At 32.0% G+C, this 139,459-nt stretch overlaps 2 protein-coding genes across 4 annotated transcripts; one reads left to right on the top strand and one right to left on the bottom strand.

Annotated features, from left to right (window-relative positions):
- Nucleotides 1-18,189: 18,189 nt before the first annotated feature.
- LOC139516152 (acyl-coenzyme A thioesterase 13-like) lies at nt 18,190-21,641 on the top strand. The gene is made up of 3 exons (XM_071306044.1): nt 18,190-18,328; nt 19,670-19,854; nt 21,417-21,641. The coding sequence occupies exons 1-3, from the start codon at nt 18,239-18,241 to the stop codon at nt 21,571-21,573; spliced, it is 432 nt and encodes a 143-aa protein (XP_071162145.1). The 5' UTR covers nt 18,190-18,238; the 3' UTR covers nt 21,574-21,641.
- Nucleotides 21,642-26,467: 4,826 nt separating this feature from the next.
- On the bottom strand, nt 26,468-130,791 carry LOC139516133 (laminin subunit alpha-2-like). 3 transcript variants are annotated; one of them, XM_071306015.1, is made up of 60 exons: nt 130,580-130,773; nt 107,101-107,393; nt 92,816-93,058; nt 91,898-91,957; nt 90,254-90,376; nt 87,298-87,387; nt 86,547-86,658; nt 85,929-86,047; nt 84,769-84,933; nt 84,393-84,548; nt 83,762-83,902; nt 83,167-83,367; nt 82,708-82,809; nt 82,300-82,520; nt 81,689-81,800; nt 81,162-81,275; nt 80,194-80,420; nt 79,731-79,939; nt 78,991-79,097; nt 78,110-78,287; nt 77,733-77,842; nt 72,514-72,697; nt 71,299-71,438; nt 70,540-70,773; nt 69,553-69,693; nt 68,922-69,083; nt 68,358-68,507; nt 68,043-68,164; nt 67,148-67,406; nt 66,434-66,555; nt 65,641-65,724; nt 65,227-65,417; nt 64,383-64,618; nt 63,833-63,944; nt 62,842-62,998; nt 62,274-62,472; nt 60,020-60,136; nt 59,133-59,290; nt 58,451-58,589; nt 57,998-58,094; nt 57,331-57,447; nt 52,912-53,091; nt 52,140-52,294; nt 51,376-51,525; nt 49,990-50,141; nt 49,419-49,569; nt 48,308-48,432; nt 47,601-47,763; nt 46,502-46,655; nt 42,362-42,494; nt 40,690-40,813; nt 39,508-39,654; nt 38,933-39,072; nt 38,313-38,489; nt 37,736-38,041; nt 37,045-37,059; nt 33,173-33,666; nt 32,494-32,627; nt 29,197-29,413; nt 26,468-28,677 (listed from the first exon to the last, which is right to left on the bottom strand). In XM_071306015.1, exons 1-60 carry the CDS (start codon nt 130,650-130,652, stop codon nt 28,535-28,537), a joined length of 9,537 nt encoding a protein of 3,178 aa, XP_071162116.1. In that variant the 5' UTR covers nt 130,653-130,773; the 3' UTR covers nt 26,468-28,534. The 3 variants fall into 3 exon arrangements, with proteins under 3 accessions (XP_071162116.1, XP_071162125.1, XP_071162132.1); XM_071306024.1 differs by lacking the exons at nt 77,733-77,842; nt 78,110-78,287 and having other exon boundaries at nt 130,580-130,791; XM_071306031.1 differs by lacking the exons at nt 37,045-37,059; nt 77,733-77,842; nt 78,110-78,287 and having other exon boundaries at nt 130,580-130,791.
- Between the last annotated feature and the right edge of the window lie 8,668 nt (nt 130,792-139,459).

The following is a 139,459-nucleotide window of genomic DNA, read 5'->3' as shown; positions in this document are numbered from 1 at the left end:
ATTTTATCGGGATAAGTTTTAACTTGAGTTTTATCAGTATTGAAAACGTTCGACCACTGAACTTACTTTTAAATAGTTCTTAATATTTTAAAAGAATTACATTGTGTCATGATGTAATATTTTTGTTCGACCAGTCCCAGATGCGGATTTAGGGGGGGGGGGCAGGGGGCCCGGGCCCCCCTTTTTGGGGAAAAAATCGGTTGCTTATCACAGGCACTTGTTTCTATCCATACGAAGGTCGACTATCCATTTATATGGATAGTCGACCTTCGTATGGATAGAAACAAGTGCCTGTGTTGCTTATATAGGGAATCACTGAAGCGACACTCGAGCAGGCCCCCTCTTAATTAGGTCAGTCAGTGGGCCCCCACTTATGAAACTTGAATTTCTGGATCCGCCACTGAGTCCTATTTAGAAGTCAAGTAACTTGTGATAACTGTCTAGAGTGTCTTTTCCAATGAAAGATTAGGTACTAGTCAACGGTGATGACTGCAGACATACTTAATTAAATGAAGCATCTTGATAAAAGGAGAAGTATGAATATACGGCAATGAGATACAGACAACCGGCCATAAAAAAAAACCACAAGACATCGAGGCATCTTAATAAAAGGAGAAGTATGGATAAACGGCAATGAGATAACAACCAAACAAAATGAAAAAAAAACCAACAAGACATGGCGGCATCTTAATAAAAGGAGAAGTATGGATATACGGCAATGAAATAATAACCAACTAAAATAAAAAAAACTACAAGACATGGAGGCATCTTAATAAAAGGAAAAGTATGGATATACGGCAATGAGACAACAACCGGCCATCAAAAAAAAACCAAAAAAAACACAAGACACGGAGGCATCTTAATAAAAGGAGAATTATGAATAAACGGCAATGAGAAAACAACCCCCCCCCAAAAAAATAAAAAAAATACAAGATATGGAGGCATCTTAATAAAAGGAAAAGTATGAGTATACGGTAATTAGACAACAACCCAACAAAATAAAAAACACAAGACATGGAGGCATCTTAATAAAAAGAGAAGTATGATATACGACAATGAGAGGCAACAACCAAACAAAATAACAAAAACTTAAAGACATGGAGACATCTTAATAAAAGGAGAAGTATGCATATACGGCAATGAGATAACAACCAAACAATAAAAAATGTACAAGACATGGAGACATCTTAATAAAAGGAGAAGAATAAATATTCGGCAATGAGATAACAACAAAAAAAAAACAAAAAAAAATACAAGACATGGAGGCATCTTAATAAAGGGAAAAGTATGGATATACGGCAATGAGATAACAACCCAACAAAATAAAAAAAAATACAAGACATGGAGGCATCTTAGTAAAAGGAGAAGTATGGATATACGGCAATGAGACAACAACCGGCCATCAAAACAAAAAAACCACAAGACATGCATATGGAGGCATCTTAATAAAAGGATAAGTATGGATATACGGCAATGAAATAACAACCAAAAAAAAAATAAAAAAATACAAGACATGGAGACATCTTAATAAAAGGAAAAGTATGGATATAAGGCAATGAGACAACAACCGGCCATCAAAACAAAAAACCACAAGACATGCATATGGAGGCATCTTAATAAAAGGAGAAGTATAGATATACGGCAATGAGATAACAACAAAACAAAATAAAACAAGAGGCTGTCACAACGACAGCAAACCGGATTTCAATATGATTAACATTTATTCATTTATTTGTGTCCTGGCAATATCACAAGAACCATAACTCCTGAACGGTAAAAGTCAAAATCGACATTATTAAACTTGACCTCCATTTTGTCATCAGTAACAACATATTAAAATTTGAAAAGCTTTGGGTGAACAGTTCATGAGTAAATGCACGGACATGACTGGAAACGCCATTTTTCAATCTTTCAAGAACCATAACTCCTGAACGGTAAAAGTCAAAATCCTCATTCTTGAACTTGACCTCCATTTTTTCATCAGTAACAACATATTAAAATTTGGGAAGCTTTGGTTGAACAGTTCATGCGTAAATGCACGGACACGACTGGAAACGCCATTTTTCAATCTTTCAAGAACCATAACTCCTGAACGGTAAAAGTCAAAATCGTCATTCTTGAACTTCACCTTCATTTTGTTGTCAGTAACAACATATTAAAATTTTAAAAGCTTTGGATGAATGGTTCATGAGTAAATGCACGGACAACATTTGTTTGCCGCCCGCCCGACCGCCCGACCGCCCGCCGTACATCCCCAAATCAATAACCGACATTTTTGTCACAAAAATCCGGTTAAAAACTACAAGGCATGGAGGCATCTAAATAAAAGGAGAAGTATTGATATACGACAATGAGATAACAACCAAACAACATAAAAAAACACATGACATGGAGGCATCTTACTAAAAGGAGAAGTATGGATATACGGCAATGAGATAACAACCAAACAAAATAAAAAAACACATGACATGGAGGCATCTTAATAAAAGGAGAAGTTTGGATATATGGCAATGAGATAACAACCAAACAAAATAAAAAAAACACATGATATGGAGGCATCTTAATAAAAGGAGAAGTATGGATATACGGCAATGAGATAACAACCAAACAAAATAAAAAAACACATGACATGGAGGCATCTTAATAAAAGGAGAAGTTTGGATATATGGCAATGAGATAACAACCAAACAAAATAAAAAAAACACATGATATGGAGGCATCTTAATAAAAGGAGAAGTATGGATATACGGCAATGAGATAACAACCAAACAAAATAAAAAAAAACACATGATATGGAGGCATCTTAATAAAAGGAGAAGTATGGATATATGGCAATGAGATAACAACCAAACAAAATAAAAAAAACACATGATATGGAGGCATCTTAATAAAAGGAGAAGTATAGATATACGGCAATGAGATAACAACCAAACAAAATAAAAAAAAACACATGATATGGAGGCATCTTAATAAAAGGAGGAGTATAGATATACGGCAATGAGATAACAACCAAACAAAATATAAACTACAAGACATAGAGGCATCTTAACAAAAGGAGAAGACAAATATGGATATACGACAATGAGATAACAACCAAACAAAATTTAAAAAAAAAAACCCACAAGACATGAATGCATCTTTATAAAAGAAGAGTATGGATAAACGGCAATGAGATAACACCCAAACAAAATAAAAAAAAACTACAAGACATGGAGGTATCTTAATAAAAGGAAAATAAAATTGAGAATGGAAATGGGGAATGTGTCAAAGAGACAACAACCCGACCAAATAAAAAACAACAGCAGAGGGTCACCAACAGGTCTTCAATGTAGCGAGAAATTCCCGCACCCGGAGGCGTCCCTCAGCTGGTCCCTTAACAAATATATACTAGTACAGTGATAATGAACGCCATACTAATTTCCAAATTGTACACAAGAAACTAAAATTAAAATAATACAAGACTAACAAAGGCCAGAGGCTCCTGACTTGGGACAGGCGCAAAAATGCGGCGGGGTTAAACATGTTTGTGAGATCTCAACCCTCCCCTATACCTCTAACCAATGTAGAAAAGTAAACGCATAACAATACGCACATTAAAATTCAGTTCAAGAGAAGTCCGAGTCTGATGTCAGAAGATGTAACCAAAGAAAATAAACAAAATGACAATAATACATAAATAACAACAGACTACTAGCAGTTAACTGACATGCCAGCTCCAGACTTCAATTAAACTGACTGAAAGATTATGATTTCATCATATGAACATCAGGCACAATTCTTCCCGTTAGGGGTTTAGTATCATACCATCATAACATATATGAGAAGAACATAACCCGTGTCATGCCAATAACTGTTTTTAGAATAAATGTGTTTAGTTCCGATGCAAAGACCTTATCAGTGACTCAATATTAACGCCAAAATATGCAATCTTTAATGACTAGACAACAGTATCGTAATTATATCCCTTCTTAATAAGTCTATTCAGAGGTTTTGTAAGTTTCTGAGGTGAATACTGACACCTTTGTTCTTTATAAAGAATATTTCCATAAAAAATTGGATGTGAAATACCTGAACGTATCAGAAGTCTGCATGTTGAGCTATATTTACGAATGATGTCTTTATACCGATGATAAAATTTAGTAAATGTTTTGACTAGTTTGTGATATCGAAAACCCTGGTGTAATAATTTTCAGTAATACATAAATTTCTCTCGTTAAAATCTAAAACATTGTTACATACACGAGCGAATCGTACAAGTTGAGATATATAAACACCGTAAGATGGTGACAAGGGAACGTCACCATCTAAAAACGGATAATTAACGATAGGAAATGAAAAATCATCCCTTTTATCATAAATTTTAGTATTCAGCTTTCCATTAGTGATATAGGTATGGGTATACGGTAATGAGACAACAACCCAACAAAATAAAAAAACACAAGACATGGAGGCATCTTAATAAAAGAGAAGTATGATATACGGCAATGAGACAACAACCAAAGAAAATAAAAAAACTTAAAGACATGGAGACATCTTAATAAAAGGATGAGTATGGATATACGGCAATGAACAAACAACCAAACAAAATTTAAAAAAAAAAACACAAGACAAGATCTAATAAGCTTTACGTAGATGGAATGAGACACATATCTCACTCTGGCAACACCAAGAGCGAGACACCAAACTTGAATGATGATCGACTATTAATTTTCAACTAGTCACATTCCAAACAATTTAAAATTTCAACATTGAAGCCCGGATCAATCGCCTTATAAACGTATGCTGTGTGTATATCTGTTTTAAAAGATCTTTGCTTTTCTCTCACAACTAAACAGCTTTATGATATAGCAGTCAACGGCAGACACACTAATAAATAATTATGTTCCTTAGTCAAGGATTATACATATTTAAACATCAATTTAATCCCTTTGGCCGTCTACATGAAGGAAAAGCTCGTAATCAGAAAAAAAAAACTTACTTTATTTGCGATAAAGGTACTAAAAATGGGATATATTTAGTACAATCTGATGAGTGAGAAGGAATTAAGTAAAATGTTTATGTATATATAGTTAATCCCGATAATAGTTTTACGAGTAGTGTTTTAAAGACTGTTGTTTGTTTCAAATCGCTTTCCTTGTTGACCTTGGTGTCTGTTTGTATTCCACTTCTTTAAATTGACTCCGGTTTTTGAAGAATGCAATAAGAAGGTTGAGTTCTTTGTTGTTCACGATTAAAGAAACATCTATACTACAGAGACCAGAATGAAAAGTATGTAAGCAGCCAATATAAAAAAGACCAAACACAAAGAAGACGAACGTTGGACAGTCTTCAAAACATTACATACAAATAAATACTATATGCAACATGAAAATCTGTCGTGAAAAGTATAAATTCGGTGTTAAGTCAATGACATGTTGGATATTGTCACAATCGAGGAACTTCAACTTTACTATTTGGAAGAAGTGGTTCGATAGCTTTCCTGTAAGCAGAAACATTCTTGAACTTGCAAAACAAACAATGCTCGTGAAATAGAATAGAATGAAATTCAAAACAGTGTGGCTGTGGCCATTGATTGATACATTAAATTCATCCATTGACTGGGACAATTTACGTGAACGTTTGTCTGTAACGACCACTGTTCACGACGTACCTACGATAGACATTTAAACTGTGGGGTTACCAAAGGTTTCTTAACGCCTTTAATTATAAAATAATTCGAAAAAATAATCACGAATAACCTTTATGTTTTGATTTATATAATTGATATAAATCAAAACATCGTGTTATTTCTGATTAATTTTTCGAATTACTTTATTAAGGTGTTGAGAACCTTTGGTGACCCCATTGTTTAAGTGTCTTTAAAAAGTACATAGTGAGCAGTGGTCGTTACATACAAACGTTCACCTAAATTGTCCCAGTCAATGGATGAATGTAATGTGTCAATCAATGGCCACAGCCACACTGTTTTGAATTTCATTCTAAGTAAGGTGGAACCGCGGGGTCTGAGAATAATCTACAAAAATTATAATATGTGATACATTTTGAATGTTAATCTAATTGTGTAGTACGATGCTCAAACACTGTCAATTAATAACAATTAACTGAACTGTACGTTGTAGACGAGAACTATGTATTGCATGTATATTGATCTCTCAATCTTAATTCAGTAATATACTACCGAATTAGACTATTAACCGGATTTGTAATAACATACGCAACACAAAATAAACGGGTATCACATGTGGAGCAGGATCTGCTTACCCTTCCGGAGCACCTCAGATCACCCCAGTTTTAGTGGGATTCGTGTTGCTTCGTCTTTAGTTTTCTATGTTGTGTCTTCTGTCTTATTATTTGTCTGTTTTTTCTTATTATTTTTAGCCATGGCGTTGTCAGTTTATTTTCTATTTATGAGTTTGACTGTCCCTCTGGTATCTTTCGTCCCTCTTTTACTTCCGATTTCTATAAAGTAACAAATCAAAGCAATGTACATTTACAGCATCAATAGCTAAAACTATCTTTTTTATTACCTTTTCTTATCTGCAGTTCTTTGTAGATACTGGCAGACGTTAAAATTTACTAACGATCGTTTTAGTAGATGTATGTATATTGCAATGTAACCCACTAATTGGTTTGTTTTAACAAATAGTCAAGATCATATTATCATGATTGTAATTTGTATTAAGTATACAAAGTTATGAATTATCATAAGAACTTTAGTTAATGGATCTTTTCTTTGTTAACTACCTCAAAATTAGGACAAAAATGATAGAATAATGATGTTTCTTGCAGCCACAAGAGATGGCACGCTTAAGATATAGTTCGACTGATTGTTGGTCGCTTAAAGTCCAGTGGCAAATATTGCATGCATGTTCATGTCGATAGACTATATAGTTGATATGTAAGTGAAAGTTTTCTGTCTCTTTTCTAAGTAAACATTTTTTTATTGTATAAAACATAGTATATATTAAAATAAAGATAAGGAATTATATAACAATGAAATACTTTAAACAATTGACAAATATAAAACATTCTAACTAGCAGATATTATCCCTGGAAGAACGGGCACTTCTATTTAATCCTGAGTTGTCTGTGACAATGTCTTTTTTGTTTGATCGCTCATTTGTAATTCTCATTTTCTTCGAAAAATGTGGTTTAAGATGAATTGAACGTTTAGTTTTTGCCTTTTCAGACTCTGAATTTTCATTTTCACACTTCTCTTCTGGTATTTGTTCGCCGTGCAGCAATTTTTCTGTATCTCTTTCGGCTGCTAGTCTTGTCAATTTCTCATTTTCTAAGACTTGTAGCCTTGATACAACTTGTTGCACTTTTGCATATTTTGAACTCCATACCTGGTCCTCACGCGAAGTTATATACTGATCATAAATTCTATCTTGTTCGATTTCTCTCTTCTCTCTCTTTAGATAAGAGACAATTCCAATGATGATTCCAAGAGAATAAAACAAGAGAGTTACTACAATGTATAACAGGGCCTCGATTTCGGATTCTTCGACCACTTTCGGTGTCGTTCGAGTTAAATTAAATGGGTCAGTCGTTGTATTTGATTGAAGCGTTGCATTTAGTTTAGCCAGTAAATGAAGACAGTTAGATAGCTTCGTAGGAGCCATAATCCATCAGTTTATGTCTACCACCTGAAAAAGTACAATGAAAACTCTAATTAGAATATCATGAAAAAAGCCTTATAAGGTACCAATGTACCTCGTGCATGCGTGCTGTCGTCTGTAGATTTGTAAGAGGAACGCAAAATGAAATGAAAATGAAAAATATTTTTGTCACCTATACTCGTATGAAAAGTTGAAATCACCGAATTGCAATTTTGGCCGATTCCGCCTTACTTTAAAAACATTAAGAAGATACAGCAGAGGTAAAGCAGTGTTTGGCTAAAATGTACATCTTTATCTTTCACCAACCTCATATGTATTTTTCTCTGTCGCTCTATATATAACTTATAAGAGAAAACACAATTTCCCTTCTCCATGCAGAAAAATGTACATAAATCCTGTATATAAAGTTTGTGATTTTAAAATGACGAAAAAAATCATTGAACTTGAATTACGAAGCAACTCAATGAATATAAAAAGATTTTAGCATTTCATTTAACCATGGTTTTCGTGTTCTCTCCAACTCGGGTACACATGCAGACACAAACACGCACAAACATACTTGTAATACTAGTAAGACACACAAAATACTTAATTCAAATTAAAGGTTTGGTTATTATACCATTAAAATACGATATATCTTTGTATTATTCTTAACATTTGCGAAAATACACCAGAGGTGGTACAGTATGCAAATTAATATTGGAAGAAGAAGAACAATAACATGTTTTCACGAGAAATAATAACGACCTAAGATTGTTATCATTCCCACAATGATATAGTGAACGAGGAATGATTCTATACATGGACAGTGATACAAAAACTATACACACAGATATCTTATAAACGATTTCCCTTGTTACTATTCCATTTGGAAAAAAGAAGTCTATTTCCATTTCGATCGTGAGTTGTAAAAGTTGTAATGCTGAGACAGAAAGATGCTATCAACTAACATGTCCATTAACTACCACATCCATTACCGGAATTAATAAAAAAGAATATGTTCGGAGTTCAGTTTGTTCATGTAGATGTGAAATCAATTCTTTAGTTTTATATCCTATTGAAATAATGAGAGATTTTATAGATTTTGTTTATTGTCAGCTCACGTGAATGTCCCACATACACGCCTTTAATAAACTTAGGCTCATTTTAACAAAAGCTTTTATAATCTTACTTTTTATTTTATTTAGAAGAAGTGCTGTTCTATATATGACTCGGCATGTTGCATGATATCATTGACAGCTTAAACACCTTTGGTTGGGGGAATAAGAAGGAAAATCATGATATAAGTTTTGGCTTGAATGGACGAGACGTCGACGAAGCGATTGTCTTATTACTTAAGCTCATCTAATAGTTTGTGTTAACGAAATTAGAATGAGACTTGATGTGATTACAAATATGATAGACAACCTCCAACGAAAAACAAATATGGTAGACAACCTCCAACGAAAAACAAATATGGTAGACAACCTCCAACGAAAAACAAATATGGTAGACAACCTCCAACAAAAAACAAATATGGCAGACAACCTCCAACGGAAAAACAATTATGGTAGACATCATCCAACAAAAAACAAGTATGGCAGACACCATCCAACGAAAAACAAGTATGGCAGACAGCATTCAACGAAAAACAAATATGATAGACACAATCCAACGAAAAACAAATATGGTAGACAACCTCCAACGAAAAACAAATAAGGTAGACACCACCCAACGAAAAACAAATATGGCAGACAACAACCAACGAAAAACAAGTATGGCAGACACCATCCAACGAAAAATAATTATGGCAGACAGCATCCAACGAAAAACAAATATGACAGACAACCTCCAACGAAAAACAAATATGGCAGACAACCTCAAACGAACAAGAATGTGTCCATAGTACACGGATGCCCCACTCGCACTATCATTTTCCATGTTCAGTCGATCGTGAAATTGGGGTCAAAATTATAATTTGGAATTATAATTAGAAAGTTCATATCATAGAGACCATGTGTACTAAGTTTCAAGTTGATGTAACTTTAACTTCATCAAAAACTACCTTGACCAAAAACTTTAACCTGAACTTCGCACTGTCATTTTCTATGTTCAGTGGACCATGAAATTGGGGTCAAAACTATAATTTGGCATTAAAATTAGAAAGATCATATCATGGGGAACATGTGTACTAAGTTTCAAGTTGATTGGACTTCAACTTCTTCAAAAACTACCTTGACCAAAAACTTTAACCTGAACTTCGCACTATCATTTTCTATGTTCAGTGGACCATGAAATTGGGGTCAAAACTATAATTTGGCGTTACAATTAGGGAGATCATATCATGGGGAACATGTGTACTAAGTTTCAAGTTGAGTGGACTTCAACTTCTTCAAAAACTACCTTGACCAAAAACTTTAACCTGAAGCGAACGGACGGACGAACGGAGGCACAGACCAGAAAACATAATGCCCCTCTACTATCGTAGGTGGGGCATAAAAACAAATATGGTAGATAACCACCAACGAAAAACAAATATGGTAGACAACCTCCAAAGAAAAACAAACATGGTAGACAACCTCCAACGAAAAACAAATATGGTAGACAACCTCGCACGAAAAACAAATATGGTAGACAACATCCAACGAAAAACAAATATGGCAGACAACCTCCAACGAAAAACAAATATGGTAGACAACCTCCAACGAAAAACAAATATGGCAGACAACCTCCAACGAAAAACAAATATGGCAACGAAAATCAAATATGGTAAACAACCTCCAACGAAAAACAAATATGGCAGACAAGCTCAATTGAAAAACAATATGGCAGACAACCACCAACGAAAAACAATAATGGTAGACAGCATTCAACGAAAAACAAGTATGGCAGACATCATCTAACGAAAAACAAGTATGGCAGACAGCATTCAACGAAAAACAAGTATGTATTTAACACCATCCAACGAAAAACAAGTATGACAGACATCATCCAACGAAAAACAAGTATGGCAGACACCATCCAACGAAAAACAAGTATGGCAGACAGATTCAACGAAAAACAAATATGGTAGACAACATTCAACGGAAAACAAATATGGCAGACAACCTCCAACGGAAAACAAATATGACAGACAGTATATTCAACGATAACCCTGCACTGCATGGATAACAGACCCCTGACTAGCGACAAATCAAAAATTGAAAATAGATATATATTTCCAAGAGCGTGATATAATTAAAAAATAATTCATGGAAGCCATAGATTTGTTGGAAATTTACACATGGCCTGGGCCGTGATATTCGAATTTTATCCTGAGCGTTAGCGAGGGATAAAATTAACGAATATCACTGCCCAGGCCATGTGTAAATTTACAACAAATCTATGGCTTCCATGAATTATTTCGATTCTAATAGGACAAATACGATCATTAAAAAACTGAAGCGATGATGGGTATACACCGTGTGTGTGGCTGTTCTATTTTACCCACTGTTCGATAAATGTAAAACAAATTTAATAAACCTGCATGAATGATTTCTTAACTAACCGCTAGAAAAAAAATGTGATTCCTTTTGTTACTTCTCAGTAAACCCAACATTTGCAATTTTAAATTTACATTTTTTATCGTAAGCTACCGTCAAATTCACTGTTGACATGTTGTAACCAAGGAGCCGCCATGTTGACTTGCTGAAATCAGTAAATCTGCGAATAATGCAATAGAACAGAAAACAAGCAACACCTACCTCAATAATTTATTTTAATGCAATTGTATCCGAGTTTAGAAGGTAAACGCAATAGAAAAACCTACAGCTTTGACGTTTTCATACGTATGACGTCATGTTTTGAAATGACGTTAATGCGCCAAAATCATTACTGGAATTTCGCGGAATTTTAATTTATTTTGTTTTTGTCCATTTTTCCGTTCTCTAATATGTAAATTCTTTTTGTTATGCGTCAGAATCAGAATAAATGTTCTGTAGGGTTTTATTCAATTGTAACTGTTAATACAACGAAATCCACAACCGTTTACACATAGGTAACGATACATGTGGATTTACGTGGGAGGCATATTTAAACAGCCATTTGTGTACATCTTGGAGTCTGCGCTAAGTATAGATATATCGAGAATTTTATCATGGTGTTGTTTACAAAGCGAAAGAAGCGCGTCATATTAGAATTTTTTTTTATAACTATTTAATTTCATTTGAGGTGACTTATAGGTCCATTGGGCCGGATGTTTTAATATTTATCATATATTATATGTTTATAATTTGCACATATTTACAAATGTCACTATAATAAATTATTTACTTACTTACTTATTTACTTAGAAATGCAGACATCATACACTATATTAAAGATTTGTTGATGATGGGTGGATAGTTTATGTCCAGTTGCATATATTACAAGCATTCAATGTGAGAAAACATATCGTAAAATGTAATAAACAGAAAATTTAATAGCTACATTTTGATTCAAGTACATTTTATTTGAAATATTGTATAAAATATGATTGGATTATTATACTGTACAAAGGGATATCGAAACAACATAATCGTTATATATTAATTCATCTCCATGGGAATAGGGAATCAAAGTTGCTATTTAAAATGTTATACTGTAAAGTTTCGTGTTTAAAGTCGGAATATGCCAACAGTAATTTGTGTCATATTTTTTGGTATAGTATAATTAGTATTTTATTTCGATATATACCGAAAGTAAAGAAGTTTGACGACCACCACTTCCCGGTCACTTCTCTCTATTCATGATTGACTGATTGTTGGTTGCTTAACGTCCAGTGGCAAATATTTCATGCATGTTCAGGACGAGAACAAGTTAACAATTAATACAATTGGTAGGTCTTGTCAAAAAAGTGGCCATTCGGGATGATGGTCTGGGAAATTTGGACTGCCACTGGAAAATGAGGGTATATTTGATAGGGAAAGTAATTTTGCCTTGCAACAGGCCTTCTACGGACCCCTCAAATAGTTTTTGCAAGGGTTCTTAACGTGCAAAGAGCGTGGCACTCTCTTTTCACGAGGCATCGGATAAAACGTCCCCATTCTGACCGGACGTGACTGCCAACTTGATACATCCTGCACAGCCGAACGGACGTTTTACTGCCGGTCGAGAGAAGACCAAGTGACCATACTTCTATTCCTCAGTCACCCATGGGTTCTTATGCCCCACCTACGATAGTAGAGGGGCATTATGTTTTCTGGTCTGTGCCTCCGTTCGTTCGTTCGTTCGTTCGTTCGTTCGTCCGTCTGTGCGTCCGTTCACTTCAGGTTAAAGTTTTTGGTCGAGGTATTTTTTGATGAAGCTGAAGTCCAATCAACTTGAAACTTGATACACATGTTCCCCATGATATGATCTTTCTAATTTTAATGCCAAATTATAGTTTTTGACCCCAATTTCATGGTTCACTGAACATAGAAAATGATAGTGCAAAGTTCAGTTAAAGTTTTTGGTCAAGGTAGTTTTTGATGAAGTTAAAGTTACATCAACTTGAAACTTAGTACACATGTTCCCTATGATATGATCTTTCTAATTTTAATTCCAAATTAAAGTTTTGACCCCAATTTCATGGTCCACTGAACATAGAAAATGATAGTGCGAGTGGGGCATCCGTGTACTATGGGCACATTCTTGCTATTCAATAAAACAGATTACAAGAGAATTAAGCTAAAATTTTGGTAAATTATCCCTTTACGTATAGAAATAGATAATATTTAAAATGCCAGACAATTTTATTTAAAACGAATAATCAATTTCGCTAGTGTTCTATAAACTAAAGCCAATCTGTAACACCTCGTTATCAGGAACTATAAGATCATCTATTCTCTTGTGTAAACAGAAATTTGTAAATTAGATTTTCATCAAACGTTTCTGTTCCATTTGTAAAACAAAATGAGAACAAAAAGAGAAAGTATTGAATACCTCTTGATCTATATACTTCTTTATTATTTGATCTTAGTTGTTTCATTGTTTATCGATTTTCCATTGAATAAACATTTTTCAACATACCTCTTTACATGCTTATAATAATTATATTGCATTGTTTTAATTGCCACATCGTTGTACTTTCACAATGCTTTGTTTAGTTTTCTCTGAGACTTTGCAATGTCTGATGTTGTGAGTTGCCCCGATAACAGAATCGTTGAGTACTTTAGAAAATTAATACAAGTATCCTTTGTAAGGCATTTTTTAATTTCTTTACATTAGAAGGTAAATTATAAGAACACATTCGATTTTTATTAAAGATAGAGAACACCAATGCATAATTACATTTATCGATTTTTTGACAGTTGAATTTTGATGCATAATGCACATTCGCATATCAAATAATTATTACAAGCAAGGCGCACTCGAAATCAACAGTGTAAAGGTTTTGTTTTGGACATTTACAGTTTTTTTGTAGTGTGTAATGAATATGTTTTGGGTTAACTTGAGTCGAGGTTTGGTTTCGGCTTAAAGTCTAGTCTCTAGAAATTCAAATGTTTTATTGTACGTGCACCCTTATTTTCCCCGTATTTAACTAAGACCTTCTTTGGGATGATTAATAATTGCTTTTTATCTTCAACAAGTTACCACATGATGTAAATATGGCTTCATTTGTCTTTATGTCTTATTTTCAAACAGATTAGAAACTTACAAAACCTTTGAATAGACTTATTAAGAAGGGATATAATTACGATACTGTTGTCAAGTCATTAAAGATTGCATATTTTGGCGTTAATATTGAGTCACTGATAAGGTCTTTGCATCGGAACTAAACACATTTATTCTAAAAACAGTTGTTGGCATGACACGGGTTATGTTCTTCTCATATATGTTATGATGGTATGATACTAAACCCCTAACGGGAAGGATTGTGCCTGATGTTCATATGATGAAATCATAATCTTTCAGTCAGTTTAATTGAAGTCTGGAGCTGGCATGGCAGTTAACTGCTAGTAGTCTGTTGTTATTTATGTATTATTGTCATTTTGTTTATTTTCTTTGGTTACATCTTCTGACATCAGACTCGGATTTCTCTTGAACTGAATTTTAATGTGCATATTGTTATGCGTTTACTTTACTACATTGGTTAGAGGTATAAGGGGAGGGTTGAGATCTCACAAACATGTTTAACCCAGCCGCATTTTTGCGCCTGTCCCAAGTCAGGAGCCTCTGGCCTTTGTTAGTCTTGTATTATTTTAATTTTAGTTTCTTGTGTACAATTTGGAAATTAGTATGGCGTTCATTATCACTGGACTAGTATATATTTGTTTAGGGGCCAGCTGAAGGACGCCTCCGGGTGCGGGAATTTCTCGCTACATTGAAGACCTGTTGGTGACCCTCTGCTGTTGTTTTTTATTTGGTCGGGTTGTTGTCTCTTTGACACATTCCCCATTTCCATTCTCAATTTTATTTCAATTACAACATTAATTTTACATTCAATTGGGAAAGCTCGGTTCAAACTTTTACGAAATGTTCCCAAGTAAGTAATCGATGTAAATTTATAGGTCCATTATTTATTATAGATTCAACTAAATATGTATATGATACGAAAATCAAAAATGTAACACAACTATCTGTTTTAGAACACGTGTATTACCTATCGGTAGGTGTTTCTATTTACACTGAATGTTTATTTTTTCGATCATGTTTGTAATTAACGTCAGTACACATTCCTAAAGTGAGTTTCTAATTAAGTTTATGATTGCCAGCCGTTTCAGTTCTTTACATTACTGCTGCTACTGATGGTTATTTTGAAACACACACTGTATCATCGGACTTCAAAAAGTTGAATGTATGCTTCGATATACATGTCAAAAATCAGTGTTTGTTTTGTTTTTATGTTTTTGTCCTTTTAAATTTACTTTGTTGATGTCCGATCTCTAGTAGTATCATTTTTGCTGACAATTTTTCCAGCTGGAAGTCTGGTGTAGTGGTGAGATACTTTTAGTCCCGTTGTAACATATCATACCTTGGTCTCAAATTGTTCAAAAGACAGCAGTACAGCCCGGAATGGTACTTGAAATAAATAGGTATCCGCATGACACCAAACGAAGCCTATAAAAGTAAGTAGTACTAATCGATTGTTGAACTCCCTATAAAAACAATTACTATCAGTTTAAGAAGTCAAAAATATATGATCTATCGGTGCTGCATTGTTTTTTAAGTTTCAATTATGTTAAAAGAATAATTCCATTTTTGCCAAAAAAAGACGAAACATACACATGAGGGTTTGTGACTTGATAAAATAACGAGATACATTATATATTAAGTAGTGTATACATGTTCTTACCTCAAACATAAAAAACGCGTTAATTCCACTACATCATTCTCCTAATAATCCAAAAACACTATATTTTCAGAGTAAACTTTGTCTATAGCTTTTTCTCGTTAAATTTATATATTCATGCGGTGGAGTTGATTAAGAATACTAAAAATGCCATTCTTTGGAATTATATTTAGTTGTTGGCACACGTTAAAGTGAAAATTAGAAGAATAATTAAGTTATTGTTGGTAAAAGTAAATCGTCATCATGTTAGTAAGCTGAGCTTGTAAATAATGTATGCAGTTCGCAGCACTAATCATATTATAAAAGTTACTGGATAACCCAATCAATACCAGAGAGATATCAAATATGAAAATTTATTTTGATTGGTCCTGTTTATTCCCAAGTTACCCTGCCAAAATCAATTCTTATACACTATACAAATATAATGAATGCATGATATTAATGATTACATATAATTATCCTTTGTATCTTTTATATCTTCGAGGTCTATGGATTATTTTATCATTTACTTTTCAAACCATTTGAAAAATCAATGAGTGTGATGTTTGTGAAATATTTGATAAATAAATAAAACTTTATAACATCATAGTGTATTTTATAAAAAGTTTAAATGGCAATAATGGAAGGTTTTTTTTTGAAGATCTATACTTTTTCAATATAATTTTAAAAACTGTTTATTCAAATGTGTGGGTTGTATTGTGTAACTGGGTAGTCTCATTGTCACATTGACATCCCCATCTACTTTTCCCAAACATTTAGATTTTACAGCCGGTCTTTAGAGTATACTAAAACAATACAGTTCACTCCGGAAACGTGATAATTTGATAAAATAGTCCATGCCTGGAAGTCCATGTCTCATAAATCATGTCACACGTTGTCTGAGGGAAACACCCCGATGGGAAATCTAGTCTCACATCAGCGTCGTAGTGAGACGCGACATCATGCGCAAAATTACAATCAGAACGCCAATAAGGTCTTGTCACGATACTCGATGATAACACAATTATATAAATAAGAATTATTTCAATTTTATTGCTAATCTATTATTTTATCTCAACTGGGAAGGTGTGTTCTCCCAACTGAATATCAATTTTTATCATTTGTCATCATATTGGATTATTAAGAATGACCCGTTATTATTATAAAATAATTGAAAAATATTAGCAATACCGCATATATGAATTTATTGAAAGGATGTTAGACTTTTAATTGATTTCTATTTCACTATTTCACTACAGTTTCTGTTCATTTTATTTAGTCGATAAGTAAAATACAGAGAATGACACAATAAAATGCATATAAAAGAAAACACCGATTTTGTTCATTTAAAAAAAATCATAGATGATTAGAGGAAAGAGTGGAAATTTGGGAAAGGGAAAATTTCAATAAGAGCAGCTACCAACCAACGTCAGTCAGTTAAAATAGGTACCTAGAGTTTTGGTTAAGAATATTTAATTGATATTATTGTGTTACAAGGTTTCTTTTAATTCTATACGAGTAATGACAGTAATGCTGTCAGATTACTGAACACACATTCACGTTCAGCTGAAAGATGAAAATTTACTAAGCTTCGTTTTTTGTTGTTACATGTTTTCTGCTTTGTATTCATCTTATGAGTTAAGAGTTAAGCCTTTTCAACTGAATTTTTATATTTTGTTTTTATGTTGTACTGTTACGCCACTGTCCAAGGTTAGGGGAGGGTTATACCGCCTTCAAACTGGTTTAACCCCGCCACATTCGGTCACGATGTGTTAGTCCGAAGTCGGGAGCCTATATATCAGTGGTTTGTTGTTGTATATCATATTTTTTATTCGATTATTTCAGTTGTATATGAATCAGGCCGTTAGTTTTCTCGTTTGAATTGTTTTACATTTGTCATTTCGGGGCCTTTTACAGCTGACTATGCTGCACGGGGTTTACTCTCTGTTAAAGGACTTACGGTGACCTACAGTTTTTACGTTATGTGTCTTTTTGTCTCTTGTTGAGAGTTGTCTCATTCGCAATCAAGCCACATCTTTTTATTTTAACATTGCCTTTTATAATATAAATCTATAATTAGCTTATTACAGCAAGTACGCACACGTGGTTTTTGACTCACGTTATTTCTTTTCCATCTGATATACATGTGTCGATATAAAGACAAATAAATATTCCAACAAGTCAAGTCCATAAAAGACATACAAGTCGACAAAATTTTACAGTTTCACGCATTTTGTACCGTTAAACCATGTTGTTTCCAATTCAAGGGAGACCGGCTAAACGGTTTAAAAGTACCTAACCGCATAACCGAATTAACTTTTCGAATATTTTTTTGCAAGCAAGAGTTGTCGCTCTTTTATAACTGAACATGAGCGGAACACAAAAAGGATTGCAGTTTATAAAACAAGTAGTAGAAGCAAGCGTAAAAACAAGATGCTTTGAAAGTGTGTTAAACAAGGTAAGTCGCAGTTGTAAGCTAAGGATCGATGGCATCATGCTGTAATGAGAACGCGATCTTTGAAAGATCTTGAAAGCCACACTCATTATACTAACATGTCCATGGGAGATAACTCCGACGTTTCTATGGATATTGTTTTGATAAATTGATAAAAAAAAAATGTGTGTTTTTTTTTTGGTTAGCAAAATATTGTTATATATAAAGTCTATATTCAGTCGATTATATTACCTTCCAATTGCATACTCTTTAAAATGTTCTATGAAACTAAACTCTATCATTGTCTATGAAAATGATTTAAAAGTGTTTCTAACAGTTGAAGTTATTTTAAGCTGGGACTATTAGACTTTCATGTACAAATGAACAGGAATTCAATTTGAACTCTAAAAAAAAAAACATGGTAAATCATTAACTTGACTTGAAAGATTACCGGAGTAATATGCGACATTGATAAATAAATTATTCTTCAAAAACCATTATCATTAATTTACCGTTATTTATTTCTCATAAAAACCTGTTTACAATATGTATGCATGATTGAGAAACCCTAGAACCTGTTGACTAGATGACCACCCATTTAAATCTTAGTAAGTATCCCCCTTAGGTTACTAACTTGATTATATGGTTTGCTAATTAAAAAAGTTCCCTCCACGGACGGTACAATTTTGTGGACGTTGATACACGACAAATACTATGATCTTTCTCTCTTATGTATAAATAAGAAGATGTCGTTTGATTGCCAATGAGACAATTCTCCATCAGAGGCCAAATGACACAGAAGTTTATAATTACAGGTCACCATGCAGCCTTCAATAATGAGCAAAACATATACCGCATAATAAGCAATACAATGCATCGAAAAGAAAAGAAAAATGTTAAAAAAAACTCAAACGAGAAAAATCCCTGGGACCTGATTTATGTGCAAAACAATAATCAAAAACAAAAACAAATCGATATATCATGTATACGGGGATTAATTAACCAAACAAAACGAAGAACCACATTAACAAACGACAACCTCTGAACAACAGGTTTCTGACTTAGGACAGTTGAAAACAAATGCAGCGGATTTGCTTAACTGGCCACCCGCTGATTGATACTTCGACACAAAGTTTGTGTAGAAAAGATTGAAACAACAGCAGGGGTCCAGTTTACGGGTTTGCACTTAAATACTTTACATGAGTTATAGATTAATTATTTTTTAAAGCATAATCCGGGTGAGGACACGAAACCATGTATTTGTCAGATGAATTATGGTGACCACTACTTTTATCTATTGTGTAAAATTTCATCTGGAGGTATTTACGCCATTTAATTTCCAGTTTCTCGGTATTGTGTTATCAGGTTAACGTTATAACTGGTGGAAATGGACAATGCGTATGTGAAATGATCGTCACTGAAGATGATCAGAATCGTGGTGGTACATTGCATGGAGGTATGACTGCAACATTAGTGGATGCTGTGTCTACCTGGGCACTTCTTACATCAGACAAACAAGTAGCTGGAGTGAGCGTTGATATGGGAATCTCGTAAGTATATGCCCTCAGTATATGCCATATGAAAATTTAATTCAGTTTTGCTTTTCGGAAACTATCTCTGAATACAGATCTTCATGATAGGTCTTGTCAATTCTTATGAAACCCGAATGTCAATAGGCGCATAAAAACATGGATTCTCGATCGGCAATAAAACATTTCTAAATTTGGATGGTTGTATGACTGTGTGGAATGTGTAATGTTTACGATCGTAATGGGAAAATTGAAGTCAGAGGACTCATTTATATTGAGTGAAAAAATGTCTACATATTTAAGTACCCTTGTCTAAACTCAACCCATATCCAACACGCCCTCGTTTTTCAGGGGCAGTCCTAATTTCTCGATTTTCATTTCGGTCTATAAACCTTGCATAATCTATATTGTATCAATTGTTAAGTTGTTTTCGTTCTGAATATGCATGCAATACATAGGTATATATCAGTTATTCCGATGGCCAAATATGATATAGTGGTCTCTTTGGTGTTTTATATACTTGAGACTTCTAAACTTTAAATCACTCGATTCCCAATGCTATTTTCTATTGTTTATTCAACAAGCAATCGACTCTCCAATGGGAACCATATATGCTCCTCTTGTTGCCGACTTGTTCCCGAAGTGTTCCCTCATTTACACGAGACTCCTTAAGTATAACGAAAAAAGGCTAGCATTATCCTTTAACATAAAGTTCCGTTATGCAGTTGATGTCATTTCACTAAATAATTCCAAGTTTTGTGACTATGTTGAAATATAGGATACCCCAGATACAGTCAAGTCTGCCTCGTATCTTCAACTTCTTGACTGACATTTAAAAATTGACAATAAGGGTCGGTTGAGAATAAAACTTGACGAGACAAGAGATGATTTTAGCTTCCAAATTATGAACTTTCTATTTCTATGAAGCAACTTTCCAGCAGCAACTATATATATATATATATCTCTCCAAATGGATACGATATTCCAGAGTAGCATTTCCTATCATGATTTACTTGATTAGAGAGTTGCTGCTAACAAGGAAGCTATTGATCAGACCTGAGTTCCAAGTGGGGAAGTCGAAATCATCTCTTCGACCATCACGAGTTGGTTTACAGTTATGGAATATCTGTTTTATGGATGACGACGGATATCTTTTAATTGTTGTATCCACACTCCTGTCCTTCTTTTCCTCGATGTTTACCTACCGAATTAGACTTATCTAAGGATTTGTACTGAAATTAGCAACACGACAGGAGCGATCTGCTTACCCTTCCCGATCACATGAGATCACCTCCGGTTTTTTTATGTGGTTCATGTTGTTCAGTATGTAGTTCTCTCTGTTGTGTATTGTATACTGTCTTTTTACGTTTTATTCCATTGACTTGTCAATTTGTTTTCGACTGAAGATTTCTTGATTATTTTAACGAATTATACATTATCAGTTTCTTAAACATGTCGGCCTCTACTTCAACTTTCAGCGTAAAGTGTTATTGTCCCCCGTTATGAAATCAAAGGATAAAGTGTTCAGAAACTTCAAGTTCAAACTTCACAATGTAACTGATGCAGACTGTTTACTTTTTCAGATATATGAAAGCTGCTAAAGTTGGAGAGGAGATACTGATTGATGCCAAAACGTTAAGAGTAGGCAACAGATTAGCATTTTTGACCGTTGATATAACTAGAAAGTCTGACGGAACATTACTAGCACAGGGAAAACATACAAAGTTTATAGGATCATGACCTATACTGACTGCGTAAATCTAAATGTCCTTTTTTAATATATATATGAATAGATCATCAGAAATAAACATACATTGTCAGTATTTCAATTTGATCTCCATTTGACAGTGGATCATCTTAATTCCGATAACTCGTCTCACTTTCTGTACGTAAGCCTAAAAGGAATCTTTTCTTCACAAAAACTGTTTGATTTTTGATTGGTCCATGATAGTTGGCCTGTGCAATTTTATGTCCGTCATTCCTATTGTTCCACTTCGCAGAACCTACCTTTTGCATTAATCGTTAATGTGTTCTCTGCCCGAATATGCTAATGGACGTTAAGTAAACAACAACCTTAAGATTATTATAGGAAACATAAACATTTCCAGACTTGGAGCGGCAATTTTTGTTCTGCAAAACATTCCACTGTCACACAGATAAATCATGCACTTTTCGTTTCCTTATTCATTAATTGTCTGCTTAATGTTTCATATATAACTTACCTGTCTCAGAGCTGTTATAATAATAATGAATAAGTTTAACTCACTGTTAATACGTCAATAGCTAAAAATCCATGAATTTTAGTAATTTGACTAAACAATAGCCATGTATTGTGTAAAAACTTTACCCATAAATACTAACATTGATTCGAAAACGAATGAATGGACTAAGATAATTATACATTTAAGTTGTATAACTCACAAAGAGAAAATAATAGAATTATATGATGTTATACACAAAAGCTCGTTTTGTTTTACAAAATTTTATTCATGGGATTCAAAGATATGCTTCATTGTTTATAATTTTCTTCTTATTTTTATTATTACTATTAAAGGAAATTAAAAAAAATATTCAACCAATTCATTAATTATACATGCACTTGAATTCTGCTGTCCCCATCAATCTTCTTTATTACACAACCACATTCAAAGAAAATCAAATATGCATTTGTAAAGATCTTGAAATTTACTTTCCGATAAATTGTATATTGATGATGTCCAGCTACTCAATAACCCGCATTTCAGTGATTGCATGCATCTGTAATATACCTGACTTCGGTTTGGGGGACTAAAGACAAGTATAATGTAAACAAGAGTGCACACACTGAAATGTCTCGCCTTCTTTACTAATCATTGATATTATGTTGATAGTCCTAAATATAAAGCTTTACTGCAACTGTCACATAAACTTTACATTAACCAAGATAGCTAAACAAAGAACAACGAACCATGAAAATGAGGTCAAGGGCAGATGAACCATGCCAGGCAGACATGTACAGCTAACAAAGCTTCCATACAACAAATATAGTTGACCTACTACTTATAGTTTAAGAAAAATAGACCAAAACACAAAAACTTAACACTGTGCAATGAACCGTGCAATTGAGGTCATGGTCAAATAAAACCTGCGGGACTGACATATAGATCATAATATATTTCCATACACCAAATATAGTTGACCTTTGGCATATAATATTAGATAAAAAGACCAAAACTTAAAAACTTAACTTTGACCACTGAACCATGAAAATGAGGTCAAGGTCAGATGACATCTGCTTGCTAGACATGTACATCTTACAATCATTCCATACAACAAATATAGTAGACCTATTGCATAAAGTATGAGAAAAACAGACCAAAACACAAAAACTTAACTATAACCACTGAACCATGAAAATGAGGTCAAGGTCAGTTGACACCTGCCAGTTGGACATGTACACCTTCCAGTCCTTCCATACACCAAATATACTAGCCCTATTGCTTATAGTATCTGATATATGGACTCGACCACCAAAACTTAACCTTGTTCACTGCTCCATGAAATGAGGTCGAGGTCAAGTGAATACTGTCTGACAGGCATGAGGACCTTGCAAGGTACGCACATACCAAATATAGTTATCCTATTACTTATAATAAGAGAGAATTCAACATTACAAAAATTCTGAACTTTTTTTTCAAGTGGTCACTGAACCATGAAAATGAGGTTAAGGACATTGGACATGTGACTGACGGAAACTTCGTAACATGAGGCATCTATATACAAAGTATGAAGCATCCAAGTCTTTCACCTTCTAAAATATAAACCTTTTAAGAAGTTAGCTAACGCCGCCGCCGCCGCCGGATCACTATCCCTATGTCGAGCTTTCTGCAACAAAAGTTGCAGGCTCGACAATAAAACGAAGACATGCAGCTTTAAAATTAGTAACGATTTTCACTTTGGATTCAAACGCCAAACAAACCTGATACATGTAATAATCACAACAATCATGGTTGAGACAAAACAGTTCCGGAAAATACGGATTCAACATACAGATATATATATAATAACACATCTCACATATGTAATCTTAGTGAAATTCAGATAAGGGATTCTACTGAAACTTTAGGGTCTGCTTCATATCTTGATCTTACTCGATATTGACACAGATTCGATCAGAATATACCATAAACGTTAAGATCTCATCATTCCAATTGTTTACTTTCCGTTTTCTTTGCAGTAACATACCCCCTGCCCATCGTTTGGCGTTTACATCTCATTTAATATAATACTACAATCTCTGACAGTGTTAATAGGAAAAACAACCGAAGTCAACACAAGTTTTAAATATCGACCAATACGATGTCTTAAATCACTAAGAGCATGTTTTCTCGGTCTTATATTTTTAGATATGTTTAAAAAAACAAAATAACGCAGATATGACAAGAGACGTTTACCCTGTAGACACACCCAGAGTTTATGCGATTCCATCAGATATTGTTTCCTTTACTAGTCTTGAAGTTCGGTAAACTCGTGTTGCTCTTATTTTTTATCAGTTTTAATTTGCATATAAGAAAATGTGGTGCGCTGGATAAATTAGAACAACAAAAACATACTTTGTGATTTGTTAAGCCTTTGAGTGGATCATTGAAGCTTGAACAATATCAATAGAAAGATACTTATCCGTTACCAGGACAAGAAATAAATTCAAACACTAGCTTGTGCAGAACGCCGGTGAGTGCAAACAATTCATATGGTTATGATTCCCAGGCATACTTACCAACACTCTATCCACTTGCCATAAATATAGATTCATTAAAATAACACGTTTCATATCGACATTGTAGAGCATGCTCAAGGACTTACATTGACAATTTGGTACTTAATAGACTGGGTAAAATTTCCAATTATAAAGGGCATAACTGGATATATTGAATGGAGCACTTTGAGGTCAACGATGTACCAAGTTTCTTAAAATGAAATAAACTTACGAGATGAACTGCAAGTGAAAACTACTGGCTGCAAACGCTTTATCCCAAGTATACCTAATGAAGAGTATGTTAGAAAGACATGGCATGTACACCTATACATGTATGTTTATATTCTGGAATCTCGTCAGACTATACATTATAGGTTCAAATTGAGCTTAATTCAAGGTCATATTAACAGATTCGTGAGTTTTGCTATGCATTAATCATGGTCAGTTATCAAATCAAATTTGAACCGAATTGGAGAAATGAAAAAGCAGACTATTCAAACAGAGCTGGTAATCCTAAATCTTTGTTTTAAATACTGGGAAAATAAGCAAACAATTCATACACAAAGATGTCCTATTTTGTTAAATATTTCTCTAAAGATCCTTTCAGCTGAGATATTTTGGGACAGAATATTTATGAAAAGAAAATATATCAAGTAGGACACCATGCCCCACTGGCATTGTAACATTTCAATGTTCAGTTAACCATGGAATTCAGTAGAAAACTCTAATTTGATATATTTAAAGATGTTTGCATAATAGTGAACATATTGACTAAATTTCAAGTTTATTAGACAGAACTTCGTTGTGAAATACTTTAAACCAAAACTTTAACCTGACCAGTGAATTGCAAAATCAGAGTCAAAATTCTTATTTTAGTTTTTTTTTCACATCAAAATGAACATGTATTCCTAGTTCCTAGTTATTGTGACAACAACTTCAAGGTAATCTTCCATTAAGCCAAATTTTAACCTGATTCAAGACAGATTAATGCAGGATGCATTAGTATAAACATATTTTATTAATTAAATTCAGGTAAAGTAATGTACACAAATAAGCATTACATAATAATACAAGTGAAATAATAAATAGGATCCAGAAACAAGCTGTTAACTTATATTAATCCGTTTCCAGGATGCATTGACCAGGAAAAACATAATGCCCCTTTCTATTGTAGATTTCCAAAGGCAGGGTATACAAAGACAAGATCACGTCTTTCTAGGCTTGTCTTTTTGGAATTTATGGTCATCAATGCTCTTCATCTTTGTTTGGCTTTCTTTACTCCTATGTTGACATCTGGTGTGTTAAATTATAAACCTGGTACCTTTAATAACTATTAGCATGTTGTAATGTTCTGTTGTATTGTTTATTTGTGTGTTTCTCTGTCCTGTACGATCTTGCATTTATTTGTATTGTAGACAGGATCATGTTATGTTGTCATTTTAGTTTTATATTCAATATTGCCATAAAAAAGGGAGGTTTGGGTAGCCACAAAACCGGGTTCAACCCACCATTTTTTTTCTTAAAATGTCCTGTACCAACTCAGGAAAATGGCTATTATTATCTTATAGTTCGTTTCTGTGTGTGTTGTATTGTAGTTTGTTTTTTGTTGCACCTTAAATGTTTCTGTTGTTTTGTTGTTCTCCTCTTATATTTGATGTGTTTCCCTCAGTTTTAGTTTGTTGTTTGTTACCCAGATTTGTTTTTTTCTCAATCGATTTATGAATTTTGAACAGGGGTATACTACTGTTGCCTTTATCTAGCAGTAGTCAAGCCAAGCATGCAAAGTAAAAATTTAAAACGTATGGAAGAACAAGTGAGTAAAACACTAATGCTATTTCAATCATGACTGGAAAGAATTTGGGATTTCATAACCTAATACATAAATGGAAAAATTACAACTGATATTTTAAGATTTTAATAATTAGATAAAAAGTATAAAAATTTCAGATAGATCATATGAGTGTATAAAATACATAACATCATTTACATATAGCACCCATTCTGTTTTACTACATTTTATTCTTTGATTCATTTAAAATATACATTATACACATATACAACATAAAAGTTTTTAACAAATAATTACACAATAAATTACTGTACATGTATAAATACAATTAACAATTACATTTACTACAATGCTTGTGATAAAAAACATCACATATATTTTTCAAAACTGAATAAAAACTTGGTACCAACTGATATCATGTTTAATACAGGTTGACAGTATTACTTGTAAATATTGTTAAATATAGCTTTCTATACGTAAAACATTCTAGGACAAGGAACTATGTAGATACAACACTCCTAGATAATATTGCATATATTTTTTTCTTTGCTTCTATCTTTGATTCAGATCTAAAATAGTTTTATCCACTTCTGCATACATATTTCTGGCAATTAAATAAGCATAACGAATAAATCTGTCCCAGGTGGGTTTTTTTTTCTTGGTTAAAAAGGTTCTTTTTTTCTAGATTAAATGGGATAACTTGTGTGTTATAAAAAGTCTGTAAAATATCATTAAAGCATCGCAAACAAACTCTTCTACAAATAGAGTAATTTATTTTGAACCTGTAATAAGACGCTCAACTAGGAAATTTATTTTATCTAATATCCAACATGGTGACTGCTGTATGACACTGCTGGTTAACAAATACACAAAGATATATGCTACAGTTATTTGCTTCCTCTTGGATACTGAAATGCAGTGAATCCCTTTTAAAAGAACACTTTAACCACCTTCAAAGTCTTGTATGTTGATTTCAGCAAATAGATTAAAACAAACAATATATTTTAAAGTAAAACATAAATGTGGTAAATAGATTGGATAACATATGTTTAAGGAAAACTTGAACTTTGAATATTCAGGAAGAATACGACCAATGAGATTTAGTTTTACTTTAAATTGGATTTGAACATCCAATGAAATTAGACAAATTCATGTGGTATTAGATTGGGCTAACAGAAATTTGAAATTCATGTTTACTGTTAAATCCATTTTTTTTAATTTATTTTGAGGAAAGTACCTGATAAATAAAAAAAAAAACACAGTTCAATTTGGCCATATAAACCAACATTTTAAGGCCTATTATAACAAGGACCAACTTACATTTATCTTTTTTTAAAGCAAAAACATGAAAACATTACCAATGTAAAATTAAATGCTTCTACAATATGTCTGACAATACTTTCAACACACAATCTTCATATTTTTTAAATAATGTAACTGGAAATAATAACACTACATGTTTGTTTCAGGAATTAAACATTATAGTGCGTAATTGTGATTTGTATTCCATTTACACCATGCACAATTTTTCATGTATAAAATTATGAAACAAAGGACGGATGTAAAAAGGCACCAACTGATCACTAAATATATATTCAACAGGAGATTTAAATTTTTCAAATTAAGCAAATGCCTTTTTTTCCCAATGAGGTTAATTTTTTACAAAGATAGGAGTTTTGAAAAACTCAATGACTACAACATCAATATAACCACAATACAAAATGTCTTACAATCCCTACTTTCTCTACTACTACTTTCTGTTTATAGACAGGAGTATATATAACTTTGAAAGACATGAGGAAATATGTCTGATTGTCATTAGCAAATCACAATAATCTTTTTGATTAACATCAAAGGTTATAAAAGTTAAGATAATCATTGCCTCCAACCTGTACATGGACAGGTTAAAATAAGAAATCAAACTTCAAGAACTGACACTTTTTCATTAATCTTATTGTCTACATTAAAGATGAATTGCAATCATTTAATGTCACCATAAACATAATGCCATTTAAAGTCATTTTTCATTTTATAATATAAAAGATTATTTCAGATTTGGTTCAACACAATCTGAGTTTATTATAATAAAGTTGCTGATTTGCCCTGAGAAATTGTTTGTTTATGGATTTCACTAAATCAAAATCCATTTATCTATTGCACTGTGTAGAAAGACTTTGTTATACTGGACAATCTGTTTTATGGATGTCATATGATTGTACTAAATTGAAAAAGTCCACTGGGGCTGAATTAATCTTAAAGTTCCTCAGACATCCTTCAAATCCTTGTGTTGTTAATGCTGCCTCTTGTTTCATATCTGGACCTACAATAGGCAGAACAATAAATCACTTTAAAAATGCAAAACAGTACACTTTTGTCCATATTTTCATTTCATTCCAGAATTATAATTTGTGAAAATTAATTTGGTGGTCAAAAGTCAATCATAGAGCAAAAGAAAAGCCTTTAAATTCTTAAATAACTCAAATTCATATAACAAAAATCAATTTGCTACATCTTGTCAACGAAAAGTTCACTTTCGATAAAATTGAACTTGACCTCATTTAGTCATAGGAAACAACATATCTAAATTTGAAAAGATTTTGTCAAGCTTTCTCATGTTGATGAACAGTTAAATAATTGATTTTTCTTTTCTAGAAAATCTGTGCTTAGTTCTCTTTGGCACACATACCACATATTCCTATATCTATAAAAACAAGCATTTTTATTTGGTCGGGTTGTTGTCTCTTTGACACATTCCCCATTTCCATTCTCAATTTTATCATCTGTGTCTTTTAAATACCACAAAAGAGAAATATATAAAAGTTAAACATAAATCACTTACTTATAAGGCCTCCAATAAATAAAGGTGCTGAGGTATCTATATCTGTATCTTTAAAAGAACTAACACCATACAATGGATTGTTCCCATCAACTATAAGTTCTATAACATCTCCTGCAACCTCAGCCTCTACAGAGTGCCAGAATTTATCACATAGTTCAAACTCAGAATTCTCTGATACAACAGAATACCTGTCTCTATTATATACGGAAAACTGGATCTGGAACCAAAAATATAAAGTTATAACATTGTTTGTTTTAAAAACTTGCCATTGGTGGACCGCAAAAAATAGTAAGGCAGGAGGGGAAAGGTGATTTGGTGTATTCCAGTGAGGAAATAAATCATTTCAGGCACTCATGGAGTATTTTGGAGGAATATTTTATGGTAGTTTAGGAGATAGGATTGTTCAAGTAGACAACAGGTTACCTTGCTGACCCTGAAGGGACAGCTGGGTACCAGTCACCGGTAACCGCAGACCAGAAGGACGGTTTACCAGTCGACGTGTTATTGTTTTGTTTACTTCTGTTAACCGCAGACCAGAAGGACAGGTTACCAGTCAATGTGTTATTGTTTTGTTTACTTCTGTTAACCGCAGACCAGAAGGACGGGTTACCAGTCGTTGTGTTATTGTTTTGTTTACTTCTGTTAACCACAGACCAGAAGGACGGGTTACCAGTCGACGTGTTATTGTTCTGTTTACTTCTGTTAACCGCAGACCAGAAGGACGGGTTACCAGTCGACGTGTTATTGTTCTGTTTACTTCTGTTAACCGCAGACCAGAAGGACGGGTTACCAGTCGACGTGTTATTGTTCTGTTTACTTCTGTTAACCGCAGACCAGAAGGACGGGTTACCAGTCGACGTGTTATTGTTCTGTTTACTTCTGTTAACCGCAGACCAGAAGGACGGGTTACCAGTCGACGTGTTATTGTTCTGTTTACTTCTGTTAACCGCAGACCAGAAGGAAGGGTTACCCGAAGCAGAAGTATTTGTGTTATTAAATAAATAAATTGTGGTATTAAGTGTGTTGTTTGTTGTTGTTTATTCTTTAATTAAATAAACTTTGTTATAAATTGTTGTTCAGTGATTTACAGTTACAAATGTCGGTTGTAAACCTAAACACTTGTAGCTTTCAAGAGTTACTGCAGCTCCCAGGTATAGGCAAAAAAACTGGGGAGCAAATAATGGACATAAGGGAGAGCAAGGGGCCGGTGAGCGAGTCAGACTTGGCCACAATCCCTTCTGGCCACAATCCCTTATCTACGAGTAACATGGGACCTCTTATCCAGGCTGTACTTCAGCCCAAATGGAGGATGCCAAAATATTGGGCCACCACCTCAGGCCCAAGGCAGACATGGTGAGATGTTAAACAGGGGGAAACAATGCCCCACAGGGCACACCATCCAAAGAACAAGGCCAATCTGAATTTAGGCAAGAAGCATTGCATCAGGGGCAAAGTCCAGGGCCCTTGGAAGGGCCCAGCCAGATGGACTCTGCCTTCCTTGAATATAGTCCATATCCCAGGTATGCTAATGCTAGACCCGAACCCACAGGGAATTGGGACGGGGGCTACAGGGAACAGTTGCAGAAAAAGGAGTGGAGTCACCATATTGGTGACCCAAAAAAAGGTTATCCCCCTCACCATAGAGGTACCGGTAGTATTGGGAAAAAGCCGTATTGGCCAGGTAAAGACAGAGCATGGGACAAGAATATACCGACCTATGGGGAAACACCTTCATACCCTATGGGTAACATAAGCAACTATGCAGATCAGGGGTCAGCACCCTGTACCAAACCAGCTCACACTGGCAGGGTACAGTATGAGACAACCCGCAGTAGGTATGGCAAGTGGCAAGACAATAGGGGCGAAGACACAAGGCAGGCCCATCACAAATTTATGGAGAGAGGCAAGACAATAGGGGTGAGGACACAAGCCAGACCCCATCCAGTGCCTATGGGGATAGGCAACCCCAGAACCAGTATAATTAAGGGTATACGCTGGTGCCCCCACAAGGGGGAGCTATGGGCAACAGGCCTACCCAGTACCATATAATGAGGATAAGCCTAGGGAAAACACAAAGGGACCCAACATTAGAAGTGGGGCACAAGGAACTTTAGGTGGCTTCTCTAAAGTAACCAATGTCCCAAAAAATATTAAGTATGGCGGGAAGGGCAACTGGCAGGCCTTTTTCACAAAATTTGCAAGGTATGCAGAGGTTTGTGAATGGGGTCCACAGGAATGCAAAGACCAACTTTGCTGGTGTTTTGAGGGAAAAACCAGTGAGTATTATGCCCTCATAACAGAAAGATACCAGGAGGTCAGTTATAGGGAGCTTGTGGAGAAGCTTCACACATGTTTTGGTTTCAAGGTGCTCCCTGAGAATGCCTAGGTCCAGTTTAACAATGCCTGGCAAGCCCCTGAGGAGTCTGTTGAGGACTGGGCTGATTGGGTGTTGTCCTTAGCAACCAGGGCATTTTGAAACCTTCCTGACGACTACATGTACGAGCAAGCCATAACACGGCTGTGCCAGGGTATTGAAAACAAACAGTTGGGAGTGCAAATCTCTAACCTTCAGCACCAAAGTATTGAGGAGGCAATAGATAAAATACGGCTATTCCAACATAACACACAGGCAATATATGGCAAGCCAAATAGGCGAGAGGTTAGGCAGGTAACTGATTGGCAGTATGAAGACCACCATGAGGCCTTCCGTTAGTATCAGGGGCCCCATGTGAGGGCTTCCATGGCCCTTGAGAGGGCCCAGTGGAGTTAGAGAAGTCCAATAAGCAGTTTGAAAACAAACTTGGACAAGTCCATGAAAAACTGGATGACATGATGAACCAATTCAAGCAACTCCTCATAAGCCCCATTGCAGGAAGCCCCTCACCGGGCAGACAGGCAGGGACAGAAAGTTACCACCACTGTGGGAAGAGGGGCCATTTTAAAATGGAAAGTCCAAACTTTAAAGGTAAGTCTGTCTCAGGGAGTCCCTCCACTCAAAGAGGGCCTCCATTGGAGGGAGTGTGCTACCACTGTTTAAAGCCTGGGCATGTAAGAAAGGACTGTCTGGATTTACAGGGGAAGGATAAAACTGTTACCTTCATAAATAAGTCAATCAGAACTGCAACAGGACCATTAAACTTCAATGGGACTACTCAGGAGGCCGGAGTGAGTCCCCACAAATGAAGTTAGGCCTCTCAATAGTTGAGGAGTCTGTACCCCAAGCCAGATATCTCTCGATGGTCTGTCTGATCACCTAAAACTAACCCTACAAATACTACACTACTTTAAAAGTCTTACCCTGCCATTATAAAGTTCTACTGTCAGTGCAGGTCCTAATTCACCATTACTTAGAGACAATATCAATCCTTCAGATTTGTGGGTACGAAAATCAAAACTGATCGCCATTCGATCACCTACTCTGTAGCTTGTATCTAAAACATAGAAAAGTATCATATATAAACATAAAGAAATCATTCATCCTAAATAAGTATATTGAATTCTTGTAAAAGGATGTTATATGTAGGATATTCATGAAATGAATATATATATTTTTTCATCATGGCATACACCAAATTTGGCTATGGTATGGAACATATTTAATAATTTCTTTATATCAAGTAATAAATGGATAAGAAGGTTTCATAAATGCAACACATTGTTGTGGAATCATATGTTTAAGTCTACAGACAAAAAGATACAATTTAGACCATACTTTAACCTATAATAGATTTTCTTTTACAAATTGTGACTTGGATGGAGAGTGGCTCAGTTGTACTCATACCACATCTTCTTATATCTATTTACACTGTTAATCAACCTTACAGATATTGGTGGGTAGATGCTAGGGTTAATTGGAAAAAATAATATATAAAAAAATACAATATGTTATTTTAGTAGATATTTCTTATCTTTCTTTTTCTTATTTTCAGCGAATTTACATGACAAAATAATAAAAAGATATCTCCTTTTTACATACCTATTATACCATATGCTGATCCTGTGAAGAATACTCCAGGTTCTACATTCACGTAACATTTAGTAACACCTTTCACAATCTTTGCATCCTTGATTAAGATCATCTGATCATTGATATAATAATTCTTTAAACATCCTCGTAAGCTGTGTTGAACTAGTTCTGGGCGTTGCCTTAATTCCTCAGAAACTCCACCAACAAATACAGGAGCATTAATGTTAAGTTTTCTTTTTATTGGAGTCCTTTTTGTGTTCTTGTCGACTTGTAACTTGACATTTTTTGTTCCCTTTAAAACCTGTACAGAATGCCAGTCTCCATCAGCTGTTTTGATGGTAGAGTTTACACTGTAGAGATCACCATCATATTTAAACATCACCATTACATAGCCTTTATAGATTTGGGCAGCTACATAATCACCATTTATATTGGAAGGATTACCAATAAAGAAAAACACACCTTCTTGATGGAACGTTCTGAATTCAAAACTAATGTTGAACCTGTAAATCAATGAAATTATTATTTAAAAATAACTTGAATGACTTATTTTGATGGCATTACAGGAATTTGATTGTCCATTTCCATTACATGAAACCTATAAATTCACATTGTTGAAATCATCAAATAGGTTTTAATACATGTATATACATAACATGTCCATGCTTTGAACCAATACAGACGTTTCATTGATATCTTATAACACAAAAGTAGATGGAATTGAAAAAGAAGCGAAAGGCTGCAATAAAAGCAAGCCAGTATCAGTTTGGTGTACCCAGTCAGGAATATGACAGTTGCAATCCATTCGTATGATGTGTTTAAGCTTTTGATTTTGCCCTTTGAATACAACTTTCCCTTTTGAATTATCCTCCGAGTTGGGTATTTTTGTTATTTAACATTTTATCTGAAGCTTTTCATATTTTCCTAACAACCCATTTTTCTAGATTGCACCATAGAAATAAATTAACAAATACAAAATGTGTTTACACTGCACAATAAGCATAGTATATGTATAAAGGCCTATATTGAATACATAAGTTTTTCCTTAATCTGGTTGAATCCAAAAAAATATTAAAGGGAGACAATACAGTGTCAGTTCTATTGCCTCTTATATCATTTTGAGATAAGTTGTAGATTAAGATGAGATCTTTGAAAAATATTAAAATAAAACATAATTAGGTTGAAATGCTATAATAAAATTTTCAAAAACTGTAATTCTAGCAACAAAATAGTCAATTTAGGTTTATGTAAAGCTCTGATAAATGTGCATTAGATAAAATAAAATTGCATGTCAATATAATTTGACTTCCCTTATGTATTGTGAAATAAATGAAAAGTGTATTCCTTCAATTGACCTTTAAATATTTTGCAGAAAAAAAAATCACTTCTCAATGGTTTGGAGAGTTCTTTTGGTTTAAATGCACATGAATAGCAAACCACTTAGACAGAATAAATTACATGAAAAAAATAACAAAAATTTCTATTTTACCTCAATTGATGAAAAAAATGAATTATTCTTTTGTTATTTCATCATTTTAAACAAGTACAAAAGTCATACTAAATTACAAAAAATAAACACACAAAACTGCACACACCATGCAAAATATTTCCTTATTGCAGCTCAAATAAAATGATGAAAAATATCTTAAACAGAAAAGTTAATTTCAATTTGGACTGCCTTTCTTATGATATTTTTTTTTTATATACTGACCGGCTTTAGAAACGCAACACTAGATTATTCTTTACAATTTTCATTTTTAATTATGCATTTTTTTGTAAACAAACTTATGAATAGAAGGTTCTGTCATTACTTAAATGTTTGAAAAAAAAATGCAGTTCAAAAGTTGAATTGATTACGTCATTTTCGATGTTCAAATATTGTGGTATACACTGAAACCCTGGTTTTCCCCTTAGCAATGAACGGTGTCACCGTCAAAAGCAATGACTGCCTGTAACAAACGCCAAAATGATTGTCAGAAAGGTCAACCATTTCTGTTCGGCACGTTTTGGTTTCTGTTTTGCACCCTCTGATTTTGCAGTTGTTCCACCCATTACAATGTGTTTTGTCAATTATGCGGTTTAAACTTTAAGGCTCTAAATGTTTTTCTGCAGTCGATTCTTTGCCAGTTCAGTTAATGGGAAACATTTATGGCATAAATCTGTGCAAAGTTTCATTCATCAATTTGGTTAGCAGTTGACGATGCGGCCGTAGATCTGTCTCACAAATGACGTTGTCTAATCAAATTCTATTGACGTTGCATTGTCACTACATGTTGATTTAGTCTTTGAAGGTCTTCAACAAATCCAGTCTACCGGTATCATTGTCGGAAGGACAGTAAGACGAGTTTCTGACGTCAATTTTTTGTGTTGCAGCACGTTCACGTTTTCCTGTTTGCAGAATTCCAATGAGTTGATTCAGTTTTTCATTCCTGAGTTTTAGCAATATGGAGATTTTTTAAATGATTAAAGTGTGTCCAAGGACTGAACGAACTGTTTTACAAAGAAAAAAAAAACGGAAAAAATCTTTTATTGGCTCGAAATTTCTCTTTCTGAAATTTCGTGCGATCTAAAAATCTGGTATGTTCAATAACCACAGGTAAGTCAGATGTTTATTTTTCGAAAGGGAAAGACATATGATGAGCATGAATAGTAGTTGTATGAGGATCAAACATTATTTGGTGAAAAAAAATCTACAAAATGAGTGTTGCGTTTTTAAAGCCAGTCAGTATATAAGAAATGGAGGAATAATAAATCTGAATCTGAAACGTGCTGAGAAAAACTTACACTTGTATTTTAATGTTAACATTGTGGGGGTTAATAAATTACTTACTTAGTTTCTTTTCATATTGACATGTTTATTTGAAAAATAAAATCTCTGGGTAATATATTAACTTAACTACACATAAATACTAATCAGAAGAGGTCTACAAGGTGTTCACTACAGGTATTGCAGCATGGCAGAAGTTTGACAAATTTTGGTATAAATAGATGATGAAAATGTCCTTATTAGGTAAGGGAAGAAATAAAGAAGAAAGGGTTTGCCTACTTCTTGTCTGAATATTTATTCTACAGCAATATTTATGGGAATTCAGATTCTTTTATTGGCTATTTAGGAGGGTGGTAATGGGGGTACCTTCATGACGAATAACGGTAAAAATTCTTGCCAAATGATGTTAACAGTAATTTTGGGTGCATGACGATAAAAAAATCAAATGATTTTGATGAATCACGTTAATTTTTTCAGTAACGATAATTATTTAAGACCTCTGACGAATCACAATAAGGATATTTTGATAAATCACTGTAAACTTTTAATCAATTTGACACTAACGGTAGCCAAAGATGGCCGTTTTAGGCCTGACGGTAAAGGGCATTACTACTCTCATTTAGATATAGCCAGTGTGTGCTGATGCTGTATTTAACTCCAACTCATTATTTATTTATTTTTATTTCAGGCATTTTTTAGATTTTTACTTTTGCATTGTTTGTAGAACTGAATGTTCAAGTCTGCTTTCCAAGTTTTTGCAGGTACTTCTGATTTGAAGAAACCTAAAATGATTATGACACAATACAACTGAAAATAAAACTATTATTATATTAGGATTTATAAATTAATTATCATATTTAAATTCAGTATTATAAATTATGAGTATCTTTTGTTTGTAAGTTCAATGGACAAATTTATTGTCTATACTACTTTTGTAATAGACCCCCAACCCCCAAAAAATACCCCAAAAACTTGGAATTCTTATATCACATACTAGAAGTACATATCTAGTTTAATTGAATAATTTGTCCACCGAGTATATAATTGAATACATCAGATACACACTATATAGGTATATATATTATATGATCTGGGGTTACATGTTAAAACCTACCAGATTGTATCATCACTGAAAATAAAGTCACATGATTATAATGTTAGAGCTGTTCTACGTAAAAAACAAATACTCTATTTATACCTATACTTTTTTTTGTGTAAAAAAGACAGAAATACACATCAAGATCTGACACAAAATTAAAGTTTTCAAGATGACCTATTTCTGTTTATACTTGTTTCATCACTAAATATAAAGTTAATCGATTATAATGTCAGAGCTGTGCGTCCTCACAATCAAATGCATTTTGTACTGAATTCTACTTGTGGTAAGTGAAAAGACAGAAATAAGGTTAATAACAATCTGATGTAGACATGATGATCTTAAAATGTTTTTGGTCATACAGAGTTATCTGCCTTGGCTTTTTTCAGAAATATTAATTAGAATCATAAATGTTACAGCTATCAAAAAGCTTAAAGATATCATGTGTAAGGTCACTTTTATAACTAGAAAAGTGTGTCTCCTTTTAGTGAAACTAAGTTCAGACAAACAAGTCAGATAAATTATCGAATCTTTTCTTAATCAAATAAAAATACTGCAGTCTTTTCTATGAAATTCATAGACAGACATTTATAAAAAAAAAGTTTTAGACGTAAGCAGATAATTTGACCATTTGGAACCATGTTTTTACTGAACATCCATAAGGACCTTAATTATATTACTCATTTTTATGGAACTTTAGTTTCCTTACCTAACGTTGATATGATTCTTGGCTATATTACTTATTTCACCATAACTATCTCCCTCCTCATTACCAAAGGTTAGCATGAATGGATCAAGAGCTAGAGCAGAATGTACAGCACATCCAGGAGTACTACTACTAGTAGTTGGTATAACCTGTGCTGATCTAGTAACAGGTTTTGGAGTAACGGCAGGAGTGACTGATACTGGTGTGGTACGGCGATCCAAATTTTGGCTGTTATCTTCTGGAGGTTCTGGGATAGAACATCTTCCAACATCAGCATTCTCAAACACATCTGTATTTAAATTCAATATTCTGAAGAAAAAGAAAAGATCTTGTATATCACCAGTTGAAAACAATCAAAATCTATTACCAGCATTTTGTTTGCCTTTATAAAAGAAAGACAATTTCACAGAATTTTATTGAAAACTCTGTAAAAATTAGTTAATTTTTTTTCGTTTAACAGGTAATCATGTGTTTTAATGCCATAATTTTTTTTTATAAGAAACCTTTTTAAATCTAATAAATTTTCATACATTTTCAGAATACAGGTTTTTTTCAGAAAGTTTATAATTATAGAACTCACTCTCCATTGATAACAACATCATTCATACACCCATACAATCCTTCAAAATTTGGAGCTAAATCTTGGCTGGTAGGCAGTCCTATGCCACCAAGGTACAGCTGTGTGACATCAATAGTTGTTATACCAGCAGGTAATGTTTTCTCCCCAATAAACACGTCATCAACATACACTGTAATCCTGTATAAAGAGAAATAACATGATGAGTGTTGGTTATACCCAGCAAAATAGGAAAGTTCACCTTTGCAATTCGCCGTTTCAGAATCTAATGCATTTTGGGTAATACTTTAAAAAGTGTACACCAAAACATTGTGATTGGTTAAAAACGTTCTAAACAAAGGAAATCCATCCAATGATGTAACGTTATTTTCATTTTGGTGTACGAACAATGAGTTTACCCACAGTCCTTTAGATTCTGAAAAGGCCAATTCTGTAACAACATCTTGAAAAAATTCTAGACCTAATCTTGCCTTTGGAGAAGCTGGTAAAAAGAAATATCTTTAAAATTGAAAAGTTGACACACACAAAATAACTAAAATTAACAATAATGTCTGGTCATAAAGTGTCACAGCAAGTCCAATATTAAATCTGATGTAATTGCATAAACACCCTAATATACTCACATTCTATTTTTCTTAAGAACTCCAACAGTATGTGTTCTGCCATCATTGTACGTTCCTAGTGATGTAATTATCTGTGGTATAGAATTACCACTAAATCTTCCCTCTATCTTACCATCTATTAAAGCTAAGGTGTAATAATTCTGAAACAAAGATACAAGACAAACATATACTTTAACTAACATTTAAAATAGCCACCCAGTTTTTTCTCTTAAACTCCTTTAATGTTGTGTGCTTGGCAGAAAAGAAGCAAATACAATTTTCATTTATTAGGCTCGGAATCCAACAACCTCCAAGTACACTACATTGTACCTCGAGACCACTGAGACAGCTAATCATAAAGAGTTTCTAATTTTAAACTTATGTTCTATTCTTCAATGGATAAACAACAGTTATTGATCATTGTAATGAGACATTCAGTGCAATTTATCTTCCTAAAAAACGGTTTGCGGTCTAGTAAATAACATTCTAGCCCACCATTTACAATACATGTATCTATATTAAAATAACTTGTATTAGTATTGCCACTTTTCCCCTTGAAAACTGATTTTTTTTTCATTATCGTTTCTCATACTAACCCTGTCATCCACATCTCTGGCCAACAATAATAAAGCATTTGGTCTCATAGTTCTAAAAGACAGAGTAATCCCCCCTTGACTCTCCAGAAGTGATTGAGCTTTGTAGTAGGCATAACCTTTCCCATAGAAACCAATAATTCTGTAACCCTGAAACAAAGAAATTGAAATTATTAGATATGATTATTGTTCTTACAAACTTAAGATATCAATCAACATTCTCAGAATCTGAAGTTTAAAAAAAACTTACAAAAAACTTCACTTACTTTATTTTCACAAATTCTTGGCATTATGTAATATTCTCCATTACATGATACCTTTTCTTCATATGAATTATGTGTGTTTATATATAAAATAGTATGTGTTGCAAGACAATTTTTCATCTCCAGTATAAGAGAACCAATTAATACAGAATAATAGTATGAAATTCAAAACAGTGTAGCTGTGGCCATTGATTGACCCATCAAAATCATCCATTGACTGGGACAATTTACGTGAACGTTTGTCTGTAACAACCACTGTTCATGACGTACCTACGATAGACATTTAAACTGTGGGGTCAACAAAGGTTTCTTAACGCCTTTAATTATAAAATAATTCGAAAAATTAATCAGGAATAACCTTTGTGTTTTGATTTATATAATTGATATAAATCAAAATATCGTGTTATTTCTGATTAATTTTTCGAATTACTTTATTTAGGTGTTGAGAACCTTTGGTGACCCCATAGTTTAAGTGTCTTTAAAAAGTACATAGTGAGCATTGGTCGTTACATACAAACGTTCACCTAAATTGTCCCAGTCAATGAATGATTTTAATGTGTCAATCAATGGCCACAGCTACACTGTTTTGAATTTCATACTAAGTAACATTTTCAACAAAGACAAACATAATTACAAATCAAAATTTACCCCAAAAAGCGATTTTAATGATTTTTTTTTAAAATACAATGTTGAACAATTACAAAAGTAGTTATACTCATTCTTAATTTTCAATAATTATTGTAATACAAGTTTGTACATAGTTATACTAATCATATAAAAATGCATTTTGCACTTATTTGATTCTACTTGTCTAACAGGATATATTTCATCATGAAAAACAGCAGTAGAGGCAAAATATGGATTCAACATATGTTCATCCTACAGAGGAGGGACCCTCATAGGTATATATGTATTTGGCTACCTCATCTGGACATCCTGCTTGTACCCCCACAATCTCCTCTTGTAACAGGTCCACCCTATTTCGGGATCCTTGGTACTGAATATCTTTCATACAGCCTAAAAATTTGGTGTTGATAATGGTTCCCCTGCAATAAAAATCATAAATATCTATTTTACAAGGCACAACAGATAATAAATATCATACCTTACATTATATAGTTATTATTTGATTGGCTAATACAGAATCACATGACATAGTTTAATTTCAATATTTTTTCAAAATTTTGCTGGAGTGGTGAATAATCATGAGAATTTGAATCCAACTTTGAAAAACCCTTTTACTCCCCAGTGGAAAACCTTGTCAGCCCCTTGGTTTTGCAAGATCCAACTCCAATTAAAATGTTGTGATTGACGCCTGTAAACAAAACCACAACAGCCAAATAAGAAGTCCATCAAGTAATGAGGAATCAAGATCAAACAATGTTTACAAAGTCATCTAGTTCAGAGGATATCTCTTGTAAACAGTCCTTTTCAGGACCATCAATATTTTACAGAAAAAGTCTAGCTATTTGTCATTTTAAGGCCTTTTATAGCTGACTATGTGGTATGGGCTTTGCTTATTGTTGAAGGTTGTACGGCAACCTATAAATTTTACTTTCTATGTCATTTGGTATCTTGTGGAGAGTTGTCTCATTGGCAATCATACCATATCTTCTTTTCTTTTTTTTTAACCTATGTTATACATACCAGAAATTCTAAGACACAAAATAATTTTTCTTTTGGAAGTGTTTGACAAACTTTTTTTACTCCATATGGCAATATTTCACACTTAAGGAGGCTCGCAGGTACAAAATTTTTAGCAAAAAATTAAACATTTGTTTTTTCATTACAAATTTTATTTATTACACTATTAGTTATTACTTTATGATATGGTACAAAAATCAACCAAAAAAATCGATTTCGTTTGGCCCCAGATGACTTTTAAAATGTTTATATCATTGAAAAAGCACCAAATTATCTCCCTTTGGTCCAAAAATGCCATTTATTGGCATTAAAATTGAAATATCTTTTTTAACACATAGTTGACCTATGTTTTTTATTATTGTTTTCAAATAAGCTGTAAATAAACTAAATAATTTTAAAATTTGAGCGATTTCTGTAATTACGTTATTTTTTTATTTCGATATTACCTCTATTTCTCGTATTAGTTCAACAGAAAAAAAGGACATTAACAAAAATGTATGCTTCTTTCGGAGGCAGATTGTGAGCTTAAATCAACGGTGACCCCATTTTTTGGTTTCATTTTTCTAATAAGTATAGGATAAAGTTTGTTTATAAAAAAATATAGCAAAATTCTATATTAGAAAGTGAGCCATAGCTACATGTATCTGTCAAACAGACTCAAAGGACTTGAATTCACAAGCTATCATTGTTATCATATTAAAATAAAATAGTCTCATAACTGTCATTGAAATTATCAAATCAATCTGACAATATAGCATGGTTAAAGAAAGGCAAGATAACAAAAAATCTTTCAAAGTATGAAAGCTTTAAGTGAAATGGTCTCTAAGTATTGATGTGTATTTGGACAGACCCTGAATGGACAAGACCAAATAAAACTTGCCAAAAGATTCTTAAATATCAAATGTAAACAATTGCCTGATTGAAAATAAAAATTTTAATTTAATACCTACCTCTTTTTGAATTCTGTAGTGTCAACACTATCTGGATATCCACCAAAATAAAACTTGCTTCCAAGTATATCTAAACCATTGTTTGAACCAGGGGCCTCACATGTTATCCTCTCCTCGCCAACTTGTAACAAAGCTAATATCAAAATATAATTTATAAGTTAGGGCAAAAAGTCAAAAAGAAGAAATAATGTATGCTATTGAAACAATAATCCACCTGCTTTTTCAAATAAAATCAGATTTAAAATGATAAACTGGTTGGTAGGAAGGGCTAATAAGCATTAATTATACTATTGTCATAATACATTTCCCTTGATATATGATATTCAAAGGTAAATTACATTCATGATTTTTTTGTTTAACAACTGATTTCTATACAGCTTACAATTCATTTATAAATCATATTAAGTCACGAATGTAAAGAAATTTCATGAATAGTTTAGCATTCTACATTGGCAAAGTTGACAGAGTGATATATCAATTTCAAGTTGATGCAAAAGACAAGATTGTAGAAAGAATGATGATATGTATTAGATTCATGCATGCTTGTCATATGTATAAGCATCATAGAAAAAAAAAAAAAAATTTAAATTTTAAAATGCAATATATTACATATCATAAAAATGTGAATGAAAAATTAAAGACGTATTTCGTAACAAAAAACCAGATGCTCCGCAGGGCGTAGCTTTATACGACCGCAGAGGTTGGACCCTGAACGGTTGGGGCAAGTATGGACACAACATTCAAGCTGGATTCAGCTCTAAATTTGGATTGTGATTAAATAGTTGACACAGCATAGGTTTCTGACACAGAATGAATGTGTTCTAATGAACTTAAAATTTTTGTTTTCTCTTAGAGCAATTCACTATGCTGTTGAATATTAATCCTCTCAAAAAAATGTTTGAAGAAATTTTCTTTTTTATTTATGAAATTTCAAATGAGAAAAATTGAACCCAATTTTTTTAATCACATCCCCCTTTCCCTTATTCCAAAACTAATCTCAATTAAAATTTCTAATGGAGTTTGCAACAATAACTACTCATTTAAATACATCATAAAATATTAAGATGTAAAAAAACTGCTTGTTATCACTGAATGGTAAAGATTATTTTAATTTATCAGTTGGTAGTAAAAAGTGAATATACATTGTATATTGTATATAACAAAGATTTAAGTTGATTCTGGACAAAGAAAGATAACTCCAATTAAAAAAAAATCTTGCTATTGCACAATATTTTGCAATTAGATATTTCTTGCTTACTATTCTGGACAAAGAAAGATAACTCTAATTAAAAATTTTTTTGCTATTTCACAATATTGTGCAATTAGATATTTCTTGCCATTGCGCAATACTGTGCAATTGAAAAGACTTGCTATTGCACAATACTTAATATAATAATTTTAGATCCTGATTTGGACCAACTTGAAAACTGGGCCCATAATAAAAAATCTAAGTACATTTTTGGATTCAGCATATCAAAGAACCCCAAGATTTCAATTTTTGTTAAAATCAGACTAAGTTTAATTTTGGACCCTTTGGACTTTAGTGTAGACCAATTTGAAAACAGGACCAAAAATGAAGAATCTACATACACAGTTAGATTTGGTATATCAAAGAACCCCATTTATTCAATTTTTGATGAAATCAAACAAAGTTTAATTTTGGACCCCGATTTGGACCAACTTGAAAACTGGGCCAATAATCAAGAATCTAAGTACATTTTTAGATTCAGCATATCAAAGAACCTAACTAATTCATTTTTTGTCAAAATCAAACTAAGTTTAATTTTGGACCCTTTGGACCTTAATGTAGACCAATTTGAAAACGGGACCAAAAGTTAAGAATCTACATACACAGTCATGACAGTTAGATTCGGCATATCAAAGAACCCCAATTATTCAATTTTGATGAAATCAAACAAAGTTTAATTTTGGACCCTTTAGGCCCCTTATTCTGTTGGGACCAAAACTCCCAAAATCAATACCAACCTTCCTTTTATGGTCATAAACCTTGTGTTTAAATTTCATAGATTTCTATTTACTTAAACTAAAGTTATTGTGCGAAAACCAAGAATAATGCTTATTTGGGCCCTTTTTTGGCCCCTAATTCCTAAACTGTTGAAACCAAAACCCCCAAAATCAATCCCAACCGTTCTTTTGTGGTCATAAACCTTGTGTCAAAATTTCATAGATTTCTATTAACTTAAACTAAAGTTATAGTGCGAAAACCAAGAAAATGCTTATTTTGGCCCTTTTTGGCCCCTAATTCCTAAAATGTTGGGACCAAAACTCCCAAAATCAATACCAACCTTCCTTTTGTGGTCATAAACCTTGTGTTAAAATTTCATAGATTTCCATTCACTTTTACTAAAGTTAGAGTGCGAAAACTAAAAGTATTCGGACGACGACGACGACGCAGACGACGACGACGAAGCAGACGACGACACCAACGTGATAGCAATATACGACGAAAATTTTTTCAAATTTTGCGGTCGTATAAAAATCATTAGCCAAAAATTAACCAATATGATCAGAATGTATAACATTGATGAATCGTAGCTATGATAATCTGATAGATGCCATTAAAGGGAAACAATCTACAAAAAATACATTATATCACTTCTAAATCTGATTATATCTCTGCATAAAACTTTTTTCAAAAACTTTTTTACAATTCTTTTTTAATAATATTATGAAGTATATATTTTTTATATTTAAATAATCCAAAGCAGATATAGTAAGCGGTGTATATATTATGCACACTTTGTTAATACCCCTTTTGTCTACACGATCAGCAAGTACATAAACCCATGAATTATTAGTATATGTTCCGTTTGTTTCTGCACGTGCATAGGTGATGCCACCCAAGTAAAACTGCAGGACCAGTTTGCCATTAACACTCTCTAAAGATATGAAATCTCCCTGAAATTAACATGCATAGTAGGGTAGAATATGAATTGTTATTTGTTAATTATTTATAGGAATAACTAGAGGACCCAAAGAGTCTGTAATGCTCATCTTGGTTATTATTGTGATCTATTGCTTACAAATAATGGATTAACATAGATCAAATCTATTTTAAAATGTATGTAATTGGTTAACCCAGATTTTTGTGTACTTTACTCTATGTATTGTTTTCTTAATCAGTGGAAAACTCAAATGTATACAAAACGATGAAAACAAAAATCTGAAACACTTTAAATCTATAAAAAAATTATTGACAGTTTTCAAATAACAGTCTACAAGAAGAACAATACTGGAAACTGACTTGTAGCTAAGAAAAGTATGAAACCATTTCAAACATCAAGACAATTCCCAACTTCATGAATTCATAGATAAAATGCTTTATCTGTTCATCAATGAATAATGCAAATAAATTTAAAGGAAGAATAAAAGAAAGAAGCTGTTTGGATTGTTACAGTAAATTCAGAAGACCCAAATAAATATATATTGAAGCTTTGCCCTAATTCACAAAAACAGCTTCACAGTTGTAAAAAAAAAGTGTGATTGACGATGATGGATGCAAAGTGATGACAATTACTCATGTGGATCTAAGGATTAGAAAAAAAACATACAATCATTAGTTAATATATACCTCTCAAACACCACACTAATCCAAATATATTTGCTTAAAATCAGATTTAGAAATGACTTTTTTTCATCTAGCAATGTAGAATATTCCAAAAGCGAGGATTCTAAGCTTATTTCTAGATCTACAAATATGACTAAAAGAAAATACATTCTAAGCTGCCAAATATATTTGGATTTGCAAGCAATGTGCTTTAAAAAGTATTGACACTATTTCTAAGATTAAGAAATTTCAGTTTTGCTTTCAAAATTTCATTGGAAAATAATGAATAGTCTATTTCTTTGTCTTCCATACAAAATCTATATTACAATGTATCCAAAGATGAAAAAAGTGAAAAAAGGTGAATTGTTTTAAGTATTGACGGAATGGATAAATCTTATTTCTTTTATTAATTTTATTAAAAATTGTCTTTAAATAAATCTTAATTTGCCTAAAATCTGATTCTTTGAAAATGTGTCAATACTTTCCTTCATTGTTTTATGACACTATAAAACAAGGGTGTAAATTGTTAGTCATAACAGTCATAATTTGGTGACATAAAACATGAGATATACCCTGTCGATCAATCCTGTCTGCTACCACAAAATGCCATTTATTATTGTTATATTCAAGGTTTTCTGATAAGGACAGCCTACAAAATGTCACACCACCAGTATATATCTGTAATACCAACTTTCCGTTCTCTAAACCTAAGTAATAAAAGTCACCCTGAAAAGTAAATACACTAGATGGTTTACTAGTGATCAAATCTGGACAATCTCATTATTACCATTATTGCAGTTGGGACACTTTTTTAATTTTAAGTCAAAAATAGTACTTCTGAATCTATTCCTATAAGAACTAATTCATTAAATGTTCTTATCTTACAAACAAACAACAATGTCACAACAATGCAACTGATCAGCCAATGATCACCCAAAATATACCAATGCATCTTACAAAAGCAACTTAGACTGAAAAATAATCTCTTGCAGCTGATTTTGATATGAGTCCCAAATATTGTTGATGTGAAGATCTGACATCAATACAGCACAATCCATTAAGAAGATTGGTCTGTTGTGATGTATAGTGTTTCTGATGATTCAATATATCCTTTTTCAGTATAGTTCTTATTTTCACAATTCAAAGGGTTGATACTCCCATAAAAATAATCAATCACTTCCTTTTATTTTGTGGTGACTCCAATCTTAATTGACAGTTTTCCCGGTGAAGGTCATGGTTCCTCTTGGTCTTCTTCCATCAATAAAAAATGGCTGCATTAATATATTCTAGGTCCCTAAAAGTGGCATTCAACGCCAACATGAAAACAAACAAACTGATTTTTACTGATCAAAAATTTAAAATGAGATAATAATAAATAAATCTAACCAATGTCTATTAAAGATTGCAATTTTAATCTTATCAGAGGATAATTAATTATAAGGATGTTCATTCCTATCAATTAAGCCTGGATAAGGCTATGAGTTTAATTTGACAACAAAAATACTAACACTAAAAGGGGGTGCAGAGGATAACTGGATAAAAAAAAGATAAAAAAAACTATTTAGTATGATAGAAACATGGATCCTATAATGTTACAATAGGGTTAAATACTTTCTAAACAATATACAGTACATTGATATTTGTTCTTATATCAGTTTACAGTACACTTACAAGTTGTTCATTTCCAGCAAACAAAAGTGTCGAGTTAGCCCAAAATGTTTTGAAATGGAAACTTATCTGGAATTCTCTACTATTATAATTAGGTATTTTGGGTATAGAAGCGTATCCTGATCCTAAGAAATGGAATGTTGTCGCTGATGCTGCAGCAGTAGGGCTGAAATAAAGTACATGTTGTAAGTTAAATTTGATTGCAATATCAAAGCTTTTAGTTTTAAACCTAACCAAAAATGGGGTGTAATGTTTTTTCTTTTAATAATTCAAGTGAGCTTATATAAAAAAAAATGTATTTCTTAAAATTATTTACATAAAACTCACAAAAATGTGTATCTAATGTGCATACATTGATTTTGTGAGCTGTAAGGAATAGCTGTTGAAGAAGTTTAAATTTGTAAATAAAACTTATTTCTAAACAATGCAATCACTTGTAAGTATGTATTATTTCTGTTTTACATAGCTATGATGAGGAATAAATAACAGAAATAACTAAATAAATGTCAATATTCAGGGGAGATAATTCAGTAAAAATTTTGTGTACTGTCAAGAAAGCAAGAAAGAAAATAGCATTTTTCTTCCATTTCAGGATTGTATTAGTCCATACTATTTCACCTGTGTAGTAATTAAAAGGGCTGTCAAGTAGAAGTTTTCTCACTCAAGGCCTAGTTATTCTAATTTAGTGAAATGTTAAATTGTATACTTACGCCTCCCTACAGCCACCACATAATGGTGATGATGTCTTGAATTCATGTAGACCTATACGAGCCTCATCAAAATGAAGTTCACTTAGGCAACCAGAAAAGTTTCCATTGGTAACCATAGGGGGTCTCTGAAAAACAGACAAATGATGACCATGAGGTATTACCATACAAGAGCATTATATAGGATAAGTGCACTAGAAGACCATACCTATTAACTTTTTAACACAATACAAAGAAGAATAACAGTCTGTGCTAAGTGAAAAATATGTGTTCATAAACCATAAGAATTTATTTTGACTGAATTCAGTTGATAGGTGTTTTTATTGGATTCAAATTTTGGATCTATTATTTTTTCAGCTATGGGTAATTTCTATAACCTTTCATTATTGAATATCATTTGTAAACATCTTTTAGTTAAATCAACCTGCTCATCAATATCCTTTAAAGATTTTCTTATGTAGACTGCTATCAATTTAACCTCAAAACTAGAAGAACTCATGTATGTATAGGGATATTGAATCATCTTCATTATTATGATCCCCATAAAGGGGACTTGTCTAACCGATAGATTCATTTCAATTTTGGTACCAAATTCAAACTGTTGTGTACCTTCAACATGTTTAATATGGGGGGGGGGGGGGGGGGTAGGAGGGGTCCTGATCCCGAAATCCCGGACTTAAAAAAACGAATTCCCGAGGTCCCGAATTTAAATTAAGTAAATCCCGATGTCCCGAAATCCGAAAAAAAAAACGATTCCCGGATCCCGAAAGGGTCAATCCCGAAAACCCGAGCTTAAAAACATCCGATCCCGGAGTCACGATAAAGGTCCTATCTCCCCTCTAATATGGGTAGCAGATTGAAACAAACATGTGTACTCATAATACAATATATATGGGTACCAGATAAAAAGAAAGATGGGTACCCACAACATGAATAATATGGGAACCAGATTCAGACAGAGATGTGTACTCACAACATGATTGATATGGGTAACCATATTAAGACAGAGATGTGTACTCACAACATGATTGATATGGGTACCAGATTCAGAAAGAGAATGTACTCACAATATGAATAATATGGGAACCAGATTCAGACAGAGATGTGTACTTACAACATGATTGATATGGGTACCAGATACAAACAACTGTGTGGTATCATCCAGTTTTAGAGTAGATTTAATTCCTGGAGATGCTGCTCTGCTTTCTTCTACATTCAACATATCTTTAACAGGGGATACTTTCAATATTCCTATATTCTGTATTCTACAAAGAAAAACATTAGAGACACCAAAAACCAATGAAACAATTCCAATAACTAGAAATCACAAATAAATTAATTTGCATAGCCTTAATTATTAAAGCAGACAATTTTATAAGAGTAATACAATGTATGTCCAAGATAAATCAGTGACTTATGGTGAGAATATACATCTACTGCATACAGATAAATTAAATACATGTTATTATTTTATGAAGATGTCTGTCATCTGTTTAAGTTGTTTGACTAGACACTCAGACTGCTCCTAGTTGCCAGGGAGGCGAAAATTGACTTGACAATTTTGTATTGCCCTTCAACTTGGAAAATAACACTAAAAGGTTTAAACCAACCATTTGAAACAAACATGATTAATTGAAGACAATGTTCATGTATTTTTGTGTCATGATAATTACTAAAACATTTACCTGAGTGCCTCAACTTTATACCATTTATCTACTTCGTTGACAGCATCATCTTGGTGAATAATCTTTCTGGGACTATCGACCATGGATGGTCCATCCCCTACATCCCAACCAAACCTCAAGTAACCTTTTATCAGTTCCACAGACAGATATTCCTGGAGAGGTTACAAAACATTTATAGTACAAATGTTGTTTTATAAAAAATGCAGTATGATTGTTAACTAACTTATTGTAATGTGGTAAATTTATGGAAAGTACATATTTCTAACTTCTTTTAATCATTATTACTTTATAATTTAATTTTGGATGTAACACGTCTTCTGATTGGCTGACGTTATTTTGTTATGAGCCCATAGACATAATTTAGTCATGTGACCGTGACATCATCAACGTTTTTTCATGGTTTTCTACGGTTTAAAATGGAATTTAGCATTAAATTATAAGAAATGACTGTAATATTTTTTCTGTCTATACGAAATAACATAAAAAATGTGGTGCACACTGTTAAATAACCCGCTACGCGCGTTATTCAGTGTGCACCAAATTTTTAATGTTATTTCTTCATAGACAGAAAAAATATTACAGTCATTCCTTAAATAGTAGTCACTTTTTCATGTTAGGTTTTTAACAATGTAGTTAAATCTTTCTGTACACATGTTGATCTGTCCATCAATACTATTATAGTCCAAATCTGGAAACAGTTACTAGCTGTTAAGATATTAGTAATGTATATAACTGTGATACTAGTGCAACTTTGTTTTAAATATCAGTGGTGGATAAGATATTGATTTTATTTAAATATCTAATTAAAAATATATGAGATATGAATATGAAACTGCAATGTGTACTAGTTCAGCAGCCGTGGCCAGATTATAAACCTGGTATTTCACAAGGTAACAGTTTGTTAGCATACATGTCATCATACATGTTAGTCTGAATATGAGCTGACCCATCTTTGCTCCGTATCCATAATACCACACAATCAGTGGAGAAGCAGCAAATACCAATTTTGTCAGTCTTTGGATTGACTTTAATAGTAGGAGATTGAACCCGTGACCTCCTGCATTTGTGGTGAGAACACTACCAATGCATCACTGAAGCTGTATTTAAATGATATGACAATTTTGAAGCTACTGAAGCATGAAAAAGAGAGCTAAGACTTTAATTCTCTATAAAATGGAAGAAGATGTTACTTAACAATGTGTATTTATTAAGACCTTCAAACATCTTTATAGTACAAACTACTTTTAAAATCATGGTTATAAAAGAAGGGTCTAATTCTCATCTCATATTTTTTTACAGGAGAGACAGTAATATGTTAAATTTGTGTTTGCAAATGTAAATTGAAGCAATTTTGAAAAGTTGATGTGAAAACCAATAAATTGTTACCTGAGTAGATTTTTGGACTAAGACAAGCAGCATGTCTTGGGATGTCTGATTAGTTTTAAAGATAAAGTTGATATTGTTAGTTGCTGCTTGTTGATATTTTGCTCTGTAGGATCTGGCACATTTACCTCCAGATAACAATGACACTTTCACCTGTAATTCATAGACATAATATCAATACAAATAACAATTTAGTATTCCAACTCACTTAGATTTAAAATACTAACAACAATAGGATATTCCACTCAAAAACAATAGTCTATACTTGTACAATGAAAATCGATTTGATCAAAAGTATACAAAACTGTAGCATAGTTCTTAATCACTAACCATACCATATATATGCTTGTATAATTAAAAAAAATAATCATAGAGATATATAATAATAATTAAAAGCTAATACAACATACATTCCTTCTTTTATACAAAAAGAGACATAAATATTGATATAAATCTATATGGTTCTGAAGACTATTCTATTTGTAATATAATACTTTTTTTTTTAAATTTACATCACTTTTAATTTCTGGATCCAATGTTATATCATTTTTTTACAAAACACATTCATTTCATCAGTTTTTTTTTATATGTGGTATACATAAATGACTAAAACCTGAAGAATAATATCAAATCAGTGCATCTACTTAATATTCAAACAAGTAATTTAATTGTGTGTCTAAAGTGCCTTCTAGCTAGCACTGTGTTGCCTCTGTCTAATATAAGACAGATATACTGTAGGTTCTGTAGTTATGAGACAAGTCTATTACCTTAGCAGCCTGTGCTCTAGCCTGGGCTATGTTGTCTTTCAGTAGTTTTAGTTTACCAATCATATTAGACTCTGCATCTTTTGTCCTGTTTTGAGCTGCCTCTACGTCATCTATGATGGCTTCCATTCCATTTATGTTCCTTCTTGCAATATCAACTAAACAACATAAAGTAGAAATTTTACTTTTAAGTTCTGCATTAATAGTAGCAGTAATCTTTTCCAAAAACTCAGAAACTAACATTGTTTATTTTGACAATCCATGTCATTTGAATGACAATCCATGATATAGACATAAGTTTAAAATATTAAAAGTGACATTGTGAAAAAGATACAATATGATGTGTGGCCTGAAGTAGTTTTCATTAAACCCCTGAAATCAAGATTAAAAAGAGCTATTCATTTCATTGTACCTTCTATAAAAAAAAAAGAATTTGTACAAATTTGAGTGACTATATAGACATGATTTGTAAGGTTACTAGAGTTATGTTGTAGTGGAAACAATAAATTCAAAAGGCAGGAACAATTTCAATCATCTCAACTCTACTGCTCAATCCAAAAGACCTGCAACAGTTCACCAGACATATATCTGCTGGTGTTCTAACAATAAATTATTTTTAAAGAACAAGATTTCTCATCCCACCAATGTAATTAGAATAGCCATCAAAGCCAATCAGAAGACTATAGGCATATGCTATATATCTAAAACAGCTTCCAAGGTTCAAACTTAAACAATGTAAAGAAAATAAGTAAGCATAAGAGAAAAGACTACTTACTTGAATTTTTTGTATCAGTTATATATCCCTCCACAGTAAAGTCTCTTATTTCTCTATATTTAGGCCACAACTTGTTGTCTATTTTATCTTTAACAGCATTCAGCTTAGCTTGTGAACTGAGAACTTTATTATCTATCAATGCTACACCATCTGTAACTCTCCTGGCTCTGTCAGAGATACCTTTAATATACAAAATTTTTATTTGTGTAACATATTTGTAAGTCTTATATTAATTGCAAATTGCAGTTGTCACAAATAAGTTCCTGGAAACATTTACAATGGTAACATGCACAATTCATAACATAGCAAAGTATCAAGTAATTATTTCATTTATTCATATAAGCATTATTATGCTTCAACCAGTTAACCAAGTTCCCTAAAATAAATTGAAGTTATTTTTAAAATCAATATCATTATAATAAAATTGAAAGCATTATAACTTTAACCTGCTTTTTATACAAACTCACAAACAAATGGCAAATATTTTACTTTGTAGATGACCCAATCATGAAAATTTATGTTTCAGATCATTAGCCCAATTTTACATTTAAAGGGAAATCACACTATTTAAACTACTAATAATAATTCATTGAAATTTTGCATTTAGACAGATCATACTTATTTCAATATTTTAGGCGAAAAAAAATTTGGGGTCACCGATGTTGTTTTCGAGATATGACGTCATCAAAAAGTAAAGAATTGCGTTATACCGTAATATAGAAATAGCGCTCAAAAATGCTAAAAGAAGGCAAAATTATTGAAAAACGATGTTTAACTGGTTTAACTAAAACAGTCAATTGTAACTTTTATCTTATACACATTTATTTTTCTCGGTTTCCTTATTTTTTAAGGCCTTTTTACATTTCCCGCCATTTTTAATTGCCGTTTATTATAGATTTTTCTTGAAATAAAAAAAATCTACTAATGTTTTTTACTTCAAACTTCTGCATAAGTTGCAGCTTCCGGGGAGATTTTAAAAGCATTAATAAAAAAGGGGGGTCACCGATGTTTTAAATCCGCTACAGTGGAAATAATCTTATTATCAATTTATGGCGGGAATTCTAACTTTTTCTCTTTAACGTTATAGAACGACGTTGCTAGCATAGCAGCATTTCTTGCAATGCTTGGAACTATTGGGTTAAAATTATATATATATTTTTTTTTTTTATATAATAATATTTTTATTAAGGTATTTTGATTATTCATTATTAAACATACAGTAACAGTTTATTAAAAAGTAATTGTCAAAGTTGGAGTCATCTAAATTTTTTAATTGCATTTTAATTTGTTGTATAGATAAAACTAATGGGTGCCTCGTCCCGTATTACAGAATTAATTTACGGCTTGCAGATTTAGAATCTTCCACTTCGGAAGATTGAGGGTATCTGGGCTGAAAAGTAACACGTTCCATTTAGACTACAAACAGAATAAATTCACTAACTTGTCCATAGCACCGGGAAGATAAAACCCAAAATGCCGTGTTTAAAAAGCCACAAACTCGGCACTTTAAAAAAAAGCCCTAAATGACACCGTTTTCGGAAGAAATTTAAAATTGACTAACATTTCTGTTTTTACACAACGCTCCATAATCGACACAAATTAAGTTCGAGTTCCAGTTTTATTTTGATTTCGAATATTTTTTTCAGTAAGAATTCTATTTAAGCTCGAGTTACACTTAGAAACTTCTTGAGTTATACTGTTAGATAGAGTAAAAATTCTGGTAAGAGTTTAAATTTTGAGATCCGATGAAATTAAGAGTAAGAATGTGGTTTCTATTTTCTGTTGGTGCACCTCTTTTTGTTTGAATGTATATTCTTTTATCACATTTATTTTTCATTGTGGTAAATGCACCTATTTTTGCCAATACTGATTAATGAGGGGTGCAGGACCTTTTTTGGGACGTCGGGATCAAGTGTTTTTAAGCTCGGGATTTCGGGATCCGGGATTTCTTTTTTCGATGTTCGGGATGTCAGAATTTTTTTTTTTTTAATTCTGGACCTCGGGATTTCATGTTTTTAAGCCCAGGATTTCGGGATCAGGACCCCTCAGTCACGGTCTCCGACAATATCCCTTTATCACTGTCGACAGTGATCACATTGAGTGATCTAAACTCGAACCTACATCTGAACTTTTATTACTATTTATTATTTTTTTTACCATTGTTTTCTTGATTTTTGCAAAACTTTCAGTGGCAAATATTACATGAACATCAGCACTAAACATTTGTCTATATGAGTGTAATATTATTTCACCAGACGGACCACTTTAATGTATTTTTTACAGTTTAGCAGTACTCTGTGAGACATGTGTATATCTCTACATAAATACATGTGTGTGTGTGTGTGTGTATGTGTGTTAAATATTTCTCTTGTTGGAGACTGGTAAAGCCAAATGTATAGTACGTGTTGAATTATTATACGCCCGGTTACGGGACGTATTATGGTATACATCTGTCCGTCCGTCCGTCGTCAACATGTTGGACATTAACTCAAAAACGCTTTAACCAATTGGCATAAAACTTTAAAGAAATTGTTTATATCTATTGACGTAAGCTCCCTTTCTTTTTTTTAAATTTTGATTTTACGTTTCCTTTTTATCCATTAAAAAAGGGGGATTTTCCAGTTTCCGGACAATTATAACTCAATATCGCTTTCATCAATTTTCATACAACTTTGGTAAATTGTTTTTATCTGTTGATGTAAATACCCTTTTGATTTTCATAAATTTCTAATATGACATTGAGAAGTAATGAATCTTTCTGAAATTGTACCACAAGGTTCCATATCACAAATGAAAGGCTGAAATTGATTTAAGGGGTACATATTATTGCTCAAAACGTTCAGGAATTAGGGGCCACAAACAAGCATTTTACTAAAATTACTATTTTACAATAACTTGTGTTATGGATCTATCTAAAATTGTACTACAAGGTTCCATACAACACGGGGAAGGCTGGGATTGAGTTTGGTGGTAATTACTCCAAGAGGGGAGGGGGTGGCGTTTCATTTTTTATTTTGCAAATTTTTCGAAATATCTCAAAAAGAAATCTCCAATTGCACAGTATTGCACAGTATTGCACAATAGATTTTTTAATACCTTGGACCACATTTATTTTGTGTCAGAAACCTTTATTATGTCAAAATTTTTATCACAATCCAAATTTAGACCATATCAAGCTTTAATATTGTATCCAAACTTGCCCCAACTGTTCAGGGTTCAGAGGTGTTAGATATCAAAGGAACATTTGGGAAAGATGGACGACACTTAGATCATTTCTGTCGTCACATGTGAAATAAATAACGATTTCAAATAGGACTTCATACATTTACGTCCAGTGGCAAGTTTAATGCATATTCAGAACTAGAACATATGAATTTGACTCTGCTTTGTAAAAACCCGACAGGCTGATCCGGATAAATACTTATATGAAATGAGATGTTTGATGAATTATTTATACATGTAGTATAGAAGACTATAATAGTTATGACGTTGCATGCATGTGATATGAGAAAACTGTAAGTTGAAACTCATTGTTCTTATTTACAACCCTCTTTTGAACAGAAAACTACAGATTCCGATAGCTATACATTAACATGCTGGTACTCTTGGTCTATATGAACCCCCCCCTCCCCCGAAAATATACGCTGAACCCTTCATACCGCATCGCGGCGATACGCTACCAAAGATGTGCCATTTCATGATCACTTGCGGCTATTTTTTTGCCATACATTTTGTCCATTTCGAGTAGAATTTTCATTTTTGCACTTAAGGTCAAGATGAGTCCATAATATTTTTGGAAATTTAGAATTCAATTAGATATTGAACATATACATCAGAAAATTAAAAAAAATATATATGTCACCGACTTCGTTATCGAGAAAATGGTCGGAGAGGATGAAATTCCAACGTTCTTAGTGTTGATTATACATGATGATTATGTGTTTTGTATTGGTAGATCCTTTTTATCATAATGGTCTGGATAGTGGGTCATTCATTTTCTAATGTTTATTTTGTGTTTCCAATATTTTTTATTCTTTATATTTTAGCACCTCATCATTCAATCTTTTTTTTTTGTCTTTTATTCTGCAGTATTTGCCCATTATTTTGTATTCCGCAGGTAAACCCCAATACAATCTAGAAACTCGCTAGTACAACATATCAGTTGTAAAAAATATGATATGTCCATTATCATTTCTCCTGCTTTAGTGGAACATCCCTTCGAGCGTTCGCTTTTTCATAAATTGGCAACCTTTACGGCGGAATCGAAAATGGCGACGTCATAATACAGTTACGACACTATGGCGGCGCCGAAAGCGATGCGTATAAACAATAGTGTGATTTCCCTTTAAATGTAACTTTTTCTAAATTAGGTAATATTTTGAGTTTCCACAAATGATTATCACTATTTGTAACATTTACCTTTAGGTAAGGTATCTATTCCATTTCTAATATCCTGAAGACCATTCCTTATATTTGTCTGTGTATTGTCAACTTTATCTACATCTCCTTTTAACGTGTTTAAGTGGCTGCCTAAACCTGCAACAAATGATGGCTTATTGAAAAATATAAAAAAATACACATCAATTAATAATAAATTGTAATTACCTAAACAATATAATAGGTATGTGTTGAAGGGCCCTATTTGGCCCCTAAATGAAGTCCATTATCATTAAATGAAAAGTTAATTTATGTAAAAAAGTGATATAGAACCATTTGCAGTGTAGTATTCTTTTTTAGTTTGCTTGTTTATATTGAAAATAGCCAAACATTTGAGAGATTTTGGTAAAAGTTGGCAACATGTGCTGAATTTTAATCACATTTAGCCCTACTTACCATAGAGCACATGGTAGGACAAACAAGATGTTTATGTTAGACACATTATTCGTTATAACAAACATAATATTAAAACTTTTTTGGTTGTCAAATGTGCCTTATGTTTCGGATCCTAAATCTATGTTTTTTTTTCAAATTATATTCAGTTATCATGTTTTAATCGAATGTTTGTAATAATTATGAAACTTAAAATAGAAATATAGTCCTCAATATTGATCCCCTGTTAAGCTAATCCTATAAGTCTGTTACTTACTTGATGTTCTGTTCTTGAGTTCATTAGCCCTAACCAATAATCTTCTACTGTCTCTCAATGACTTCTCAACTTCATTCTTTATATCATCTACACCTGCCTGTAATACATATGTATGTAAACTTAAATTGATCTCCAAAACACTGAACTCTGAGGAAAATTCAAAACATAAATCCCTACCTTGTAATCAAAAGGCAAAATCAAAATGTAAATGTAAAAGTAAATTTGACTTTTTAACTTTTTCATAAAATCAACAAAACATTTTCTTCATTGTTAATGGAATTTGTTGTCATGTAAGAATTTTCCAAAATATTCCCATCTCTTAGCCAAATTTGATATAAAAGGGAGTTAAATCAAATTATTTCATCTTTTGTTACATATATTAAAAAAAAAAAACTTGTTAAAATTTTTTTTTTTTTTTTTTTATAAATGTGTTAATGGAATAAATCTACTTACAATTTGAATAGCATCTTCAGCAGCCTTTAGAGCCTCTTTTGCAGCTTTTTCCGCCTCCTCCACAGCTTTGACAATATTACTATACACTCTAGCTGCCTTCAAAGGAATTTCTGCATCAGCCTTCGTTTTCTCAAATGTCCTAAAGTTATATGTAAGCTTTACAAAAAGTTTATACACAACCAAAGTTTGATGGTCACAAATACCCGTTTAAATTATTGATGCTGTCAGGAGCTTTAAAAAAGACAATACAGTTTTCTCCTAAGTCTTAGATACCTTTGAATATGTGCTAACAGTTCTGCTATTTAGACATACCATTTGAAGAATAGCTTGTTTAGTTTATAACATTTATGAACACTAAGAATTATATCTTGATGAGTAAGCTTTCAGCATATTTCATTGCTTTGTATGTAAAATGAAGACACGACTTTCTAAGAATTCTGCATACACCAAATAATAAAGAATTCAGCATGTTATATAGTCAAGTAAAAAAACTAGACTTTATTTCCGAGAATTCTGCATGATTCAATTACATTTCAGCATTATTAATTGAACTTAGCCTTGTCTCATTTGTTTTTGTGAATGCATTGTGGCATCACAATTTTCATTGAAAAAGCATGTATAATACAAATTAACATGATGTACGAAAATATATGATCCGACCATGTATAAAACTTCAGCTTACTTTTCTAAGTATTCAGCTTGGTCCAATAACATTTCAGCATGTTTTATTGCCAGAGCAGTGTAGTTTTCAATCTTAGGTAATTGGTCCCTATAATATTCTATCCTTTGTCTTAATCTAGGAAGTGCAATATCTAATCTACTTGCTTCTCTTTCTAAGTTCTGAAAAAAAGACAGTAGTTGATTGTACTCTATGACAATGAATATGTGCCCTTCAAAAGATGAGATATACCATATTTAACATGAATTAAAATATACTCGAGGTTCAAGTAAAATAAAATAACAGAGTTCATACGTCCCCCGTGTTGCACACTATTTATCAATCCAAGGTACAAGGGCAATACAATTTTTTTTTTAAATAATTTGTAAATATCTTAGAGAAATAAAGGCTACAGAGCAAATGCAATGCCATTTCTGTAATAATACATTTTTCCAAGGGGCATAACTCATTAAAAATATTTAATCAGTACATACTTTTGAAAAGTGTTAGACATTGCTGATATAAACCTATGATATAAGTTTCACAAAATTCACTAAAGTATTTTACACATGAGAGCACTTACAATGCTATTTTCCATATAATCAATTTTCTAAGGGACATAACTCTTTTAAAAATAATTGATCTTCACAGATTTTCCAACAATTCCAAAACATTGCTGATAAAAATCTATGATATAAGTTCCATTAAAATCTTGCAAGAACTGTACATGTGAGAGCACTAACAAGACCAGGTAGATGAATGCACTGAATGACAAAAGCCTGGTGGTATTTTTATGTCCCCCACAACATGTTAAGCATTGACAAAAAAATCATGCAAACTGAAACATTTTTTTTATCCAGTCAACACTATTTACTGAACAAATATCTAATAAATATATCACTAAGACTTACTTTAATGTTGTTTCTGGTCTGATTGAGAGCTGCCCATGACATTATATTCAGAGTATGGCCTTTACCTAAAGCTACAGTAGTCCTATCTCCATAGATTTCTATATCATATATAGTGTCCTGAAATTACATTTTAATGGATTTGTACTAAATTTAAAAGACATTTAATGTACAAAGTTTCTGTTTTCATTTTCATACAAAATGTACTTTTTCCGAGTATATTTACCGGAAAAAAAGCAGCATAATCTTATACATTTAAAAATTTACTATCTTTCTTTAATTGTCAATAGCAACATAGTTCTTGTTCCATTTCAAATACTAATTGAAACTATTGAGATTCAGCTCTCTCTAAAGGAGTAGGTCCAGTAAGACCCCATTCATACCTGCCAACTTTTGAAAGTGCCCATGGGGGTTTTAGTGCGCGACAACAATTTCAAATGTTAAGTTCTTTGCGACGTATTTTGCGCGTGCTGTTTTGTGGTCTAGAAAAGGTGTCATATTTGTATGATGAGCTTACAAGACTTTTTCTTAAGGATATTTGAATGATTCTAGTTATTATATCTGTAGAAAAGATGAACATGTAGCTATAAGACCAGGATTTATTTTCATGTGTAAAGATATTAAATGATTGTTGGCTTTTCCAATTCAAAATTATGCACAAAGAAGGACCTTTATAAAGTTGGGAATAACACCTAGGAGTGACATGCTAGGGGTAACCCCTCAATGTAAGGCCATTAAAACCCACTTTTTAACAAATGAGCACATATTCATACTATCTGAAGAAATTTTCCCAAAGAACTACAAATGAATACATCTTATGATATATCTGGTATTATATGGTCAACACATGTACAATAATTTTGAAATGTTCTGAGACCTAAAAAAAATTGGAATCCTAATCCTCATTTAGAAAAGTTTTTCCAAATATAATGAATTTTCCCATTTTCAAGTAAAAAAAAAATTCTAATTTATTTTTTATTATAGTCAAATGACCCTTGTCTTAGGGACAGTCCCCCATTTACCTGTTTGTTTGGTCCTTGTGAAAAATAAAGAATAGTACATTGTACTTTAATGATTTGGTAATGTAATTGAATAGATAAATAACATATGTTAAAGCAAGTGTAATGTCAATAAATTAGTGAATAAACTACTATTTTTTATCTTTATGGTAGTACTGCATCATTGAATTTTGTCAATCAGCCATGCTTTTATTCTTAATCTGTGTAAAAACCTCATTAAAGGTGAAAAATCACCCATGTTCAAGATTTTAAAATTCTACAACACAAGTTCAAAATCTAGCATATTAGAATAATCTTGAGAGAAAACGTTTTTGATTGGCTCATTAATTTGATCACAAGAAACACTGAATTTGATTGGCTAACACGATTGTCTCCCTTGAACACAGTTCAAAATCGGGAACAATGAAATTTTTCGTGTAAATTTTCACAAAATCGTGTTTTATAGCTTTTTTCACGATCACGATCGTGCAATCGTGACAAAGGGTCAAAATCGTGTAGTACACGCCTAAATCGTGAAAGTTGGCAGGTATGCCCATTTTGGCCCCAAAATATAGCAGTTTTACAAAATTGTTAAAATGTAAATGTTTAGTTATTTATTTGAAAGTTGAATGCTTCTGCTACATAAATATGGGCTGTTTTTGACAATACAATGCACATATATCGAGTACTAGCATCCTTAAGTCATGCTAAATTAATGAAATCTTCACAATTTTAGCATTTTAGTTAAATTTCATACAGTTTCAGTCTTAAATGAAAGTGGCCACATATGTGTTCATTCTTAATATGGAAATATAAGTTGTATTTGATGATAATACATAACTTATATAAAGGTTGATGATGAACACGGATGCGGCCACTTTCATTTTTTGACAAAAACCATCTGAAAAGTGACATTTTTTGGCGTATTTGGTAGATTTTTCATATTTAAGCTTAAATCGGAGCGTTTTTAATGACTGAATCAGTTGAAATATTTCACATAAACTAATTAAATCACCTGAAATAGGCACTTAAGTGTTTAAAAAGTGTCCAAAAACTTTCGTCAGATGAACCTGACATTTGAGGCCAAATTCGGCCCTACCCGGACCTACTCCTTTCACATATAATATATATTTTTCCAAAATCCATTTCATAAAATATTTTTGCCAGGATACATCAAAACTTTGTAAGACTTTTTGATAGTCTGTGACATACTATAAATAGATTGACAGCAAAGTATCAATTGTAGAATGTCAAACTACCTGTAACTGTTTTAAGTCATAAGCAAGATTGTAGTTAATGGTGTCAGCTTCTTGGGATTTGTCTTTAGACTTTTGAGACTGTTCCTGCAGGTCTAGCAGACGACTAATGATGTTATCAAGTTTCTTTTTCACTTCTTCTGTTCCATTTATCAGTTTATATTTCATTTTCAGTATCTCTTCTGATAATTTTTCTGCTAACCTTCAAAAAGAATTCAGACATTTTGTTAATTATCAAAAAAATTTAAAAATGTTAGAAATGTGCTTACAATATGCAATATTTTTTTTCCTGATAAAGTATGAAAGCTGTTACACATATATACAGCAGAAAAATGAATTATTATCACTTTAAAAGCCTAACTATTCTTAATTAGGTTTGTTCATTACTCATTGACCTATATAGCTTCTTAGATCTAGGTCATTTGGTCTCTGGTCGATAGTTGTCTTAACTCATATCTCATCTTTTTTTAAATCAAAATACTTTCCTGTTGAATGATGAAATAATAACTTAGTCAGTATTGCTACCTGCTGATATTACTATGTCCAACATATAGATAGAAAATAAACTTACATGCTTTCATTGAATGCTTCAGATATTTTCATTGTAAAGTTTCTCTGTTCAATCTCCCTCATAATTTCCTTGGCTTCCTCTAAAGCAGCAGTGATGTTCAGTCCACTTTCATTGTGGTATAAGTTCTTTACAATATCTTCTAACTTTCCTAATTCATCTAAGAAAGAAATAAATTCAATGTTCATTGAAACTTGTCTATACCAAATCATGTCCTAACTGGAAGTCTTTCTAAAACTTAACTGTTAGTTTAAACATATTTATTTATAGTGGATTGGGAAACAAGTTTTTCAACTTATATTAATCCCTTTCCACTTTGCGGGTGCGAGTGCTACCTTGTAGCGGCATTAGCCTGCTCTTTTTCGAAATCTTTAACGTGCAAGAGATATGGCTCTCTCTTAACACGGGTCAGCCATTTATCGTCCCCTCCTGACGGACTATCATCGTTTCCTCGAGACCATACTCGCAAATGGTGTCAAGGGAGAGCCCCCCAAATTTTCATCCCAGATGGGAATCGAACCAGGAACCTTTGTATTAGTAGTCCGATGCACTAACCACTACACCACGGCTCTCAACTTAACTGTTGTATAAGAATACATAAGAAATATACTTAAGTAGGTAATTTGACCTGTGAAAGTTGAGCATTTGTTTAACCTGATCAAATCTTTAAAAAAATTCAGAACAGATAACACAAGTTCTACTGTATAATTTCATAAATAACGGCATTATGTTTGAGTGCAAGCGTTTTTATTTGGTTGTAATGTACTCTTTTTAAGTATTTGAACAGTTTGCTTGGCTGGTTTGCACACAAAATCATAATTTTACAAATTATGATTAACAGGTACATAAATGGGTAATCAGAACTTTTTAGAAAGGTTTTTTTTTCAATTATTTTGTGCTTTTACTTATTTCTAATGCCTGTCAGTTTCATGCTGTCTTAATCCTTTATGATCTATTTTAATATTTAAGATGAAGCACATATGCAACGGAATACCTTTCAAATCCTGTAACATGTTCTCTATACTGTCAGCTAAAGCTGTACCATTCTTCTTAAGAATGTTGGCATCTGTTTCTATATTCTCTGCTTTGGTAAGGGCTCTCATTGACTGCAATATAAATCCATTCTTACCCAATAAATAGTATGATTAACAATGGATGGATGCTAGTTGAATGTTACAGTTTTTGAATGACTGAAATGATTGTTATTGCAAATTACGATGAATGCAAACTGTAAATAGCAACTGTACTAACTGTTAAATAATGGAATATTTTCATATATCAATAATTTATTCTACTCCATATAAATTTTTTTTTTATCAAAGAACGTTCCTACAGAAAGTATAACAGTGTTTTAAAACAAGTCTTATCAAAAACTTTTGTGTGAGACTGTCTATAAATTTCTTAATATTACCTCTACATCTTTTATAATGATTTGTTACAAATTCAATATTGTCATAATTAATTATCTTAAACTTTAGTGTAAATATTTCTTTTCAATAAAAGTTCATTTCACTACACGTCACAGCCACCAATATGAGACTTACTTTAGGCATGAGCTTGTCAGCCATCTCTTGAACTTCTTTAGTCCGATTCTCTAAATCTAATATTTCAGCAAATTCCATTCTATCAAGCAATTCTCTAAGTTCTTTGGTTTCATTGTGAATTTTCAGTAATCTATTCCATGGAGCAGGAATAATGCCCGTAATATTGACTGTGGATATATTTTTCTCTAATATGTCTAATTCTGCCATTAAATCTCTGGTACATCCTTCATCACATGCTGAAAAGAATAGGTTTAACATGAACACAAAACACTGTTTCATACATCCTAGTGATATAAATTAAACCATTGATTTTCCTGTTAGAATGGTTTTACACTAGTCATTTTTGGGACCCTTTATAGCTTGCTGTTTTGTATGAGCAAAGGCTACTTGTTTAAGACTGCACTTTGGCCTATAATGGTTTACTTTTTCATATTGTGACTTGGATGGAGAGTTGTCTCATTGGCACTCATACCACATCTTCTTATATCTATGATCATACATATTTGTTTAATATTTCATACACTATGTTTATACACAACAGAAAAAATCAAGTTATTTAAATATACTGTGACAAGATACAGAAAAATCAAGTTATCTAAATATACTGTGACAAGATACAGAAAAACAACATTAGTACAACAAATAGGTTTTTTTCCGAATTTTGTTGACACAAGAAAGATGGAAGTTTGATACATTAGATTATTATGTGTGTCATAATTTCAATCTCATTCTGACAAAAATTAAACTTTATGTTTGACTTTAATGATAAATAATAGTATAAATCTTGATCATTTAGTGTGGTTACATACAAAATAATGCAATATAAATATAAATGAAGACTTACAAATGCAAACACCATTTTCTACTGCATATCTTGGTTGGCACTGATTGCATTTGTCACCAGAGATTCCTGGCAGACAAACACATATTCCCCTACTGTCGCATCGAGAGGATACAGATCCCTCCAGATTACAGCTACAGGGCTTACAACTTCCGTCTAAACTCCTGGGGTTACCATAATATCCATCTGCACAACTGAAAGTATTTAATAAAATTATATAGTTCCAAAAAAGGCAATTTTTCTCTAGCATACGTCTTGATCTTTCTAGAAATATGTATATCAGTAACATCCAAGAGACAATTTTGTCCTAGCTGGTTTGTGCAGAAATCAAATACTTCCAAAAAGAACCTTTTACTCTAAGGCTGGTCTTTCAAAACAGGTTGACAGATCAGTGTTAAGCTGACAGTTTAAACATACCTTTCACATCTCCTTCCCACATACCCCTCAGAACAGTTTGTACACACTAACTGTCCACCAGTCACTTCGCAGGAGGGACTGAAACTACACAACATCAAGAACTAATGAGTAAAGGAACGGAATACAATTATTACACATTCTAACAACATCTTTTTAATCATTTCTGTTTCTATGTGCAAAGTTGGCATTCATAATACATTAGTATTGTAGATGTTATTTTTAATATGTAAAATTTATTTTTGATCCCTCAAAGTGAATGAAAATATACATCAAAAACATCATCTCAGATAAATGTTATTTTATATGTATACAATTCAGAAAATGTGTGCTACCTTAGTTGTTTTAAGTACATGCTACAAGTCCTCTATTTTTTTTGTCACCTATACACCAATAAAATTGCCTTGTGAACTCAAGCCCACATTTGATGAACTTAAAAAAAAATGTCAATGCTGCCTGAAAGCAAATTGTCACATGATTGATACACTTACAGTCTTATTAGCAGTGAATATAGCTGTTATATAGTGATACTTATTTAAAATAAGAAGATGTACTTCTAAGCAGTGGGTATAACCATTTTATGTGGATACTAACTTGAAAAAGATCATCAATCTTTTGTTAGATACAATCTTTTTTATTCTAAATAAAGTCTGACTAAATAAGACTTACACTCCAGTAGGGAATTGTTACTACAATGTATTTCTAAATGAAGATATTTTTTTTCTTCTGCACCAGAGTGGTATAAGTTTAAAGTTCTATTATTTCAGCTTGGTATTAAATAATTTGATTATCTTACTTGTTATTTATATGAGGACAAGCACATGGTTGACAGTCAGATGATGTTCCTCTTGTTGCATCACCATAGTAACCAGGGGCACACACTTCACAGAACCTACCAACAGTATCATGCTCACAATTCTGAAGAAAAAATCATACGTAACACATTGTTTTTAATAAAGTTTTGTTATTGTTTTTTTAAATTATGAAGCATATCTATATATATATATATATGATCTGATTATGATAAAAATTTCCAATCTGGAGTGCAAATTAAATCAAGCTTCATAGTAAAAGGCTTACTAATACATATGCATGCATTAACACCTACTGCACAGCTATATTTTCATTTTAATGTCTTTTTATAGTCAGAGAATTTGACCCTGGTTTTATATCACAGTCACACTTTGAATTAGGGTGACAAAACTGACCACAAATCTATCATGTCTTGGCCTTTTATAGCTGACTATACATGATCAATTTCTCGTTGTTGAAGGCTGTACAGTTCACTTAATTGTTTACATCCCTTTCATTGGAACATAAGAGTTGACATTCTAAATGTATAGGTAATACTACAGCAGAACAAAATAAGGGTGACCTGCTATGAACTATTTTAGCTAAAAAGAGGTGACCTGCCAAGACAGGTTTTAGCTTAATAGAGTGACCTTTCTAGCAGATCTGTCTTTATTTCCATCGATAAAAAAACTTATTATGATATTACACTGTATCACACCTGACAAAGTCCTGTTTCTTTATCACATGTTGAGGCATGGCCATGACAGTCACATGGTTCCACTCCACCAATCACAACAAGAGGATCTGAAATCTCTCCAGTGATATTGAACCGTATCCTATAGTAGCCTTCAGATGGATCCTGACAAGATAACCCAGAGTATTTTGTTGGACACTGGCAGGATTCTATACCATGAGCTGATTTCCCTAAGGAGGTCCCATTGGCTGGTACTGCTATATCTAGTTTCACAGATGACAGGCTGTCAATAAATAAAACAAAAAGGTTAAAATTACACTTAGAGATACATCTGGAATTTCATCAATTATCTCTCTTTTTTAACAATTCTGGTGCTGTCATCTTTATTGATATCATTCACAAATTTTGAAGACTGTATGGTGACCTATAAATGTTATCTTGTGTAGGAGCTTGTTTCAGAGTCAGGAAAGACTAATTATCTGAAAGTGTCTGTAAAAATAAGATTCATTTTCAATCTATATACAATATCATTGAAATCTTGAAGGCTATAGGAGAAATGGATTACATAGAACAGGCACCCTATTTTCTCTCCCATGTCAGTTCTTGATTCCCAAACATACAGTTTGTACATAAGTCAGGCCATTACTTTTTTCGTTTGAATTGTTTTACATTTGTCATTTCATGGCCTTTTATATCTGACTATTCAGTATGAATTTTTGTTCATTGTTGAAGACTGAACGGTGCCCTATAGTTGTTTATTTTTGTCATTTGATCTCTTGTGGAGAGTTGTTCCTTTGGCATTTATACCACAACTTCTTATTTTTATATTCATCATACTATAGTCATGATTTGTACCTTGTGTGTAATGTTGCAAAAATGATCATAAATTCAAGCAATTGCTTAGTAAGAATATACTTACGATAATGACTGAATATATGGATCATGTTTTGCAAGAAGTAAAATGTCTGTCACATTTTGTAATACAACCATAATTAATTTCCTTGAAGCTGTACCTTGAAAACCCAATACCTTCCAATAACTCTGAAAAAAAGAAGAAGATTTTGAATACCTTCTTTTTTGCATATAAACAATATTTAACACAATATACATTGTTTAAAAATTGCAGATATATTGAGGACTTTTATTTTTTTCTATATATTTATTGATAAAGAATATATATATACTCTGTACAAATTAAGAACATCAAATAGGAAGCCTATAAATAGCACATTACCTCATGTAGTTTAACTCGATGTGTTTGTCCAGTAGTACCAGTGTGTACTAACTGAAATCCATTACCAACTATAACAATTTTTGGACTTGTAGATCCAGTCGGTTGTATACTGGAAACAGTGTAACTCAAATAGCCATTATAGGATAATGTCTGGAAAATAGGTTTATATTAATGTCAAATAAAATATTAAAGTTGAGTTTTTTAGCTTATAAGTTATTCATATTTAGTAAAGTAAAATGGCATAATACTGTATATAAACAAATGAACTCCAAACGAAATAAAAAAACAAAATAGCAACCATTTCTTTGTTTGTAATATAAGTGATCAAAGGTCAAACATTCAAAATATTCAAATAAGAGCATACAGCTAGTTGCTTAGAAAGTCTTTGTTAACAGTAAGTTCACTTTTTCATGTGAGGTCACTATATATTTCTCTTCTTCTTAAAATTTTGGAAATAACTAAAATTAGAAAATGATAAACAATGTTAAATTGATAGAACTTAAGTATTCAGAAACTCAATCTGCAAAACATTCAGGTGTTATTAGATTAATTTTAACATCTTACCATATCCCCCAGTGGTTCCTTCGCCAAACTCCAGTACAAAGCCTCATTAGACATTATAGCAGGAATAAAATCACCAGTCGGGATGACATTGTAGAATTTATACTTCCTGGGTATAACAATTGATCTTGTATCCACAGATACAGATCTGTCTGGAAAGGTTATCTGCAATAATATTGTCACTCATCAAATGCATATTAAGAAATATTAAAACTTGAATTTATTTATGACATTTACGGTTTTTCAAGCATGATGCAGTGTAAGATTGTACATACATAACACATGGTACTGTGGATTCATTTATTTTCGTGGGTATCAATTTTCGTGGATTGCTGAAAACTTGCATATTCGTGGATATTTGATTTCGTGGTTTTGCCAATCTCTGTATACAAAGCCTATTGGAAATATGTTATTCGTTGAACATTTGAATTCGTGGTTCACCTTTACCAACGAAACCCACGAAAATTGGTATCCAACGAATAATAATGAATCCACAGTATATCTAAAACATCAGGTAAAATGAAAGACAGTGATAAATAAAATACCTAATTATGTAGCCAAATATTTTTTATATGCAAAAAGGCAAAGTCTTTACTTGTAAAAATATCCAAAAAAATCTCATGGAATAGCTCACCTGTGACCATATATAATTAGCCTGTCTACACTGTGAAGATCTTCCGAAACAAAAACAGTCTGTACATCCATAGGGGTTCTCTACATCAAAACTAAAGGTAAGAGATTGACATCGGGAACAATCCATTCCTTCTACATTTTTCTGTAAAATAAATTTGATATTGACCATGGATTATATATCTTTCAAACATGTATGTATTTTTCATTCTTCAAGATGAATATGACTCACCCTAGTCAAGACAATGTGAACACAAAAATAAGGAATATTGAAGATTAACAAATACTAATCAGGTGTTAATTTACATTGATTTCTTACAACACAAGAAGCACAATTATTATTTCACATCCTTTTTACATCTTCACTGCCATGGGATTAAAAGTACAGCTTATCAAGTGTTCTTATAGTCAACATTTAGCACTGTCATGGCCCGTTATTGCATGTACACTAACTTCCAGAATAAACTTTAACTTTGAACATTTACACAAAAAACAGAAAAGTTATATAATTCTCACTTTACACTGACACAGCATCACATTTAAACTGATCCTCAGTGTTACACGATTGTTAATATATCACACTTACTTTACACTGACACTGTCCTGTCCTGTCATCACATTCACACTGACCTTTAGTGTTACACAATGAGTTAATATAACACACTTACTTTACACTAACACTGTCCTGTCCTGTCATCACATTTACACTGACCCTCAGTGTTACTCAATGAGTTATTATATCATACTTACTTGACACTGTCCTCTCCTGTCCTCACATTTACACTGACCCTTAGTGTAACACAATGAATTATTATATCACACTTACTTTTAAGTGACACTGACACTGTCCTGTCCTCACATTTACACTAACCCTGGTTGTTACACAATGAGTTGATATTTCACACTTACTTTACACTGACACTATCCTGTCCTGTCATCACATTCACACTGACCTTTAGTGTTACTCAATGAGTTATTATATCACACTTACTTTACACTGACACTGTCCTGTCCTGTCATCACATTTACACTGACCCTCGTTGTTACAACTGGACAAGTCTGTTCCTTCAGCACTACATAAACATAACAAACATTGTGGATATCGGTAGAAACCATATAAACAGCTGTCACACTTGTCCCCTGTGAAATCTGGCTTGCAGCGACATTTCCCAGTGTACAAATCACACTGCTGACTCACTGATGACCCACTCATACAGCCACATGGCTGAAATGAAATAAAAAGAAACATTTGATGTATAAAAATTATTCAAAAAACAAATACATATATTACTTTATTACTTTTTAATACATTTGGCCAAAGCTTATTTTTAATATTTCATTCATTGGCAATCGTAGATATTATGGGTTCATTTATTGTCACTGATACAAATTTTCTTTGATTGAAAAAAAAATGGTATTTTCTTGGATATTGGAGCTAACAGATTTGCCAAGAGAGCATAGAAAATTTGTATCAAGTGGAACAATTAAATTCCTAGCTAACCTATATCCAGGAACATTGATATCCAACAGAAAATAATGAATCTACAGTAAAATAATTCATTGTGTTTCATATTGGTACTATAAACCTAGAATAGTCACTGATGTCAGTTTGTAGAGCATGAAAATGAAAGTCACTACAGACATACTATTGATAACAGCCTATTATACTCTCGCAGATATGTCTATATATACCAAGTTAAAAGAATCATTTTCTAAGTTATTAATAAAACAGTAGGTATGGGATCCTCACCTTACACCCCTCAACAGGATTATAATCCCAGCTGTTAGAAGCACATCTTTCACATTGCACACCTGTTGTGTATGGTGGACACACACATTCCCCAGTCAATGGGTCACATATATAACCTGGTTTGGTGCATGGTTGACATTCTAAAAGTTAAAAATAGTTTTAGTGAACAACTAGGTAACTAACTAAAACAAGACACCGATTTAAGAATCAATTGTCTGTAATTTTTATTCCATTTTGAGTACAGATACATACAACAAAGTTCTAGAGAGACAAACTCAATGTATAATGTGCTTAATGTTTAACAAGAATTTGTCCATAGTTCACAGATGCCCACTACTCTTATCATTTTCTATGTTCAGAGGATCATTAAATTGGTGTAAAAACTTCAATTTGGCATTTAAATTAGAAAGATCATATCATAAGGAACACGTGTAGGTACAAGTTGATTGAACTTCAATTTCAACAAAAACTACCATGAACAAAAACTTTAACCTGTAGCATGACAAACGGGCGAACAAACAGACATACAGGTGCACTTGACAAATGAACAGACATTGTTATGATATTGTAATTATTATATTTATTTATGTTGGCCTGATTTGTGTTGTGTGGCCTGATAGTTGTTTACAGAATAATCTTAGAACTTTGCAGTTTAGAAATCACTGGAAAATTACAGAATGATTGGAACTTTCCAGAATGATCCTAATAAAAGATGCGTTATATAAACTTCTACATTTTACTAGAAACTTCCATTGTAACTTTCTAGGACGTTCCATTCTAGAGTGTTCTAGTATTTTCCGTGACAACTATATATATATAGACACTAAAGTTAAACTCACACTTAGACTTAGACATCGATAGACATTAAGGATTGACACTTTTATTCTACAAACAACATCATACTGGATTGTGACCGTAGTAGTGAACGTAATATTCAGATTGGATTCCAAAAGATATCTGGATACAGATAAAGATAAAATATTGGACTCATATTTTGACAGTTAAGTTGACAGTAATATTTGTGTAATACTTCTTGTAAACTTTTGTATAATAAATATTGTTAAATTTTATTATTGATTTGTGTCTTTTGTTGGCTACAATTTAAAAGTAATTTCTGGCCGTAACAACATACAGACAGAAAAACATAAGCCCCTCTACTATTGTAGGTGAGGCATAAAAACTAAGTAACCCTAAGATAAGTGAACTAATATTTACTTCTGCATCCATACTGTGAGTATCCAAAGTATCCAGGTAGACATTTGTCACATTTCTGTCCTCCAATACCTGGTCTACATGGACATTTACCTGTCCTTCTATCACACTGTCTATACCTAGAACCAACAAGGCTACAGTCACATGGTGTACAGCCACCACCTAATGGTAAACCCCAATGGTTGTCCTAAAATAATAAATATTATCAGTAATATCTTCAAATTTTCTGTTGATAAATTAAAGTTTCTGATCAGAATAAGTACAAAAAAATGAAAAAGATGGAAGATTCTGAACTAAAATTAAAAAAATCAAAAGAAACAGTATATGCTGTCCACATTATTGAATATAAAAATGTTTCTGTATTGAAAAATTCTGCATTCACTATTATCATTGAATTACTAGTAATTAATATAAAAACTTATGCTGTCAACAAAATTGCAGTATAATTTTCTAATCCAAAAGTTTTGGATCATTTTTTAAATCAATTTAACTGATTACCACAAAAAAATCTATATCAATAATTTTCTGAAAAATAAATAAAACCAGAAAGATCATTAAGCATGCAATAAATGAGCCTGATGCGACGATTACATTAAAGAAAGTCAAGATTATCATTATCAAGAACTAAAGACAATGCCAGTTTTAGACATTATCCAATTTCTTTGTGTAAGGTACAGAATGAGAATATGCTATTAGTCCATCAGCTAGTTCTCAAAAGCGCGCTAGTTAAGGAGTTTGTGTTACACCCCATGGTACCGCGATTTTTTTTGATAGAATTCAACTTCATTATCTTATTGATAAAATACAAGGTGTTAGACTAACAAAAAAGTGTCCAAAAGAGGTTTAAAAACGTCCCTTTCAATGGTCCCCTCATTTAGCAATCACGACTAAGTAATTTTTAAATAAGATTTTTAATATAAAGCAATTAAAAAAAAAATAAAGTATAGGTTTAAACAACTAAAACAGATACAAAACTATCATATTAATTGTAACTCGGAAGATTTTTTGTTTTAAAAAAAATGTTTTTTTACATTAAAAATAATCCGATTTTTTTGGTTCAAATTAAGGCATATTTTTTCCTTTCATAAAGAAATTCGTTATACAATTACCCGTTTTAGTTAATTAAACTTGAGAATTAATCATTATGCAATGTTTAAATCATTTGCAGTATTTATATATCGTCTAAAATATGAATTATTTCATAAAATATATGTACATGCAAATACTCGTGAAATACCGGAAATCACCAAATTACCGTCTTTGATTCAGTATACAACATGTACAATGTATTCACACATAAGCATTATCAATTTGCAACTGAAAACACACATTTAATTGTCGATTTATGATGTTTTTGTGAAACAAATTATTTTATAAACTGAATGTGTAACGAAATATTTATGAACAAAATACAAATTAAGGTGATTTTTTTGTGTTCAGAAAAGGTGCACCCTATTGAACTCAATAAAGGTGTGCTTGATAACATTTTGTGTTTTAGCTATGTAGTGATTGACTTAAGATTGTTAAGTCATTCAATCGACAAACATCGCTTTGAACGAACGTCAAATAGTCAGTTGTGGGATTTGGTAATACTTTTTACTTTCTTAGGTTTCTTAGAGATACCAAAAAAATGGCTTTGTTGGTTTCAGTTTAAATAAAGATTCTGATAAACATTTGTTGCTAAATGCACATGAAAGAGCTTCAATATCCTTAAAATGTCGACATTTGGTAGGGATGGTTAACCTTGAAACATCCGCCCAAAAAGAACTCAGAAAAACTCGAATGAAGCGAGACGAAACTGATGTTTTGAAATTGTGTCAGACACTGCAAAGCTGGTCAAATCCAAACATTTGAGCAGTTATATGGCTTGTTCTCGGGTTCTATTGCTTCTTCGGAATTAATGTGCGACCTTCTAAACGCGTATGAAAAGGGCAAATTTGCTACAGAAATTTTTATTACGGAACGGCTCATTCAAAAGTCAACTGATATCTTCAAAACACTCAAAAGAAAATCATTGATTACATTTTTAAAAAAGGAAATAAAAGACAAGCAGATAATGGCTGATAAGAACAACAAAATATTGAGAACAGATACAAAAAAAATTTTGCTTGCTTGTTATAGCCAAGACAAGATAGTTGGTTTTGCGATACATTCTCCAGTTTGAATTTTGTCCTCTTCCAATGTCTCTTGCAAACTTTGATGGTACACATGTAATGAAAAATTAAAATCTGTCCTAGGTGGTCTTTTAGAAAAGGGCATTCCTTAGGAATTTGATGACATGACAGTTATTCAATTCATTACTAGGATACCAAGCACTTTTTTCGATTTGGCAATTATTATTTAAAAAATCATCCTTTTAGTTTCAAAAAGAGGTCCCGCATTGATTTTGTCAATGATTATTATCCCACAATATTCATAAAGAAATTAGAACAGCAGATCCTTGGGAGGGCATTTATCAGTACGATAAGTTCTAGAACACCACAATCGTGTTCTTGGGAATGGAAGAAATGGTTGTTAGTTGGGGGAAACAAAGTTGCTCTTGTTGAATTCTTTGGTTTGGAAAAGAGTAAACAATCCTATAGATTTACACTTGAATGTATTGATTTATTTGTATCACATGGAAGTATGTGCCACAAAATATATGTTAAAAATGAAATAGCGTAGAGTGGTGTTATCTTATAATCAAACAGGAAGAAGCCGATAAAAATGTTTCTTAATGCAAAAACATGCAGCTGACAAAGGTTACGACTCCATTGTAAAAAACCTTCTGACACTGATGTGGAAGTATTGGCTTACTATTTTCACAGTTGCATATCAATTCTAATATTGTTAGTCTGACAGACACATCTTCCAAATGCAGATTATCAAATGTGCAATCAATGTGTGCGAAATGTGGTGAGCATGTTTGTAGAAAACTACCAGGATTTCACGCCAATGCAGGTTATGATTCAGTAAGTGTTTTGTCTTGTAAGGAAAAAAGCAAACCATTCGCCTTTTTGACACGTTATGTGGAGTTTTCAGATGGTCTATTCCATCTTGGTGAAACCTTTGAAGAGATTGGCGAAGAGTTGTCAAAACACTCGAGAGGTTTTCGTGTTCTATATATGGCTACGAAATTAAAAATATAGATGAATAAAGATCAGAACGTTTTGAAATGTAAAAGATGCAATGTTAAGACACATTCAACATGCTAACTTTCAGACGAAGATTTGGAAATCTGCTTTTAAACACAACACTGGTCTGTTGCCAAACAGCTATGGTTGGATCGTTTAGAACGCTTTGATCAGTATCAATTGGTTAGACCAACCACCAGCGTTAGATGCTTTGATAATTCTGATGTGCTGTTCATGTAAAGCTTGTTGTGCCAACAAAAGATGTTCATGTGTTCAACACTGTGTTGAACAGATAGCTGTATGTTAATGCTGGAAAGCTTGTAGATATAAGGATTACCAAATCGTTGATATTGCTAACGATGACGACGAAGATGATGTAAATGATGATAATGATAATTCAGTAGATGCAGGTCACCAAACTGATGATGATTCTATGGATTGACCTTCTGAGTGACCTTAAAATGTGGTGATTCGGTTGTTGAAACAATTTTAAAAAATAAAGATCTAGCTATATATATATAGAAACCCTGACATTTTTGTGTGTTTTACTATGAGAGTTATTTCGTGAATGTGATGTATAAATACATGACAGAATCGTGCATTTCTGGTTGCTTATGTTTGGGTTTGTCGTGGATTCTATGTTTCTGTGTCTCACCTTTAAATGTTTTTTCAACAGCCTTTAGTTACTTTATGTGCTATGTTTCAATGTAAAAAAATATATACCATTTTATCAAGAAAATTAGTACGTATGCTTCTTTTCATTCAAAATCATGACTTTTTGAAATTACCCTCCCCCTTTTTTCTTGGTCCTCTACGATTTAAAAAATAGTTAAAAATTAGCCTGCGTTTTAATTAGATATGATGTGTTCCATTTAATAAAAAGAATAGTGCTGAATACTTGGTTATTTTTTACATTTTTCTGTAAATATGTGCAAAACAAAATTTTTGATATACCCTTAAATACGTCCCCTGTTAACCCCTTTTGGACACTTTTTCAGAAGTCTAACACCTCTTAAAATATTCTTCAGATATTACTCTTTAAATTTATACCAAAAAAATGCGGTACCCTGGGGTGTAACACAGAATTGAAATTTTGCCCTACCAGCTGATGGACTATATACCAGACCTTGTTCTACTTGAAAGTAAAAATTTAGAAAAACTTGCAAAACTAAGGATATCAATATTCAAATAAAAATAAGCTGAGAAAAATGACTAGTAGTAAATCAGAAGTTTATGCATATATACATGTATAAATTTCCTAGCCACTAAAGCAATACTTTTCCTGAAATTCATGTACTACATTATAAGATTTAAGTCCTGTATATTTAGAAATAAAGAAACAAGAGTGTTTAGAATTGTATACATTCAAATATATTGGTAATGATTGAGAACACAGATAGTGATCAAAGTGGACCAATCAAATTTAAAGGACAGGTACATTACAAACTAACTTCATTTTGGAAACCCAAGACCAGATCAGACTTCATCCAATGTTTTTATTATGAACAACAATCAACAAACAGAGAACCTGATATTATAAACTGCATCAGAAACTTTGAAGTAAACCTGTGACAACTACATTCATATTGATCCTAGAATAAAACAACTATTAATGAACTCCTTTATTCGTCTTAGAAATATCCTTGTTAAAATTCAATATAGATGTACAAAATGAACATTGCATTACTTTCTATTTGTTTTACAATATATTATTTCTGAATGTACAAAAAAAAACCCAGAAAATACATAAAGCAAATGTATCCAAAAATAAAAATGGTTTCTTCTTTATTCATTTAACTCAATACAGAATTAAATGAGGAAAATCAAGTGTCTGAACCTGGCAAGAATACCAAGGAAATTTATAAAGTAAAACATTTGAATTTCTCTTATGTATGTATCGCAATAAAAGAAATGCATATAACTGAAATGGTTTGGCAGCAAAACTTGACATGTCTAATCATATAGTGAGGTAACTCAAAAACAGATAATACAACTCTCCAAACCTCACAATAATACTTGTCAAAAAAGTAAAGAGGAGAATCTATTTCTGGCATTGAAGAAGAAAAGAACTACTAGCAGATAGGTTAATATTTGGGACAAGCATTGTACCTGACAACTGTCACATTTAGAACCAATAACATTGGGTAAACAGTTACAATACCCAGTGTTCATACTACACTGATATGTCTGGTTAGTTCCATCAGGGTCACACTTACAATCTGATGTAAAACATAGAAGTTATATTGGCATTGAATGTCATTTATATTCAAATCAATTAATTTAGTATAAAAAGTTTCACTTTAAAAGTAATCTGAAAATTTTGTGCTACAAAAAACATGTAAAAAGGATTAAAATTCTAGAGATATCTGAACTTAAAACTGGAATTTTCTTATCAAAAAATTTCATCATCAACATTTAAAAAAAAAAAGACTTTAAAGATATTGTATAAATTATTTCCGACAGAATATTTTGATGGAATGACATACCAATGCACCCTCTATAAGAAAATCCATAAAACCCTTCCTTGCATGTTTTACACTGAAGTCCTGTTACACCTGTCTTACAAACACACTGCCCAGTGTAGGGATCACACTGGTCCCCTACTGAACCCTGATCATCACAATCACAGGGGAGACAACCCTCTTCCATCTGACCAAATCCTTTCTGTAAAGTCAATACAGTATCTAAGCTCTTATAATAGCAACTGTCAAGTTGTTAAGATTAAATGCATTTAAGAGTCAATATAATTAGTGAAAAATAAGTTATCTATATAAAAAAATATAAATGTTGTTAAAAGTTAGTTAATTGACTCAAACTGCTGTTTATGTTAAGGGGTTATGTCTTAATGTTAGTTGTTATATTAAAAACATGTCTTTTACTATGTTTATTGAACTATTTTCTATCACTTGAAAATGTGAAATAAACTGGGGTATTGTTTTCTTGTAATTAAAAAAACAGAAGTATGTATTTTCCTACCAAAAGTTTGAAAGAACAGTCCTCTGTAATTCTGAAATCATATTTTTATTGTAATATTCTGATATTTTTTTGCCTGCCCTTTGGGTAAGCTTTAAAAAACCAGTATTCTGTAGTTATACCCAACCCACACACCTTTTATAAAAATCTTGCCTGCTTAAACTTAATAAAAAAATTAATTTAGATGTTCATATTTTACAAGTGACTGTCTTATCTCCAATTTCACACATCTTCTAATCTAATAATATCTGAATCCCAATTTTTTCAATAGTTCAAGCTATTAATCAAATGCACTTCTTAATACTAAATGTAAACTAAAAACCCAAACCATTCATTGTTAGTTCATTACTGTAACCAGACTAATTATAGTAAATATTTCAGATGCCATCTTTACCTGACATAGATCACACTTTCTTCCTCCAAAGTTTTCTTTACATTGACATTGACCTGTATAACGGTCACATGACAGACCAGTGGACCCGTAACCATCACAATCACATGCTGAAATATTACAATAAGTATCAAGAAAAAAATGAATATTCAATAGTCTTTATAAACTATTAAAAACTTAAAATATTAATCAACTTAAGATCTAAAATTCCAAATGAGGACAATGATATTAGTTTACCCTTTATTTATGAACCTCAGACTGTATGTGCTACTGCTGCATTAAGCAATCACAAATCAATCAAACTTGATAATTTCCATATTTTATCATATCTTGTCAAAGTTACAGATGCAATATTTTAATGTTTTTATAACACCACATTTTAAAAGTTATCATCATCATTTCAGTATTGTCAACTAACCATAATGTTATTGCATTAAATTTTGATGTAGTTGTTGTTGAAAGAAAGAGAGCAATAGCTAGTCTTTTTAATGTCATAACTTTCCTAGTGTACTGTAGAAATAATTTTGTATAGCAAATATAACAAATTAATCTGTAGTCATCATTTCTAGTTTTGAATTTATACGTGTTGAACTATAAGTCATATTTGGTATAGTTCAAAACTCATACCCGCGTCCTATCTAAAAATTGCTGGGCTATAATAAGACTGTATACTCTTTTTAGATGTGCAAAAATCATCCAATTCAGACATTTTCAAGTTTTTTCATACTGAGTGCTAACCATACCTGAGCAGTCCCCATTAACAGCTGTACCATAGAACCCAGGTTTACACACACCACATCTGTCACCATCAGCATTGTTCAAACATTTTATACATCTCCCTGACATAGAATCACAGCTGAATGGATCTCTCAAATCAATGTTTCCATTACATTCACATGGTCGGCAATAACCTCCTGGTATCAAAGGGTCACCATAGTAACCTGGACCACAACTAAAATATTCAAACAAATTTTCAAATATTTATTTATTTCAATGGTTTTCAAATGTTACATTTGATAACAAAATAAGTTCATTTATCTAATGTCTTATAATACACAGAAAGTGCATGCATCATCATAATTACCCTCTTTAACTAAATTTCAATTTAAATTTATGCTCTAAATCTGAAAATTTTCTCTGGATTTAAATTTACAGCCTTCCCGGCTGCAAAACAATCAAAATTTCCATTTTAATGTAAAAACTTACAGTTCACAATGTACTCCAACATGTCCTGTCCTGCAGTTCAAACAATGGTAATTATCTTCATTTAAAATCACAGGGTGCCACTCACATTTGGTGGCAAAATTATTTCTTGGATCAGTTGATGGACATGCACATGCTTTACAGTCCATGGGAGTTCCTTTCATAGGATCACCATAGTAACCAGGTAAACATTGATCACATCTGTCCCCTGTAGTGTGATCCTTGCAGTTCTGAAAAAAACAATTCTGAATGCTCAAGACTTTACAACAACTACAATAGACTTCTAAGAATCACAAATATGTGTCTGAAAGCAGCCTTGGAATGAGTGATTTTCTTGCCGTATTGAATACCCATTAGTGGTCTTTCTCTGTTTTCTACTCTTTAGTCTCGTTGTTTTTTCTTTGACACATTTCCCATTCCATTTCTATTCTCAATTTTACTATTTTTTCTCTTTCTCCAATGAAAAATGTACAAGGGATCTGACACTGCTCACCAAAGTATTTTTGAATTATTCCAAGGGGTTTAAAAAAGTACTGTTTTCTTTAAATTATAGCATCACATTTTAAAAATATTCCATCATAAAATCAATTGTGATAGCACAATGGTTAAAAATATATATACGGCAAGATGGTGCTATAAGGCCCAGGGAAAAACATTTAACTGCAAATAAATAAGACCACAAATTGTTTGTTGATGATATTTCTACAAAACTAACACATATCTCTTAAACATCATTCATAAAGTAAGTTGATATTAGAACAGATATTTGAGCAATAGATATCCATAGTTAAAATTATAATTGTTAATAAAGAAATAAATCATAATTTTATGACATTTATTAACTTAAACATGAGAATTTATCTTTAGCTATGTCCCAGCATCTTTTTAAAAGATTAATATTGGAAATATCAGGTCAACTTTTCTATACATCTTCAAGGTCAACTTTCTATACATCCTGAAGGTCAACTCACTATACATTTTCCAGTATTTGGGTCACACTTGTCAGCATGCTGATGACATTGACATGGCTGACATCTTCCTCCATAGACAATATCATCTACCCTTCTGTAACCTGGCTCACAACTCTGTACAGAATAAATAAACAATATCATAACTTGCATGAAAGTAATGAAAGTTAAATACAATCATTAAGTATAGAAATATTTATCAAAATTTCAAAATCAGAACTGTCCAACATGAATGTGTGTTAAAACCAAAAACAAGCAACCAGAAACAGAAACATATGGTTTAAAAATATTGAGATGATTTCATCATGTTTCTGGGATTCCCCCCCCCCCCCCCACCCCTTATATTTAAAACCCTAAGGAGTAAATTGTGTTTTACTCTTTGGTCGGGTTGTTGTCTCTTTGTCACACAGTCCCTATTTCCATTCTGAATTTTATTCTCTAACTCTCTAACAAATAAATTAAGTCACATGTAATTATTTATTTATAGATAGTTTTAAGGTAGAAATTGAAGGAAACAGTATAATACCTACCTCACACGATAATCCATGATACCCTCGAGGACAATTACATTTCTCTACAGTAGGTAGTGTAAGGTTGCTGGGAGAGGAGGCACTCACTGTATCTAAGGTTACACTTTTCAAACTGAAATTAATGGTAATATGAACCAAACCTGTGTTAAAAAGGTTTACTATATATCACAACTACAGAAATATAATCAATTATTAACGTCTTAAATTCTATGTTGAGTATAATATGCAACATGTCTTCTTATACTGCAGAACTGCTTTGCTCTACATGGTAGTCAAGTAACAAGAGAGTAATGTATACTCAGCAAGATTCATATCACACAGTTTACCATTTTATATATTATCTAGCTCTGACAAAATATCTATTTATTTCTGTCTTTTGTAGTGAAAAGGTAATTTACAGAAGAAAGGGAAGAGTGTTGTATAATACATACTACATAGTTTTCTGACCTGTACTGTAGGTATAGTGACAAGATAATTAACAGAATTAGGGAGGAGTGTTGTTTAGTGTACCATATACATACTACATAGTTTTCTGACCTGTACTGTAGGTATAGTGACAAGATAATTAACAGAGTGAGGGAGGAGTGTTGTTTAGTGTACCATATACATACTACATAGTTTTCTGTCCTGAATGGTATGTAGCTCTGATCAGTAGTCTTTCCACATTATATAGAACTGTCATGAAGTCTCGTTTACTGACAGGTTGTAAGTCTACATATCTTCCTCCATCGGTCATTCTTGACCAGTTATTCTCAGTCAAGGCCAACCTCTCAGTGTGATCATTGTTCTCTCGGACATAACCTTTACCACTGGCTAATGTTATGTTGCTTCCCTGAAAGAAAAGAGTACATATTTGATAATTCAATTTCAAGCTAGTTTGAAATGGAAAGGATTTTATTTTTAATGCTTGGTAATACTTTGTTTCTATTGTCTGAATCTTGCTACCACATATTTATCTATTTTTATAGAAAACAGTTTCTCTAATTTTATGTAAATATAAAATATACAGAAACACCAACCTGCATAATAACATTAACATCATAGATATGTCTCTGGAATGGTACTGTAGTATCTAAATCATATTGTAGTATATACTCTAATGTTCCTCCGTATGATGTTAACTGAAATTAAGAAAAAAAGATGATTAAACTCCCATATGTCCCCTTTATAGCTTTAATTTAAACCAACAAACAAATCTTCACAGATGCACCCTTTTTTTTTTTATCTATGTATAAAAATGAAATTACCAATTTTCTCATTACTGAATATTGACTAATAATAGTCACTTTAAACCAGTCCCAACTGTCTTTCTCTGTAATATGCAAATCTCTAGTTTTTCTTTTTATTAAATTTGAAAATATTCTACATTGTTGCTATTCATATCCCTCTAAATACAATAATAAAAATATCTAATACAACAAAATGAACAGCTTTTTCTATGATATCAATATATGTTGATATTATAATACAGCACTTACTCTGTTGCCTAAATATTTGATTGTAGCTTGCCAGTAGTATATAACATCAGATCCTGTCTGGTCCAATGAATTCTGGGTAGAAGCTGGGTACGACAAATACTCAAGCCATCCCTGATTGTTTGGTTGGACAAACAATGTAAAACCATCAGTGGTCAGTGTGGTAACTGTCCATCCACCCATGCCACCTAGTAAGTGTGATATCTGTCATGAAGGAAAATATGATAAATTCTGAATTTCTAAGTGTTCTAGTAAAGTCATTGTCACTCATTCTACTAAGTAAAAAAAATATAATTGATTCCAGTTTCCTTCACAACCATAACCTTAAAAGTTTTTATTTTTTGTTTTTTTATAGTTTTTTTTTTTGTTTTTTTCTTTTAGCTATACAATTAAGTATTTTTTTATGTAAACATTACTCAATTGTTTTGTTTTAAAATATTTGGTTTGAACATCACAAATTTAAAACTGTAACTTTACTTTTCGACAATTAATAAATATAAGAAGATGTGGTATAAGTGCCAATGAGACAACTCTCCATCCAAGTCACAATTTGTAAAAGTAAACCATTATAGGAAACCCATATACAAATAGTTCCTACCTTCATCAATCTTAGATCAGAGCTTTGGCATATAGTTGATATACCAAAACAGAAACATTTCCTACAACCATCTCGATTATTTCTATCTAGATTGTAATATCCCTGCTTACATTGGTCACATGTTAGTCCTTCCACATTTGGCTACAATGTAAAAAAAAAACATAAATGCATGCATGAAGTTTAATCTAAAACTATAAATATATGATTCAAACCTTTATATTTTTTATAAAGCCTTTGAGTGTTGAGAAATCTTCAAAGCTGAGATTACTTCCAGATAATAATTAACAGCATAAGGCTATTTATAGCAAATTTTCAGTGTATCTGCATGCCTCTCTTGGTACAGTCAAGTCTGCAAAAAAACAATGCCATTGGCTTGCATGTATTACCAAAAAAAAAAAATCAGTTATCTCCCCTACTATCTGAGTTATTTCCCCTTATTTTGCTTTTTATATTGATATTTAAAGTCTTAAACATGAATCACATATTGTTCTCAAAATAGACCAATTGCTATCTGGTACTTCAAAATCTAAGTTGGAGGAAGACAAGAAAGCCAAATTTTTTACACTAAGAATTCTTCAAGCTTGACAGTTAAAATAATGTCTTAAATTTGTTGAAACCAAGTGATTCGTACCTTACATAAACAGTTTCCATCACACCTAGAAGGATCAACTGACCCAGCAGGGTTACATGGACAGGGTTTACAATAAGGATATCCATAGTAACCAAAGGCACAGTCATTACACTGACGTCCACCAAATCCTGGCTTACATATGCAGTCTCCAGGTTGCTGAAATAAATGAAAACATAGTTTAAGAAAAGCTTTAAATGTGACTAAAATAATATTTTGTAGAGTGCTTTTTAAAGACATTATGTTCTTAATTTATCAATATATTGTATCACAAGTGACTGCTTTTCACACAAATGCATTCAAAAGTTTTTCTTAAGTTTCATTTTTAACCATGTCTTTTGATATGAGGGTCAGAACAAATTTATGGAAAACAACTTACAAATCCTCCTTGAACACGACTATCATCAGTATAACATCTATCAGTAGAGCCTAATGTTTCTCTACATCTGCACTGCCTACATGGATACTGTGAGGTGTGAGGTATACCAGAAGGACGATAATATCCATCTATACACTGTTCACAATTTATACCAGTAGTATAATCCTGAAATAAAATCAATCATTTGTTAACAATATTAGAAGTAATTGGTTGACACTATAGTTGAATCTTTGTCAGTGCTGATTTTTTATATGACTTAATATGTCTTGTTGTACATGTGTGAACTCTTGTGGTCCTATTCCTGATTATTCCTCTGTTTTCACATTGTACTGATTATTATTTATAAGTCTAGAAAAACATGGTTCATTTATTAGTTGAAAACGTCTTGAAATTAAGCTTTGGGAGGGATCACTCTTAAAGGTGTCAGACCACAAAATAAAAATCCCTATCTGTTCTACCAAATTTTGCAATTTTCACAGCTTTCTAATATTTTACCTTAAGTTAAACTTCATAGAAACCAGGTATATCCTGAATTGTACATGTATCAGTTCTCTACATGCCAATTTTCACCATACCTTTAAAGCCTTCTAACAAAATAACTGACCTTCGAAACAGAGGTACTCCAAAAATAACCCCTGGTTTTCTGGAAATCTTAAATTAGTATGCTATGGAGCACATTAATCCTCAATTTTTAATGCAAACTCATAGACAAGTAAATTTTGGGTCAAAATGGTCAAGATATATTTCTCTTTCACCAAAAGTTTTATATCTGCGAATTTGTTGGTTAGTTTAAGTAAACAAGGACATCAAAAGCACTATTTTGTGTCAGAGTAGGGCTACTTTTACATACGTTCTAAATTGGAGGGAGTAATTGGTGGTCTGACACCTTTTAAAAGAGATAGGTAATTTGTGTTTTTATCTACTTTGAGCTTCTTGCCAACTGATGAATCAAGCTCATTCAAACAGATTTTAACAGCTGTTCTTACAAGTGTTGGTATGCTGTGCTCAAGTCAATACTGAGTGCTCTCTCTTTGTTCATTTTTTTTACTAGGGGTAGGTGAAGAGTTTATTATGCTTTTGTTAAATTTGTTAAAGAATAATTTCCTTTTATTTTCAGTATAAAGGATAAGTTAGAAACCTTATTTGATATAGATTCTTACCTTACAGTTCAGACATACACCACCACCATTATATTCTCCTTTGATATCTAAACTTAAACCTCTGGCATCAACTGTAGCATTGTAAACACAGTCATCTGCATGGTTGTGACAGTTACACTCTGTCAAAATACACAGTTCAAACATCTTAGATATAGTATACATAGTGACCAGGTTGGTAAAAAAAAATAGGACTTAAAATTTGAACTATACAACTTTGGGATGAAACAATACTGTACATGCCCCAAACCCCTGCATTTATAGCATTAAAATCATTGCTATCTGGTTATTATAACAGATACATTCTGCTAAAATAAACATACAGTAACTTCAGACATAATTTCATAGTTTAATTCATCTGCATTCCATGTTTTTTTTAAGGTTTATTTAAAACATATGGTCCAGAGAGAATAAGTGCTCAGGTTTTGGTTTTGTGTGTATGTAAAACTTATTTTTAACCCCACAACTTTTTTGGACTATGCTATGTCAAGCTTTCAGGAGCATTTGTTAAATCTGATGCCTTGTGTAGGTAGAGTGCCACTATAAGTGCAGGGTATATTATATTTCTGTTTATCTTTCACTATATATATATATATATATCACAATATTCTGATAACTTACTTTCACATCCTTCCCCAAGATGGCCTGGTTGCCATTGTTTCTGATAATATCCTGGACAACATTTCTCACAGTTATTACCACAAGTATTGTGGGTACAGTCACATGATAATCTCTACAAATAGAATAATATTTCAAAGATTTAATAAACCAATTTTAAAAAAACCTTCTTTGTTGACACCTTGAGCAAATAAAAACCACTGAAAATGTGATTGTGTTATAAATGTTTCTCACATTGTCATTATGATCAAGGCATTGTAGTTCTAAGCAGCTTTACAATGGCAAAATAGACATCACATGATGATTACAAGTGTGTCTTGTCAAACTGCTACAAAACCATAAATTTGAATGCATTAGATCTGATGACGTAAGAAATGAATCAGTTTTATCCATATCATGGAAGGCTCTTGAAATATGGGTATGATCTACCTATCTTATTTTCATTGTAAACTTCAATCATGTTTCATATCAACCAAATAAACTATAGTGCCATATAATGACGATCCTAATGTAAAATAACATTCAAGCAAAAACAAATCATTCCAAAATCCAATTCTACATTGCAGCCTGTGCCAAACTGTTTTAATTAAGGTTTGTCTGATGAAAAAGAAATTTGACATTTTTCCATATACATTCAACTAAAAAATTTCTGTCTGACAGAAGGACTTTTTTCTTACATTTTGTCGGTCAGACAGAGTTTGGGATACACTGACATTAATTCTAACCTCTATACTTTTTATGTATATATACTTACATCAGTGTTTGCAACAGGTTGACAGTTTACAGCATGGCCATAACAAATACACTGTCCACCAATAGATATGTCTTTAATGGAATAGAAATACTGAAAAAAAGAAATGTAATAGTAAAAGGCAATATCCTATAAATCGTTATATGCTTAATATAAAAGTATTTTTTATGCACGTTGTTCATTCTCTTTCAGTACATCTTAACACTAGTTCAGGTATTGAAAAATACTGTAAACCAACTTATTTTTGTAAGCAATTTAATTGTACCACTTTCAAGAGTAAGAGAAATAAAACAAATAATAATTTGTGGCAAATATAATGAAATGGGATCTTTTCTAATTAAAGTTATCAGTAACAAAGTTAGGAAATCGTGAAACTAAATTGTTGTGAAGCTGGCAAGAATAGTCTTATTGTTAATAAAAGTAACTGTGCAAATAAGTTGGTTTACAGTCTAGAATTGGGGTGGGAGGTCTTGAAATTCAAAGGTAAATAAAGCTGTTTTAACTGAGTAATTATAACTCATTTGATTACTAGTCATGAATACTTACATTTATTTGACCTGTTGCAAGAAAATATCAAGAACCATAAAAATTAGTTCATTCTGCCAACTGTAACAAACAGCTTAGGCAATTAGTTTTCCTTGTTTGAATTATTAAACATTTGTCATTGTTGGGGCCTTTTTCAATAAGCTATGGGCTTTCCTTATTGTTTAAGGTCGTACAGTGACCTATAGTTGTTAATTTCTGATTCATTTGGTATCTTGTGAAGAGATGTCTTATTGGCAATGATACCACATCTTCTTTTTTTATATCTCCAGCATGGGAAACCATTCTATTTAAAAAAATGTGTAGTTCAAGTGTAAGGATATGCTGCACATTATTTCTATCTTCAATGTGGAATGCGGTTTCAGACTGGATAGCAAAAAGTAAAACTGACCTTTGCTAGTAAACCTTTCTGGTCAGATTCATTTACTACTAAATAAGGAAAAGTGACAGTTTTACATGCTTATATACAACAGAGGTCTTATATCCTACTTCTTTCCTGAGGGAAATAATAAGTCATAAATATTCTAACATGATTCTATAAGTATAAACATTTATTTTACACAATAACACTATCGTACAATTTGTTTTCTCTCATAATTTGTTCTTAATGATCTATTTTAGTAATAAATCATGTACTTTTAATATATTAATTTTTCATAACCTAAAAATGATTACAGTATACTAGAGAAAATGTGATATTATGAATGAGTTCCATCATAAATGTCATCAGCGGTATATATATTATAACATCACCTAATAATACCATAGTCATACAGTATGACATTTCATAATAGGTAAACAGCAAGAGAGTGTCATATTACTTTTTGTAAATAATAAATAATAGATGAAATGTTTTTTTCATTAAGATGGAGTCTACAATTTGAGAAACTGATCATTTTAAATGATCCACATAAAGACTGTTGCTTAAAACTATGGTTTATTTTTTAAGGTGTAATCCCCGGGGGCTACTTCCTATATTTTTAGTGGTATGAGTGTGCCTCAAAACAGGGTCGCTTTTTCATGCAATGCTGGTTAGAACAGGGTCCCTTTTTCATGTCCTGCTGGTTAGAACAGGGTCTTTTTTAGACAAAGTATTTGTCTAGAACAGGACCACTTAATTAATGGTTTAATACAGTCTAGAACCCAGGTCTAGAACAGCATCTATTTATATGGTCTAGAACTGGATACAGTTTCTGAGTGTGTCTAAAACAGGGTGTGTTTTTCAATATTACTGTTTAGAACAGGGTATGTTTTTCAATGTTTTCTGGTTAGAACAGGGTATGATTTGGCAAGTGCTGTCGGCACAGTTATACCCGAAAGGATAGTCAGTTTATTTATGTAATCATCACCTTTTTGAGGCTTAAAAAAACATTCAATAAAGATCAATAAATAAAACACTCATTTTGCTTAATGTCTTATAGCCTCTGCTGTACGAAAATTTTAGTTTACTGTTTGCACTATCAGCCTCTAGTCTGATGTCCCAGGTTAGTAAAACTATATTCAGTTCAGACTAGTAAGTATTCAAAAAGATTTGTAAGAAAAATATCACAATATTGGTCTTCTGAATAGAAGTTGGAAAAGATATTGGTACAGACAAGTGTATATATTATAGATTTTAAGAAAATGGCATGACTTTAATTGTAAAATCTGGAACAAGATAACACAAAATGACAATTATGTTTTCTGCATCAATAAATCTCTACAATTGTGCACTTTAAAGAACCTGAAAATAATGAAGTTATGTAACAAATGATAAATATCTATCCTTATACTATGACATGTTATCACAAAACTTTACAACATGTTTTATGTCATAATACACAAAGTAGGTCTATTCTTGACCCCAGAATAAAATTTCTCCACCCTCTTTTCACTTGGTTTTAAATTATCTTTTGAAAATGTTTACAAAGATTTCTTTAGAACAGATAAACTTTCAAATATAGGGATGCATGTCAGTTCAGTGGCACATATAGAATTACAAAAAGTGGGGCACATAATAGAAAATGTTAACAATTTCTCTTCAATACTAAGTTGGCATTTTTGGGTGTCTGATATGATTAACTGTGGATTCATTATAATTAGTTGGATTCAAATTTTCGTGGATCTCTTGGGTACAGGTGAACCACAAATCTAAATATTCAACGAATTGCAAATTTTTCTTTAGGTTGTATGCAGACTTGGGCAAAACCATGAAATTTAATGTCCATGAAAATACAAGTTTTCATCCATCCCTGAAAATTTGTACCCACAGGAATAAATTAATCCACAGTAGTCCATGTACCCTCTAAATCTACTAAATTAATGAAAGAGGTAGTTGTACATCTTCCTTAATAAAGTTATTTAAAATATTCAAAATTCTATGCAGGTATTTTTACTTGCAAGAAGTAACTAGAAGGTCCTTAAATAAAATACCAACCCTTTCTGTAACTGAGGGATCTATATATTTAGACCTGAAGTAATGTCTAAGAGTCATCAAATCAGCATTCAAGGTACGAATCTTCTCAAATCTTAATCTAACATATCTGGCTGAGGTAAATTCCTACAAAGATAAAATGTTTTCTTTAATCAAAATTTATCTGTAATTTCAACATTAGTCTGTTATTATAATGCAATACAAGACCAATACTCAGTATGACCCTGTGTTGCTGCATGCAATCAATTAAGGTAACATATATACTGAAGCATAACTGATCATTTTCTATCCATGAAGCCAAGAAAACTTTGTACACTGAGAGTTATAAAATTTCAAACTTTCTATAGTCAGAAAGTGGCTGCACAATGGATGTACAAATTGTTCACTTGCTGCTGAAACTGGTAAACCAAATATTATATAAGCCAAGAAAAATTTGACAAAAATTTTCCTTGTTCATTTAGTGTTGTAAAATTTCAAACCATTGGCAAACAGGAGCTGGCTACATGTTACATGTTAAAAAAATGCTTACTTAATGCTATAACAGTGAACACATTATGAAGCTGCAGACCAAATATAGAATGATACCCTTTCATAGAAGCCAAGAAAAGTGGGATGCAAATTTTATTCATTAAAGGTCTTTTGGCCAGATTGACAGACATAGTTGAGGGGTTGCTAGATCTGCTCTTGCCTTCAGCAATGCAGGTATTAATACATGGCAGAATATAGCACACATTATCAGTTCTATGGCACACCTCTTATGTTACTCTTACAATTATTCACTTGTTCTTTGCATATAGTTATATCTGCCTCCTTTGTTTAATAATTGTAATTTTATGACAATAAAATAAACCAAACATGAAATGTGCGTTCCATACAGACAATAATTTGTTTAAAAGTTTAAACTGATAGAGAACATTTTCAAATAGCATTTCCTGTCGTTTTGTGAGTTGTAGCATTTCATGGACATTCTCAAAATCAAAGTGAACAACAAGATTACTTTTATATAGCACATCTGCTATTCCAAGTTTTGCAATTTTAAAAAATCCAGGTTAGGAACAAGATTATTGTAAATGTCAATTTGTGAGATGTACATCAATAATCATCTTTATTTGGATGAATGAATTTTGCATGTCCGTATCGTATCTGTAAAAACAAGCCAATTCTTCAGTTGGCATTTTCTGGGAAGTTCCACATAGGTATCATGATAAGATCAACTAAAGATTGTAATGCTGACTCAGAGACCAAATTATGTCTGCAAACAATTCTATGTTCAAAGCTCCAAAAAGCAACTACTAGTAAATAATTTACAATGTCTATGGAAAATTTAAATGAGTTATTTTAATAAACAAAATTAAGGTAATAGTGTTTTAGAATTTTTTACACACATGAGGATGTTGTATTACTTCTTTCAAAGGTGTTCAATAATGTATACCATCACGAAATAATTTAGTTTCCTTCTCCTTTTTCTGTTGAAAGCAACGTCAAGTTGATAAAATAAGTAGTTGCTTGAACTTGCTTCCTGTAGGTCTTGATCTCAAAAATTTAAAAGTAGTAATCAGGTACTGCCTATAGATCATCCAGTAAATTATCAGAAGGATGTGTTTCTAGGCATATAATATTCTATTCAAAATTTTCGAACAAACTTACCAATAATGTAGAACTTGGTTTATTTACACCAGGCCTTCCATTGACTAGGGAAACAAAAATCTGAAATATAAATAGATAATCAGACTCTGTTTCTTTATCCATAACTAAAGATATATTTTTTTATTAAATTCTAGAAAAACTATGTCACTCTGAAGATTTATTAACTCAGACACTTTTCTTACAAGGCAATAAAATCACTGAAATATTTTATTAAGTAATTTGACTGAAAATCAGTTAAGTTTCCAAGCAAGCATAGTTGGCCTTAATTATGATGCTTCTGTTTATCAAATACTAGTATAATCATATGCATACATAAACCTTGCCAGGACATATGTAATTTATTGTTAATTCTGGCATACATTCCTTACAGCCATTACCTTAACCCAATAAACTCAGACCCTCCCCTGAGCTATCTTTCTCATAAATGCAAGGGCCTGAACTCTTAACTCCATAAAAACATGTTACGATCTTAAATTTTGATTACTGCTCTTTGGACAAGAAAGCCAATCAGCTGTAAGTGTTATATTAATGGGATAGGGGGATCCATGGCCTATTTTGAATGATTGATTGATAATTTTTCATTGACTAGATCTAGACCTTCAGGCATTAATGTAGCTGTTGTAGACCAATGAAATAAATGTATTATAATGATAGAATAATTTTGATTGATAACATTATTACTAATGACAAAACCATTAAAATCTTGCTGTTAGGTGTGATTTCTTCAGCTGCTTGAATGACCAGTAATTGTTTTACTGAAAAAAGACAATAATACATCTGTTCTTTTAATATTTGGTTATTTCAAGGAATATCTTTGCATTATATCGAACCAACACCTTTTTCTTCATTCACAATAAAAAAGATATCTTACCTGCTTTGAGAAGGAAGCAGCTCATAATAATTACAAAATCTTCTTACCTCCCCATTTTCTAATTTCTTTATTTTGGAGTATCTAGTTGTACATATGACTTGGTCATCTGTGAGGTAGTTAGGTATACCATAAGTATCTGGTAGTCCATATTCCCTGAGACAATCTAACCGTGTAATCCCAAAATACTGCCATGGTGTAAAGTTCTCACCATCTACAGATTTTTCAAGAACCCAGTTGCCTGGACGAGGGGCATTAGCTGCTTTTACTATCACATATGCTACTTGATAGACCTGAAAAATACAAGCAAATCTTAAAAAACATTTATATCTGGCACATCTAAAGATGCATCACTTTTAAATTTTAACACGTCTTGGCCTAAATGCAGGATGATATCCATTTTTATTAAAAGGATATCAAGATAAACAATTCATTCATAGGAACAGTTTACCTCATATCTCATTTCAATCCATTTTGAAATTTGCTACCAATTAATCCGATTTTAAACCAAAATCCATAGGTATCTATATATATATTCTAATAAACATATTTTTAGTTCTTCTGCCATATCAAAAATAACTGTAAATTATCAATACATCAATTTGGGAAAACCAAAGGCTGCATATGGAATTGTCCAATGTGGCAACTTAAGTTTTAGTATAAATTATATGAAGTCCATTTTATACTAAACACTGTTAATTTTCAAATACCAAGTATATATCATACCAGTGCAATTAACATGTTTCAATTAATTTGTCCAGGATATATAGATATAATTCTCTCTTAAATTAAAGAAGTTTTTCATTCATTAAATTCAATTTATAAAAACAATTCTCTAGTAAAAAACATAAGTTTTTCAATCATTAAATTAAATTTATAAAAACCATAAAATTGAAATCATTGTAAATCATTTGATAAGAAATGTCAATTTCTGTGAATTATAGGTTTGATCAAGCAATAGCACTGAAATGCACTAGTTTTTATGTCACTGAAAGTCATGGATGACTTTAACTTGTCAAATTTAAATTCTATTTGTCAAATAAATCAAAAGAAAAAAGAAATAAATTAAAATTAAATGCATAATTTTTATTGTCATTTCCCACCCAAACTGCTTTAATGTCTTTGTTTCTGAAGTTAAATATAAGTAGAAATATCCCATAAGTTAATGGCATGATATTTAAATGGCACAATGTCATATGATTTCATAAAGGAGAAGGTTCAGTAAGACCCCTTTTTGGCCCCAAAATATAGCAGTTTTACAAAATTGTGAAAATGTAATTTTTTAGCTATATTTTGGAAAGTATAATGCTTCTGCTACATAAAAATGGGCTGTTTTCGACAATACAATGCACATATATCGGGTACTAGCATCATAAAGTCATGCTAAATTACTGAAATCTTCACAATTTCAGCATTTTAGTTAAATTTTAGATGGTTTCCGTCTAAAATGAAAGTGGCCGCATTCGTGTTCATTCATAATATTGAAATGTAAGTTGTATTTGATGATAATACATAACATATCTAAAGGTTGAGGATGAACACGGATGCGGCCACTTTCATTTTTGACAAAAACCATCTGAAAAGTGACGTTTTTTGGCATATTTGATAGATTTTTCATATTTAAGCTTGAATCGGAGCGATTTTAATGACTAAATCAGTTAAAATCTTTCACAAAAACTAATCAAATCAATTGAAATAGACACTTAAGTGTTTAAAAAGTGTCCAAAATCTTTCGTTAGATGAACCTGAAATTTGAGGCCAAAATCGGCCCTTACCGGACCTACTCCTTTATTTTGCTTTCAAACTAAGTTTTCTCAAGCAAAAGTTAAGTGAAAATACATAAAAATAAGAAAAGCTATTAAAAGATTTAATGAAGAAAAATCCCCCGAATCTTTAATGTACACACTTAGATGCACATCTGTTTTATAACTTTAAGAAGTATATTAATTATATAATAGGTTAAGTACTTTGAGTATAGTTATTCCAGATTTGAAGTTTTACTTTTATAAACAGGAGGTATGGATATTAACAGTCATACCTGATTTTGTGGTTACCTTTAACAAACTTATAGTCTATTTCTTAATTCATTTACCTGCAACCCTGGCAGTCATTCATAGATGTGTGCTTACTATTGACAAAACATTTGAGGTTAAAAATCTCAATGAAACCATTATAGAAAGGTAAATAAGCATTTGTGGGTGTCAAAACTCAATCACAGTGCAGTTTTTTTCACAAAGGACTGAATTCCTGTATTTTATTATTCAACTTTAAATTAGATGTCAATTTTGTGGCATTCTGTTAGACACAAAGGTAGAATTACTTTCAGTTAAGTACTGGTATGCTATTTTGTGTCAAAATGTTAAATACCATTTAAGTCAATTTTAGCTTTATCATGCTAAAATATGATAAATGCCCGCAAGAAACCAAACTTCACTTTTTTGCACTAGCAAAAAGAAAACACATACAATGTAATGAAATATATTAAATATATTCTATTAACAAAATATCATTAGAAATAATTGGATTTCACAAAATTTTAGGACTGAAATTTTGGGAACATCTTTATCAGTTTTAGTGATTTAATACTGGAAATCATCTAGAAATCATATGACAAGGGCTTTTATGTCAGCTGTACAATACAGATTTCACTACATGGTGTTTATGAAGGCAACTATTTTTGATATGGCTTATGCTAAATAGTTTTGTCTTTGTAACAGTAAATTTATGCCAATTATATATATAGCCTATCCACTTTGATGCCTAATTGAAAAATAAAATTTGTTATTACAATAATACTTAATTGTCATGTCAAACTATCCTGTGTTTTGAGTAATTTCTAAGATAGGTAAAAAAAATTATTTTGATTTCAAGTGGCAAAGTAAAAAAAAGACCTATCAATGTAAAACTATCTTTCCTAACTAAATAAAGATTTTTTATCATTGGAATGCTGTAGAGAAATGTAGATTAAATCCCCTGACTTTATAAGTGGGGGTTCAAGATAGAAAATCTTTGTATGGGGGCTATTTACAACACAATAATGACAGACAAAACATCAACTATCAGTAGTTAAATATTAACAAGAGGATCAACTGATTGTAGTATCATCACTATTTTATTACTCTTCAGTCTACTATCAGTTTCAATGATAATCTTAATAGTCTGTAAACATTGTAAAAATTCTTATAACTTTTACATAGGCATTAGAAATACTTCTTCATTCTTGAATAGTATGTGGCAGTTACTGAGTTAGTTTTCATGTGTCTTGGAAGCTACAAATCCAAATCTTTGAACTTAATAGGATTGTGAACTCTCTTTAAACAGATTTCTTTTTTTTTTGTATTGAGCATAACATAAATTGTGACAAAGCATCTTCTGCTATGGAACTTAACTGACCCACTTTAAACTTGGAAAAAGTAATGTATGGAAGTTCCTTAATAAACCACTGTATATTGTCATATAGATGTCTTTTGTTTTTTTTTGTCGATGGTTTGCTGTTTAACTACCATATAACTCGTATCTTAAACTTTGTGTCAATTTAATACAATTTATGAAATAATTAATGGTCTCAATCAGAAGAAAACTTTTAACTTCAATATGTCCCCTTCAATTCCTTTAGAATTTTGGGCTTTTTCCCAAAAAATCTTAAAGGTTAGATAAAAGAATTATGCATGCCAAAGATTTTGATGGAATTGTTCAGTTTACAAACATTTTAATTATTAAGGAGTAAAAATGACACTAAAAATATGAACTACAGACTGATGTGGACCCAGACTTTTTAACCTGACACAAACTATAATAAGCCCTATAGATACTCAAATTCTTATTGAGCTTACTTAACAATGTTTTTTTTTCTCATTGCTGAGGACTATACAAGGACTTGTAGATAGTTGTTCACATACTTGTCCTATTCTGTTTGGTGGATAGTTGTCTCAGTGGCAATCACACCATTTTTATATTTTAATATTTGGCAGCATTCCCCTTTAAGCCATACAGTAACACAAAATGTCAACGTTTTAAATGGTCAATATACAAAAAAATATTTGACCTTTTGAAGGGCAATAATGTTCTACTGTGCACCCTAACTGTGCTAGTAAAAAGATCAAAGTCCTCGCCCATTTAATACCTGACACTCTTTGAAGTAGGTTCAAACATTTTAAATAAAATAGAGCGATAAATCATATGCTGAATATGGCTTTCAAATAAGTTGTTAAAGGGTGAAACGGGTGGATTGATAATTCTTCAATAATCTGTGACAAAAGAGGAAGTATGGATATGTCATGCACTCCATTATGCAAATAGTGAACCATGCACTAAATTAAAGAAAAAGTTCCAGATTTATTATGCAATTAAATAACATGTAATCATGTTAAATTAAATAGTAAACTGTATTATAGGTGTCTCTTTCATCTTTTTTAATTATATTTAATTTAAATTTCAAGCGACAGAAGGGTTTTATTATCGTGCCATGGTTAGATCTTAAACAAGCCATGCAAGCATTGAGGTCTGCAAATTTAGCAATTATCTACGTACAGAATGTAGTTTAATTTCAAACTGCTTAAGGCATGCACATTGTAATACATATACCCATATTAACTCTTTAGTTTTTGGGGGAAATGTGTATTTTTGGCCCACTAAGAGGTTTCCACCAATGGCAGTATAAATGTAAGTATCAAAAGGATTCCAGCTTTGACTAAGTAAAAATATAAAATTTCAGGATAAAAGCAATGATTCTGATAGAAGAAGATAAACCAGGCTGTCCTACAAACAGTACAACAAAAGGCACAAATCTTTGGTAAATTCTTTTGCGTACATAGAAATAAGAAGATGTGGTATGAGTGTCTTTATGGGATAACTTCCCATCTTAGTGAAAAGGACAAGGTTCACTAATGGCACAAAATGGCCTAAAATATCAACTTTATCATAAAACACCAAAAAGGTCTCAATTTGGTTCGTAAATGGGTCTATTTCAAAAGTATAAATGCTAAATATATCAGTTCTTTTCATAAGAGTACAAGATATTCGCCAAAAGTAAGCCCATTTTGGACATTTTGTCAAAATATGATGATTTTGTGCATTTTTCAGACCTAAAAGCTTTTGAAACACATTGGCCGCCACTTACGATCCAAAATGTGTTGTAACCAAAAGATTCCAATTTTGATATAGATTTCATCAAAAAAAAACTTTTTGGATCGTAGATGGAGGCCAAGGTTAATTATGGCAAAAACAATTGAAATTATGGACAAAAAGTACCAAAATTGACCTTTTTTACAAATTATGCTCATTTAAGGGGTCATTGCTCCATAAATAGTAAAGGAAAGTGCCAGAAAAAATATTTTTGTCTTAGTAGTATTATCACAAGTATTTCTATGTGAAATTTGTAATTTTTTGGCCCGATTTAAAAAAACATAAAAAATTCAGGGCCAATTTTAACCCTTCGTGAACCTTCTCCTTTGTTTAAGTAAACCACCATAGGTGAAAGTATGGCCTTTAACACGGAGCTATGGCTCACACCGAACAGCAAGATGATAATTTTCTTCTCCATAATTTTACAAGAAAGAAAATGCATACAAAGCAAAATTAAATTGATGTTATACAAATAGAAAAAAATATGACATGGACGTTCATTAGACAGAAGCCATCATACATTTAAAAGACAACTTTAAATTTGTATATATACTGTTAGAGATATAATGAATACCATTAATAACATACACAGCTGGAAAATTTAATTGAAGGTATATAGACAATTTAAAAGTCATCATGTCAAAATTAAAGTATGTTCATAACATTAACTGACAAATTCAGGTCATTTTTTATTTCTATTTTTGCCCAGACTATTTGTGGCCAACAAATCTAACTGTTTAGATCTAATCCAATTGAAAAAGTTTAAATATTTGATGACTAAATATAACATATATAAATAAATCAAATATTAAAAATCATTGAGCATTGATGTATATTTATGACTAACAAATACCTGGGAAAACTTTTCTGTAATTTGTTCCAAAAGATTTTTTTAATAAAACATCAATTTTCCTCTAATTTCGATTCTCATTTAATAAAATATTTCCCCACTGGCTTTTCAGATATGATCAAATGTTCGTTCACTACATTTATTTTAATTTTGCATTAATTGTTTCTTTTAAGTTTATCATATATCATAAAAAATACTTTTCGTTATTAAAAATTACAATGAAATCAATTCAAAAACCACAAAAAGCCAGGATTAACCAATCAGATTAAACAGATGTCTAGACAGGCCTTATTTGATACTGGTACAAATATGTTATGTATTTCTAACTAGCTTTTAATGCTCTTTCTTTCCCACCTAGACCATATACTGAACAATAAATGTTTAAATCAAACTACTGATCGAGTGCTTATTAGTAAGAATATGAGGTAACCATATTCACAATACAAAGATTCATGAATGGCTTGCAACAATGGACTAACCAATTATTGCTGATGTGCATAATTGAATATTTCCAAAAGTCTCTTTTTATAAGAATGTGATGAATGCATCACTTTATGCTTCCCAGACAAAAAAGAGCTTAAATGTGGCTTTGTCTGTCCATTCTTCTTTCTGTCTACTGTCCAAAACTGAAGCTTTCCAGTTGTTAAAATGGAACTTATACCAATGGAAAAATCAGAAAAAGAAGAGAAGCCTTTTGATTATTGGGGTCAAAGTCAACTTGTTTTTTAAACCAATGCTTTTGTTATGATAATAAAAGTTGGCCCTCTTGTGCCACTTACATCAATTTTGGAAGGTTTGTCTCTTTATTGGCCTGCTTGCTGTAGCTTGGGCAGACATGATGCCTCAGTGACCACACGAACCAGAAAAGGGGTAAGCTTTGAGGAAATTCTTTGGGGGTATGACTGACTACAGAAGGACACAAATCAACTCTAAATCTGTAAACTAGTATGACTCTCACATGGCAAGCATTAAATTCCAATAATTTGTAATCAAACAACTACTGTGATTTTCAGTTTACATCAAGATAGACTTTGACAAGAGGCAAAACACAGATATTCAGTTATTTTTTAAAAATTAAAATGTAAGATCCTAGCTAACAGAAATCTCTGAGTATTATGAGTAGATTCTTGCAATATTTGTTAATTATAACTACATAATCAATAAATATTATAAAGAAGAGTTATCAAGTTGACAAAACTACTGTAGGCATCAAATCCAACAACTTCAAGACTTCAGTAAGATCCATTGGTGATTGTACAATCACATGGCCTTAAGATAAAGGTGTCACCTTATTCAGGAGAACTAGGATAATAAGCTTCATTAAGAAAGTTATAAAAAGATATTGTATCTTGTTCCTAAAATAATTTTCCCATTACATAAGTATTATCAATTAATAGCACTCCTATTACGTGATGTGTAAGTCAACATAATGGATTATGTCAAAACACCTGCCTGATGGTCAACTTAGTCCATTAATAAAAAACTTGTATGTACTACTGGTATAAAAGTACAATTCTAATGCAATTATTTTGTATCATTGGTTCTGATTGGATGACAGTTAGCGTAAAATTCTTTATCTCCTTGTCTGTAACTAAGGAAGCTGACATTTTGAATTGCTGAATGTATTGACATGTAATTTCTACAATAATAAGCCAAAAAAACTCACATGTTGCACCTAAAACTCTTCTTTTTATCAAATTTCAATTCATTCTGAAGCGGCACAGAAGCCAGAAAACGCCCGGTGTTTATGTTTGACGCCAGAAGCATACCTATGGCGTCACCTAGTGTAGGGACCAAAGAAGATAACATCTTTTTGCAGAATTTTCTTTAATGAAGATTTTACACTGAAATAATGATTGAAATTTAATTATGAACTTGTTTTGCATTAGAATAAAGATAACTGTATTGTATTTGAAGCTTTTAGGACGTCCATAGGTAGTTTTACTGTCGCAAATACATGTTACCTGTCTCCGCTACGCTTCGACAGGTAAACTAAATTTGCGAAAATCCAATAAGGCTAAAATAATACTGAGTTCTGTGTCATGTGGTGGATCAAGAAATTTCCAAGAAGGGGGCCACTCAATGCTTGAGAAGGAGCCCACTCCAGTTATACTTCAGGGATTTCATTAATAATCAACCAGATTTTTCCAACACAAAGGTGGAGACTTATGTATATACTTATTAGGGTATGTAATGGCTAAAAACCACAGCCAAAAAACACCTTAACTATATATATAACTTAGTGCCATATAAGGAACAAATCAACACTGAAGTTGGAGGCTGCAAGGTTGCCTATAAATGCTTATCGGTAAATCCATTTTATTTGACTTTGTTGGATAGTTGGCAATGATACCACATCTCCTTCAATTTTATAATGAAAACCAGGAGATACATAACATTTTTAGGACTCTGGTTATATAGTTTTGTTCCAAGCTTTATCTTGGTATGTAGTACTAAGGATACACTATAGACTGATAAAGTATGTGGGAAATTTACAAACTTAACATAATGTATAAAGTGCTTCTTAATGGCAGGATTATTTTAAAATTATAAACCAAAATTATAAGTTTATAACCAAAAGTTTGTGAAATTTAATGTCAGGTTTCCAGGTACGTTTCTTATACCATGGCACTTAAGAGCAAAAATATGTTAATTTCCAAATGTGCAAAGTTCTGTTTTTTTATATAGATATATATCATAATAATATGTTGGCTTTAAATTAATCTCAATCAGAATATTGATATGTATAACACTAATAAACCTGAAATCAATGTCATTAAATCAGTCGATATAGTAAAATGGTATTCCTGGGTTTTGTTTCAATTATGTCTCTATGCTGAGATGGAACACAGAGAGCACAACTGGGAACCAGTATGTAAACAAAATTAATTTTCTATGCATATTCAAGATCTCCCCAAAAGAGGCGTGGTTTGAGAAACAGCTGTATTTACAAAGTGCAACATATTACATTCATTGTATCCTTGAGTTACAGGATTTCTTTGCTGTGTTGAAGACCCATTGGTGGCCTTCTGTTGCTTTTCTGTTCTATGGCCAGGTTGTTGTCTCTTTGACACATTCCCCATTTCCATTCTCAATTTTTTTTTTTAAACATTGATGAATTTTTATTTGCAGAAATCTTAAATTTTGTATAGTACATATTAGAAATGCATTCTTTTAAAATTTGGCAATTTTGACAAACTTTCTTCAATGCAAATGCAAATCTAAATATAAAACTTTACAATGTCAGCATTAATTGACAACTATAACAATAGATTTTCCTTTAAAAAATCTTTTTCTGTGAATGATTTCTTTCCTATCACATTAATTCATGCCTTTTTAATGCTTGAAGTTGTCTGGAGTAAAATCTGTCTAGCTTACAAGGGAAACACTTGTGTCTAAGGATTTACCTTATAAATGTGTTTATATGCAATGAAATTCTTTTCAATATATATGGAGTTGATTTAATCTTAAAGTGATATATTTCCTCAATAAACACAACAGCTAATTTATTTTCAGATAGAGATCAAAACCAAAAGCTTTGATAAATAGATTTAAATGAAAAAAGGAATATTAATGAAATTTGGATTTACCTGTCTGACTTAGTTAAGTTTACAAGTGGTATGAAATAAAAAGTTCAGACACTATACTATAGTGATTTGTACTTTTTCATTCAACATTTATTTCAGAATGAGATAACAGAAACACCAACAATGACAACATATACATTAATAAACCATACATCACTATCCATATGATAATTTAATACACGCATACAGTGATAAGTTTCACAAAAAACTCTTATGTCTAAAGTTGGTCTAAATTTGATCGGCTAAAGATGATCTTAAGTTTACTAAAGTGTTCATGACTGACGATGAACTTAAGTAGTAAGATTTTTTGTGAAAATAGATCCTGATCCTTTGTATTGGGTTATCTGATCCAGAGGCCCACTGGATCCTGTCTTAGTCTTAGCTTAGTAGCTGGCATTCCTCTATGTCATAAGGCAATCGTTTTCTTTGTTATCATTCAGTTTTTATGCTTTGATATTTAAAGGTGTGGGGGAGAAAGTACCCCTCTCCAATGGCTATAGATTATGATCAAAGTTAACAAAGTTTTCTATAAAGGAAATTTTAATATTGTTGAATGTTTGCATACACATTAATCTATGAACACTTCAAAAAGCTCTTCAAATAACATTGTAACCTATATTTGTAATCTGGCTTGCAGAAAACGATTCAGTGAATGGTCATAGTCAAAATATACCAATAAAATTTATGTCCTACGGTAATTATGAAGAAAGTGTTTTTGATACAATTATGTTTTACAAAAGAAAAGACCTGAAGTTAGTTTTACCCAGAGATCCAAGGATAAGAGGATTACAAATTAACAATTATTTCTACTTCGATTGCTTTTTAAAGTTTTTGAAATGTATGCAAACAGAGATAAGCGAAATATAAATATGTTTATGTCCTTAATGGCCTTACATTGTAATAAAAAAGTTTAATACATTACATTTAAATGCATTTTCTAGGGAAAAAAAGTTTTAAAAAATGAAGACTTTCCAAATAGTTTTTGCATTAATCCAGGATTAATCATTGAGAGAATATGGCACAATAACCAACTAGGAGAGTGAACTTGAAGAAGAGGCATTCTTTATTCCTTGTCCAAAGTCAGGCGATAATAACTTACAGGTTATTGTTGCTGTATGCTTTATTTGTTTTGGTTTATTGTTTTTAGCACAAATCAAGCTTTTAGTTTTCTCTTTTGAATTTTTGTCCTGTCAGGCCTTTTATAGCATACTATATCTTATTGGTTTTGCTCATTGTAGAAGGTTGTACAGTGTCCAATAGTTGTCTCTGGTGGATAGTTGTCTCATTGGCAAACATTCCACATCTCCTTGTTTCTTATATTAAATTCTAATTTTTTATTCTCATATTACCCCGGTATATAACAATTTTTTCAAAATAGCTTCCACCCCCAATTCAATAGTCAGTCTTAAAAATGTTAAAATAATGGGCTTATACAAAAATTTGAAAAGCAATCCTTATCCTGTAAATATAAATAAATAATTTCTACAGCAGATCTGAATTTGGAAAATGTATTTAACAATTGACTCCCTAGATATTAACTGCAATGATACAAGTCAGTAATTTTTTTCAAGATAACACACAGAAATATAAAGTGTTTTCTTACATTCCAAATTTGTCCATATTTGTTACAAATTTAGGAAATAGGTGGTAACAAAATAAACCATTCACAGAATGTGAACATTAATTCCTGTGTTGTAATGATTATCATAATTGAATTCATTTTCATTTTAATTTATTTAATGAAGAGTGAAACACTTATTTCATTACATCACAGTAAAGTCAGTTTATTATGTAAGATGTTTCCATAATGTATTACAGTAAGTTAACCGAATAACCAGCTTTACCCCATTCTAAGGATGACCTGGCAAAACTAATAGCAAGGTCTCAATTTTTCTCTGAAATAAAGCCCCTCTATATTCAGTTTATCAATAAAAGTTAGCTTTTAATAAAAGCCAAATTGTAACATATTTCAAAATTTGAGAAAAATGAGAAAATATAAATTTGGACATCTTACTACATATATGCCTTTATCACTACTAGTCCTTTAATTCATATATCTTGAAATTACCATCATTCTCACCAACAACAGTTTTCAGAAAAATATATTTTTGATTCCATGTTCAATAATATTAGCTGAATTGTTTACACATTATGTTTGAGATTATAAATTCACTACAGGCACAATGTGTGTGCCCAGTGTTTTATGAGAGGAAATAACATGTATGTAAAGTTTTGTAAACATATAAGGAGAAGGTCTGGAATTTCAAGTTTTAGTTACAGCTTGATCTATATGAACTTTAAGAGTTAGAATTAAGTATGTACATTTTGGAACATTTTACAGGCTATTAACTGTACTGTATTATTGATTCAAAGTCCTAATTAGGACATTCATGAACATGTACCTTTGAACAATAAATCAAATCTGCATATATGTATTAATATTAAAATCATACAAGCATTTACTAACAGATTCAAGTGAGCAAGTGCACCATGAGAGCATTGTAGGACTTTCCTGAACATATTGTAAAATAATCCTTTTGTTCAAAATTAACCTTTTTCATCATTTAATTATTTATATATCACTATTTACCCTTTTTGGATTGGAAGGGGGAGGGGGAGTCTGGGGCTACAAAAGCCTCCATACTCAAACAGTGCCTCATGAGCCAAAATTAGGACCAATTACTCCACAATGTCTTTGCAAATGCACATGTATCTGTTTTATATCGGTCATCATTTCAAAAATTGGAATTTATTGGACATCATCTAGAAGTCAAGCCAACCGTCATTTAACATCTCAATAGAAGTAATAACATTATTAACATTTTATATGAAAATCTACAGATTGATTTCATCTTTTTTTCAAGTCCTGTTACAGTCTTCACGCTGCACCACGGGCACAGTAGTCTAGGCGTGTAAAATTTCTTTTGGGCCTGTTAAAATCGTCTGTACAGGCCAACAGAGTCTAACTAAAATTTTATGAAATTTGAGCTCTGGGCCTGTAGATTTAAATGTTTATTATGAAGACTGCGGTTATACGTCTTATATATGCAGTTAGAAACTTTCTTCAAATTGAATAAAGATCAATATTTAGGACAGTCATACAATATGTAATGTTGTCTGGTTTTGGAGTGTTTGATCAACACATTATTTTTTAACACACATATATTTTATGACTCAAGTTAACAGGTAAAGGATGGTTGTCTTTTTGCTGATTCACAAAATGTAAATTCAATACTGATTAATAGTTAACAGTTCAAAGATCAAAATCTACATTTCAATCTAATGGAAAGAATGAATATAAAAAGACAGTACAATAAATTATAGCCGTTCTAAAATAAGAATAATTTATAATTGGTGGAGTCCCATGATGATGTAGTGTTTAAAAATCATCAAGTTCAACATTGATTTACAGCTAATTCTGTTCAGTTGTTATAATATATTTTCAACTATTGTAAATTCAATTATCCATTGGATACCAATTTTCGTGGATTTCATTGGTAAAGGTGAACCACGAAATCTAATGTTCAACAAATGACAAATGTTCTACAAGGCTTGAATGCAGACTTTGGCAAAACCATGAAATTAAATATCCACGAATATGTAAGGGTTACTTAATACATGAATATTGGTACCAAAGAAAATAAATGAAACCACAGTAGTCCTTGTATGCTGATAGTGCAAAAAATCAACGATCAACCTTTAAGATATCTGATTTTAACTTTTAATATATAACAACAGATATTTCAGTTCTCACATCGTTTGTCATTATATATATATATTGTTCATTTCGTTCTATATTGGATATGGTGTACCTTTAAACAGATTCTTGGAATTTTAAATAAAGCTAAAAGATTATTCTGAATTTTATTGACCCTGTCTAACATTTCTTTCCTTAAATTATATTGACTTCCATGAAAAATGTTCATGCATTCAAGTGGCAGGAGTTTCACTTAAAAATACCAGATGCTTATTGAATCATTATAAAGTACTACAAGAAACATGTAACATGCTCACACTGGCGTGCTAAGCATACACACATCGTAATTCAAAGTATCGAAAAACAGGAAGTAGATGTCTGACAGATCTGAAAAGTTCTCACACCCGACAACTCATCACCACCAAGCTGCTGACCAAATATGAAGTCATTCTGTTCAATAGTACATGTACTGGAGAAATTTTTGTTAAAAAATCCTAATGAAAAATTCAGGGTAACAGCAAAGAGGAAAATAATATCTAATAGATCAAAAAAAAAAAAGCTCACACATTACAAATCATTGCTGCTAACTAAATATGAAGTCCTTCTGTCAATTGAATATCAGAAAAGTGTGATTGATGGATGGTAGAAGGAAGTGCAAGCTGAATGCAATACAGTCTCCAATCTAGTGGGATTACAATAAGATCCATCTATGATTTCATCGTTTTATAAAGAACTTATAATGAGGGCTTTCAAAATGGACATTATATTTTGGATTGAAAAAAGGCAATAAAATCTGTTCTCAAGATTGAAATCTTAGTTCATATCTATCTACTGTAAATTCAGAAATTATTGCATGCATTTATTATTACGATTTTGTCAGTATAGTCTTAAAACAATTTTGAGATAAATGCTGTTTAATTCATATAAAATATTTCAAAATGCGAGTTTTAATTATTGCGTCTACAACTCTGTCACTTTTTTTCGCAATAATTTCTGAATTTATAATCCAAATATGTTTTGACTTTTTGCTTGAAAGAAAGTTCTTAATTACTATCAGATATATTTCATTGTTCCTACCTGTTTAAGATCTAATGTAATTGTGACATAGTTATATTGGTCACCATTGGTCAATGATGGACTTTGCCACCATCTGTTACTGCCATCGATGGCATTCCAGATAGGGTGCCGCTGACGTCTATCTTGGCTTCTAGCATCACAAACATCACAATGCCTATTTTCTCCAGGAAAGATTTTGACATGTTCCACTAATTTACAGAATCTTTCTTTTCCCTGAAGTCCACATGTTGCATTTGTTGTTATATTAGAACGAGTGGCCAAGTTCAGGATATCAGGAAACAAAGCTTTAGCATCTGAAATTAAAAAACAAATAGTTTGAAAAGTTACACAGTGATTTGTATGATATCTCATAGCTTTCCATGGTTAGTGAAAATAATCACAAAGCTATTGGGTTTTAGATTACATGTTTTCAGACTTTGCACACAACAAACCAAATGAAACATCACTTCAAATTTCATATTTGATGAATCAAAAATCCATGTTTCCGATAACTTTTCCTTTATTTTGTTGTTGCTGTATCAAGGAATAAAATGTTCAAATAGTATTTAAAAGTTTAATGCTATGAAAATTACTGGATGAAAAGTTAACCTAGTACTTAAGAAAGGACAACTATTCATTCTGTTTTTCAGACCATAAGTTATCTATACACTTTTAAAAAATGGAATTATTTTTTGCACTGTATTTAAATGAATGGATCACCTTGAAAATGCATTAATTATGTGTCACGGAACATTACCAAAACAAAAAAGCTCACTACAAGTATGTATCTCTTGTTTAGAATTCAAGTTGGTGGTCAAGATAAGAATGATAAAAAAAAACCTTAAGAAGACCCAGAATGGCTGAAACCTTTCTAAAATGGTTTCAATTGCTTACATTCATTTCAACTTTGATGGATAGTTGTCTCATTGGTAATCATACCACATCTCCATATTTTTATATTACTCCAATTTCATAACTATGGTTTTTAGTTATATCCATTTACAATGTTCTTGAAATATAAAATTGGGTAACCTTTTACCTATTTTACTTTGAAGAGAGAACAATTTAATTTATGAGATAAGCTTCCTTTACTATTAATGGTTGTATCCCCAAACAACTGACGATAAAAACTTAAACCAAATAAACATAGAACTGCAATAACCGGCAGAAGTACTAAATTAAACAGGCAGTCTGCCAGGAGTACAGCTGCACTTTAATAACACAATTTATGAATTTGCAAATTGTAAAAATTAATATATACCTACTCTGAGAACTAAAATAACATGTATCTAAACATAGATCAATCAACTGATTATAAGGCAACTTTTTCAATAGTATAATTTACAAGTGTTTACCAAAAGTTAATAAAAGCTGTCCACTGGTCTTGGTAGGGGTATGTTTAATTGAATGCAAAACATATCTCTACATTGTATTAAGTTCAATAATTCATAAATCAAATGTCATTTTGTGTCAGTTATAACTAAGTCTTTAAAACAAAATTCAGTTTAATATTATGTGCCAATATAAGATGACCTACAAAACCTGAATCTCGGCCCAATTACCGAGTTCCTCTTTCAGAAAACAAAAAGGTTTTTTTTCATTAAAGATGTCTTTACATATGACTAGATCTAAAGCATTTGTTTCTTGTGCTTCATAATCCACTTCAAACCTGGCAAGCTCATACTCATTTCAGATCTATTACAAAAGCTATAATGTTCTTAACATCAGTTTCTAATACTGCTCTGTCAAAATTAGTTGAAAGATTTCTTCACTTTTCTAAAAACATTAAAATACCATCAATTTAATTAATTACTTTGTTTTAAATACTACTGTATCCAATAAGTTATTCATTACAAAAATTTTATTATGTGCTGTTGGAATGCTGAAGTAGGTGTTTCTAATTTTGCAACCATGCAAAATTCTTTCAGTTCTTGTTTAATTAATCAATTACTGTTTTTCTCCCACCTTAAAATGTTAACTGTCTGGAAATTAATCAAGAGAATTGTACCAACTGATGAGGAAATCAAATTAAACTTCATTATGTCAAGGTCAAACTAATTCTGCAACAGTCAATAAAATTATGATGCAGCTGGAGAAAGGTACAATACAGAGGGAAAAAGTAAATGTTTTATAATAACACTGTGAACGGTAATCATTATCAACAATTCTTCTAGAATCAAGAATTTAAATTTTAGATGCACCTAACTTAGGCAACTATTGAAAATTCTTAATTGAGATTTCAAAATATATGTCATTAAGCAAATTATTCTGACTTTTTACAATACACTGTCACTGAAATGTTTTGCCTTTGTGGTCTTACAGATACGTTACCATAACTGTTTAAAGAGAATGCTATGGGTGATTTCAAATGGACAAAAAAACAGAAGCTGTCTTTTTGAGGAATAACAAGACTTGTAAAACAGGACTTAAGAACAATGTGTTTTGGAAGGGTGACATATCTACATGTAAACTAGTGGTTGATTGATTGATTGGTGTGTAATGCCACCTTCAACACCATTGAGCTATTTCCTAGCAGTCAGTTTTTATTGGTTGAGAAAGTTGGAGTTTCAGGAGAGAACCACAACCTTTGGGTGGAAAACTAACAATCCTAGTCAATTTAGATTAGGGTAGAGTGCACGTGTGAGAATCAATCTCACAACCTTAGTCTTGACTGGCTAGTGATACAGTACATAGACCACTTTAGCACTGAGACCTCTTGTTACATATTGAGTAAGAATTCTAAATATTTCACTCCACATTTGCCTAGTATCAAGCTCAGGGTATATACATATATGACATACAGAAGACCTTCTCCTGAATATGCAAGTAAAATTTGCTGCTGCACATAAACAATTCATAAATCAATCAATCTAAAATATATCCTCTTTTACAAATTGACATAACATATACAATTAATGATTTGTTGGTTGTTATTTTCTTGTTGTACTTGTTGTTTTACTCCTGTTTTCTATCTTTGTACAACATAATGCTTCTTAGGGCCCCTAAATTGGGAATGAACAACGTGTTTTATATACATGTCAATATACCCTACCACCAGCAAGGGAATGACTAACAATCTATCTGGCTATATTCATATTCAAGAAGAGAATGACATTCTTATTATATCAATATAACTGTAGGTGTTGAGATCTCCACCTAAGGTGGCCTATTAATACCCTGAAAGGTACTTTACTAAATCATCCATTTTACCTGGTTACTTGACCTAATTCTATCTACCTATAATTTATAAATCTGATTTCTAAATATGACATTTAAGATGACCGCGATAACATTTTCACCTCATACAAAACATTTACCATATGAATTTACAATTAAAGTTCACTATAATACCATCTTGGCACACCATTTATTTAACTTAACTGAAATTTAAGCAGGATTTTAACAGTTTCTTTTCATATCAAAATGCATAAGTGCATTAAAGTTATGTTTGTAAAAATGACATTACATGCAACAGGTGCATTTTAGCATTTATTTGTATTAATATTGTATGTGATCTTTGACCTTTACACAGATTTTTTACAGAAAAGTTTAAGTTTTTGTAGAAGATTCATCTTGTCTTACTTTTTGAGCCTGATACTGAAGTGCTCATGTAAAAACCACACAATACAAATATACTTGGATTGAAATTAATGCATTTTAATAACTAATATATACCCAAAGGTTCAAGTCCAGTCTATCTAAATGTTGTCGAGATCTGAGAGTCCAGACCCTCATGTTTTGGAGACTTGAAGTCATTAAGAAAAGGATAATAATGTTTTGAAGGAACCGTCCAGATTATAGATAAAAGGCCTAACAGATGATGAAAATTATGCCAAACCTTAGAAATTTCACCAACTAACTTTGGCAAAATAAGGATGATATGTTGTACATTGTATCTTAAAGTCATATGAAACGAGTGACTGGTGAAATATAATGTTTATCCAATTCTTGATCCATTATGCATGTATATATCATAAACTTAGTCCTCTGTGCATGATTTTATCATTTTTCACGCAAATATATCGTATAATCGTCAATTTTTTTTCTCTGTCTGTTATGATTTAACAAATATGGCTGCTCATTAAATGCTGTGTTTTGAAACTGAATTTTACCGATTGTCACCTTATAGTAAACAGTCAACAAAAAGCATGGGTATTTAGTACGCGTTTAACATGCACAATCAGATAATTGTTTATTTTAATGACAGATCCATGCATATTGCGATCATCGGATTTTTACGAGGAGGGTCACACTAAGGTCACAATGCATCCAGAAAATATGTCAGCGAATTGCTTCCTGGAAGCAAGCAATTAAAAATAAGTAAACCTCTTCTAAATGTGGACAAATAAAAGAATTTTCCTCAGAAAAAAGTATCTGTAAATAAGTTGTATAATGAAAGCTATCCATTCAGTTATAAAAAAAACATATATGCATAATTTTTTTTAATTTGAGATTTCATATGACTTTAAGTAACTCATTCCAAAGATAAATTACTTTAAGTGAAATATAAAAAATGCATATCTTTCAATTATTTATTTTTTTTGCAGAAAAAGCAAATTTAAGTTTTATTACCAAAATTATTAATTTTGGTAATAAAAGCTTCAAATTTGCTGTTATGTTAAGAAACTTACTTTATTTAGAATGTGTTAATCTTTAATGTGAGTATCATTTTCAATTCATTACTTCTTTTTTAAGAACAAATGAACAGAGATAAAACTTTAAAGATAAAAACATGTTTCTTTGACACAAGGTAATAACCTAGCTTTTCATCAAAACTATATGTCTCATGATACTACAACCACCCCATCTCTCTTACATTTCTATTATATCTATATACCATGACTGGGTGGGTTTTTTTTCTGTTAATTTATTATTTAAAGTTTTGCAAGTGAACTGTTAAACACTAACTCATTTGAAATCCAAAAATAAACAGTAAACATTTGTAAGCATATCAAACTGTCAACAAAGAGATTATATGTAACAATGATACCCTTTTAGAGGGGCTTTTACAAATTGGTACATTAGTGTGGGTATAACTAAATTCCTTTTCAAATTTTGTTAGCTTGAATTTAAAAACAGTCTGAAATTTGAGATGAATAATTACAACTATAGTTATCCAACCAAACTCAACTTGCCTATTTATTTGAAATAGAGCACATTTTTTACAAATTCCTACTTTATCCACTCAAATCTAAACGTCCATTTACCGATAATTATTGTGGTACAGTATTGTGATATATATTTAGTGTAGAGAGCACCTGTCTCTATAGGGGTACTAAATAATTGACCAATTTGTCACAGTCACCCCCAAGAAGTCATACATCATCTCATATAATCATCTGATCAAATTTCAAATTTTTCTACATGTTTTAAATTTCATTATATGGACCTGTCTTTCTCTATATAATAGTATCTTGCCCAGCTCTATTATTTCATTGATGTCAACCCTTCACTTTTAAAAGGGATGCCCACTTGCTACATTGTTAATATAATTTCAACAATAAAGACACTTTACTGGACAACTGTTGATGTTCAGTTTATCTGACTACAAGAATTACCAAAAACATGAAAAAGGGGTTGACTTCTCTTAACAAAACCAACACTTCAAGAGCTTATTTCAAGATGAAGAATTTTGACCAATGATCATTAGTACAATATAGGTTATCATGTCTTAATAGAGATGTAGCTTAGTACAATACATAGAAGATTTGACCTCTGCCGTTGACCTCCATTAATCTTTGTATTTGAAAATGATTTTCTTTTTCTTCGAATAGATATATATATATGTGTATTTTAAGCTAAATTAAGACAGAAGCTAAAATTGGTCCTATTCACCAATAATTTTCTGTTTCTTATAGACGTGATTATACCAGTACAGATGAGTACTTCAAATATTTTTTCGAGATTTATTTTACAAATTATGACAGGGCTTTCAGCAAAATGACATAAACATTGGCAAATGTGACCAGACAACTGTTTCTTACCACAGAAATTATATATCTCACGTTAACTGGTCAGCACTGGCCATTATACCTACCATACTTTAATCCCGCTATAAAGATTTCTATGTGATAATCATTTCTCCATCTGCTTTGAGGCAAAGTTAATGGACAATAAAAAGTATCTGATTATTAAAGCATACCTTAAATATATCAAATTAGATAGGGAAATTAGCTGAGAATGTATCTTATATTTCTCCAGAGGATTATAAGGGTGATTGGAGGTATTTTGAGGAACCAAAGTTAACTCAATTTTAAAGCAAACAGAGCACATAGTTTATCTCTTTAAACTGTGGTTAGATAATCTTTTTCACAGTAGTTATATAATAACATTAAACTGTGGTTAAATACTGTAAGTAAGCTCAGGAAAAATTCTCCCCCATCATCAAATACTGGAAGGGTCATAACATCTGCCCTTTACAACCTCCCTGATAAAATATGATGACTTTGTAAGTGACAGTAGACCCTTGTTAATATTATAATAATTATTTTATGATAGCCTTACCATTTTTATGAGCAGAAATAAAATCTATATGAATTGATGCAGCGTCTGGATAAACAATTATCAAATTCTTATGAATCTGTAGTAATTGATGGGTTGTATTGCTGTACTGATCAGAACAATGTTTACCTTTCATTTGATCAAAGAGTAATATGAAAGAAAACATCATTTTTTCCCATATTTCAGATATCAAAATAGAAAGAAACAGGTAAATATTGCAGATGTTCAAGTTATAAGACAACTATTTCCCGAATTTTCTCTTTTCTTTCACTTTTTCTTTGTTTTCAAAACAAATTCTGAATGAAAACTGGTTAAAGCATTTCTTCTATATTATCTATTTCAGTAAAGCCTTTGTAAATAAATAAGAAAATTGGACATTAAAATTGCAAACTACATTATAAGTGCTAATTTTCTTGCAAATCATTTTATCTATTGTAGAAAAATAATCAATTTAAAAGTTTTAAAAGCCAAAGGAATAACTATCAGTTCAATATATATAAATCTATTTTACGATTAAGATAAATATTAGTTTTGACATTTATAATAACATTTTTACACCTCCTGGTGGGAGTAATTCTAATGACAATCTAATGTTTGTTATTGGGTAACCAATAATTGCCCTCTCTTTAATATATTTCTTTATTAAAGTATTTTATGTGGACATGTAAATTGCTAGGTTAATTCAATTATCACACAAAGAAAGTAATGAAAATAGCAAAACCTTTGGAGATGATTGGACTGAGTTCAACGACCATCTGTATGAAGGCCACCTATATAGTAATGCATATCATGAACACTTAAATTACTGGGTCATACCTTCGCTGGTGGACTGTTAGTCCCTAAAGGTATCACCAGTTCTTCAGTGTTAATACTATCATGTGGCATGAAACTATAGATACTGCTTTATCTTACTTTGCTGTTTCAAATTCATTTTAAATTATGGAATGTTTCTCCCTCATGCAAAATAGCTCTAATTACATGTCTACGTTTTGGTTTTACTGTTGGCCCTTTTTGGTTCAGAATTTCTTATATGTCTGATTATATAAGAGTTCATTAACATTATTTTCTGCAGAATCAAAAAACTATCAAAGTAATAACATACATAACTATTTTAATCATGTATAAGTCACCATCCCATCTCCAAACTTTCTCAATATTTACAATTTTTCTAATTCTCAAAATTATTCAAGATATATGTAAAGGGAATTCCTTATCTAAATATGAATACAAAAAGAAAAATTTCAACTGAGGAAAAAAAAAAATTGTGTGATATTTGTTAAAAGGTTTAATCCTCAGGCCAAAACAGTTTTCAATTTCCAGATTTTTCTCATTATGGAAGCAGAAGTAAAACTTCATTTCAATTTGACAGGGATCATAAATAAATGCAGATGGAGATACCAAGCTGATTGGACCACTCAATTTTTGTTGACAAATTCCTTGCATATATGCTATAAATATGCTGTATATATATAGGTAATTGCATAATGATATAGAAAGTAAAAAAAAATCATTGATCTGAAATAAGCAATCTGTTTGCTCAATTAACAATTATGAGTGCCAAGACGTTGAACCTCTAAGTGTCAATAAGTTTAATAAACAGCTTTTTTTTAATCATCAAAAATATTTAATGACCAGAACACCTGCAAATTTCAATGTCAGGTGAAAAACTTAATCAAAGTTTAAGAATTTAATTAGAATTTTCCTATTGATATAGTATAAAATGTGTAAATCTGCCACAAAATAACAGGCATCATCATACAATATAGATAATTATCTTACATAGCCTATCCTTACAATCTCAACAACATATGGCTAATCTTAGATTAAAGTTTAAATCAAATTAAATCAAATGAAGTAATTGAAGTTTTCAAATGTTACCTCATTACAGATTATAACATTCATTTCTAATTCCCTGATCACCTTACATTCACTAAGTTATTAATGGAAATCAGGTCAGGAATGGTCACCTTAACTGGCACATAATTATGTAAAATTTAAAAAAAAACATGTCCTACTAAGCAATGTTTTAAAGAACCAAGGGGTATAACAGTTTTGTCTTAAATTAAGTGCTGCAAAATATTAATAAACAAGAGGCTGTCACAACGACAGCAAACCGGATTTATTAACATTTATTTGTGTCCTGGCAATATCACAGGAACCATTACTGATGAATGGTGAAAGTGAAAATTGTCAATATCAAATTTGACCTCCATTTTGTCATCAGTATCAACATATTAAAATTTGAAAAGCTTAGATTGAATGGTTCATGAGTAAATGCAACAACCTGAATGGAAACGCCATTTTACGATCTTTCAAGAACCATAACTCCTGAACGGTAAAAGTCAAAATCGTCATTATTGAACTTGACCTCTATTTTGTCATCAGTAACAACATATTAAAATTTCAAAAGCTTTGGTTGAATGGTTCATGAGAAAATGCACGGACACGGCGGGAAAAACCATTTTTCAATCTTTCAAGAACCATAACTCCTGAACGGTAAAAGTCAAAATCGTCATTATTGAACTTGACCTCCATTTTGTCATCAGTAACAGCATATTAAAATTTCGGAAGCTTTGGTAGAACAGTTCATGCATAAATGCACGGACACGACTGGAAACTCCATTTTTCAATCTTTCAAGAACCATAACTCCTGAACGGTAAAAGTCAAATTCGTCATTATTGAACTTGACCTCCATTCTTTCATTAGTAACAACATATTAAAATTTGGGAAGCTTTGGTAGAACAGTTCATGCGTAAATGCACGGACAACTCCATTTTTCAATCTTTCAAGAACCATAACTCCTGAACGGTAAAAGTCAAAATCGCCATTATTGAACTTGACCTTCATTTAGTTGTCAGTAACAACATATTAAAATTTTAAAAGCCTTGGTTGAACGGTTCATGAGTTAATGCACGGACAACATTTGATTGCCGCCCGCCCGCCCGCCCGCCCGCCCGACTGCCCGACCGCCCGCCCGCCCGCCCGCCGTACATCCCCAAATCAATAACCGACATTTTTGTCACAAAAATCCGGTTAAAAATTGCCTTAGATGGTTTCAGCTAACTCTGAGATTCAATTGGTCTAATTGCTCTAATATACATTGATCTTTATAATAGTTTACTTTTACAAATTGTGAATGGTCTAAAGAGTTGTCTCATTGGCACTCATACCACATCTTCTTATCTATTGAACTGATCCAACTTTTGTTATTACATATGGCTGTGTAATACCATTTATGGTAAAGGTGATTTGAGAATTGTACATAATACCTTTTTTCATTGTCTCTTCTCTCAACTTTCTAAATAGTTATTAAAAATTAACTTCCTTTAATAATTTTACATTTAAAAATTAAAGAGATATATATATTGAGGCAACAGCCCATGGTTGGAGATTGCCAAGTGCTGAAAGTTGTACTGGTCAAAGAAATAATATCTATCCTGACCAATCTTACTTTACAGAAGCATTCACCTATAATGGTTTACTTTTATAAATTGTTATTTGGATGGAGAATTGTCTCATTGGCACTCACGTGCACACCACCTCTTCTTATATCTAATTATTAACTTTTCATAATTTCCTGTTCAATCCAATTTATAAAACATATTACCCAGTGGCAGATCCAGGAAGAGAGTTCAGCGGGCTGGAACCCCCTTCCTAATTGTTTTTGGATGATCAATGCATTTGAATGGGGACATATAGTAGGAAGTTGTACTCCCCCTCTTTTATCCTGGGTTGGGAACCCCCACTTTTGAAAATGGCTGGATCTGGCCCCGTTACCATCTTGATTAAATTTACTCTCAAAGATATAAATTGCTCATAACCAATGAGTTACAGGCCTTTATTGCATAGAGATCCTAAGCTGAGAAGAATAAATTCAATAGAGATAAAAATCTTATCAATGATAGATTATGAGCTGATAAAGAACATGTCTATAAAACCTAATTCCACCCATGCTTTTAAAGATGGACTCAAATTCATAAATTAAAAATTACGTCTTTTGTTTGGTTTCTGTATGAAGACAATAACAGGTGCTGTAAGTCAAACCTGAGGTGAGAGATGGGTATTTAACCTTTAGTACTTTGATCTGTCAGTCCGACACAAGTATTAATTATTCACGCTGCCCAAAGCTTTGAATCTTTTTTATCGACAACCAAAGTGTATTTTATGCTCAAATAAATACCTGTCATAAGGCTTTATTGACAAAACAGATCAAATCTTACCTCCCATCGCACAGATTAAAAGGACCAAGTACACCTACAAAGATTTTCAAGTAGAAAATTTAAGATTTAACCTCCGTCAAACGAAACTTATATGAAAGGAGCAGTTTTACACTTAGATTCAACATTTGTTTTATCCAATGAAACTATTTTTATATGCATTTTCATCTATATGTAGAATCAACAGGCAATTGCCTAAATATGTATAAATAAGAATCCATCTAACGTACTTGACAGCTAACTATCATGTTTAATCACCTATGTGATGAAATTTTTGGAACATAAAAGTATGCACCTGTAAATCTTTTTTTTTTTTTACAGGATGAAGAAAATAAGTTGCAAAATGATTGCTAATGCGACAACTATCCAAACAGACCAAATGACAAAGATTTGCACAGAAAAAATATAATTCACTGTACCACTTCACAACAATGATCAAACCGATATTGTATAGTAAACAAATTGTATAAAAGGTACTGGTATAACAGAATATGAAAACAATCCAAACGATAAAACCAACAACCTGATCTATGCTAAAAACATTTTTTTAAAGCAAATAAGACACACAGCAACAATAACAACCACTTAAATCGTGTTCCTGTCTTGGAACAGGCACATTAAGAAAGTTGCAGTGTCTGTACAGTTACATGTATAAATGTAATTGAAAGACTTATCACCAAAGCAAATGAATATAAAGGACCAATTTTAGATCCTTGGAATTATTGCAAGATTCCTTGCTTTGACTTCTACTAGCACTGCTTTTACCAAAACTTGACAGTTGTAATCAAATTATTGCTTTATTAAAGTAAACATATGTGTGGATGTTCAACAACTGTTCTATAAAAACTGCTGTAGTAAATTCAGATCCAAGACATGAATGTATAAAGTCATCCATGCTACACTCGTTTTTCCTGTCATTTTTTTTTTTAAATTTCATGAAAAAAGGGACACTTTTCAATCATAGTTCTCCATAGGTTATTCTTATTCCTCTTTTATGTAACAACATTTAATGACTGTTTACTTCTTTTAACTTTTGTTTTCTTTAACATGATGATAGATTATACTTTAAGTGTATCATGTATAAAGATGGACTTAAATAAAACTGCTAAGTCAGCAAAATTTACATTTTACATGTATGGTTTATATTTGACATTTTAACTTGAAATTCCTATTTATGTACTTAAGTCAAACATGAGAGTTTTAAACAAAGAAATGTGTATTGATTTAACTGTCCAGTGTTTGTTTAGTATGTTTGATAATAGGCAGACAACATTACTGTCCATTTAAGTATTGTTAGCTAGAGAAATTCAAGTGTCTTAAAAATTTAATAATAAATCATTCTATTCATGCAAGCCTTCTGTCAAAAATACAAACAGTAACTGGAAGCTTTGTATAACAGATATGGTCATCATCTTACAGATTAATCATTGACCTATAATGTTTCTTCTTTTACCAATTGTGACTTGGATGGAGAGCTGTCTTATTGTCACTCATACCACATCTTCTTGTATCTATAAACATCCTTATTTCTGACAGCATTTCCGATCATGGCTAATTCTAATGATGAAGTAAAAACCTTCATTACTTACAAATGTATTCTTTAAAAATTCAATAATTTATGGCTGGAACACTTTATAATATTTGATTTTTTTTACAATGGTTAGTCCAGGGGTATAATTTTTTTTTTTATTTAAATAAATGCTGATAAAACATCTTAGAACTGTCTGCAAGGAACTTAAGAATTAAATCCTGTTTCAGCCATTAGAACATTTTTTTTTACTCCTAACCACATGAAAGTCATTAAGAAAACAGAAACTTTCTGACTCATATAATGACTTTTAGGCATGGAAAGATTTTCTTCAAAAGAATTTGTGGTTATACACCTTTTCTATATAAGGATATGAAAGCAGTGTTAATCCACCTACGATACTACATGTATACCCCATATAGAGAGAAATTATATCACTAAATAAATTACATGTAGTTTACCAACATATCATTTAAATACATATACAGCTCAAGTTGATCACTGATACAGGATCATATAGAGGTATAACAATACTATCTACATGATCTTGGTTTTTACCCAAAGGTCAAGATGTCCTTAACTGATAACCTAAGTCCATCTCAAGAGGAGATTATCAATATCTTCATATTTTAAGTACAATTTCACAAATGTGACCAGAATAAACTACATGTAATAACCTCTTATGTGATCTACCGTTTCAACATTGTCATTGAACAACATTGACCCCTTGTGTTGATGCCAGATGGGTCAATATCTCGTTGACATAAAAAAAGAAATCACAATTTTGCTGGTTTATGTTTCTTCAAAATCACTGAAATTTGTATGAATGATTGATTGATTGATTGATAAAGTTTTATGCCACTGTCATCCCTATTGTGCTTTTTTGTGGTTAGTTTTTGTTGGTGGAGGTAGGAGGGAGAAACCTTGAGAGAACCACAAAACTTTGGTAAGAAAACTGGAAATCATAGTCAATTAAAATTGGAGTTGAAAGCACCTGCCACATGTGGGGTTCAAACTGACAACATCAGGGATCATAGGCCAGTCATACAGTACCAGTAGTTTAACTTATAATTGGAGTTGAAAGCACCTGCCACATGTGGGATTCAAACTCACAACCTCAGGGATGATAGCACCTGCCACATGTGGGAACTCACAACCTCAGGGATGATAGGGAAAGCACCTGCCACATGTGGGATTCACTGAACCTCAGGGATGATAGGGAAAGCACCTGCCACATGTGGGATTCAACAACCTCAGGGATGATAGGCCAGTGATACAGTACCAGTAGTTTGACTTATAACTAAGACCACTGGACCACCAAGGCCCCAAAATTTCTTTCAAAACTTAATGCTCTGGTCAATGCATTATGTAAAAGGTTTTAAAAATTTACTTCAAGAGAGGATATTTTTGGTGGGATAAATAAATTACAGGATAACAATGAGAAGGATTTCAAACATTGCCTTGAAGTGAGGATTTTCATCTTCTGACAATTACTTTTATCAACAGAGCTCAGTATGACTTTCCATTTTTTTATTTTTTTTTTCAAACTTCACTGCTTATCTCTTTCCTTGAAGCTTGTCTAATTAACACCAAATAGGATGAACATTCTTACAACACTAATCTACCTCAAGTTATTTTGGAGCCTAATATAGCCAATAAAACCTGTTTCTTTTGTGGTTAATCTTCAGTTAGCAATCATAATCCAGCTAACTTAGATTCTCACATAGGGTGGTCTTGGTTTACAGATAAGACAAATTTTAAGAGTATCAAAAATTTCTATCACCTGGCAATTTTGACCACAATATATTATACTTTGGTCATTATCCTAGTTTTAATTTCAATTTATGAGGATCAAATTCATTTGTTGCTCCTGTGAAATTATGAGATTTGAATGGGTTGATTTAATCTTCAATGGCTTACTAACTTGTGAAGGGTATTATCCTTTATAACAGCAGTAGACCACATAAGCACACCTCTTGATATGATGGTCATAAAAACTTTAATAATGTTCCTTAACATTAACCCTGAGAAAATTATTTTTAAACTAATATCAATGATTTTTTTTCTCTGCTCCATTATGGCCTTCATTATGTATTTTACTCAAATTGTTATTTAATCATCCTAAAATTAGATAACCCAACAACAGATTTGATATTGCTAAAACAGAATTAAGCATATCAATAGGAGAAAATATAATAAATACATCTAGCATTACAATGTGATTTCATTTCCTCACTGCAACCACTGGGTGGCATACTGGTATGGTATGAAAAAGTAGAAAATGTTGTATGATTGCCCATGAGACAACTTTCCACAAAAGACCAAAAGCAACTATAGGTTCATGTACCAAGCATATTTAAACAAGAAAAAAAACTTTAGTTACAGATTATACTACCAAATCATATCTTGAGACTTCATAGCAATGGCTGACTTGACTATTAAATTATGTGTGACCACAGAGTTTATATATAAACGAAGGAGTTCGAATACAAATGTATGATCGCCAATGACACAACTGTCCAAACAGACAAAAGAACATCATTGTTTACTTCACATAAAAAAATGAGAACAGATTTCATTTCAAAGATGACTGCCTAGAATTCTCTCACAAATGCTGACTTGTTTGGACTTTCTTTCAAACAGCAATTGTGTCTACTATATTTAAAAAAATATATAATCAAAATCAACTCCACCAATTTGTAAAACAATATAAAACAACTATTCCGGATAAACACATACCATGTACATCGGACAGTAAAAAAACAACCAATAAAATAAGTAAGACTTTTCATATACATAAAAGCCAGAATTTCACAAATAAGTGAAAGTCCAATGTACATGTACATGACCTTTAAATGCAAAAGGGGACTGTTCATAGTTTTCAAAAGTCTAAGCCCTTCAGTCATAAAACTTAACTTGGTACCCAGAAAACAAATGTGTGCCTGAAACATCTCTGAGTCGGAGTACAATAACAGTACTCAAAAACCATGTAACTGTAAGTATGTTTCTTTCAATAATTCTTAACACATGACTTTTAATTTTTGCAAGGTGCACCTTTGATTTGAAAGTTTCAAAAGTCCTGGACCATTAACTTTCCAAATTTAATTTTAACCCCTGAAACAGCCTTTAAATCCAAGTACAAATGTTAATGCAATACAAAAAACTGTGAACAAATATATTTTTGAATCTGTCATACAACAGATTATAGTTAATCTGTCATTTTAAAAGTAAGTTAATAGGTCAATCTTATCAGCAAATTTATGTTCAATGTTATCATTCATCAATGTATTTTCTGGTCATTACCTTCAAACAAGCACCTGTCAATCAAATGATTTAAAACAGCTGTCAAAATTTATTGCAAGGTAAAGTGTTCACCAGAGAACCCTAGACATACAACAAAAGGCATGTACAATAATGATGGTAAAAAAATCAACAAAAAATTACTAATTGATCTTTTCCCTGCTACTGTTTGCTAAAAATATTCATGAAGAAAGTAGCATCTTAAATTGTATCATTTACATTGATGTTCAATCATTATATTTTTTCTACAGCATCATTAGCAGTATCAAACAAAGCATTCCAATTTACTTAGACTGCTTATGACTTTCTATAAGAGTGAACTTGTAAAATGCTTAGGAAAACCTATAATTCAAACAGTGATTGGACATAACAACAAACTGCAGCCAAGAAGTTTAAAGAAATTTCGAAGTGTTATATTCTTATTTATAGGTTCAAAACGTGTTACATGGAATCTTAATTCATAAAGAGAACTGAATTATTATCTACTCACTTAATAGATACAAAATACATATTTCACTTTTGTTTGTCTAATAATCTCCCATTATGTTGCTAGTGATTTTAATCTTTTTTTTATTCTTTTGTGTACCTGAACATTTGGTCTACTAAGTGAAGATGCAACCATTACTGGACTAAAAAACTTAAAGCTTGATCAAATGTTAACAAAATTAACGCAGAGGAGGATTTTTTTTTAAATTAAAATAACAGATGGTTATAGGTATACTTTTTTTTAACATTAACATAGCCTATTAGGTATACCGGTACTTCAATCAGACAGCAACTTAAAAACACATATTTAAAAAAAAACATTGTGTGTTTTCAATGTTCTACTATATACTATCTACAGGCTGTAAGAAGATTGTATCTCTCACATAGCAACTACTTGTATATAAAATAATTCTGAAACTAAATATATAAACCTGCAGCAAAAAACCCTCTGTTGGTTCAATAGTACTGTATTGCTGGGGGTAGAATGGGTCCTGATCCCGAAATCACAGGCTTAAAAACATGAACTCCTGAGGTGCTGTACTTAAGAAATAAGAATTCCCAATTCCCCAAAAGATCAATCTCGAAATCCTGAGCTTAAAAACACCCCTTCCCGACATCCCGAAAAAGGTCCTGCCCCCTTTATATTATACTTTCAGAATGAAGTTTAAAATATTGTAAAAACCATGTGCATCAGCCATCTACATGCGATAGTACATTACTAAAAACATCATCTTGTGTGATCATCAAATTGAAGTTCAGACAGCTTAATCAGATAAATTTGTACCAATTTAAAAGCATTTACTGCATTAAATAAAACTGTGTCAAGAACAAACCAATGACCAACTTAATAACTTACATAATCAAATAGATACAAAAATAACTTTCTGACACCTAATTGTACAATTGGCTTCCAGACTTTATATATACTAGAACACACCCGTGATTGAATTAAAGTATATAACTATGCGCAAGCCTTATTTTAGTATTAGTATTGTCATCTGTTAAAGTCATGCCGATTATAAGATACACAGTTTTTCTCTGCTTTCAAGTCTTTCTGTTTGAACCCGTCGAACTGGAACTTATCAATTATTGGTAATATTAATTATTTGGAAAACAAAAGGTCCTGGAATGGAGTATTTTTTAATCAACAGCATTGTCCTATATAAGTTATAAGTAAAGTTGAATTCTTTGCCTCGCTGTTTTAAGTCATTGCCCACTATCAAATTGAAAACTGTACCTATATACGCCTTATTTTTAGTCCAGATTTTTAGTATTCATATTGTTATCTTAGAAAGTCTAACTGATTAAAATACAACAATAGGTAACAATTTGACAATTTAGTAGTGTCAACCCTGTGGTTATGACCTGTGTATATAGCATATTAATCCTGAAACAACGTTTGGTGGTGCGCCTGTCAGATGCGGAACGTACAGATAAGGTAATAGGTAACAGGTGAATATACTATTGGTATCGGTAGCGGACTCGACCCGGAACTTCTTCATTATTGGCAATATTAATTACGTGGAAAACAAAAGGGCCTGGAGTGGTGTAATTTTTAATCTACACCTTTGTACTATATTAGTTATATATAAAGTTGAATTCTGTAATTCATCGTTTTTACGTGATGACGGCTGACAAATTGGACCTCGTAATTTTAGTATTATAGATTTCACAGGGCTTTAGTATTTAAAGGGATATGAATAAGAATAAATTCAAGTGCAATACATGTGTAGTCTGTAGATGAGACAAACCTTAACAAAACAACAAATACAGATATCTCAAGATCAACATGTAGTCTTAATAAATAGATTGATTGATTTATTGGTATTCAATATAAAAAAGATGATGTGGTATGATGTCCAATGAGACTCTTCACGAAGGACCAAATGACACAGAAACTAATAACTATCGATCACCTTACAGCTTTCAACAATGAGCAATGCCCACTGTCAGGACAAAACTGTTTTTTCATGAGTCAGTTTTAAAAGGTGGAGTAGGCTGGAGTGCCTGGAAAGAACCACGACCTGTGGTAGGGTTATAAGTCTTATAAGATGAAAAAAAAGCATTTATTTTAAATTCGTAAAGCAATTAAAGGCCACACAATGGGGACAATTGAATCAGAATGACATATTCGTTTTGAAATGAGAAAAGTACCAATACTCAGCTTATCCAGATTATTCGGGCTCATTTACCAGATTCAACATACTGCTAATAAATAAACATTGAGAGTTACATCATTTACAAACATTTGAACCAGAAAAATGAGTCGATTCCAGAAATAAGCATACTGGATGCAGTATCCTTATTAAGACATGCCATAAATGTGAAAAGGTATGCTTTATTAATAATATTGATTGTACATCATTCTTAATTTTAAAAATCAAAATCAAAAAAGAATTTTCAGACATGAGCTTACCATAGGCAGATACAGAGGGCTAGGCCCCCTCTTTTGTGGGAAAAATTATTTTGATTATATAGCAATATTGCTTTAATATAGAAGCTGGGTGTAACTTGCACCTAAAATCTATGTCTGGTTACTCTCAACCAAGATTTGTTAATACACCTCTAATGCTTTAGTTTCACAGAAAATTACAACTAGTTAACACATAGTTTATTCAAGGCTGGTGGGCATATATCATGTATATGTTGTCTGTACAGCATATTTTGAGTTTTTAAAACACATTTTGATCTATGGCCTTGGAATTTTAATGTAAAATTTTTGTTTCACAACTAAAACTTTCATTCATTCATTTGATTAATGAGATGACTGTAAACCGAATGATTTTTCTGCTTGATAATGCATATTCTCTTTATTTGAGGAAAACAAAAACAATATGAAATGTAAAAACATCCACATACAATGTAGAACAACAAAACAAATAAATTAAAACCTTGTTGTGAAGGGATAAATTATATTTCAGTACAGAAATGCTTGTAATACATACAATGTACATGTATAAAATAAAGATAAGTAGAGAATAACTGAAGTGCAAACTTAGCAGATTATATTGGTTTGTAACAATGCATTTAACAGGTGGTTTAACCCATCTGAAAGAAAATCCAATAATTAGTTTTTAAGTATTTAAGAAATGACCATTGTTGTTCAAATGTCATTAAAAACTTAATAATGAAATTTTAACAAAAAAATCAATCAATTAGTTTAAATATCAAAAATGTATTATGTATACAGGGGCATAGCTAGAAAGAAACAATGTGCAAGCAACTAAAAAAAAATAATTTTGGGACCCTTTTATGCAGAAAAATGTTTTCTTTTCTGGTTTTCGGTCATAGGACGGTTAAAAGAGGAGCTATATGTAGATATGACTTATAAAAAATTTATGAATGTAAAACTAATGATAAATCTTCTGAATAGAGTAATACATAAACAACACATATTTGTGATACAGAATTTACTCAAAATTGTCCAAAATCTGCTCTTCGAGTCTAGGCAGAAACAAACTTCTCTATTACTTTAATTGTCACTGAAATGCCGATGAATATGCAGTAATGCTAGTAACTGTCGTCGTTCATTGTTGATCGCACATTTGTTTTCAACATACGCAAAAAATAATGAGACTTTCCAAGGATTTTATAGTTACTATACAAATCCTTGGACTTTCCAATACTGTTTTGGCGTGTTTGCAGGGGGATTGGCTCTGGTAGTCTGTCGACCACATCACCTCGGCATATTTTCAACGATATCAAGGGTTCTGATAATTCTAATGCTGATTGGTACATTCCACACTGTAAAATGTGCTCCAAAAACTACATGTCTTAGACTGAGTATTACAAATTCAAATCTTGTAAAAGATACAAGTTACTGTCAGATTTTGTCCCAATCTCCAATAACACTTTTATTTTGAAACCAAATGCCATTATTTAATGATATTTCACCAATTAAAAAAGTGACGACAACATAGGTGTTTCCTTTAACATTTAATCTATAAATTTTTATTTTGCCATTTTTTTTGCATGCCGAATCGATGTGCACGCAACTGCGTGTTAGCGTATAGGGAGCTACGCGCCTGGTATAAGAAGGCAACAAATTTACATTTCAATCTACTTCATTGATAGGGGATGCCGCTGTGGTTATGTTATCCCGAACCCTTTTCATACAATTAAGATTTTTAAATTTTATATACTTTTTAATACATTTTGTATGTAAAAATGTAACCTTTACCCATATAGATTGGGTTGTGTCAAAAAAGGGGAAATTTGTGGATAAAAACAGTCATATCTGTGACCGAGAAAACTACAGGGCTTCTCATATATTTAAAGTCTTTATTTCCTGTGAATAACACTGTTACTTTAATATAGTCATAGTCAATTTAATTATTGTCAGCTTGTTGTCTCAATACTGTATCCCATAACCATTTAATGTAAATGTGTATGTGCTAATAAATATCATGAATATTGTCTATAACAAGTAATGAAAACTTATCATATATTTCTTATAGTTTTCCCCCACCTACATTACACACAATAATGTGACCTGTTCCAGCGACAAATCACTGAGGGGGGATAGGACCGTTATCAGGACTCCAGGAACAGGTGTTTTTAAGCTCTGGATTTCGGGATTCATCCTTTAGGGATCAGGGAATTCTTTATTTGAATTTCAGGATGTTAGGATTAAAATTTCTTTAAATTTGGGACCTCAGGGATCAGGACCCCTCCGACCCCCGTCATCACTGTCACCTTGTATATACCAGGGACATATAATACAGTCTGGATACACAATCAGTGGCACTCGCCGCAGGTGAGCTATTTGGGAATCTGAAAAACTATTGCATCATTCTAGTTCAAGTTTATTAGCCCATCATGACTTTAACTTGCAGGTTGGTGGTTCTGTTGCTCTAGTTCTGTTGTATCTTCGCTCATCTACATGTATATCGTTTCGCATTCGGTGCAAGAACTGTGTTTGTGCTGAAACCGGAAAGTTGTATTCTAAACACCGGACCAGGCCGTCATTTTTTTCAGGGAAAGAATCCAGTTTTCATTTCAGTAATCAGGTAATAGCGTTATTGTAAACTTATCAAAGCGATGATCTAATATAACTATTTTACGATCTTTCCGATAGTAAAGCCACATTAAATCTTTTATTATTAAATATTTTGATTACTTTTTAGTTTAACAGGTCCAAGGTATAAATTACTTGCCGTTTGACAGCCTTCGATCATAGGTTGGATTAACTATTCCTTTTATAACACACTACTAGCATGACATAATAAAACTAATTATATTAAAAACGTTTACGTTTCTGAGTCCATGGTCATTAACTGGTCCGATCAAAATTTGTGACCTTTATGGCTCATGGGGACGGGACAATTAAACAAAGTTACATATTATGGAATATATCAGTGTGGCATGCCTCATTGTTAACTTCCCAAATGCTTCGTTGAAATAGTCATTATGTGTATGTTCAGGATTCTTTTACAAAAACAAAGGAGAGTATTTTTTCTTATTGTCGAAGGCCGTTTGGTTGCCTATAATAGCTTACATCAATTTTATTTGAACTTTGGTGTATTGGTGTATTTTTGTCCTCATAGGCAATTAAACCACATCTCCTTAATTTTTAAAAGACACGCAGTCAACAACATCATTTTGTCCGTCTCGCCTGAGTCTTGGGTCGATATCATAGTTAATAAACTTGTATAATCATTATGACATTGTATAATATTGACATATATACTTTAAGCAGTGTGATATTGACTCTCCAGTAGGTTTACTTTACATGATGTCTTTACTATACCTTCGATGATCTTTATGATAATAAAACCTAATTTATGTAAATGACATGTTAATATTGTCTTATGTGATACGTTCGTTGTTTCAGCACTGGTAATGTACAAAAAGAAGATTGTAGTTGGATATTCAAGAATAGAATATCAATAAAATCTTATATATTCCATACGGACATACTCGGCCTCTCAAATTAGACATTGCTTAGATATTCTATTGCTGAGTCGAGACCGCTGCTGGTGGCCTAGCTAATTCCTGGGGGGTGTTAGAAGCTCAGCACCCAGAGACTTATAACATTATCATACCCTGTACTGATAAGTTGTCAAGAAAATAAGTAGCCTCATTGGGTCATAACAAGAAAAAGAATCATTCTGATGTGCTAAGTTTCAATTTTTCGGATTAATTGTATTTGCAATAAATTCTACATTTTCATGCATGTAAAAATTATAATAACTAAGGTTCTAACTCACTCAGGCAAAATGACCTTGGGTGATTTTACTATCCTTTTTAGACCTCTTTTTATAATACAGCCCTCTAGTATTAAATGTACGTCATTGGCTTTCAAAAGTTTGGGCTTGAGCATTTCTGATCAAGATAAATTCAGACAAACGTACTTATTTTAGATCCGTATTGCTGTACCGTAACAAGAAGAAGACTTGGTCACGGCCACTGAGAAATCAAGTTTGGTTTAATTTTTGGTTCATGGTTGACCAGAGGCGGATTTCGGGGGGGGTGGCAGGGGGCCCCCCCCCCCCCCTTTCTGGAAAAAAATTTGGTTGGTTATATAGAGAATCACTGAAGCATGACCGGAGCGGGCCCCCTCTTAGGCAGTCAGTGGGCCACACTTGGGAAAATTTTTGGATCCGCCACTGTAGACAACATGTAACATGTAATAATGACCGTGTAGGTCTGGAACTTTCCAACTAAATATTCAGCGGAAATGTATTAAATATATTCTAACAAAATATAAATTATACGAAACGTAATTTTAGTCTGTAGAAAAAAACTATGTGGATTCCATTAATATCCTTTAATCCCTCCACAAGCTATATTTTGTGGTTTATCTATATCAAACAAGTATATCAACCGATTTCTGTTTGACCAACATAGTTTATCACAGTAGAATTACATAAAGGTTGACAAACTTTAATAATTCAACTGTAAACCGTAGCTAAAATTAAAACCCACACATGCCGAGACATCTAAATATATTGACATGCTAGACCAAAACACGAATATACATGGTCATATATTGTTTATTTTTAAAAATCGTGCAGAAAATATAAAGTTATTTATTCTGAAACTAAAATGTTAAAAAAATCACACAATATTTATATTTCCATAAAAAGTGTTTATTATATGTTCGTTCATATATACATCTGACAATAGCACTTTCACTCACCCTTTGTTAGATAAATACTGTTCTTAGTAAATGCTGACAAAAAGAAAACGAATTCAAAATATCAACTGATTATGAAATTACTTTTTCGTTTAAAAATCGTAGGCTATAACAAGAGACTCAGTAAGATAACTTCATCCTTTAAGGGTTATACCTATACAATGCAATTCAAAATTTACATGTATTTCAGTTGCACATGTAGTGAAAAGAAAAGTATTTTAAAAATGCAGTGCAATTTACATCTTATATAACAAATTTAGCCTATGAAATAATAACTGTATTGTTGCACATATAATCTGATTTACCTGGTAAAATGATAAGAAACTCACCTTGTCCTAAAGAGAAATTAAATTCCAAAATAAAAATTAACACAACGTAGCAAAATTGTTTGATGAAAATCATTTTTGGTAATTATGCCTTAATAAATGCTTGATTCAGCAACATTCTTAGACATTTCTTCACTTTCCTATTATGCTAAACACCTATGTGAGCAGACGCCTTCATTGAAGTGCAGAATTTAAAGGTAAGACAACTATAGCCTGTTTCAGTTAAGTAAAATATCGCGAATTTAAAAAAAAGATCGGAAGTAAAAGTTTAGGATTAGTAAATGAACAATTTTAAAATCATATCAGAGTTGTCCTTTTTAGCTAGGTAAATAATACGTAATATGTAACATGAGAATAATATGTATCAAATATATATTTTGAAGCTATTTCTTCAGTTTACAACTTAGTATACATAAGTAAGGATGTTATCAGAGTACAATTTATTAAAGAAAATAGTACTATAGTAATATAATATGACCAAACTCGTTCGAAAAATACAGTCATCTTCGTCCACCAAATACTGAACTTAATGAGAAAATTTTGCATTGTAAAAAAAAAATTACCAACAAAGTCAGTGGTTATGCCCCCTTACATATCTGTGTATTCCAAATTTCAAAGTATTCAGAAAAAAAATAAGATAAAAAAGATCATGAAAAAATGCCTGTCATCGTATTTGGACTTTCAGGTATTTTGTTATATTTTGATCGCGATGTAGATTTCTGTCATATTGGCGTTAAAATTTACGATATGTATTTTTTAGTCGTATTTCATATTGCCAGGACTATAAATATATATTGACTTTAGAGGTGACGTTTGATTAAGGTATACTGTTCCCAGATATTGCGTTTTATATAGAATGGTAGGTCATACTCGTTTTTTTTTTCTGATTTAGACTATGAATTTTAATCTCAGAGAAATTGACTGTTATAATAGTAAAACAATTTCATACCACAAGCAGCATAAAATACTGTGACGGTAATTTTAGTTCCAGAATCTTGGTGTTGCCCTTTAAAGAGTTTACATGCATAAGCCTGCTATACTGTCTTGTTTTTATTTGTTTCGATACTTCGTATATATAGAAAGGAATGACTCTTATGGAGATTTACAGAAATAACATGGCTTTGAACTCCGATATTTCACTTACTGAAGGTAGCATTTTTTGTGATACATGCGTACCGGTCCGACGAGTGCTTCTTGTAAATTGTTAAAATATTGTGCTAATACACCACTATTTTACGTTAGGATAGGATTGAGCGCTCACAAAAATGTTATACCCAACATATTCTTTATGTGCATGTACGTCACAAAAACAAGAGCCTCCAATCCAGTGGGTGCAGTGGTTTGTCGTTGTCATTAAGGTCTTCGTCGAATGTTATTTAAGAATTGAATGCTTCTTTTTGTAAATTTATTGGGGTGTAAAAACGTTGACTGAAGTACATTTTATATGAAGCGCGGAAAAGCGCTTCATTCTAAAAATGTGCGCACGGTCAACGCTTTTACAACCCTATAAAGTTACAAAAAGAAGCATTCAATACATATAATTACATTGTTAGCTATGATCATGAAAACACGAATTTTATATATTTTTTTATTTAATTCACCTGTGCACTTTATTGTTGGACCACGTGTTATCATGAATGAAAAGTTGTATTGAGCAATGCAACTGCTTACGGAATAACACGTGATGTGCAGTTAGCCAATCAGAATAAAGTATTATAATGAAACATATATCTAATTATCTTAAATCAGCCCGTTAGTTAGGATGTTATTTTGTTTCGATGTAATTTAACTGAAGGGCACATATGTTTACACAGCTGATTGACTTCTCATACCAAAAAGGAAAAAAAAATAAGATATAAAGTCTCACAATTTTTGCTAAAATTCACAATTAGAAGTAACATGTTGGTTTATTTCCAAACTGATTAAAATGATTAAGATACCCCAAAACTGTAATTGACAGATTTGGTTTAATTTTGAGTATTTGTTCCAAAAATATACAAAAAAAACACATCCTCAACAAGAACTAAAACTTATCATATTAAAAAGTATGCCTTGAAAAGGTATTCGTCCGTTTGTGTGAAATATTACAAAGCTATGTACAATTTACCAATCTGTATAAAATAGGCTTCGACAGAAACATGTAGCGATGAAGAACATTCTAATAGTATTTTCAAAGTTTGTAGAACGATTGAAAAACGACCTCTTAAAAACACTATTTAAGTGAAACAGATAATGGGTACATCGAATGACCCTATCAAAATAAGCCTGAAGATATGGTATAACTGCCAATGAAACAACTCTCTACCCTAGACCAAATGACATTGAGTTAGCAACTTGTTGTCATTTTCTGGTTTAACGAACAAACTTTATAATATATATTTATATATGTTTCGAACGGCGCGGGACGTTTGCGCTTCAAATCATAGGATCTTTGCGCTTTTAAAAAAAGGACATTTGCGCTTTTCACATAGGACATTTGCGTTTTTGTAATATTTAATTTTATCCGGGATTTGGACCGGAAGGTTTGATCTTGCAGAGTTTAAATTGGTTGTACATGTAAAAATGATTATTTCGTTTTCTCTATTTTGACTTGAAGACATTTTTGACAACCTTCAAAGAGAATGTAAACAATTTCTCTTGACTAAGGCAAAATTTTCTTAAAAATAAAATTGAGAATGGAAATGGAGAATGTGTCAAAGATACAACTCTTCGGCAAAGAAAATACATCAGCCGGTCAACCAATGGGTCTTCAATGCAGTGAGATATACTCTGTACAGCCTTTGCTACTGACTGAAAATTCATAGGATGCAAAGAATCCACATCAACATCTTTTAATCCAGCACGAACTATTTTTCATGGTATCTGTGTAATAGGGTCCGTTTTGATTATAGAATAACGATTTGTTTACGGTACATCTCCATGAAAGGTTTTCACTTTTGAAGGTTTGATAGCAACGATATAAAAATCTATCGTGACATATACATTTTGTTCCTTTACTAGTCTCTATAACTTTAAACTTCATAGATATCTAAGACTGTGTTAATGTGTACTAATTATAATGACAAAATTAATATAAGTTGAATTTATTTACGTAATTAAGCGCAAATGTCCGGTCAATTTATTACAGGTGAATCAAAATTTAAAGCCCAAATGTCCATAGTATTTGAAGCGCAAAAGTCCTATCGTTTTACAGGTAAAAAAGCGCAAACGTCCTGTGCCCGTTTCAATAGTGGTATAGATCATCAGCACTGACGTATGTACAATGTCCTACGGGGGATAACTCAAATACGTTTGCATTTGCATGTTTTGGCATATTGAATAGAAATATAATGTTTTTAGTCATTATAAAAAGGCCATTAATGTTTAAGTGATCAAATAACATCAACAAATAAAAGGGAAGTGAGAGAAAATTAAAAAAGAACCACATGATATAAGCTTGAATAAAAAATGTTGTGATCAATGAACAAGTTTCGCCTTACGCCTTTTTTTACTGCATAGTTTTGATTTTTTCAACGTTGTAAAAATTGTTAAGTCTCTAAATGAAATTTCCTATGTGTTATTTTTCTTATTTTCTGTCAAAATTTTAAAGACTACCGCATTCTTTTTCGTTTTTTCTAACAATAGTTTGTTCTGGTAACGTGCACAATTGAACTGTTCTCTTTTCACGTATTCCGTGTAATAAAAATCTAAAGACACTTCCTCTTCCTCTCGACGAACATATTTAACCATCAACAGCACCATGCTAAGACCATAGAAACACAACACTACAATAATGTACAAGAATCTTCCGTCATATGCGCCATCATCAACATTGTATGGCGCTGTCGTGTTTTCACATGCGTAAAAGTTTGAATCATTCACAGTCAAATTAAACTGCAGATATATACATCCTTTGTTGATTTGTGTAGTGTTAACTGAAAAAATAAAAGTGAATTAAAGATATTTTTTTCAATATGTGTCAGATTAATAAATGCTTCTCTCATGTTTTACATTTCATAAAAGTAGCCTGTGTAAAACAAGAAAAAAAAAATACGTTAGCGGCTTCCGACTTACCACAAATATTTGATTTTGAAGGTTGGGCTCAACCATAAGAAATATTGTAACAAATATGTCATTTTAGTTTTACGAGACGTAGTGACGTTGTATATAAAGCTTGCACGTTTAGAAACGACCCATATATATGATTGTTCGTAACGGTTTTCAATTATGCGTTGTGGTTAGTTCATGGAATATTCTTTATGATATCGGTACCAACGTGGGTTTTATTATAACAGGTGTTTACATAGAATTTACCACCATCTCGAATGCAATATCACTGAATTAAATTTATCCTCGAAGTTTCAGTTACTTATTTTATAAACACGATGGGTGATCCATGTGAAGCAGGATCTGCTTACCCTTTTATAGCAGATCATCGGTTATTGCTGGGGTTCTTGTTACTCAGTCTAAGATTTTCTGTGCTTTCTTGTGATTTTTTTTTTTTGTATTTTTTGTTTTTTTTTTTGTATTTTAAGTTTGTCTTCGACGTATCCGCCTTTCTTTGACTTAGAATTTATGACAAATTTAAACGAGTCCACTTTTTATAATCCATGATGATGACTGGTTTAATCTTTTTGTAGAAATTTGGTAAGATAAGATTATATCCCTGTAAGTATACATTTTAAAACCTTACCATGGCTTTGGTTTAAAAGATCCATTCATCAAACTGCATTAATTACATATCAACATTTGTTTAAACTTTTAACAGGATAATTCGACCAAAAAAATATCCGTCTCCTCTCTAAGGATTATCTTGTTATTATTTTGTCAAATGCACATTCTCTATAGAAATGAAACAGTCAATTGTCGGAAAACAATTACACCATTGGGTAAACTAGTCGATAGAGAGATAATGTTTGATGATCCCAACAGAGGGTTCATTAAAAATTGATGGATCCCATTCATTTTGAAGCGGGAAAAATGATAGTTGATGCTAAAATTGCTAGAATCAATATAACGCGATTACTTGGAACGACCTAATAGATAATTAGTTGTGTTGGGCAATATCTGCTATTTATCTTATTGTATATGGTTTTACTCTTGATATTATCATACATATATCCGGGAATTAAAATTCATCATAAACATTACCGTGAAGAAAAAATCGAACATTTATGAATTATTTCAAAGATACATTTTATGATTGTTTAGGATGTGTAGTAGTAATGGTAATGCTAATTAAAAGTTCAATTGAAGTAATGCCTTTAAAATATCGATTTTTTTTTATACTCTGTAGTCGTGTAATATTTTTTGCTAGGAATTGGGTTAATTGCAAATGCTTGGGTTGAATATTTTGGTAGTTTTTCACCTTTTATTTAAGTTTATTCCACGTCGTTGGTTGCCGACAAAAATAGTATATGTCTTTGTATGGCTGGTATGGAACTCAATATTAAAAAGACCTATATATAAAGAAAGCGGTTCTAATAACCGGTACCACAATGGCACAATTTTATTGACACATAACTTTCTCATAATGCATCTACACACTTAGTTTGATACTTTTTAATTAACTTTTGACTTTGTCTAATAAACTTAAGTTCGCCAGTTATGACTTACACACAAACAAATATCATCGGGTTCAAAGATCAAAGTCAAGGTCAGAGTAAACACAAATCAGACTTTAATTTATTTCATAGGGGTCAATGGTAAAGGTCAAGGTCAGAGTGTCATGTCTTTGATATAACTGACATACTGACTTATTCCATGCACATGGTGAATTTGAGTTCAACAGCAGTGGCGGATCCAGGGGGGGTTCCGGGGGTTGGAACCCCCCTTTTTTTGGCCGATCAATGCATTTGAATGGGAGCATATAGTTGGACCCCCCCCCCCTTACTCTGGGTTGGGAAAATGGCTGGATCCGCCACTGAACAGCAAAAACTTTATGAGCTGGGCACGAAATTGACAAAAGTTTACCTTAATAGGGTCAAATGTCAAAGTTCAGGTCAAAGTTCTAGGTAAAAAAAGTAATGCACTGGACACGTAGCGAGACGGACGATGGACAAACACACCGACAGACGGACAATATGCTTCCAATATACATACCTTAACCGCTTTCGGGGAGCGTAAACATGAATTTAATTAGAAAATTACTACGATGATCGATATCTGTATAGTTATTGAGTCGCTCCAATCCGGATTCTACGTCACTAAATAACTAGTATTCATGCAATGCATTTGGAAAGAGGGTGTATTTTATTGCAAATGCATGTGTGTCATATCCTTTTTATTGGTGAACCAAATAGACTATTTTTTTCAAGACAAGATATAATTAATTAAAATACTTCACCAAAACACAATGTGTTGCATTTGTTGCACATATGTATATATGCCATCAGATAGCAAAAATGCAGACATCGAATACAAAGACACATTGGCTCAAAATGATGAAATGATAGAGAAATATAAAGACTCACACGAAATTATAGTATGTGGAGACATAAACGGGTCACTTCATAGAAGCTCTACATCTCATGATAAAATTCTACAGACGTTCTGCAAGGAAAAATGTATAGGAAATATTTAGAAATACCCAGTAAAATGCCCAGTAAAAGAAACATTTTATCACCAGAATGGTAAATCGATAGGACAAATTGATTACTTTCTCTTCAAAAGTAACTCAGAAATCATTAACAAAATCAGACAAATTGATGTCCTTGATACTGACTCAGAGAATACCTCGGACCATGCACCTGTTATTTTGACACTGAATAGCCAACTGAAAAAAGTCGGGGAAAAAGCAACAACTCTCACAGCAAAACCTAAATGAACTGACTGTGACCATCAAATTTATAAGGAAGTCATCAATAAAGATCTTCCAAACCTCACGCAAAAATCAAAAGGAATCATTGAGCAAGATATAAGAAATCGAGAAAAATGCTACATAAAGCCGGAGAAGCGGCAATCCAAAAGTATAGAAGAAAAATCTAAATCAAACCAAAGGGAAAGGCGATATGGAATGAACAAATAGATAAAAATGCATAATAAGTATTGAGGCAACTTGGAGCACACCAAGAAAGAAGTTATGAGCTCAAAATCAAAATGACAGCTGCAAAGAGAATAATTCGAAAAGCAGAACGAGAAGCTTATACCTCTCAGAGAGAATCAACAGCGGAAAAAATTATGAAAGTTTCAAATGCAGATACAAAACTTTTTTACAAGCTTATCAACATGCAAAGAAAAACACCACTTACTAACACCAAGAAACTGAAACTGAATAAAAAGACTGCATAAGATGGACCAAGCATAATGAACATCTGGCAAGAACATTTTCAACAACTAGCTACACCAACATTAGAGGAAAATTTTGACACTGAAAAGATAGAGCTAGTAGAAATACAAAACAATATAATAGAAGAGGGTTTGGATGGGGTTAAATGATTAGAGAATAATGCCCTTAAAAAATGAAGATTAGAGAATAACGGGCAAAAAAAATAAAGATTAGAGAAATGCGTGGTCTAAAAATATAATGAATATTGAATGATTAATAAAAGAAAACGCTAAAAATTAACTGTTAACAGAATTTTCCCTTCTTAAAATTTAAAGAAAATTATCAAAATTAGCATTGTAAAAATATGATTAAAGTGAAAACAAACTTGGTAAACCTTTTTTGGTTTCGTGATAACAGACTAGGATTCAGTCAATGTGAACTGGTTTCCGATACTTCAACTCGGACTTTTAATTCAGTGGCGGATCCAGAGGGGGCGTAGAGGGCGAATAAAACGTCTCTTAGTCATTTTGAAATTCAAATTACAGTAACACATTGCGTAGGCTGAGGATGACAATCGTGACACCTTCAAAGCGACACAGGATTTAGCAAGAACATATTGACTTCTATTTCACTATTCCACCAAACAGAAAGTAATGCTCTATAGACTATTACACTCTCATGAAAAAAAAGTTCCACAGCAATAGTATCTAACTACGGAAACATGTTTAGCCCCAAACGCCCCAGCCTATTTTAAAATAATATAGCTGAATAATGATCCCCAGTCTTACGACTTTAAATCTATATAGAGCTTATGCTGCTCTATATAGATTTAAAGTCGTAAGTACGAACCATTTGATTTGAGGAGACAGTCTTAGATATTTGAGAGAAAAAAAATTAACTCTGATTTTTGCCTTAAACAAAAATTCTAGACGCAAAACAAAAATCTTGTCCACTTTTTTGCTATTAGAAACGAAAATTCCCAACAGAATTATTTAACATGGTGAATAAAAGTGGGCATATTTTTTTGTGGCAGGGGTTTTCATGTCTGACCGGGATGTCTGTTTCGCCGAACTGATATATAGAATACTTTTTTTCAAGACCAGACTGCAACCTGCCTGCTGGGTGTGGCCTTTATGTCTTCATTTGTCGGCCGGCATTTATAAATTCGTTGTCATTTCAGACTCATTCTTAGCCTTTGATTGACTTGGAACCCTTTATTTCCCTTAATGTTGTTGGGTGAAACATATCAACCAAACATTTGGATAAAAATTGCTTGTTTGTCTTTCTTAACTCTTGTCGGTCGTATTTCAAATTCAATCGAATAGCCCAGCGTATATCTTGTTAACAACAAGAACTCTGTGAGGTTATTCTAACTTAACTTACAACAAACGTGCGAGAATTTTCCATGCCTATGTTTTACTGACAAATCACACATTAAATGTATCAGTACACAGGGCCGTAACTAGGGTTCGAATTCAGGGGAGGCAGGGGTTTGGGGGCCGCCGATTGAGCCTCCTTTGTGCCCCGCCGATTTTTTTTTTCTTTCAATCATTGGCTAAAAATTACCCGTTTCCCTTCGATTTCCTTACTTTAAGAAACATCAGTATTGCTTGAACCTGGAAGCAACTTTTATGCAA

This window comes from Mytilus edulis, chromosome 1 (assembly GCF_963676685.1).
Source record: "Mytilus edulis chromosome 1, xbMytEdul2.2, whole genome shotgun sequence".
In the NCBI taxonomy this organism is placed as follows: Eukaryota; Metazoa; Mollusca; class Bivalvia; order Mytilida; family Mytilidae; genus Mytilus; species Mytilus edulis.
Note: the sequence above shows the minus strand (reverse complement) of the source record. Positions and strands in the feature narration are given on the sequence as shown.

What these genes read in the sequence shown, in the direction of transcription:
- LOC139516152 (XM_071306044.1), top strand. Translation starts at nt 18,239, where the DNA reads ATGAGCGGAACACAAAAAGGATTGCAGTTTATAAAACAAGTAGTAGAA. An exon ending in TTGAAAGTGTGTTAAACAAG is followed by an intron (nt 18,329 to 19,669) that starts GTAAGTCGCAGT and finishes TTGTGTTATCAG; the next exon opens with GTTAACGTTATAACTGGTGG. An exon ending in AGCGTTGATATGGGAATCTC is followed by an intron (nt 19,855 to 21,416) that starts GTAAGTATATGC and finishes TTACTTTTTCAG; the next exon opens with ATATATGAAAGCTGCTAAAG.
- LOC139516133 (XM_071306015.1), bottom strand. Translation starts at nt 130,652, where the DNA reads ATGATTTTCATCAAACAATTTTGCTACGTTGTGTTAATTTTTATTTTG. An exon ending in CTGATCTAAGATTGATGAAG is followed by an intron (nt 83,368 to 83,761) that starts GTAGGAACTATT and finishes CCTTCATGACAG; the next exon opens with ATATCACACTTACTAGGTGG. An exon ending in ATCGAGTTAAACTACATGAG is followed by an intron (nt 68,165 to 68,357) that starts GTAATGTGCTAT and finishes TCTTTTTTTCAG; the next exon opens with AGTTATTGGAAGGTATTGGG.